Below are 144,179 nucleotides of genomic sequence, written 5' to 3'. Positions count from 1 at the left end.
TGGTCTTGGCTCCCTTGGATCTGTTCTGAATTACATGTTTATACATACAATGTAGATACTGAATCTGGAAACTGGGTGTCACATGAAGACATTCCCGGTGCCTTCTGAAAAAATGCAGATCTCTTTGTAATTCTTATTTTTTTGTAAAGAAGCATTATTCTTTCCTATTCATAACACCTACCCCACTCAGAATACTAATGATACATAAGTCATAATCCGTTTAGCCAAGGCTTATACTCACAGGACTAATTTTCTTTTGGCATTTGCTTTATGCCCTATAAAGTTTTTAAATTGATGTTTTAAAAGCCTCCTTTAATCAGATTTTTCATGCCCTTTATCCTTCCTAAAATGTTGATGGCCTTAAATTGTACCAGTGACCAGCTTTGTCATTGAAACCTTAGGCTGTGAAATATGTTTAATTGCATAGTTTTAGAATCTATTTTCTGTCTGAACCTTGTTAAGAATTTTATTTGCTTAGTTATTACACTAGGAAGGTCAATTTATGATAAGGGGTTAAGCAGTTTATAGATGCTTTTGATCTAATATTTTCAATTTTGATTATTCTATTTGGGTCCTAGAAATAATTTTTATTGTGACTATTTGTTAGACAACATACTTTATGAATATATTTTATATGTAATGCTAGGCTCTGGCATTAGTATCTCCTGATATAAAAGAAGATATGTAAATAATGAAGCTAACAAGATTTCAAAGCATGGCTAAAAATAATTCCTTACAATCAAGTTTTCCCTTTTAAAAGATAAGAGGGTCTTAGGGTATCTTTTCATTTTTCTGTTTTAGAAACAAACTGTTTTTTAAATTAATTGAAAGAAAACAAGATTTAACAAATATATTTGTTTAAAATTCTATGTTTAATTTTACATTTTCTCTGAGTTATTTCAATATATATGTATATATATATGTGTGTGTGTGTATGTGTGTATATATATGCATATAATCCATATAACATGGGTTCATTCCTCAGTTTCAGGTAGCTGGCATATTTCAATGTCAAGTAGATTTCTCTAGAATAGAAGAGCAGTTAGGTGTAATTAAAGGAACTTTGTTTTTTATTTCTGAAAAATAGAATCATAGAGTTACTAGTAAAAACTCATATTAAAACAGCATTCAATACATTTACTGAATATGTCTTTCATTAGTTAGAGAAATGATGTATGCCCTATGTATTCAAGAGTTCCTGGTGCAGAGATTTAATCAACTGTATAAGAAGGGTGTTTGAAAACAAAACACACAGTGGATATACACAGATTATTTTCTTGTCATTATTTCTTAAACAATAGAATACAGATATCTACATAACATTTATATTGCATTATGTATAAGTAACTGGAGATTACTTAAAATATATAAAGTAAATGAAAGTTCTGAATTTTGTGTTCTGAGAACATCTGTATGGATTTTCATCTGCAGTAGTTGAACTAAGTCAGAGTCACACAAGCAGTGAAGAGGTTATTTTTTTCCTACATTCTCACCAACATTTGTTGTTAGTTCTAATTTGCATATAACTGGTAGCTAAAGATTTTGAACAATGTCTCCTGTATTGATTAGACAATTGTACTTATTCATTTGAATATGCAATTCAGATACCAATTTATTGATATTTATTTGCTCTTTTGTTTCAAGTTTTTAACTTTTTATATATTTTGGTTATCAATACCCTGCCTAATAAACAGTTGACAAAGCTTTTTCACATCCTTAAGCCTGTTTCTTTTCTGTGTTGATGGTTTCTCATGCAGAAGCTTTTCAACACAATGTGATCCCATTTGTCTATCCTTGTTAACATACCCTGAGCTATCTTACTCATGGTTAGAAAGTCATTGCTTATTCTCAGATCCAAGAGTGTTTTCTCTGTGCTTTGCTCTATTAATTTCAAAATCCTAGTCTTATGTTAAGAACTTTGATCCATTTGGAGTTGAGTTTTGCACAGGATAAAAGAGAGGAATATAGTCCTAATTTTGTGTGTATGGATCTTCAATTTTCCTAGCATTAGTCATTAAAGAAACTGTCTTTTTATTCCATGTAGGTTTATGGCACCTTTGTAAATAATTATATGCATGGTATTATTTTGGGATCACTTATCTATGATGGAAAATGGTCTTTGAGGGGGACCCTGCAGGTGACCACAGCAGGCAGAAGCAAACTAGAAGAGGTGGGAACAAAACTTGGTTCAGATTGACTTTGTAAACCAGTGTCAAACTTCAGGAAGTCTGATACCAGGAAGTTTATTGCCAGTATATTTAAACACAGTAAAACTTGGAAAAAAAATTGTTTGTATAATACAATTCCTTGTGCACAAGATAGTATAATTACATTGAAACTCAATTTAGGGTACATGTCATTTCTTCCAAGAGGATGTATTCTGGAGATAGGCTACCTGTATTAGCTTAAGGGCCTAGGATAGGATCTTTGTTAGTCTCCGTCAGACAGCTATCATAGAGGTCATTTGGGATATTTGGTCCTGATTGAGGGAGCTTATGAAGCCCCCAGCTATACAGGTAATGTAAAAGTCATTTAGATTACTAGCTACCTCTGGTCCTGGTTGTAGGAGCTTGACATGGCCTGGCCCCACAGATAATGCAGATTATCAGACTCTTAATTACTTCCAATTCCCAGCTTTCTGGATGGAAAGCACATTTTCTGTCCATTACTTTCAGAGGACAACACTGTGTGCTTAAGATTGCTGGTTTTCCTGGAGATCAGTTTGTGCATGGACCTCCATGCTGTGCCCCCAACAGGTCTACATGTCTATTTTTGAGTTGATACTATGCCTGAAGTCAGAAACTGAGGTACTTGTTCTGGGATCTTGTAAATATTTGGTCTTTTATTCTGTCACATTTTCTAGCTACTTAACTTTTTTCCTCTATGCAGCAGAAGGTCAAAGTCAGCTTATTGCTAATGCATCTTTGTATGTATATTTATCACAGCATTGTTCTATATCATATTATATTTCATTCTATATTATATTATACTATCATTATATTATCAGCATAGGCACACATCAAGGATTGCAAGGACAAAGACCAAAGACGTGTGTGTGTGTGTGTGTGTGTGTGTGTGTGTGTGTGTGTATGTGTGTGTGTGACAGAATTTTATCCAATCCTAAGATAAAATTATGTCATTTGCAGGAAAATGTATAAAACTGGAGATCATTGTGAAAAGTGACATGAGCAAAACCCAACAAGCCAATTCTCACATGTGTTTTCTTATAATGTTTGGAATCTAAGGTACAAAAAGTGCATAAGATTGAAAGAAGGATTACTAGGTATGTAAAGGGGGAAAAGGGATATGAGTTAGAAAGGGTAATATAGAAGGTGTTAATATGATCAAATACATGTTTTATAATTAAAAATCTTTGTGGACCTTTTCTTAAAATCAGTCTCTGGATTTCAGGGTTTGATTTGGGTTTTGGTTTCAGTATGATCACCCATAAAACACAGGAAAAGTTCTCAAATAAACTTCTTTCTCTGCAAAATCAGGAAAGTGATGAGTTCCATGTACATTTATGGGTCTATTCCTTGGGTAAGTGAGAAGACGTCTGTGAAATAGCCTGCAGAGTTCCTGAATTGTGGGATGTGTTCATTTAATGTTAGTTAGCTATAATTAGAATTAGCCTGGTAAGTTTAATTTTACCTGTTAGAATGAATGCATGCTAACATTTCTTGACTCTGAGAAACATAAAATAAATGATTATATTACTGTTTGAAGTGTTCTTAACCATTGAGTCATATCTCCAGGCCTGAAGATCAGACTGCAAACTGGCAAGCTTATTTATTTTTTCTCATAAACTCAAAGCATAACAAGCCAATGTTCTGAGGAAGCATCTCACTGATCTCCTATCATGAAAAGTTAATGTGGACAGGAGATGATGGTCAGCAGACAGGCCTGGTCCTATGCCATCCTGACTTGGAAAACCAAAGTAAAGAGTATTCATTTCTATACATCAGTCCGTACTTACGCAAACAATACAATTCTGAAGAGATAATTTTCAGAAACCATGATTGTAGACGTTCTAACAAAGGGTAGAGATATAATTCAGTTAATAGAGTGTTTGTTCAGTGTGCACAGGGCCGTGGATCAAGCATTCATAAGCTAGTTGACTGTAATAGAATTTGGGAGACAGAGGTAGGAGGGTAAGAAGTTCAAGGTCATCCTCGGCTACATAGCCTGGGGTAAATAAGAAACTGTGCCCCATTTCCCCCCCCCCAAAATAATCAAGATAAAAATTGCAACGTGTAGCACTACTTAAAGTTCTATATCTAAAGCTATTACTTAAAATTCCGTATTATCTCATGTAATACTCATAGTAAATCTTTTCTAAGATTGAAAAAGAAAGCAAAAATAAAAAATAAAAATAAAAAAACAAAAACAAAAAAAAGTGATATAGTAACCCTCAGAGGAAGGAAAATTAAGATGATATTAAAAATAACTAATGCAAGAAAGTTTTCATAAAATGATACATAGATATCTTTGTAGATATGATTAGCAGTCTGTATTTTAACATTACATGAGACAAAAATTTAACTGTATCAGCAGAAAGAGAGTTATGGGTATATACTTGTGCTCAGCTTTCCCTCCACTTACATAATACAGGATCCCAGCCAGGGAAGGGTGCTGCACACAGGGTTTGTGTTCCTCCATCTCAATTAATGTATTTAATGTAAATCCCCACTGAAATAACCGGAGTCCCATCTCCTATGTGATTTTAGATCAGATAACTTGACAATGAACAGTAACCATTGTAACTGTGCCTTCAAATACTTCAAAACATTCAGGAAAATATTACTAAATACTCATATTTCAGGGGAAGAAATTAGAATTTGGGGGAGGGTTGTTCATATCTACAGGGGAAAGGAGGTGAACAGCAAGAACAAGAAAGCACGTCTATTTTATCTTTTTGCTTAAATCACGAGAAACAAATTTCATTGTCTATAAGAGCAGGGAAGGGAATATAAATTCATAGAACAGGCCAAGTAGGAGCAAACAAAGTAGTCAGTGTGGATATCTTTTCTAAATGAGACACAATCTAAAAGATCAGGCTGCATATGCCAGATTTTCCTGTTTTTACAAACAGATTGGGTATCTCAACTTTGTGAACCCCGGCCCGTGCAGAGTGACTGGTCAGAACGCCCTTGGCACATGGGGTCAGTGAAATAGGCTTGCAGAAACTTGACTTGCTATATTTTGAGTTAATAGAAAAAAAGATGACTTTAAATATTGGAATCTAATGTAGTTAGTAGAAAAAAAATCCATGTCTATGTGGCCAAAACAAAATCTTTTAATGCCGTTCGTATTTGGCTTGCTATTGTAAGCAGCACAACACCTTAACTCCAACTCCTGTCAGCACTATAGAATTAAGCATGTCTATTCTATCTCCTCAACCCACTGTTCCTGCAATGAATAAATTCACAAGAGCGTACTTTCATCTTCTTCTTCACTCTCTACTTTCTTTACTGAATTATTAATTCTCCAGCATTTGTGAAATAAAGCGAAGAAAAACACAGAAAATACAGAAAAAAAATAAAGAACCCAGAAAGTTTCTATCTAGTTAAAAAGGGGGGTGGGATGGATAATTTGAGAATGTTTCAGAGAAAAAAAACTGATTGGAAGAATTTAAATTCCTTGGGCAAAGATAAAAGAAGAGTTGAAATTCTTTTGATTTTTATATGATTCATGCCACTTACATCTATTTATGTGAGCCTGTCTGAAGATGCTCAGCTAGAGAATTATGTTAGATGAGAGACTATAATGCGAAACTGAGGCAAGAATGGTCAGTTCTTTCTGGAGACTTTAAATTACCAAACTCTGCTTTTCCCAACTTTTAAAATGTAAAAAAAAAAGACGTGACTTGAATATTGAATGTCTACCTATGCCTCTATGCCCTGGTGGTCTTCTACCTCTTCCAAAGTGTCGTTAAGTTACATACCACTGTTTGAACAGATTTTTTTTCCCCTGTCAGTTTATTAAAAGCTTCATACATTTTCACTCAGTGGTCATTTTATTTCAGGTCAAATTAGCTTTCCTGTTTGTTGGTTCCTTAAACAATTAAAGACGGGTTTTTGTTATGCTTCCTATGGCTCGAAATTTTCTAATCTCAAATTTTCACAGGTCTATTTTCTCCTTTCAGACCCTATCTTAAAACTCCACTGTGTTAGAGTCTCCAGCAAATCCTTTACATCAATCACTCTATTATATTTTAACGTAAGTAAGACATTTTCAAGTTACTAGTGCATTGATGTCTGTCTTTCCACTAAGAGACAATCCTCCTCTGAAGATAATTAGGTATGACTGTCCCCACTGCATCCCCACATCCCGAGCTGTGAATGACATATCGGAGGGGCACATCAACATCTCTGAGGGCTGTAGCTTCACATGCTCACATGTTCACCAGCAAAAGAGAAAAGAAAACAAATACACACACAAACAAAAATAAGACAATGCCAGATGAAGTTCAAAATACTTGCCCTCATGAATCACTACAGGACTGTATTAGAACCAAACAGAACAATCCATTTTATCACTCAAGAATTAAACTGATTCCTTCTTTCCTTCTCAGGTGATAACTGAATGGGAGCAGGACTGTTGCATTAAATGTAGTCCCGGGCAGTGAGGTGAGTAAAGAAAAGCTGCTCTCAACTACTCTGATGAGATAAGGGAGTGCTGCCTCCAGATTTGATAAGAGACAGAGATAAGCCAAATAGTAGATTAGTCAATCTCCTTTCAAGTGCAAGGGATGCTTAGAGTAAGGAAAAAAAAAAAGCAATACCTCCTAAATAACTAATCAATTAATTTCTTTGAATTCATTTTTTGTCTCCTTGACTGTAAATGATAAAAATGAGTGAGGTAGGAAGGAATTTTCCAAGGTTTACTTAAAGCCAATACAATATTTTCTAGTCCAGTGCTTTCATTCTCAACCAAGCTAGCATTTGGTGTGTATTGGTCAAGTGTGAAGGCCAAGGACACTAGTGACACTGGGTGCATGTAGAAAGCAGACTAGGGCTTCCACTGCAGGCAGCCACGGTCAGCTCTGCTCTGGGAGCTGCTTTCATTCACTTACTCCTTTGTAGTGAGGTCTCTGGTACTACAAAAAGACAAAGTAGTGGTGGAAGCTAATCTACTCACTCAATTAAGCTGAGAAGCAATTCCCTGCCCCCTACAACCACGGGGATGCAATTAGCTGCCTTTGAAATGTGTCCCTGCTTCAAGAGCAATCAGAAACTCCGAGAGCACATGAAAACAGCAACTGTGTTTGGACAATCCTTTCACCCATTTCTGTCTAAGGAGGTTTGAGTCTTCCCTGGCTAGGTCCACCTTCCTGTGTTTAGTGTTTGGTGTCTCCATAAAATGATTCCTGGTGGGGTCATCTTTTCTAGCAGGAACTTTTCTTTTTTTTTTTTTTTTTTTTTTTTTTTTTTTGGTTTTTCGAGACAGGGTTTCTCTGTGTAGCTTTGCGCCATTCCTGGAACTCACTTGGTAGTCCAGGCTGGCCTCGAACTCACAGAGATCCGCCTGGCTCTGCCTCCCGAGTGCTGGGATTAAAGGCGTGCGCCACCACCGCCCGGCTCTTTTCTTAACATTCAGAAAGTTGTTGAGGCCAAGTTTTGCGTCTGTACAGACACAGAATAATACAGAAAATACCTTGAATTTGGAACTTGACTTTTTTTCTGATTCCTTATTCTTTGCTTTGATTCTGTGCTTATATATTTACTCATTTAGAGGCAGCGTCTCACACTAGACCTGCCCCAGACTCATGTAGTTGAGGATGATCTTGAACATCTGATCCTCCTTCCTCTATCTTTCAGCATTGGCACAACAGTAATAAATTCCCCTGCCTGGTTGATGTGGTACTAGGAAACAGACCCAGGGGTTCATGCAAGCTATGTAAGCACACATGAATGAGCCACTTCCTCTGCCCTGGCATCTTTATTTAACTTGTTTTTTAGGAGCAAACACATGTCATCTGTCTGTCTGTCTATCTGTCTATCTATCTATCTTAAGACAGGACCTGAATCTGTAGCTGAAGCTGTCCCTAATATCATAGCAATCCACCTGCCTCTTCCTTATAAATACTAGGATTACAGACATGAGCCAAAACACCTAACCAGAAAACACTTTTTAAAAACATTTTTTTAAAATATGGTGAGAAAGAGTGAAGGCCAGTAGATTCATTAATTTCCCCAAAGGCCCTATGTTTACATGAAACAAACTACTGATTTCAATAACCTCAGATTTTCTTTCCATATAGAATAGTAGGGTACAGTGCAAAGCTGTGAGCCAGACTTGTGTTTGCGATACCTTTCACCCTTGGATGTCATTAAATGTCATTGTGTAGTTTCTTCTTTTGAAAATTGGAAGAGATAGAAATAAATTCATTTGTTTTTTGTTGTTTGTTTGTTTTGTAATGCCAGTGCTACTATTCTTTTTCTGGAATTTTCTTCTTTCAACAATAATCTTCCTGGAACTGAACACATAAATGTATTTAGTCTTCAACCTGCTCCAAACTACTCCACAGTGAGTTGTTGCACAACTACCATAACCACAATGTACCCTTTTACTGAATGTTTAGTTATTGTTTTTTTTTTTTTTTTCTATTGCAATGAGTGCTGAGGGAAATGTCCTTCAGCTGTATCTTTCTTGTTTGGAGATGAATCCCTAGGATGTGAACCTCAACTGACATCAGGTGTTTAGTACTTTTCATAAGGGCAGCAGGTGACAGATAACTATCCATGAATTAAGTTACCCATTGTGTCATAACACTACCAGTATTTGAACACATTATATCTTGAGGCCTGGTGAGTTTGGTGTTTCTGTTTCATTACTCTATTTCTGAACCAATGTTGCATATAATAAATGCTGAATAAATACTTATTAACTTGGAACTATATGGTTTCTATTAAGAGGTATAAAAGTAAAGTTTCATAAAATCAACATTTCTTCATGAGATCTTAAGCAATTTCTTCATTAGAAGTTATACCTAAATTAGCAGTTATGGTAATCATAGGGAAATTAATGAGCTGAAATTAACATAAATTTCATGCTGAATGAGCACTTACTTTGAGCCCCTACAGTTGTGATAGAACCAGTTAGAACTAGTTACGATGGGATTTTTACTTTACTGTACTATTAGTTCTTTTATAGTTTATAGAGAGAAATTTCTACATCGTATTTCCTGAGACTGTTGTGTACTTGATATAATAACTGTAAAATACCTAGCTTGGATCACAATAGCTACTTATTACTTTGGTTAGCGGTTGCCAAATACAAGCCAATGATCATCTAGGCTAGAAGTTTTAGGTATATATGTTTTTTTTTTTTTCATTTAATTTCCCCTCCCCAAATTTATGAGGGAGATACTAAATTACTTTCCTTTTGCAGAATTAGGATTCAAACTCAGCTTTTTAAAACTCTAATGAAGGCAGTTTAGAGGAAGATGCATCCTGATTATGTCTAAGCAGGATAGAATCATGTTGCTGTCCATGGTCTCCTCCAAATACCGAAGAAGGCCAGACCTGTCAGTGCTTCAGAGCCACTTCAGAAATTTAGTTCAAATTCTGATCTCAGAATGAGTTATGGTCTCGAGTATTAGTCAAGACATGCAGAGTTTCACTTTTCAAAACTGTATCTATTGTTGAGAAGATAATTTCAACACATTCCTGAGTAGGAAAATAATTACCTTATACTTTGCACAATTACTTTCAAAGCTACCAAAAAGCCCTCAGCTACCTGTTATGTGACAAAGAAAATTTTATTCTCATAAATTTTGGGAAATGATGGTATCTCAACAGTATCTTTGTAGCCAATTTTCTTTTTTTAAAATTTTATAATTTGATTTAATTTTACATATCAGCCACGGATTTCCCCGTCCTCCCTCCTTGCCCCCCCCCGCCCTCCACCTAGCCCCCCCCCCCATTCCTATGAAGGTTACAGTTTTTTTTTTTTTTTCCCGGAGCTAAGGACCAAACCCAGGGCCTTGTGCTTGCTAGACAAGCACTCTATGACTGAGTTAAATGTTCTGGTCAAATCAAAGAATGTTTGTACTAATTAACTTCCTTTTCTCACCAGCATATGATACCAAGTATCTCATTGCCCACATTTTCAGTAGCTTGGCAAGAGTGGCCTTCATCATCACACTTGCATCTTTGCCAGACATAATGTATTAAAGCATCATAAAGCAAAACAATAAAAGCAAATGAGCATAGATTTCCATAGTGAAAATGTGGCTCTAGTAACATGCATGACCACTAACTAGGTTCTTCACATTTTCCATGTTACAGTTACTCAAAACTCTTTGAAACCTCATCCTCTGGATGCTTACTGAAAATGTGAGAAATAAATCTTTATTTCTAGTCATTGTTTTTTCCTCACTTTCTGGTACTTTCGATGTCTAGTTGGTATGTCCCATAGTCTCTAATAAGTTAGTTCTTCAGACTTCTGCCTCTAAAATACACACTTCTAGTGGCAATCTTAGTTTAGGTCTTTCACAATTTTGTCATCCTCATATTATCTTAAAAACTTCTTATGGATCACCTTTCACTCTCTTTCAATTATGTTATCTCCTGTAATTTTATAATAGACACAAATATTAATGGTAAGAGTTAAAAATGATGATTTATTTATATTAAATTCTATCCCTTAGTTCTTACTTAAAAAAAAAAAAAAAAACTGGGCCGGGCGGTGGTGGCGCACGCCTTTAATCCCAGCACTCGGGAGGCAGAGCCAGGCGGATCTCTGTGAATTCGAGGCCAGCCTGGGCTACCAAGTGAGTTCCAGGAAAGGCGCAAAGCTACATAGAGAAACCCTGTCTCGAAAAACCAAAAAAAAAAACAAAACAAAAAACCCTGCTTTCTCTTTCCTCTCCCCCTCCCATCTCACTTTTCACTGTTCCCAAAGAGCACAGTAGCTCATGACTGGATTGTCACCACTTTGATAAATAAAGCAAACTTCTTGTTTCAGCCTTTTCTTTTCTTTTCATAGAACATCCCAAACTTCCAATTGAAAGCCCAGAAATAGATGTTCAAAAGTACACAGTGGAAAGTGCCTAGGATGCCCTGCTTCCTGAGTTAAACAATCCTATTTACTTGTAAGGCCCTTTAGGGCCTCATTAAACAGTTTGTTTTCAATACCCAGTGTCAAAACTAGTCCAGCTTTCTTGTCTTCATTCCTAAAACATTCATAAAGGCAGGTCAAACTTAACTTTCTTTGCTTTCTTTTGCAAGTCCATTGAACATCCTCCAATTAAATTTAACATCTTCAAAATCTATACTGGGGAAAGTAAGGGGGATACAACACATGGTGATGTTACATATGTTTCTCTCGGGGAAAATGAGATTGTAGCTGCCACTTTATACCATTTTTCAACTGTTTATTTTTTAGCAGCCCATACTGCCTTTAATAAGACTGTATCGCTTTTATAATTCAGTGAAGCAAAATTACTGTATTCCCAGTTGTCTGTTCAATTTTTCTTTTCCATTTTGGTATTAGGGTTTTGCAAAGTCTGAACATGTTACTGACAGAATAAAGGACTGTATCCCCATCTGTTTTGCACTTGGTGTGACCATCTGATGCAGTTATTGCCAACGTACTGTAAGAGGAAATAGTCCAGAAAGTTGGCTTGTTTTGAACTACATTCAACTTTTAAAAGGTTTCTTTTCCTTCTATCTTCTTCTTTCCTAGGATAAATTTCCTGGATAACTTGAATCCTGGATGATTGGTTCACAGCTGTAAAACAATAAGCTTTAAAATTGCACGACTCAGGTTGGAAGTGGATCCTTCACACGCAGTTAATTCTCAATATGTCTGTTGTTCCGCCTGACAAAGTCTCTGCAATATCACCAAAGACCTAGAGGCCCAGACTGAGCCCTCTCAGCAACTGAAATTGTGAGAAAATAAACCTTTGTTTTCAATCTCTAACTTCGGCAGATAATATCTAACTCAGCAATAAACATTTTATGATAACACATAAAAATAATACTATTTCTTCATAAGTGTTCTAGTTTCATTTTGATAAAACAGTATGATTGTGTGTGTGTGTGTGTATGTGTGTGTGTGTGTGTGTGCCTGTGCATGTACCTATGAAGGCCAGAGGACAGATGTTTTCCTGTATTTTTCTCCACATTTATTTATTTATTTATTTATTTATTTATTTATTTATTTATTTATTTATTTTTTAGGTAGAATCCTTCACTAAACCTGAATTTTACTGTTTCCAACAATTTGCTAACTAATGAGACCCCATATTCACCTGTCTTGGTACTCTAGCTCTGGGCTATTATATGTGTGCCAAAACAACCAATTGTTTGTATGGGTATTGGAGAATTGAACTTTATGGTTGCATGCCATGCACTTTACCTATTGACCCATCTCTGTGCCCCAACAGTTATTTTAATAATAAAGAGTGTGAAGGAAATTACTAGAGAAATATATACTTTTTAACGTATTCTTCTCTTTCATTTAAGCTTAATTTTTGAAACAAAAATGAATAAAATATCTTGTTCATTCTCAGTTGTTTCATAATCACATACAAAGTAAATCTACCAAAAGCTGCTTCACTCTGGGACCATGTTGGATGGAGAATCTTCAGTCTCCACCACATTGGGATTGTATCCTGTATCTGATAAGTCTTTGTTATAGTAAGGTTCTCCTGTGAAATGTAGATTGTATAGAATTATCACTGGTGTGTATCTACTAGCTACCTGTGGCTTCCCTGCCTGCAGTGTGTGACAACCAGAAGAGTCTCCCAAATGAACAAATATTTCCAGAAAGAACAGACTAATATTGCCCTAGCTAAGAACTAGTAATATAAGAAGTGATTTCAAGTAGCCCCTTATCCTTTCATTCTCTCTCTCTCTCTCTCTCTCTCTCTCTCTCTCTCTCTCTCTCTCTCTATCTGGAGGTTTCTGCTGTTGAACACCTCCACCTGTAATGTTGTGTATCCACAGTTCTCTTTGCTTTTAATAAATAGACAGGATGTTGTTGTTTGGATATTTATATGTTTTTTTCTTGTTGTTGTTTGTTGTAGCTAAAGTTTTCCTGCCTGGCCCACAGTCAGGACAAATCTCTCTCACCTGCCAGTCCCACAGCCCCTCAGACCCAACCAAGTAAACAGAGACTTATATTGGTTACAAACTGTATGGCCGTGGCAGGCTTCTTGCTAACTGTTCTTATAGCTTAAATTAATTCATTTCCATTAATCTATACCTTGCCACATGGCTCGTGGCTTACCGGCATCTTCACATGATGTTTGTCATCATGGCGTCTGGCAGTGTCTCTGACTCAGCCTTCCACTTCCCAGCTTTATTCTCCTCCTTTTCCCGCCTATACTTCCTGCCTGGCCACTGGCCAATCAGTGATTTATTTATTGACCAATCAGCAACACACTTGACATACAGACCATCCCACAGCAGTTTGTTTTGGTTTTTTTTTTTTTTTTTTTTTCTGTATTAGTGCTCTGAACCACTACCAAACAGAGGCATCTTGTATATGTTCTTGACAGACAGTAACTCCTTCCTAATGGCCTTTGTAGTGGTTTGAAAGAAAATGGCCCTGTAAGGGAGTGGTACTGTTTGGAAGTGTAGCTTTGTTGGGGTAGGTGTGGCCTTGTTAGAGGAAGTGTGTCACTTTGAAGGTAGACTTTGAGATTTCATTTATGCTCAAACCACTCCCAGTGAGACAATTGTCTTTGGATCAAGATGTAAAGACTCTCAACTCCAGCACTGTATCTGACTACATTTTTGCCATCTTAACAATAATGGACTAAACCTCTGAATTGTAAGCGAGCCAACACAATTAAATGTTTTCCTCTACAAGAGTTGCTCTGGTCATGGTGTCTCTTCACAGCAATAGAAACTCCAATTTAGACAACCTTGTTAATGTTGGCTTACCTTATTTAGATCGATTATAATAACGTCCATATAAGTGACATTCACTGAAGTGTATGAATGGTATGCTCCCATTCATATTGGTTCCTTGACTTGACCAGTTATTGCTTGCTGCAGGCCACAGGAGTATATCATAAGAACTCCAGAAGAAGCCAAATTCCAAGGAGCTTTTGGTGTTATTTGGCTTATTATATATTAGCTGTATTCTATTACGAAAATCATGTGTGCCTTCATAGTTTTCCCAATTGATTTTTCCCTAAGAAGGGCTAACAGTGTGGACTGATCACTCTCTGGACATACACATTCTAGGTATTTGGAGAACAGCCTCAGGAAAGGCTTTCTCTGGAATCAGATATCTCCCTTAGCCACTTTCAAGGACTAACAGTGATAACAGCCCACATGCAAGTCACCTGATTTAAGATAAATTCCACAAGGAGACACTGCCGAGGTCAGGTGGACATTAAATAATAGGTTTGCACAGTTTAGCTTGAGCCCTCCTTTCTTATAGCCTTACTAACTTTATAGACCTCTAACTTCTTACCTAACCACTTCTAGGAATGTAGACTGAGCACATAGATCCCCTTTTTGATATACTAACTGGTCTTTAGCACTCTGTTGACCTTCTCTTTTACCACTCCCATTTTGGATTGTAAAAGAAAGCCAGGTGGTCACTGCCGGAGGAAAATTCTTACCTGTTTTTTATGACCCTGTAGAATTCAAGCCTGGTGATCTGGCTCCACCAGGGGCTTGCTTTGCTTGGGCTTATAACTGGATTCCAGGGAGACTTAGGTGGAATGTGGAAGATGGAGAAGAGAAAAGAGAATGGAAGAACTAGATGGGTAAGAACTTGAGAGGAACTAACTGAGATGGGGAAGAACTAAGTTGAAGGGCTAGAAGAGAGTACTAGAGGAGCGAGATGGAAGATGAGGAAGAGCCAGATGGGGAAGAACAAGATGAGGAAGAACAAGATGAGAGAGAAAGAGATGGGAGAGAAGCTGATATGGGAAAGAACTAGATGGATGAGAACCTAGAAGGGGCAGAACTAGATGAAGGAATTAAGATAGAACCTAGAGGGGGCAGCAGATAAAATGTAAAGAGAAATTGGCAAGAAAGGAGCTAAAAATGAGAGCAGTGTATATAAATTTGTAGAGAGACCTGACAGAATAATAAAGTGTATGGACTAAGGAATTTCATGTACATAGATTCATTTCTTTTCTTCAAAGATTAATTATCAGCTGGTTGTAAATTCTTCCCAGACCTTAGGAGGGGACCATTGAAGGGCTGGACCCCCATAGTCCCCAATAATTGCTGATTAATTTCAAGGCTATGTTTCTTTTTTCAGGGTCTCAGCAAAATTCCTGCCTGGGACTTTTCATTCCAGAGGGTTTATTGTCCATTGTGCCTCACATAGAGTGAAATAAACTGTTTTTGGCTTGTTTTCTTTCAAACATTTTTATGGTATAAACCTTTGCTTTCAAGGATCAATCTACTAAATTCTAAATCAGCAAGCTAATGCAAACTCAGAGGTTTTACGTTATACTTCATGTTCTAAACTGCTTTAAGTTATTTAAGGTCTTACTTTTCCCTTTAATCTCTGTTCCATCAAAGTTAGTCATCATTCCAACCTACTTTAGAGTAAATACTGTATAAGTTCTACAAATAGAGGAATAATTGATTGAAAAAGATATCTCCAAGTGTTCTTACACAGAACTATTACTATGCTCTAAACTGAAATATGGTATTTCAATTTAGCATTGTAAAAGTACCATGTGTAATGTTGCATACCCGTGAAATACGACCCCATTCCTAAGAAGCTATGGGCCTTGTGGTTCAATGTCTTAGAACTGTTGTTCTTTGCAGCATGATTTACAACTAAAGAGTAATGAAAGTGGAATTTTATTCTTTCTTACAATCTGGAGACCATTGCAGAAGCTGTCTGGTGAACTTCCTAATAAATTACTTTAGTTTCTGGACATAGAGACATTCATGCTTCCCTTGACTGTTCAGTTGCTCTTACTCATTTCCCATCTTTATTCTATTTAGATTTTCCAGCATCCAACCACGTACTCTTATAATAACAACTATAATTTCATACATACTGAGGAAGACAGGTGGAAAAAAAAAAGAAAAGGAGGCATCTGCAAAATTGTAGTCCTCTTTGGGTCCAGCTTGGAAGAACAGTAAGCACGTTCAAGTACTGCCCTTGTTACTGAATGCCTTGGAATTAGGGGATGAAAACTTCATTTTTCCGTGGTGCAAGAAGGTCAAAGATGGGCCAAACAAGTGTTTATGAAGGTGATGGCATTACAAAGTGTTCTGGAAGCTGGAAAGTTTGTTTAAGATGAGGGGAAAAGAACAATGATATTTTCTTGAATGTCTCTTAACTTATCTAACTCTCAATTTTCTCCTATGTATCTATTTTATTCCTTCATACAGTTTGTGGTTTTATATAATCGTGTGTGTGTGTGTGTGTGTGTGTGTGTGTGTGTGTGTGTGTTCTATCCAACTATACAACACACATATTGAGTGTAAAAGTATACTATGGTTATTTTGTGAGAACAATTTAGTGGGTGTAGGTATTCAAAAATGGCTAGTGTTTGCCTTTTGGTAAAATGATAATAAGAATTCCTCTGGTCTCTTTTTTTGGAAACTAATGTTTGCATGCAAAATATATACCCCAAAAGAAGTATAGATGTCTTCAAAACATCTTGTTCATGGAAACAGTGGTAGCTATAGTTCAGGAGATGCTCCTAAACTACATGGAGCTTGGAATAGAAATCTGGAGGAGGGAAATTCCACAAAAGATCACAGATGTATTATTTGCAGATTAACCAACATATGGCATGTTTCATTGCAATTCTGAAACAGCAGCAAGGCTAAAATTGATATTTTATTTTTAAATTTTTGGGATATAGAGTCTTTTAAGCATCATCTTGAAATGTCAGTGCTCAATCCAAATTACCTAAGGCACTTTCCATAGTTTAATACTTGAAGTGGAAATTCCAAAATACTTTAAACTTTGGAAAGAAAAAAAAAAGACATTCTGAGTGAGTTGACTTTTCACCCAGTGATTGAGTCACAGTCTCATTCACCACTTTTCCTTTCTTTTAAGTAAGACCACAACACACGAAATAAACAATATTTCCACTAATTGGAATTAGTAAATTATAAAAAGTGGGAGAAGAAAAGAAGCTGGGGAGTAATGTAGGAGATGGAGTCTCAGGAGAATTGGAAGGAAAGAGTGGATGAACATGACCAAAATATACTGAAATAATACATAACATTACAAAATAATTAATAAAAATGTTATTTACATAGTAAACAACAAAAAGTAAAAATGTACCTTAATTCCTAGAAAGTATCACTCTATATCTACTTATCTTTGGATTTTTAAACAATGTGTGTGTGTGTGTGTGTGTGTGTCGGGGGGTGTCTCCCTGCTATAGATTTAGGTTAAATGTTGGTTCATTCTAATGAGAAGGAACAGAAACTTCAGAATTCTTCATAGCAGGAGGCAAACAAAAAGTGTGTCATGCCCTCACTTCATGCCTTATCAATTGCAATGACCACTTTATTTCCACACCTTTATAGTTCCTGTTTTAACTTTTGTAATAATTCACTCTTGTTAGATTTCATACACTCATATAATGTGTTTGGATCAAATTCACCAGACTCCCTCCACTCCAATTCTTACTCTATCTGCCTCAACACTTTTTCCCTATCAGTTTGATATGGTATGTTCTGTTTCTTTTTTTTTTTTTAAATTTTTTATTTATTTATTTTTTTAAATTTTTATTTTGCAATACAATTCAGTTCTACATATCAGCCACAGATTCCCTTGTTCTCCCCCCTCCCGCCCCCCTCACCTTCCCCCCAGCCCGCCCCCCATTCCATTCTCCTCCAGGGCAAAGCCTTCCCCACAGACTGAGATCAACCTGGTGGACTCAGTCCAGGTAGAACCAGTCCCCTCCTCCCAGGCCGAGCCAAGGGACCCTGCATAGGCCCCAGGTTTCTTAAACTCACTGAATCCACTTAGTGCTATCTGTATGTGCATAGACACAGGGCCATCTACTGGAACATAGAAAGTCTTTTAGGGGATGCATCCTTGAATAAATTGATCCCCTCATCAGCCATCAATTACTAATGGTTCTTCAGCTTATGGTGGGACTTCATGAGTCCCTCTTCCCTCCATGCTTGGATTTTGCTGGCTTGATCAGGACTGTACATGCAGTCATAGCCACTGTGAGTTCACCATGCCCAACAATTTCAGCTTGGCCACATTTCTACAATCTCTGGTTCTTACACTCTTTCCTACCCCCTTTCCCCAATGATCTCTGAACCTTATTGGTGGGGGAGCTAGTGTAATATAGACGTTCCATTCAGAGTTGATCTCTCCTTAATCTTTGTTTTCTGTTAATTGACCAGTTTTGGGTTTCTGTATCAATCATCATCTACTAAAAAAGAAGCTAATCTTATGTAGGTTAAGAGATGTGCTAATTACTAACTTAGCAGAATAACAGTACTAAGTTCTTAAACATTGATGTGGATTTTGGGAAAGAGAACACTTAATTACAGTTGGTAGGAATGTAAACTGTTAAAGTCACTATGGAAACCAGTGTGTTTCCTCAAAAATATGGAAATAGATCTATTATATAATCAGCTATACCCATCATGAGCATATTGCCAAAGGTCTTGACATCCTATTGCAGAGATACTTGCTAACCCATGTTTACTGCTATTCTGTTTACAATAGGATGAGGGATGAAAACAGTCTACATATTTCTAAACTTTTGAATGGATAATGAATATGTGGTACATTTACACAATGGAATACTATTCAGCTGTGAAGAAAAAAGAAATTATAAAATTTGCAGGTAAATGGATGGAGCTAGAAATAATAATTGTTAATGAGTTATCCAGACCTTAAAAGACAAATACCATATGCTGTATTTCATGGATGGATGTACGATTTGAATATTTAGAAGTGTTTGTGTTTAAATTGTAATATATACTGGAGTTGGGAAATTAGTAAGAGGACAATAGGAAGGGATTTTAAGCGAAGGAGACAGAATGCAGTGGTCTGAAGGAGTAAAAAAAAATAGAACAGGAAGAGTTAAGTTGAGGCAAGTATGAGAAAGCAGGGTAAAAGAGGGTGTATGGGGAGGGATACCAACAACGGTAAGATTGAAAAAATCATGTAGAAGCCTGTTACTGTAGAAGTTTCCTAAATTATATTCATACACCTGCACACAAAATATTTTTTGTGTAGTTACTCTATAATGGAGATATAATGCCTCTTCTAGGTAACAACAAATGAATAAAAAGCTAAGGTCAAGGTATAGATTATTGCTTATCTCTATAATTCTTAAATCTCTACTTTTAGCTCTTGGGAGATCAAGAATTAAGAGTTAACATTACATTGTCGTGAAGGAAGAGGACAATGAATGGTTAAAAACTCTCACATACAGGATCCAATACACCACACTTCCATCACTGAGTGCTTGGGCCCTGAGATCCAATTACAAATATGCTTTTATAATATTTAAAATAAAAGGATATCCTTTCTAATATATCCAGGCTGATATATTTAGGAAAAGAACAGAGTAGAAATAATTTACAAGTGAATTCCAGCCAATAATGTTTATCACCACTTCCCATAGAAAAAAACATGCAGAGATGTTTATGAAATCTAGAGTAATGTTTGCAATATCTAAGGACTTTATCCACCTTTTATTAATATGAAAAATGAGTTCCGTGGTCAAAGTGAAATAGCAGACAGTGTGAAACAATAAGCAGGCCTGCCTTCAAGTTCCTGTCTTAAGGCTCTGCCTTGACTTCCAATAATGGTGGAATGTGATTTGGAATTGCAAGCCAAATAAACTCCTTCCTCCCCTAAGTTGTTTTGGTCAGTATGTTTGATCACTGTAGCAGATATTAAACTAGGACGCCTTAAGGGAACCAATCAGCTACCTGGAAATCAGAGAGAACTTCAATGTGTACCTTCACTCTTCAGAACTGTGAGGAAATGATTGTATGATGCTTAGAGTTCCTGACAGTAACGTGTTGGTTATGACAGCATAATCACTTAGCATTGATAAGTAGTTTTAGACTATGAATTATTCTGTTGATAAGAATGACTGCCTGAACTTCTAAATGATCACCCTATATGTGTTTGCTCGTTTATAATTCACTTACAAAAGTTCTCTTAATTTGTCTTTTCCAGTAAAAATAACTAAAAAAATGCAAATGAGGATGGTTCAAAATGACAAAATAGAAGTCCTGTCTAACAATTATGCTTGCATTTCTCTATCGGTTCATGTTAGTTTTGTCATCTGATGTTGTCACATAGGTTGTGGCTCTATTTCTCCTTTATAAATATTGTGTAGAAAAAGTTCAGTGTTCGATCCTGGATGCAGGCAAAAGTATAGCCTTAGCTAATCATTTCTAGGAGCTATTCAGAAAACAAGTGGAAGCAAGGGAGAGATCCCAGTGGTATGTACATTATCGTTATACAAGTTGTTTTACTATTTTTTTTATAGAACACATTCAAAATTCAGACTCTTCATCACATTACCCAACCCATCTGGGAAGGTTAACCGCCACCCACCTTCAGAGACTGCACATACTATTTACTGCAATATGTGTCAGTTTCAATCAGTTCCACCATTGGGACTGATTTGAATGATGTGAAATGTCTCTTGTGGCCCTTTCTTCCAGAATGTACTAAGAGGAGTGTTTTTTTATATAAACACAGTACGTGGATTAAATTAAGTGTTCAAAATGTGAACTTTTGATTTTAAGGGCACTTTAAGGATATAATGAATTCTTATGCAATGACATGTGCACACACACCTGCCAGATTCCTCCTTGGGCCTGGGATTTTCTCAAGAGGCATCAAACATCATTTCAGCTGTCATCATGTCATTTCCCAATGAAAGAGTCTAATTTTGGCAGTCATCTGTTAATAGGGGTCTAAATTAAATTTGGGTGACTACATTCTGTCACTGACTCCTCAAGGTTCAGTGGATTTGAGGCTGTTCTCAAGAGGGTCAACAAAATGTTTAAAACACATTCCCGTCTTTTATTTTTGTCCTAATTAAATGCAAATTCTATGTGTTACAAATGAGCTTGGATCTTTACATTTTTTTTCTGTCATTCCCTCTTTTCTGAAATCATTATATGAAAACTTATCATACCAAGTGTTTCCTGAGGAGAGTAACACGCCATTAATTTTATTGGTGTGTGTGTGTGTGTGTGTGTGTGTGTGTGTGTGTGTGTGTCTGTGTGTGTGTGTGTGTGTGTGGTGTGTACTCGGTGTTTCCATTGTGTACTTATAAGAGAAAATCTAAATGCCAAGTCTACCGTACTCTACATTTCCTCTAATTAGTTCAGTAGAAGGACTCAAACATAGTGAAGGAGAAGGTAGAAACAGGAGCAAATGATAAATAAAACCAATAGTGGGATCTTTCATTGCACATTGGTTGGCAATAGGCAGAGGTGGTGGGCTGTCTCTCTACCTCAAACAGTGAACATCTGACCTCGCCGGGGTTCTTGCTTGAGACAGACTGTTCGGTCTGTGCCCTTTCATAGCTGATTTGCCGCAGTTTTCGAAGTACTGTGATTGGAGTGATTCATAAATACCATAGAGCAATGCATAAATAATTAGAAACATGTTTGAATTTAGAGAGTCTCTGAGCCATTCTACATTTCTATTAATATATATAATCAAGAGGGATACAGTTGGTAGATGCTACTATCTATCCTAATTTTTAATGTGTTCTGCAATATTTGGTTGTAAGTTAAGTAACAGTGCCGTTTGAGGGACTGAAGATTAGCTCGGTGTTTAAAGAGGACTCTTTTCTCTTTCAGAAAATCTGAGGTTGTTTCCCAGCACTCAAGATAGTTTGTAACAACCAATAACTCTAGTTCCAGGTTGTCTGACAACCTCACAGGAGCCAGGCACAAATATAGTCCACATCCATATATGTAGGCAAGACATATATACGTATAAAATAAATAAATCTAAAAAACATATAAAAATTGTATTGTTTCAGAAGAAAAATTACTTAACATTTTAAATTAAAAGTTCAAATTTCTTAGACTGTAATTGTATTTTTCATGGATTCAGTTTTAACTCCAAAGAAATGAAAATATGTTATCCAGCTCAAGCACCTAAAGAGAACTAGGAAAAAAGAAAAGCACACGCAAAATGTATGTAGAGGGAAACCTTATAGTTGAATGTCACAGAGCAGTAGAATTCTGAACTTAATCCAACTCCTATCCCTATCTGTACTCTACATTAATTTGTCAAGTGTTATAAATAGTTAAGTCATTTGTGTTTACCAGCAATGCATTCATGAAGCCTGTTGCAAAGAAATGTCCTTGACCTGTCATTCACTTTCAGTGAGCTTATTCTGAGATGCAATAAATTGTACTAACTTGAGATAAAATTATATTCATTGGTGGAATTATCCTGTGTATACTCATGTGGGAGAGGATTTGAAATAGTCCTGAAATTTGATGAATAAATTGTCTCTAAAAAGAAAACAGTTAAGGCCTCCCTAGGCATGTTGGTAACTCTTTGCCTTTTACTAATGTAACAACTTTAAAATCTGAACTTGGACATGTGAAATTAAATTGTAAAGAACAGCCTGAAAACTTTGATTTCACATTTGTAGCAGGAGACCATGAACAGACATATTCACTTTAGGAAGGAGAAGTCACAGGAATTCATGATCAAAATATTAAAATATACCATTTATTGAATGTGGTAGTTAATCTTTTTTTAATACACATGAGCTTTATGTATTTATTATCTTCTCAATCCATTTTTTAAAACATTGAGATGCTGTGGGAAAATATCAAACAGAGGACCAAGTAATGAAAATGGAGTTGTATACCTGGTCAGAAGTTATACTTTCTAAAATGTACTTATTGCCATCTTATTCCAGGGTAAAACTTAAAAAAAAAGTCTATTTATTTAATTTATATCCTGGCCATAGTTTCCTCTCCCTCTCCTCCCAGTCCCTCCTCTCCACAATCCCCTATGTTCCCACCCCCAAATCCACTTCAGCTCTGTTTCTGCTTAGGAAAGGGCAGGTCTCCCATGAGTATCAACAAAACATGGCATGTCAAGTTGTAGTAAGACTAAGTACTTCCAGATGTATTAAGGCTGGGCAAGAGTCCCATCAGAGAAAGCCTCTGTTTTCACTGACAGGAGTCCCTCAAGAGGAACAGACTACATGACTGTAACATATATGCAGACGGCCTAGGTCAGTCCCAGGCAGGCTCCCTGATTGTTGGTTCAGTCTCTGTGAGCCCCTGTGAGCCCAGGTTATTTGACCCTGTGAGTTTTCTTGTGGTGTCCTGGACCCCTCTGACTCCTTCAATCCTCTCCTTGCCTCTTCTACAGCCAAGATTCTTAAAATAATGGATACATAACCTGAACTGTCCATCTCCTGTGGCCAGATTAGTGCCTAGCTCAATTGTGATAATTAATCTTGAGAGTCTTGAGAATCACCATGGAAACAGACTTCTGGGCCTATCTGTGAAGGAGAATCTACACTGTGTTGTGTGAGGTGGGAAGATCTCTGGCTAGTCCTATCTGCAAGGCTGGGGTCTTGGACTGAATGAAACAGGAAAGGGAGCTGAGCGTTAACGCTCATCTTGCTGATTTCTGGCTGCAAGATGCACTGTGATGAGTTGCCTCTCCTTCCTGCAACTGTGTCTCCCTACTGTGACAGACTGTACCTTCCAACGGGGCCAGATAACCCCATCATCCCACAAAATATCTGTTTGTGTCAGATATTTTATCACAGCACTAAGAAGAGTAACCATTCCATGCAGCATTTTTTTAAAAATGTCAAATATTTCACAGAGGTGATTTGTTTTATTTTTTCCAAAGATTCATAAAAATGTTATCTGAATTTGAATGAAATGAAAAGGGGCCAGATATAGTCAGGTGGCTTATTACAATTTTCAAAGTTAGCCACTGTCAAGACAGTACTTTGTGCTAGGTGTCTCTGGATCTGAAATTAATGATCTCATCACTTTTGCCATTTTGTATACAAGTTATTATAATGTTAATGTGAAACTAGTTAATTACAAGCTGAGGAAGTGTGAGAACACTTTTAATCAATTTAATTATTTTGTTTATGCATTTGTTATTCATTAATTCATTAAAAAATTTTTGATTACTGCAGTTCCTTTGGGCATTGGAAACTTCAAGGAAGACCCAAAACACCCTTGTCTTAATAAAAGTAGATTCTAGTTAGGAAAACTGTTAGCATTTTGACAAATAGTGGACATTTAATAAGTTCTCTAAAATTATCATATATATGCACACACACAGACAAACAGACAGACACACAGACACACACACACACACATATATGTGGGTAGTGGGTATGTGTAGTAAAATGTATAGACATAGGATAAAATTTACAGAGTGGTCAAGAAAGACCACACTTTTTTTGTGGAAGTAACACTGGCGTTTGCTAATTGAACAATATACCAGCAAGAAGTTTGGAGTTCGCTGGGCGGTGGTGGCACATGCCTTTAATCTCAGCACTTGGGAGGCAGAGCCAGGCAGATCTCTGTAAGTTCAAGGACAGCCTGGTCTACAGAGGGAGATCCAGGACAGGAACCAAAACTATACAGAGAAACTCTGTCTCATCAGGCCCTCTGGATAAGTGAGACAGTTGATTAGCTTGATCTGTTTGGGAGGCATCGAGGCCGTGGGACTGGGGTCCTGTCCTCAGTGCATGAGCAGGCTGTTTGGAACCTGGGGCCTATGCAGGGACACTTGGCTCAGCCTGGGAGGAGGGGACTGGACCTGCCTGGACTGAATCTACCAGGTTGAACTCAATCCTCAGGGGAGTCTTTGCCCTGGAGGAGATGGGAATGGGGGGTGGGCTGAGGGGAAGGTGAGGGCGGGGGCGGGAACAAGGGAATCCGTGGCTGATATGTAAAATTAAATTAAATTATAAAATAAAAAAATCAAAACAAAACAAAACAAAACAAAAAGTCTGGAGTTCACTCTTGTTGAGCTTTAGTTGGGTTAATTCAAATTCATAATTTCTTTCTATTTCCCACAATGTTCCTCAGCTGCAAATGTGTCAATATGTTGCTAGTATTTTTCTTTTCAATAACAAACATTGCTTTTTGGTAAGAATACTATTTTTGAAGACATAATTAGCTGCTGTAATATGATAACTTCAAATAGAATCATTTTCCCTTGCTTGTTCCTCCTTGAACGTAAGGCCCACCTTTGCCATAGTTAGTCCTGGTAAATGAGTGTCTCAACAGCGCAAGCAAAATGACCTTATTTAGCTGAAATGGCATATTAATTCTAAGATAGTGGTTGGTTTCTTTCTTCCTTAATATGTCCAGCGAAAGAACACCTCAAACAAGACCAACAATAGAAGTGTAGCTAGGATATTTGATAATTATTTAAATACTGTCATGCTTTTCCTCAGTTGAATAACTGTCAGTACTCGTGTAAACCAATTTTTCCTAGTGACGTTTGCATGGAAATTAAGTAATAAGAATTCAGCATATTTTTAAAGTGATTTCCTTTATTTATGGTCTGCTCACTGAATTACATTTTTGTAATGCTTCCTGAGAGCATACAAAAGCATCTACTGCTGGCAATGGTCGAGAGACAGTCCGAATTGACCTACGCTGGTGATGGGATGGCCAAACACCCTAATTGTCGTGCTAGAAACCTCATCCAACTACTGAGGGATCTGGATGCAGAGATCCATGACTAGGCCCCAGGTGGATCTCTGGGAGTCCAATTAGCGAGAATGAGGAGGGTTTATATGAGAGAGAATTGTTGAGACCAAGGTCGGATAAAGCACAGAGACAAATAGCCAAACAAACGGAAACACATGAAATATGAACCAATGGCTGAGGGGTCACCAACTGGATCAGGCCCTCTGAGTGGGTGAGACAGTTGATTGGCCTGATCTGTTTGGGAGGCATCCAGGCAGTGGCACTGGGTCCTGTGCTCATTGCATGAGTCGGCTGTTTGAAACCTGGGGCCTATGCAGGGTCGCTTGGCTCGGCCTGGGAGGAGGGGACTGGACCTACCTGGACTGAGTCCACCAGGTTGATCTCAGTCTGTGGGGAAGGCTTTGCCCTGGAGGAGATTGGAATGGGGGGCAGGCTGGGGGGAAGGTGAGGGGGGCGGGAGGGGGGAGAACAAGGGAATCTGTGCCTGTATGTAGAACTTAATTGTATTGCAAAATAAAAATAAAAAAAACAAAAAAACAAACAAACAAACAAAAAAAAGCATCTAGTAAATACGCTAGGTATAGAGTCGTTTAGAAACGTGTCCAATACTGGAAAAATGATTCACTAAACAGAAAGATTGTATAATAGTCTTCATTTTGAGGACAAGATATCCAAAGCCTATTACAACTCAGAGAAAGCATTGTGAATTGTAATTATACATTGTTTGAATGTGTGCAAACTATGATTACAATAATATTTATATTCTTATTAAACAGAAAGCATAGGACAACTTTTCTTTGGCTTCCTAATTGAAGTGATGTAATCTCTACGGGCTGGAATAGAGCCATATGCTCTCTTTTCTCCCTTTAATTATTTCGTGTTGGGTTTGACAAGGTGTTATTGAAGATTTATTACAGAGTATTTCACCTTATGAGAATTTAAGCCTGAGTGTCTGAACATGGCCAAGCCCTGTGGCTTGTGTTCGTGGTTTTGAAAGTGATAGAATTTCTCAAGCGCAGCTTAACATCTGTAAAAGAGAAAAGACCTGTCAGCGCCTTATGAAGGGTTGGCTTCTTTGCTGAAGGCAAGATTTGGGAACCAGAATTCCTCTTTTGTTATTTTGTCTGAACAGTCATTATGCCACACTGAAGTTTCTGTCTCCAGATATCCAGCACCTTTCCTCTCATCTTTCTCATGAGAACTGTTGTGGAGACTGTCTGGGGAAGGAGATATTTCTTGCTTTCCCCTTTTGTTGTCTCTTTAAAATGGTGTTAAGTAATAATGCCTTTCCCCAGAGAGTGTTCAAAGAATCAAAAATGACTTCAGTGGCCAGACATGTAACTTCAGTTAACTTACCACTTTTTTTTTGTTCTGATCATTTATGAGAGATCTTCCCTGCTATTTTCTAAGTATCTCCCTCTACAACACACTCACAGGTGGGAGTGAGGATAAAGCAATTAGGTATCTTGATAACCATGAATCTAAAACATTAACTTCATATTCAAGTTACACCCCCAATTTTATACCTCCAGGCCTTGTAAGAAAAAAATTTGCAAAACACATGGTCAAAAGCAATACTGAATCAGACCCAATCCATTCCAATTCTGTACATGTGTTGTTGTTGCAGTTAAAGTGAAGTACTTTTGCTTTTTTTAAAAAAAACTATCTTTTTCTTTCAATAATGAAAACTTATGAATATTCTTAATGTTTAAATCTACTGATATCAATATATTCTAGTAAGGTGAAGATTGAAATATGTTTCAAACATGATTAATAGCCACTGAAATTTTTATTTCACTGTCTGTGATAATTATATGTAAATAACCATAGTATTTAAAACATGATCAATACTAGAATCATCCTTCTATAACAAAATATGAAATTATATATGTATACACATATACATATATGAGTATCTAGACATTTACAGCTAAATTTAGATATGAGTTTGTTATTACATGAAAGCTACAAGCTTCCTTTTAATTAATATCTTAATTTATTTGTGCTGCTATAACAAAGTTATGACTAAGTAATTTATAAACAATATAAATATATATACTGCAGGTTTGGAGGTTGAATTCCAAGATCAGTGTTTTGTCCCACTGAGCAGCTAGTAAGGGATGATTTGCTTCCAGGACCACATCTTACTCCATGTTCCAGATGGGACAATTCCATGTACTTACAGGACAGAGGTGGCAAATTCATCCCCTCATGTCCTTTAAGAGACAGTAATTAAAGGCTAGACTGATAGCTCAGTAAGTAAGAGTAAATACACACACACACACACACACACACACACACACACACACACAATTTGGCTAAAAGATATAAGTGAATTTGATTAGTATGCAGGTTGAATAATCATTTTAAATGCATTTAAATGTGGATGTTTCAATAGCAAATATAAAGAAATATCAACAAATTGTAATCTTTCTGCATTAAGTGTAAATGCTGGGTGACCTTCATTCAGTGATAAATAACTGAAATGACCTTGATTTTTATATGAATAAATAAATCAATAAATTAACTGAGGTTGTACATAAATCATAAGTAAATTAGTTACCTTACCCTCACAATAACTGGGTTTTAATATTTTTTGAAACATGGTTTCTCTGTGTAGCTCTGGCTGTCCTGGAACTCACTATGAGAACAAGGCTGGCCTGCAACCCAGAGAACTTCCTCCCTCTGTCTCCCAAGTGCTAGGATTAAAGGCATGCATCACTACTGCCCAGTTTGTTTTAATATTTTCAGATGTGAGTTCACAGATGTAAATATTTTCTAAAAGACAGAAGATGAGGATATGATTTCTAATCACTGATTAGAAATTATAAAGATTATACACTTAATCATCAAGTAGAAATTACATACTTTTGTAAATATCCTAAATGGGAATACAAAACCACCATTAAACTACCAGTGGTAGTGTAAGGTGATAAAATAATATCAGAAAATAATTTTATATAATTATTATTTTTTTACTTACATAGCATTAGCCTTGTCAAGATTTCTAGGCACATTTAATTCTGTATTTCCTCATGGTAGACATTTACCTGGTGTGTTCATGACTAATGAAAAGACACTGAAACTGAATGAACACTTCCATCCATGGAGAAATGACTAATTTTTTTCAGGAATGATGTGCAAAACTAATTATAATGAAATTGCTTGATGGCACACTATGAATTTTCCACCACAAGGGAAGACAAATGTACCAATGTCCATAATAGAGGTGTGAAAATAGCAAGTATGTACAATCAAGGGCATTTCCAACTTCGGGGACTGTATGTCCAATGTCCAAGGTCGACATCATGACTTCTTGCACAGCCTGTGTTGAGCTAAGGATAAAAATTGACAAAGCACAGATCATTAACTGCTATGAAGCCGATTCTACCTGCTTAAAATTCTGCAAAGATTTCCATGATCAAAGAAATCTGTGGACTTGAAAGTGCAACAAAGTCATTGGCTTCCTAACTTCAGAATAATTTAAAGGATGCAAAAGTATTTGCTGAATTTTGTCTCCACTAAATAGCGATCATATACACACTGTTTCACAACCATTTGGTTATGATATTTTGTCTTTACAGAGCTTATATCTTAGGATCAGTGTGTTTTGAATTGACATGGAGAAAAATTTACATTTCATTCTAGTCTATTCTGTACCATTTCCTAAGAAGGCACAGTTATTAGCCAACTTACAAACCTTAGTGATGCCGCATTTGAAAGTATTGTGTGGTGGCAGAAGGAGCAGATAAGCTGTCATGATTTGAATGCACATCCTAGGATTTCATGTGCTGAAAACTTAATCCAAGATGAAGATGTAGCCTATTAGAAGGTTTTCCCTTGTGATGTCTCTGCTTTCATCAAGGGACTGCAGCAGTAATCAGTCAGGTTCAATTCTGCCTTGTACTCTTGCCATTCTGCCTTGTGTCCCACAATGTCACAGCAAGGTTATAGCCACCTCCGAGAGCCATGATCATGGTTTCCTAGGAAACAGAACTGAGAGCAAGTGGATGCTGTTTATTGTGTAGATCCCATTTTCTGGGATGCTATCATAAGCAATACAAAAGGCAATGTTAGAAGCAACGTGAAGTTATAGTTGAAGTGTATTTTCATTGACAAATATTATAAAAATGACTTTCAAAGTATGTTTTTCTTCTTTGAGCTCTTCAGATGATATTAAATGTATCAATGAGCTGTAAAAATTAGTCTTGTATTCTTTGGACTCATTGGCTCGATTACATTTTCTTTGTATTCAAGACAAAGAATGTTTCCTTTAAATATAGAAATGTGTCTCTCTCAAGATTATCTACAAATGTTGTGAGATCCACATCCTATTTTGCTGATTTAGATTCCTAGTCTCCATAAAAGGACACGACTAAGATGTGAGAAAAGTCAGGTGAATGTCCTGAATGGAATTGAATTAAAATTAACTTCACACCCCATATGAAACTAAGTTGAAGTGCGAAAATGGTAGAAAAATAGCTGATAGTGTTATTATTGCCTTATGGGATTTTAGAATTCTCAAAGTTGATTCTCACAGCAAACTTCCTCCATGATTTTAGCAAGGCTCTGAATATAGATACAGATGTAGACCATTGTTATTTCATTTTATATTATGTGGAATGGGGAATGTTCAACATGCAAGGGAACAACTTATAAAGTGAGAGAGCTGAAGTAGATGGATATTGTAAGCAGATTGCTAACATAACATGTAGCTAGAGTTTTCCTGCCTGGCCCACAGTCAGGACAAATCTCTATCACCTGCCAGTCCCACAGCCTCAGACCCGACCAAGTAAACACAGAGACTTATATTGGTTACAAACTATATGGCCGTGGCAGGCTTCTTGCTAACTGTTCTTACAGCTTAAATTAATCCATTTCTATAAATCTATACCTTGCCACATGGCTTGTGGCTTACCAGCATCTTCACATGCTGTTTGTCATCGTGGCAGCTGGCAATGTCTCTCTGACTCAGCCTTCCACTTCCTAGCTTTATTCTCCTCCTTGTCCCGCCTACACTTCCTGCCTAGCCAAAGGCCAATCAGTATTTTATTTATTGACTAATTAGCAACACATTTGCCATACAGAACATCCCACAGCAATAACACTATTGGGTTTTTCTGTGATCATTTTTCTCTAGTCACAGCTTCCTTCCAGTAATATCAAGAAGACTATTCTATGCACACATAGGTTTTTTCTCAAGTGAATTTTTGAATCAGCCATTCACATTTATGTAAAATATGGTAGCAAGTGGTGGTTGACTTGGAGTATGATGTTTCTGTTCCACTTGCTTAGATTTGAGTAGAGAGCTGTGTCAGCTGCATACATATGGACGAGTAAAGTCTGGGAAAGCTCCACATCATCAAATGAAACAATGAGTAGTGTTCATGATCCCTACACCATCCAATATTGCATTACTCTCATTTAGTCATACATCTATTCTAAACAATTTATATTGTTTTCAATGTTATTTTTGTTTTCCTTTTGTTTTTACAAGATATATGTGTATATGTAAACAAGTACATAATTTATATGTATATATGATATGATAGATAATAGAGCTCTACATATATACATATACATATATATATATGTAATTATGCTTTATTTAAACTGAATATATTCCAAAGATTACTAGTGTTGGTATCTGAATTAAAAGAAATGAAAATTTTAAAATAAAGTTATTTACCAATAATTATCCACAAATGTTACAAAGATTGTTATTACTATGGGTAGTATTTGGGAGATGGTGTCAGGCTATTTATTCTTAGGCTACAGAAAGTGTCAGTCATTTTTAGATGATTGGAACAAAAAGAAACTACTGTATGTCATATAATGTAACTGGGAGTTTACAGGGTAGAGAGGGCTGTTTTATCCACTTTTCTTCTCAAGCTTTTCAAGGATATCATTGCTGGCCACTACCACTCTTTCAGATGTCCATTTCAGACCAAACTCCATCCAAGAATAAAAATGAACTCTGGACCTGATGTTCAAGGCAGGCTAAATTTTATTTAAAAATTTAAATGCAGATTCCTCCTTGTTCATTGGCCTGCATTGTGATATCAATCCATGCTTAAGTCACATACAGGAACATGATCATATATCTCACCAGGATTCAGCCCTGGGGTGGGTTTTTCTACCAACATATTCTGTATTAAAGGCATATATTTAGAATAATTCAGAGGATCACAGAATCAGTGATCTTAGGAATAATTAGGAAATTGATCATAGCAAAGCAACCAACCCTTTCTATCAGAGATATTTTGATATCAATCTGAAGAGCATAATGGCATCACATTATTGTTTTAATATGCAATTCCTTGATTACTATTGTGGGTGATTCTTTATTTTGTATATTTATTGGCCATTTGTAATTCATTGTTTGTTAGAAATCTGTTTGTATTCCTTTTCTTATCTTATAAGAGAAACTCTTGGCAGAATAATTTAAGGAGTTGTATCAAATGCATTAAACATTGCACTTTTGAGTTAAGAATATGAATTTTTCTTTGATTACTTTCATATATTAAAATTTCTGTACTTACCAACTCTATGGATTTTTAATTTAATTAATTAATTAATTTGTTTGTTTGTATGTGTGTGTGTGTTTTGTAGGTGTTCAGATACTTGTGAAAGCAAAAAAAAAAAGGGTGCTGGGTTTGATGAAACTGGAGTTACAGGCTGTGGGTTGTCAGTTCTGGGAACCAATGGAGATAAATGCACTAAAACACTGTGCAAGTAGGTATATAATATATAAAGCTTATGTTTGTTATTGAACAATTACATTAAAAACTACAATGAAAAAATGTGTAATATTAAGAAATGAAGTATAATTCAAAACTTGAGTAATTGCATGTCTCCACTAAACTTTTTTTATATGTGCTAGAGAGTATATAACACCCCATTAAATATGGCAGCAAACACATAACTGAAATATTTCACAAGTAGGTGCCCTTCCAAAGTGTATCTGTGTAATTTCAGACAAAGTCTATAGATTCCCAAATGTAATTAGCACATAAAAAGCTTGTTTGTGGTTCTGATAATCTTAAAAGCACCCCTATTTAGTACATGGAAGCTGTGCTTTGATCAAATTAGAAAAAAAGCTATTATTTTTTAACCTCAAGTTCTTCAAGGTATAACTCAAACCACAGCATGAAGGGTAAAGGAGAGTTAGAGGAAGGGAAATATGGCTTAGATGACAAAGATTCTGAAGTAATTCCTTTTAATAGCATGGAGTCATGCTTTAGGGCACAGTCCTTGACATCAAGATGATCTGTTTTCCAGACGAAGTCCTACTACTTATGAGTTATATTATCTTGACAATGCAAATGACTTGATATTACTCCATATTCCAAGACATTTTTCTGAACAATGAGATAATGTGTGTGAAGTAGCTGGCCTAGGGCTTAGCATAAAGCATCCTTTAGTGCTCTGTAGGGTCCATTTCAGTCCCTCTTCCTGTAACTATAAACCTGTTCTCTAACAGAAACCTAACTTTTAGACATGCTGGGCCAATTACCCTCCCTCTCAGAACCAATTTTTTAAGATACAGAGAAATAAAATGAAAGAAAGCTGAAAGAATCACATTAAAGTCAGGATATAGACCTGATTACGTGGTTTTAGGAGGTGGGCATGAATCATTTCTTTTCCATTTAGTTGTTCAAGTATGTATGTCCAGAAGTTGTGTGAAGAAATAACTAGTGTTTTGTTCTAGGAAAGTTAGCTTCAGTAAGGTCCTGCAGCTTACTTACGGAAAAAAAAATCTCCACAGTAGAAAACAAGCAGTATTCCAGTTGTTGTATGAAAGATCAACAATCCCTTCCTTTTTACAAGTTACACATGAAAGAACAGTTTCATAAATATGTCATTAAGGCCACAGTGTCTCTCTCTCTGTCTGTCTCTCTCTCTCTGTCTCTCTCTCTGTCTCTCTGTCTCTCTCTCTCTCCATATACATACATATATATATATACACACACATATACGCACATGCGTGTGTGTGTGTGTGTGTGTGTGTGTGTGTTTGTGTGTGTGAATCTGAGTGCTGAGAAGAGAATGAGTTCTTAGGCTGTAGTGGAATTCTTTTATCAATTCCCTACCAATACCAAGGAAAATCTCAGAAGAAGAGAGGGAAAGAATGGAAGAGCTGAAGAATGGGAAGGAATGTTGTGAAATTCTGTCTTCTGAACATAACATGGCTGTTAAGCTCATAGATTCATGACAACTGTGGTTACCTGAATAACACCTACACAAGATCAAGCCAGCCAAAATTCCTCCATAGTTGGGAGATATGATCTCTGAGCCCTAAACTCCTTAACAAGGAGTTATTGGCAGTTGATAACTTCTGAAGAAGGGAATATCATTCTTTATTGAAAATATGGCCAATGGTAGGTTTTCCATGCTCCAGCAAATGGCCCCACATACACACACAAATAGCACTGGTGCTTCCCTTATTGGTTACCCAGTAACTAGAAGTCAGTCCTAAAATTATATGAAATGTACCAGTAACATTGTATAAAATAAGAACATTATATTTATATATTTAGGTGTGTGTGTGTGTGTGTGTGTGTGTGTGTGTGTGTGTGTGAGAGAGAGAGAGAGAGAGAGAGAGAGAGAGAGAGAGGAAGAGAGAGAGAGAGAATTAATGGAAAAGAGTCTGAATTTGAAAGAGATCAAACTCTTCAAAGGTAAGGGAGAAATGATGTAATCCTATTTTTATATCAAAATATTTTAAAAATTAAAAAGAAGAAAACATGACCTTAGGAGAGGAGTGTTGGGAAGATATTTACAAAATTCATGTTGGGAAAACAGGAATGCTCAGGAATCAATCTCATTGCTTACATGTGTGAAAATTAAAATAATAAAATAATATGTGAATAAATAAAATTGAAAAAATATAGATTAGATTGCTTAATATCTTGCACACTATACATACTGCAATGTTACTATTGAATGAGGGGAGAGAGAGAGAGAAAGAGAGAGAGAGAGAGAGAGAAAGTCCCCAAATCACTAACACTATGAGTTCAGGCTTCAGTAGATTTATTTCAAGGGGACACAAGAATTTGGGCTGTAACATTCCATCCCTTGCCTGCTGAAGAGCCATGTCGATCTCATTTGTAAAATATATGCACTGCATCCCAATAATCTCAGAAGGCTTACCTCATCTAGCATCAATTCTAAAATCTCTTGCTAGGGGATGACTTAAATCAGACACCATCTGACACAGGTATGATTCACACTGATACAAAGGTCCCCTCCAGATAGAAACTTTTGAAAGCAGATAACTTATGAGCTTCCAAAATCCTAGGGGCATACAGTATGATTTATCTCTAAAACCAACACTATGAACAGAGAAAACAGCATCCCTGAATTTGCTATAACCACAAGAAATTAAAGAATGTTGTATTGAGTATAGCCTGGAGCTATTGCAGAACCTTTCCTTATTCTGAGCCCCAGCTCAGGAAGAGTACAGTCTTGGATCTCTCAATAAGCAGAGCAGATTAACAGGCCAAAAGCAAATACATTGCCTCTTAAACCAAAAGACCTCCTGACTGAAGGAGGGGCCAGAAGCAGCAATTTATCCTCCATCTTCCAGAGGATCTTCAATTCAGCATTTCACCAAACATCTTGAAACTTCACTGGTGTTAAGAGAACTGTGGGGGCTCAAATTACTCAAGGTCAGAGAATCTGAGCTTGCTTTACCCAGCAAGGCTGCATAATGGGATGATTTGGCCACAGGCGTCATTACCAGACATTTTGAAGGATCTACACTTGGCTGTACATTGTACTTTGATCTTGCAAGGAGGAGGTCTTTTGCCTCTCCCTTTGGCATTGTATAATAAGCCCTTTGGAATAAACCTCAGAGTGACTGGGTATTGATCCAGGGCACTCCGGAAGCCATTCTGTGTCTCTGTCTTTCTTATTGTCTCTTTCTATCTTTCTATTGTTTCCTCATTTTTCTCTCCTCTCCCCGAAGAACCCTTGGACAGGTCAGAGCTGGACTCCAGTAGACTTCCACAGAGAATCCTAAAATTCTGTCTTATTTACCTTCACTTTCTGGCATGCTGCCAACTTACAAATTTGTAGAATAGTTTTACCTGTCTGGTAACTAGATCCAGTAAATGTAACCTTTTCCATATAATGGACATCATAGTAACCTGGAGAGAGAGGAGATGAACTAAGTTATGACATGAGGCTTGGGGGGAGGGGGTGTTGATGTACCTTTAAGGACTATAATTATCCTTGTCTTAAAATGGGACTGTGCATATAATTTCTAAAAACTCCAACTTGAGGATGTAGGAGATGATTTTTCTCCTTCAGGACACACAGAGAAAAGCTCTTGTTATTTATCTAGCACAGAATCTGGGAGTTCAAACCCCTGAGCTCATGTCTGTCACCACTTTAATGAGGACAGGAGAAACATGGAGCCTATTACCTTACCATTTTTACTTTTTCCCATATTTTCAGTGTCCTAGTGAGTCACTTTACTACTTCCCTATAACAAGTGACGAGTTAAGTATAACTGTCTGTACTTACTAATATTAAATTATGATTTTCAGGTTCTTTTGGTCCAATGTTCCCAGTTACGTGGTAATCATTGCTTCTACAGATTATATAGCTGAGGTCAGGGAGAGTGATACTGAAGTATTTCTCACAATTAACAATGTATTTACCTCCAGTAATATGTAAGTAAGCAAATGAACTGAGAGAATGAAGGAGGAGATCTATTCAGTTCCTGAAAAAGTCAAGCCTTAAAAAAACAAAACATAAGACTTCAAATAAAAGTAGATACAATCTCTATACTTGAGGATTTTACACGTAAGACGAGAAGATGACAACTTTCATTGATATATTAACTATGTCTAAGGAACATTTAAGTGTATTTAAGTTTCTCATGTCTATATTTATATGGACACATATGTACAAGCATACAAATATGCATTTTTTTTATCAGATATAGGTTTTTTTAGTAGTTACAAAGTTTTAAAGCTTTTTGATATTACTTTCTTTTTTAAATAAACACAATATCTTTATTGAATCTTTGGGAATTTCACATCATGCACCCCAATTCTGCTCACCTCCCACCCTCTCCATATCATCCCCTTCTCCCTGCAGTGACATCCAAAAATGGAAATTAAAAAAAAATCAAACTAAACCAAACCAAAACAAGCAAACACAAAGAGAAAAACAAAAAAATAAAAAACCAAAAGAACAAACAACAATAACAACAAAACGCTCCTCACTCCTCCGTCTTTCACACCTCGCCAACATCTCTTCTTCCATCCTGGTGGCATTGGGAGCCACGATGTGTCACAAAGTACACCCTCTTGTCCAACCAGCTTTTCTTGTAAATGTTCATTGCTATGAATCATAGGTCTGTTTCTAGGTCTCTGGTTTCTGGTTCACTATCATCACTGGATCCTCACCAAAACTCCTCTTGGATGTCCTGCAGCTGCCCCAAGTCATGAAAATCCAGCGGACCAGACCCTTCACAAACTCCAGCAGTTCCTAGATGGGATAGCAGTTAGAGTGGGCCAACCCCAGGCCCGACTGCGGGCCTGGCTGGTAGTTGAGCTGGGCAGTCCAGGCCACTAGGGCCACCCGCCCCCACCCTCAGGCGAGGGGTGGAACCAACTCCCCTATGCCCAAGCCAACATGGTCAGCTCTCCCCAACCTGTGGTGAGGGGCAGGGGACAGCTTTCCCATGAGGGTCAGGGACAGCTCTCTTGTTACAGCGTCCAACAAGAGGCAGGACCAGCTATCCCGGGGTCAGTGAAGGGTAGGGCTGGCTCAGCATGGCCTTTCAATTCCATCATGAATGGTTTCCATGGCCACATACATCAACACAGACCCCAGTTGCAGCAAGACCATGGACCTAGACATGCCTCTTGGCAGAGGCTTGATCCCAGACAACATCCTGGCTCTGGGTGGAAGCACAGGCCACTCAGATCAGGATGGCTCAGGTGGTGGTATGGCTTAGGGACATGTACAAGGCCACAAGTTTCGGCCCTGACCCCAGCCTTCTGTGTAACGTTTGTTGGCAACAGAGACCATGGCTGTGGTAGGACTAGGTTGTTACTACTTAAAGGTTGCATAGACTAAATGTTTTTAGTCCAGATGAAAAGTCATTTGCTCCAGGGTTCTCTAAATGTTTACTTTTTTCCTATTTACAGTTGGATATGAGTCAGGTACGGGGTGGGGGGATATATAGATACATACAGGAAATTCTATTTTATCTGCCAAGGATGGAAGGAGTCCCACTAGAGGAAAGTTTTAACTTATAAGGGGAACTTGGCCTCATTCTACACGCGGAGCATAAGATTATGGAAGATTGAGAATAGCTGTTGGCTCTTAACATGTTTAATGTGCGGTCTCCTGCAAGTAGTTCACTATTTCCAGATTTCAAAATTGTTTCTTTTTTTTTTATTTTTCTTTTTTGTTTTTTTGAGACAAGGTTTCTCTGTGTAGCTTTGTGCCTTTCATGGAACTCACTCTTTAGCCCAGGCTGGCCTTGAACTCAAGAGATCTGCCTGGCTCTGCCTCACGAGTGCTGGGATTAAAAGCGTGCACCACCACATTCCGGCTCAAAATTGTTTCTTAATATGTTGAAGTTATGGAAGAGAACTGTCTGTTACTGGAATGGTTACTTAGCAAGTAAACTATGTTATAATTCATTTAAGTATGGTGATATATATTTAATAATTTATATTACTAAATAGTGGTAAAATGGTTCTGAAATTGGCGTGTCAGGTAAATTATAGGAGTACTTGAATTGTCCTTGACAATGTCAAAATTTGTGTCAGCTTTTCATATACTGTGAGAGTAAAATTAAAATAACCCTAATAATGTTAAGGGTATTTAGGCTTAAATGGACAGTACTGGTTATTTGTAAAGACAGTAGATATGGGGGGATGGTTACTACCTATTGGTTGTACTTTACAATTCCGAATTGCCGCCAAAACAGGAGCTAAGAATCCATTATATATTATAACAGTTCTTTGATGTTTATATATATATATATGTACATATATATGTATGTATTTTCTTTTCAGAGATCTACATATAATTTATATATTCTGCAATTACAAAAATCAAATTAAAAGTTTTAAAGGTTATATGTTTACAACAAGATTCAAATGTATAATACAAACATGTATACACAATAAACTAATTACACAAGATGTATGTATATATGTTATTACAACAATACAACAAGGAGCCCTTACTGCTGTCAAAGGGCTAGTTATGTGCTCCACATGATTAAAATATTCTTTCCCTACCCCTTCTTCTCTTCCAAAGTGAAGACTTGATCAGATAGTTCCCAAAGTCAATTTTGGATGTAAAATTATATTCAACATTTTTTCAGTGAATTTTTTCAGTGAATCAACTATATGTTGATTCATTGAAATTTGTAAAGGTATAAAAATTCTTAAAGCACCTAATTCCATGGGCAAACTCTAGAAATTTTAAAAAGTGTTACTTGGCATTATAATCAATATTAAAGTCTCATAATCATTCATAAAAAATTTGTTAAGATCAACAAATATTTCACCTTAAATCTTTTTGCTTAAAATGTATATAAATAAATTTGATAATTAAGTAGCATACTAATAAACATGGTCAGGCTATGAGAGGAAAAATACAGTTTATACATAACTGTGCTTCCCAGCATCTAGTTGGTGGTGTGACACTGTGTTGTTTACTGGATGAATCAATAAATGAATGATTTGGTAAAATGAGTTAATAGTATATCGTTACATATAACTATCTGGAGAATTAAGTTCTAAAATAATTTTTTGAGTTTACTTGAGCACAAAGGGTCAACTTTATCACTTGGTGAAGTTTGATAATACTATAAATCTAAGCACTAACCTCAAATGAATATTTATGATAGTAATTGCCCTTGGTTTCTTTAATGAAACTTTGGACTCAAATATGATACACAAGGTCACTTGGAGTTCATTTGTTCCTGCGATGATTATCTTCATTGTCAGTTTGACTAGGATTGGGATCTGATCTCCTAGGGGGCACACTTTCATATATGAGGGATTTTGCAGGGAGATTTTTACTAAAAATTGAAGCCTCACCCTGAATATGAGTGGCACAGTGTGGAGTGGAGCCTCAGAGTAGGTAAAAAGGGAAAGAGAAAGAAGGAATTGAACAGAACATCAGTTTTCATCTTCATCGTGGATTCATTGTGACTAGCCATCTCACATGGCCATCACCCTGCATTCCCCACCATGATGGATTGCATTCCTTTGAACTTTGACATAAAATAAATGCTTCCTGGGGCCAGAGAGATTATTCAGTAGTTAAGAACACATGCTGTGATTGCAGAGGACCTGAGTTTGTTTCCCAGCACCCACAAGGTGCCTAACAATCATCAGTAACTACAGTCCCAGAGGAATAGACTCCATCTAGTCCTCACCAACATGTGCACACACAAGGTGCATATAAATCCACGTAGGCACACATACATACACATAAAATGAAAACCAAACAAACCAAAACCAAAACCTACCACTTTCCCCTTCAATCTGTTTTTGTCAGTATTTCATTAGAGAGAGAAGTAAAGAGCACAGTCATCTTATGTAACAACACATAAATTACATAATATTTTGCATTAGCTTTTCAACCTAACCCACGGGAAGATTCTTTATGTGCAAGTACTATATGAAACCCAAGGAATGGGGCATAACATAAATAGTAGGATTTGTATGTAAAATAATCAGTGAGGTAACTTTTATTTCACAGTCCAAATAACACTAGTCAAAATTTCTACCATCATGAAATGTGTGGCCAAACCGGGGGAAAATTAAAAACACAAAACAAAACACAAGCAATTTGCAACTATGTAGAGAAAATCATTTTTGTTTCAAATAATAGAAATTTTAAGATGAACTGGACATGTAGCTTCAGTGGTAGAACACTTTATTTTTTATTGTATTTTTTTATTTTATAATTTAATTTAATTTTACATATCAGCCATGGATTCCCCTGTCCTCCCTCCTCCCGCGCCCCCACCCTCTCCCCAGCCCACCCCCCATTCCCACCTCCTCCAGGGCAAGGATTCCCCTGGGATTGAATTCAACCCGGTAGATTCAGTCCAGGCAGGTCCAGTCCCCTCCTCCCAGGCTGAGCAAAGTGTCCCTGCATAGGTCCAGGTTCCAAAACAGCCAGCTCATGCACTGAGGACAGGTCCTGGTCCCACTGCCTAGGTGCCTCCCAAACAGTTCAAGCTAATCAATTGTCTCACTTATCCAGAGGGCCTGATCCAGTTGGGGACTCCTCAGCTGTTGGTTCATATAGTTCATGTGTTTCCACTAGTTTGGCTATTTGTCCCTGTGCTTTTTCCAATCATGGTCCCAACAATTCTCACTCATAAGTAGAACACTTTCTTTTCTTTACTTTTAAAATAGCTGTATTGTATGATTTTTGTTAATTTTGCAATACAGTTCAGTTCTACATATCAGCCACCGATTCCCTTGTTCTCCCCCCTCCCGCCCCCCTCATCTTCCCCCCAGCCCACCCCCTGTTCCCACCTCCTCCAGGGCAAAGCCTCCCCCACGGACTGAGATCAACCTGGTAGACACAGTCCAGGCAGGTCCAGTCCCCTCCTCCCAGGCCGAGCCAAGTGACCCTGCATAGGCCCCAGGTTTCAAACAGCCAACTCATGCAATGAGCACAGGACCTGGTCCCACTGCTTGGATGCCTCCCAAACAGATCAAGCCAATCAACTGTCTCACCCATTCAGAGGGCCTGATCCAGTTGGGGACCCCTCAGCCATTGGTTCATAGTTCATGTGTTTCCATTCGTTTGGCTATTTGTCCCTGTGCTTTATCCAACCTTGGTCTCAACAATTCTTGCTCATATAAACCCTCCTCTTTCTCACTAATTGGACTCACAGAGCTCCATGTAGAACACTTGTTAAACAAAGTCTAGCTCTGAGCTCACTCATGAGCCTAAGAAACCATATTTCTTAATGTGGAGACTTAACTAAATTCATTAGTCAGGGAAGCAAATGTGTTTAAGATGGAATCTGCAAAGTAAGTAGGAAATAAACAGCTAGGAGAAGAAGATTATTATGCAGAGACAACAACATGCGTGAAAGCTCAAGGGTTGGGAAATAAAAATGTACTCTGCATACCGTGAAGCACTGCTGTGCTTTGAGTACAGACAGCACTTCTGAAAGTAGCCAGAGATGAAGCTAAATCAGGTGCATGAGGTTAGACCACACCCTTCTTGCTTAGGTTAGACTACACCCTGTTTGCTTATGTTCCCAGACCTCACAGTATTAGCACATGCACTTGAACAAACCCTTTCTCTGCCTCTAACCTATAAATGGGAATATGCACAGCCTGGAGCTTCTGTGTTTTGAATTAATTTCCTTATTTCCTTGTTTCTGAATTTGTATGCTTCGATCATTACTTTGAAGCTTTTCATCTTCTAAGTACTTATTGCTATAAATTTTCCTCTAAAATCTGTTTTAACTCTGCAACATGAATATTGATATGCTTTGTTTTCATTTCATTTTACGTGAAATGTGTCTGACTTTCAACTCTGAACCATGATATAAGAAGGACTTTGCTCAGTACTCAAATATTTTGGAATTATTTTTTATTGAGGATAGATGACTCAGTGAATTCTGATATAGTAATCTTATGCCTATTTGAAATTTACTGATTCTTATTTTATGAATGGCTTAATGGTTTGCACTCTATTCTTCAGTTACAGAGTGTGATCTAGAAAAGTCACTGCGCGTGCGTGTGTGTGTGTGTGTGTGTGTGTGTGTGTGTGTGTGTGTGTCTGTTTCCATATTTCTATGCCTCCTTCTCCATCAGGCTTTGTGCCACTCACTTTGAAGCCTTGTTTTCAGTTGCATAAGTTTATGATTTTTATGTCTTCCTGGTTAATCAATTATTTTAATGTTATAAAGATGAACTGTCTCTCACTCTCTTAGCTACTGTACTATTGCTGTGCAGAAACACCACAAGCAAGGCAACACTCATAAAAGAAATCATTTTAACTGTAAAAACATAGGTTTTACATTTGCTACAGTTATAGAGGGTTAGTCCATGATCATCGCAGCAAACAAATAGAGATGGCACTGGAGCAGTTGCTGGAAGTTTTACATCCTGACTCACAGACAACAGGGGGAGAGAGAGAGAGAGAGAGAGAGAGAGAGAGAGGAGAGAGAGAACCAGGCATGCTGGCATGGGCTTTTGAAACCTTGGAATCTAATGTCTCTGACACATTTCCTCCCACAAAATCACACTTATTTCAAAAAGGTCACACGTCCTAATTCTTTTAATCCAGTCTCTCTCCTTGGTGACTAAGCATTCAAATACATGAGCCTATGGGAGCCTTTCTCACTCACGCCACCCGCACTTGTGACGCTCCTAATATTCATAGGTACTTTCATGCCGCATTTACCTAGTATGTATGTTTGTTGCATTATAGTCCTCTTATATTCAGTATTTTCTTTTTAAATATCATTTTTTTCATGTATGAATCATCTGCTTGCATGTATGTCTGTGGACCACATGACAGCCTGGTGCCCATAGAGGCCAGAGAAGTGTGTGAATTCTACTGGAATTGGAGTTACAGAGAGGTGTGAGCCACCATGTGGGCACTGGGAATCTCAGGAGGAACAATGGTGCTCTTAGCCACTGAGCCGCCTGTTAAACACTGTATTCAGCATTTTCTGGTTGTTTTGCCTTTATTCAATTATTTTTAGATTAGATTTTTAATTTAATGACATTTAGATATATCTTTCGTTGTGGTGTTTAAGGATGAGAATTTTCATCTCTGTCTTGTCAAAGTCTATTTACAGACACGCTGTTATCTCTTCAAAGGATATGCAGGAAGTGTGTCACACTATAATTTTATTTAACTCAATGTCTGGGCTTCTTTGTGATGCTGTTGCTTGCATATATTTTATGTGCATGTCTGTTATAAACTACAAAATACACAGCAATGTTTTTGTTTGCATTGGAGGGTTGGAGTTTTTATTGTAAAAACATAACAAACCGAGTTTTAGGGAAATTCTGTTAAACTATATTACATTTCCTGTTATGTTAAGTACTTCTAGAGTTACTCTTTATGGATCTGTGTTTTTATCTGGCAGTTCTCTCAGCATGAGGTCCTTAGCATTAGTTTTAGTTCAGCTACATTGGTGACAAGGTCTCCCCCTCACTTATCTAAAAAAAAGTTTTTATTTTTCTTTAATTTATGAACAGTTTACCAAATTTTATGTGTGTATCCCATTTTAGTCATTTAAGCATGTCATAGCTGTCTCTTGGCTACAATTTAAAAAATCCTTCATTTTTTGAGAATATCACACATATATACAATGGAATATAATCATATCTACTTCTGTTTCCACATTCCAAATCCCCTTATGTCCCTCTCAAAGCCTCCCCCAATTTAGGTCTTTTTACTTTAGGGTGATGCATGTAGTCTAGTTAATTCCACGCTTTGTGCTCAAACATCCCTTCCTGAAGTGCTTCAGACATTGCACAGTTGCTGGGGGAAAAGGATCATTGTTTTTTGAGTTTGTAGTTACTGGTAGGTTTCCAAGACTCCAGTGGGGAGCTGTAGTCATTTTTGGTATGTTACCCATCATCATATTGCAAAGCTGTAATGTCATGGTTAACATTCTATATTTTATATGTGTGACTATGAAGATTTTTTCATTATGTTTATACTGTTTGGAATCGCCATGTTTTGTGAATCCATATGTTAATATTTCTGGCTAGTTTGGGGAATTTGCAGCCACTATTGCCTTCGATATGTATCTACCTAATTTCCTCTGCTCCATCCACAGCACTTCATAGGAAGCTTGCTATTCACTCACCATTCCTGGAACACGTATACTCTTACTTGTAGTATTTTTTTCTCATGTTTCTATAAAGTACATTTTTTATTGATCTTGTTTCATTCTCTTTAGTGTTTCTCAATCACTGCCCACCCCCCAATGTCTATCTGCTACTATGTATATTTCTCTTTTCACCCACTGGAAAGTTTAGTTACAAATATTCTCTTTTATCCTCTTCAAACAATTTCCCCTTTCTGCTGGGATTCTATGCCATTCTTTCATTTGTCCATATAAACATTTGTAGCTGGAGTTTTCCTGGTCCTGCCTGGCCCATGGTCAGGACAAATCTCTTTCACCAGCCAGTCCCACAGCCGCTCAGACCCAACCAAGTAAACACACAGAGACTTATATTGCTTACAAACTGTATGGCCATGGCAAGCTTCTTGTTATCTAGTTCTTTTATTTTAAATTAACCCATTTCTATTAATCTATACCTTGCCATATGGCTCATGGCTTACTGGTACTTTACATCCTGCTCCTCATTTTGGTGGCTGGCAGCATCTCCTGACTCAGCCTTCCTGTTTCCAGAATTCTCTGCTTGTCCTGTCTATACTTCTTGCCTGACTACTGGCCAATCAGCATTTTATTTATATAGAGTGATATCCACAGCAAACATATGACCATAGTTTTTATTAAGTCTTTGAATTACTTTTTATGGTTGAGTGGAGGTTATTATCTGCTAATTGCAAAATTTAGGACATCTCACATTTGTCTGCTTCTACAAACTGTAATTGCAATTGCTATGTCTTAATGCTCTGTACTGTGTACAGCTTATGATTTTACCATGTATCAGATGTCATACATAGTGTGTGAAAAAGATTCTGGTATGTAGTATTTCTTTGAAGAATGGTGGTTTTTGATGTAATAAGTGTTAAATTATTTACTAGTTAATAATTCAGTGTCAGTTTTGTTGTTACCCTCATGACAAATCAGTACTACATTAGAACACAGAAAGGCCATGGTCCCAGAATTCGAGTGAACTGTGAGGTGCTGATGGAGAACCTTCCTTTGACGGGGTTCAGTTGCCAGACTGCATGGCAGAGAATGGTAGCTGATATGGATGCTACTTCTTCAGTCTTTCAGTTTGCATTCTCTGGTCTCTTTAATGCCCCTAACTTCTCACACAGAAACAAACATTGAGGGGGAGTTTCCCTTGACATGTGAAATATTGTCTTTCTGTTGTCACATTCTGATTTCCTTGTCAATGTGTGCTTTTGTGTGAGTCCTCTGAGACGTATCAATGAGATTCTACTGTATCTAGCCATCCTGAATTTCTGGGGTTGAGGAATTTTCTTCAATATAGGACTACAAACAAGGAAATCCTAGGAATAATAGAGAACAGGTGGTAACTTTTTAAGTTTGCCAGAGAAAAGCCACAATCTTAGGACTAATTCAATTCTGCTTGCATTCTGCCTTAATTTCTTTATACTTTCACACCACTTTAGACATTTTCTAGTTGTTTATTTAATATTTCCAAAATAGTTACAAATATTTTCCAAAGAAGGATCATCTACTGAGTTATTGCCAGAACTAAAATCTGTATTGTCATTTCTCATGAGATACTATCCAATCCAACTTATAATTTTGAAATTTATGTACTCATTTATTCTCTCTCTCTCTCTCTCTCTCTCTCTCTCTCTCTCTCTCTCTCTCTCTGTATGTGTGTGTGTGTGTGTGTGTGTGTGTGTGCCATAGTACACTTGTGGTAGTCAAAAGACAGCTTTGGGGAAAGGATAACTTTCAGTACTCAGTTCTTCTCATCCACCTCATCGAGTTCATCTTTCTGGATGTTCCTGCCATTGCACAGCTTGCTCCAGGCTATCTGTCCCCACAAGCTTCTGGGAAATTCTTTTATCTCTATCTTATTTCCTGTTACAAATGCATGGAATACAGAAGGACACCATTGCATCTGGCTTTTGACGTGGGATTCCAGGGAGCAGCCTCAGATCATCAGGCTTGTACCAAGAGCACCTTTTCCTACAGATAGATCACACTGGCTCACAATATTGCTTCTGGAGATAGTAGTGACCATAACAGCAAAACTATTACCACTGCTTCAAATTAAGGATAAAATTGAGCTGGGCAATGGTGCTACACACCTTTGATCCCAGCACTTGGGAGGCAGAGGCAGGAGGATCTCTGTGAGTTTGAGGCCAATCTGGTCTACAAAGTGAGTTCCAGGACAGCCAGGGCTACACAGAGAAACCCCATCTCAAAAAAAAAAACAAACAAACAAAATTAATAAAATTTGAAAATTTAATACAAACACTAATGACAGCAGCCATAATCAATAAATACTCTAATTGCAATTCCTTATGGGTGAGAGGATGTGAGTGGTAGTTTTCTTCATTCTGCTGTCTATATTTTTCAAACTTAAATATAATTTTATCTGCATGTATGTATATACGTATACTTATAATTTACAAAAAATAAGCTTTATTTTATTAATATAAATAGGTAAGATGATTACAAAATGAATTATTAAATCATGTATTTTATAAGTACTAGAGAATAAATATGTATTGCGGAATATTACTTTAACTATGTAACGATGTGTTACATTTGTTTCACCTTGTCTGTCTAAGTCACCTGATTGGTATAATAAAGAACTGAATGGCCAATAGCCAGGCAGTAGAGGGATAGGCAGGACTGGCAGGCAGAGAGGGTAAGTAGGAGGAGGAATCTAGTCTTGAGAGAGAAGATAATGAGGGAAAAAGAGAGGGAGACACCTGGGGACAGACAACCAGGCAGCTGCCAGACAGACAGACATGGAAGAAGCAGGAAAAGTTAGAACATACACAGTAAAAGAAAGGTAAAAAGCCCCGAGGCAAAATATAGATGAAGAGAAACAGGTTAAATTAAGTTTTAAGAGCTAGTTGAACAGGTGGTCCAAGAAAGCCTGCTACAAATGTGAAAATATTAGAAAACATATCAAAATAGCTTAATTCAAGGACTACTCATCAGATAAGAAAATCCATTTAGGCCTACTAATCATAAATAACACAATACAAATTGTACTCAGACACTAAATATAGCTAAATTTTCTATATGGAGTCTCTTTACATGGAAAAAAGGATTGTTACTGAAGTAGGTTATAATTTGTGGAGATTATTATGATTGTGCTGAAGGAGTTGGGTATGAAAATTTGTGAATGATAACAATCATTCCCGTGGGTTTCATTATGTGAATGACTAACTGAATTCACCTGAGAGAGTACTTTGGAATTCCTGAAGTGCCGCATAGGAGAGAAGACAGATTCTTCCCACACATATCTTTACATCATCTAGAAAAAAATTGCTGGTTAGTGGGCTACCTAAGTATTTGGTTTGGCCGCTTAGAATATTCCACAAATTTGTCTTACTTCAATTTCCTCTAGCAATTCTGACTTGAATTAAGTGACAGGTGTATTTCTATAGTCACTCCAGTGGGCATGGTTTCTAATATCTTTTTTTTGTTTGTTTGTTTTTTGAGACAGAGTTTCTCTACGTAGCTTTGTGCCTTTCCTGGATCTCGCTCTGTAGACCAGGCTGGACTCGAACTCACAGAGATCCATCTGGCTTTGCCTCCTGAGTGCTGGGGTTAAAGGCGTGTGCCATCACTGCTCGGCAGTTTCTAATATCTTAATGATCCATAACCAGCCTGTCCATTTAATTTATGTCATTTGCTTATTTTTTTGGTAGTCATTTAAAAATATGTTTATAGGCCGTATTCTACAAAACTATGATCAGATTAAATATAGTCACTAACAACATGTAATTATAGACTGCCTAGGCTCTTTTAAATTACAATTGTGGCTATGAGGAAGAACCCTTGTCTTCCTGCTATAGTTAGGAGTGGGGACCATTTTAACAAAAAAGTACTTAAATTTGCCCTATCTTCACTGAAATCACAGTGGAAAGAAATATATTGACTTCATGTGAATGCTGTTATTGTTTTAACTGGATTTTGTCCACATGCCATGAAATAATTTTGCTTAAGGGTAGTATCATGCAGGTTTCATTGATGTATCTGCCAGATGGCATCTCCTGGACCCATGACATTGGCAGAAGCCCACATTATTTTTTTCTGCTTTTCTAAGGTGTAACTTTGAGGGTAATGATGGAACTGGGATCCTGTTATCTTATGTTCAATTCCCATCCACTGAACTTCTTGCTCAAATGTCATTTGTATAGGATGATCTTTATCAGAATAGGTTTTGGTTGAGAGATAGTGCACTGGCACTTTCCATGAAGACTTATGGCAATTATCTTACCTGTACTTTTTAGTGACCATCTTCCATATGAGATGCTAACTCTACAGGAAGTGTGAAGCACTTGACACTTTCTTTCCCAGGATATGAGGGTAAGGACTTCCTGTGCGGCTGATTAACTAAGTTGGAATAAGAGAGTTCCAGTGTCCTCACAGCTCATTTGGTCAAGAAAGAAACGCTAGTTAATACAAGATTATTCCAAAACACCTAAAAATAAAATGAAGGAAACAAAGGCCAGAGAAGAAATGGGAGTGTCTCAGAACTACTCAATCGCCCACTGTTTTTGCTCACTGGTACATACAGGCATAAGCAAATCAGGGCGGTATTTTGTGATCCTTACTCAAGCAGCTGTCTCCATGCAGCTGTGTTGGTCAGCATTCCAACAGATGGAGGGCGGACAAGGGAGGACTAAGGTCCTGAGAAGCTTGGGACTTTCCTCATGCCTTATCCTATCAGTTTCCTGCTTTCATTCAATTTAAATTCACCAAACCTTTCTCCCAGGATAGTTCACTGGGCACAGCTACTCCTTCCTTTCTTATTGCCTGTGGCCCCTCCCCCAATGATGCAATCAGGGTTTAAGATTACATGATTTTAAGATAAGGATTGTTCTCAAATCTGGCAACGCAAACCGTCTCTCTAGTAATCCCATTTCTGGACATACCGATGCATTTCTTTTTTTAACCCCCCATGAATGGAAATCCTAGCATGTTGGTACAGGAAAGGGTTAAAAACTGCTGGAGAGAAATCATGCATGTGCTAATTCTTCTTGCTGCAGCCTCACATCTCTTCCACTTTGACCTCAGAGTTAATCTGCAGGAGTTAATCACGAAGAGCCTCTAGTGATTTTTTTTTTCTATTTCTTTTAAATAACCACACAACAGAACCACACAAACAGAGCACAGCCCCATTTAAAAGGAAAGAAAGAAATGAAAAGAGAGCAAATACATAAAACTAAAAGGACAGACCCCTGGGAGTTCATGTGAGCGCACAGGGCATGACTGTGAGCGCCTTTCTATTTCTTTCATTTGCCTCCGTATGCATCTCTGGGTGTACCATCCCCCCCTGCCTCAATTATATTATCCTCCCAGACTTGGAAGCTGCTGCCTGAGCTAACGCTTTGATGATATCTGCAAGCGTTTGTACTGATCTTTATTTCAGCCCCCTGAATATTAATTTTCGAAGCTGGTAGCAATACATCTCCTGAGTGACGGGACCTACTAGAGGCAGGTGGGGGGAGCCAGCATCAAATCATCAGCATAATAATAATACAAAGGGGAGGGATTCTTCTGCAACCCAGAGGCGAGAGGAAAAAAAAAAGCGATGAGTTCGCCAAATACATGGAGCATTGGAAGCACAGTCTACTCTCCGGTATTTTCACAGAAAATGACGCTGTGGATTCTGCTCCTGCTATCGCTCTACCCGGGGTAAGATGGGCCGTTTTCAGCATCGTTTGTCTCTAGAAAGATGTGGGGGAGAGATAGGGTTGTGGAAGAAGGGAGGCCACCCAGATTTGAGACACTCTTTTGGGATTTAGGCTTTATCATTTAGGGAAGAGTGAATATATGGGGTGGGAGAGAGATGGATGAGAGAGGAAGGACATATTGACTTATTTGTTAATGAACTGGGTTTTATTTGTTTATGTTTTGTTTCAGAGCGCTAAAGCTCACCTCATAGACTCTGTGTTCTGGGAATAGCATTTGAATTTGCTGCAATCTGATATCAAGGGGGCTGTGCTCGCACACGCCGGCATTTGAGGCCATATTGAAGGCATTTGGGTGGGGGTCTGGAAGAGAAAATTACAAATGGGGTCCTGGCAAATACCAGCGTGGTCTGTGTGAAGGAGTATTGGGAGCGGGGGCCGCACTGTTTCTATTATACACTATAGGCTTCTTTGGTCCTGCACCTGAGCATTCAGTCAGCCAGGTTTTCTATCCAGCCCCATTGACCCGGCAGCTGAATCCCAGATGGGCAAACGCGATTCAGCACCAAGGACAGCGGTCCAGCTGAGGGCCCTGTGGAAAGAGGCTTGTCAAACCCATCTCTGAATCTACAAAGGACATCCATGTAGTCAGAAGGCCAGTGGGCCAAGGCACAGCACCGGAGCCTGGGGACCCCACACTCGTTATTAACTACTCCCACCATCAGATGGGAGAGGGGATACTGCACATGAGGCAGTGAATATAGTTCAATGAATGTTTCGGGAGTATATGTGGAACAGAGTTGGCCTGGCTGCAGTCTTGAAAACATGCTCAACCAAGTGAATGCAATGCCAAAATCGTGAAGCATGCACGAGTGCTTTACAGTCTTCCTGCACAAATAAAGGGGAGGAAGGACTTGTAAAATTCCTGAGCATGACAGCTCCCTGAAATGTGTTTCATCTAGATTATTTAGAACTTCTTTGAACTAAGCCTGTGAGAGTAGAATCCCTCCACCAAGCACAGTGTCCCACGCTTCTATCCATGAAAGTAGCTTTCACCACATTATGGTTTCCAACCAGAACAAACAACAGGCAATAAGTCCACTCTTGCCATAACAGCTCTGTCTGTATTTCCATTTTGAAACAAAACATTGTAAGAACTACTTCTGTGGTTGTGCCATCCCCCACCTTCAATAAAGACATATATCTATGGAAGATATCAAGACACTACTCCAAAGTTTTCTTGGAAGTTGATGTAGTAGTTGTAATAGAGATAAACTGAAGTGTTTGACAGTTTAACTACAATAAACATTGAATATAGATAGTTTCATTAAAAACCACAAGCTGAAGAAGTGTCCCAGAAGAGGAGAGGAACACTTGCTGGAAAGAGTATCAGATGTCACATATCACAGAGTAGAACCATTAAAATATTTTTCTATTCAAAAATCATCACATGCTTTCCTATTACACATTTTATGTAAGTTTGTAAAGTTTGTTTTTGGGAATCAGAGTACTCATAAATAGGTCATTTCTTCCTTGTATTTCTACAAACCATGAAACCTGTGGAATAAAATCTAGACCAGACATGGGGGAATGTATCTTTCCTTCTTATTCCCATTCATTTTAGTAAAGAATTTGCAAATAACTGCTTGAGTATATTCTTATGTATCTCACCTCCAAATCATTGCATGTTACTCCAAAATATTTTATTTTCATTTATGATATGGTAGTATTTAAGATTTATGTGTTGTGAAAATGTTCTGATAGAAATATTTGTGTGTGTGTGTGTGTCCTCACAGTAATGATATAGCGAGTAGCCATTGCAGTTTGGTGCAGTGGATGTGATCAGAGTTTCATTTGCTGCAGTTTAGTAGATGATTTATCTAAATGGCTGAGTATGGGTGGAGGAAAAGAGAAGATTTGATTTCTAAAGCTAGTGCGAAGGTGGGGGTACAATAAGTCTCTTGAAAAAAAATGGAATCCTAAGATTCTATGTTGTAAGCAATAATAGTAAGAGAAAGGTACTGAACATTGTAGGATCTTTAATGGACTTTATTTTTATCTGTTAAACTCCAAATAAGCTTTTCTTCCTATTATGACTAAACTCACCCAATTGTCTCCACATAAAAGCAAAATAAATCATAGAACAAGACACTAGAGTAAGCCTATTGGAAGCTTATAGGTCTCCTTTGAATGAGAATTTCACAAACTTGGAATTTGCTCCACTCCCATGTATCTTGTTTACAACTTGTGAGAATCACTTGGGGACTCACTAAAATGGAAATTCCTAAACCACACGCTGGATGACTCTGAGTCATGAGGCCTGAGTGAAGTCTAAGAATGTTGATTTTAACAAGTTCTCAGAGTTCCTTTAAGAAAAATAGGCCTGTTGTCTGTCTATTTAAAAAAGTTTATTTATTGCCCCAGTTAATAGTCATAAATATTTTGTTTCTTACAATTTTATTCACCTTGGAACAAAAAATCAATTTCTTATCCATAAACTTTCTAATTGTATATCAATCAAGTATGCCTATAAATCAAAATTGAAAACTGTAAAGGATGTTACTATATTTATAGCATGTGTAAAAGTTCTTGAAATATTTTAATATATGTACCTGCAAAAATATCTGTTTACACATTCTATCTACCGTAACTATGCCTATTGGCAAGTATGTTTTAAAACATTCTGTTACAGAGTTTGAAATGTAGTAAAATTTTAATATACAGCAGAAATAATTGGGTATAGCAGGAAATTGCTGTATAAAAAGAGACATTTTATTTTGATTAGAACAAATTATCTTATACTATATTTAGAGTGATAGATAATTATTTTCAAAGTATTAGGTTGAGCAGAAATATATTAGATTGAATTTTTGATAATAAATTTTAATTCTTCATTAAATAATAGTTTTAATATTTTTCCTTTATATATTTTATAGATTATAACTTAATTAAATATTTCTCACGTCTCACCACTCCTTCTAAACCATCCCATATACTCTTTCTTGCTCTATGTCAAATTTATGGCCTCTTTTTAAATTAATTATTGTCAAATATATATGTATACACATATTTATTGAGTATCATTTTAATGCCTATATTTATTTTCTCTCCTTGGCTATTGATAGATAAAAAAATGTTTCAGATAAAATATTGAGAGCTTTGAAAAATGTTTAATTCCATAATTACATTTTATGCTGACTTTTACTTTTGCGGACCACAACCATAACCATAAAAGAAGATTTTTCAATATAACCGACTTGTTGACAGAGTTAATCTCCATGGGCGAGCTTATTAGTCTATATCTTTACAAATGCTTTACCTTGTTTTCTCTGGAAGACTACTTTGTTTTTCATAAGCACACACACAATTGCTTTGGTTGTCAACATAGGATTCCAGTTAGTCTGCTTTATACACCTACCTGAAAGGGTAAAATAAGAGGCTGTAAATATGATTCAGAATTTCCAAGAATCCTTTTCCCACCACACTGTAAACCAAATACCTGGATAGCAGGCTAGGATTTCAAAGCCGTTTTCTGTTTTGTTGTTAATGTTTCACTTTGTGTTGATCAGGCTGGGCTACAGGTTAAGCTGTAGGCTGTGCTCCACGACAGTTTAAAAATTAAGTTTTTGTTTAAACAATTAACCACATAAATGCCTTTCTGATATCCCAGATTCATTTTGAAAATTAATCTAAAATAATTAATTCACAAAAAATTTGATTTACTGGTAAAACTTATTTAGATATTTTGTAATTTCCACTCAAATTGGTAGGAAGTCAAGACTGATTGTAGGGACATCCTGTGGTTCATATTGTGCTGCCAGTCCCATGGTTCCTTGTTGATTATAGCATCTTACTTAGTTTGTCAAGCATGGATGTTTAAAGTTTTAAGTACAATGTAAATATCTCACAAGTAATCTTGTCAAAATAAAATACTTAGAAGAACAGAGGGTAGGTGAGTTGAAACCAATATTGCCACAGGTAATTAGTGATAGATTTAAAATAAAATCAGCTATGTTATGTGTGCACACATGCTTATGCACTTACTATGTACATGCTACATGCTTACTTATTGCTAAGCACACTTATCTTGCTATATGAATCCACAAAGATTCTCATATTGTTACTTCTTATCTGTTGTCCTTAGGCAAAGCACTTAGTCTGTCTGTAATTCTATTTCTAGTCTGTCAACCCTGGGTGATAATGACTGTTTCACCAATCCATAGTGAAGATTAGATATAGTTGGCACACGTATATGTAGTTCACTCTATCCACATATATGACAGAAGTAGATTTGAAAGTATGTCTATTTATTTCTGTTTTTGGAGATGCCTTATTTTCCTCTAATTCTGCACAACATGCATCATGCTGGGGGTTGTTTCTAGAATATGGACATGCTAAGCACTCACATCCCAGTCAGATGGTTCCTTTTCTTGACATCAACCTGAAACAAGCAAACAAACAACAATAACAACAGTAACAACAACAACAAAATCATGAAAAAAATCAAAAACTGAAATACTGTTTTGACACCTATACTGGTTGAATTTTCAGACTGTTTAATTAAGAACTTTTTTTTTTTGGTTTTTCGAGACAGGGTTTCTCTGTGTAGCTTTGTGCCTTTCCTGGAACTCACTTGGTAGCCCAGGCTGGCCTTGAACTCACGGAGATCCGCCTGGCTCTGCCTCCCGAGTGCTGGGATTAAAGGCGTGCGCCACCACCGTTAAAGGCTAGGCTCACAACCAAAAATATAAGAACTTTTAATCAGTCTTCTGTGATCAATTTGGTAAAATTGTTTTTGAAAAATCACAAGCACATGTTATTTCAATAAAGCCCAACTGTACTATATCAGGTGTGACATATTCTAGAAAAGCTTAGCTTCAAATGCCTCTTGGATAAATTACAATATTTCATCTAAATTTTTCTGAGGATTCCTTGAGACCTTAGTATTTACCAATTATATCACCATTAAAAGCTATCACATTGTACTCTCTGGACAGTCATGCTTAGACACATCTTGTTATTCACTGGCTTTATGCATTTAAGGACATACTAAATGCAATGGTTGAAACCCCAAATTAGAGTTGTATTTGGGAAAATACATTTTCCTTATGGTCGTGTATGTCGAAGAAAGGGATAGCTTACTTTGCAATTCTTTGGCTATGCAGGAACTACTACTACGGCACATCACCAGTGTTTAAAAAGTCTTTGTCCTCCATCGAGCAAACTCAGGAAAATTTGCTTAATACTGTTCTTCAGTTTTCTAACAAAATTCTTAGAAAAGTGGATGATGAAAAGATGATATTGAATTAATAACACTGAATATTAAAGCAGAAATAACATCATTTTATCAATGTCTGGAAACTTAAATATTCAAATACGTAGATATTAAAGGACGATTTTTTTAAAAATCATTTCCATCATATTAAAGCTTACTTGAGTAGCCATGCTATGGGATCTCCTAATATCAAAGCGCTGGTGTTTTTATTTCTGGAGGAAAAAGTAGTTTGTGTTTCTAGGAATTGATTATAGTTTTTAGTTTTTACTATCATGCATATATTGGTGTTCTTATACCCTTGATAGGTTTGTTAGTTATATGACAAATATATCACTTTTTCTTTCAAAGAACTGTCATAACTGAGAAACAAGGAGATTAAGGGATATATCTAGAATTCTTAAATATCAGCTTCAGGGAAGACCCATATTCCTGCTGTTTCATTCCTAGTATACACAACACACTGTATAAGTATAGCCACCTAAAAACAATTCTTAGTGCTGGAAAACACACTGGTTGTTTTGAAATGCAAGAGGCCTCTTCACATTGCATTCCTGGGGGAGTTGTTCCCTGCTCATTTTTACCATATACCGGAGACTGAATGTCCTTTAAAAGAAAATAAAAAAGCGTCTTTTAAGTTACATATTAGTGGCATAGGGTAAAAATAAAACTTAACTCCAAATCATATTAATCCTTGTAGCATTATATTACGAGAGCATAAATATGGTAATAATTCTATATTATTATAAGATCACTGTACAGCTGTGCACAGATAAAGTACCACGTAAATGGTAAATACGTAGCACTGACATTACACTCTCCACCCATTCATAAAGAAAACCATAAGAACAGAAAATAACATAGCAGTTGGCAAAACAATGGATGTTTTTTAAAAGCAAAGATCCTTTATAGTAATTGAAACCCTGCTATGAATACAAGTTCAGCTACAGAAACAAGTCCATGCAGTAGGGCATATACAAAGTAAATTCTGTAATTTATTCAGGCAATTGTATGGTAAAATGTCTCAAATAAACTAAATATACTATGTCAAATTTCAATGTATATATTTGTTGTAGGAAAAATTAATGATAGATGGTCTTCTGTATGGGTAGCTATCATTCTTTTTCATAAGTTGATTTGGGAAATGTACTTAAATGGATGGTGAACACTCTTCACACAAAATTTGGTATAAATGAGTCAGGCATAGTGGTGCACACCTTTAATCCCAGCACTCAGGGGGCAAAAGCAGGAGGAACTCCTAGAGTTCAAGGCCCCCTGGTCTGCATAGTGAGTTTCAGGATAGCCCAGGCTAAACAGAGAGACACTATCTCAAAAGCAAAAGCAAAAAAAATTATAAATAAATAAAACATTTTCTTAATTTAAAAAGGGACAGTATTTGAGTTAGTTACTGTAGTGTCGGAGTATGCAATTACAAAGCAGCAGAAGCCACAAGTTCTGTTCTCTTAGAGTTTTCAATCTAACGCGTTTGTACACAGGTTATGAACAGAAAGGTATACAAATAATTATTAAACTTTAACCAGATAAATGTTGTACATGAGAGCCATATGATGCTACAAGAGAGCAGGGTGGAGTTCTCGTGATGTCAAAGCACAGGATAGAGAACCTGAGATCCACAAACATCTGAAATTCATCTACAAATATCTAGTTGCACAGTTTTGTATTTGTTGTTATCTTCTTTTCTTGTTCTTCACAGTTTTAAGTATAATTCTGTATTTATCTTTCATATGTATAACAAAACTACAAGTTAATGATATTTATTTTTGAAGAAGTATACATTTTTGGGAATGTCCTAATCTATTTTTCTCTCAGTATTTAGAAAATAACTATTTAAAAGACACACATGCAAAAAATACAAAGGGCAGTGATAAGAGCCACACTGTGCTCTGTGGCACTGACTTTGCCATATATATATTTGGTGAGCACTCTCCATACAAAATTTGGTATAAATGAGTCAGGTATAGTACTATTAATATATTATATTAATTATATATGCATATAATTATATATGTATAACATAATATAATATATTTTAATATAAAACAAGGCCTCGTGGTTCATACTTGGCAGTGAATATATAATTTTTTCTTAATTTTTTAAATTAATTTTACATACCAATGACAGATATCCCCTCATACCTCATCCCAATCCCCACTCTGTCTTCCCCCCTCCCTGATCTGCCCCTCATCCCCTCCTCCAAAAGGTTAAGTTTTCCCATGGGGGAACAACTAAGCCTGGTACATTCAGTTGAGGCATGACCAAGCCCCTCCCTGCTGCATCAAGGGTGAGCAAAGTGTCTGACCATATGTAATGGGATCCAGAAAGCCAGCTCATGCACCAGTTTTAGATCCTGATCACACTGCCAGGGGTCCCTCAAACAGACCCAACTACATATGTCTCTCCTGTATGCAGGGAATCTAGTCTGGTCCATTGCAGGTTCCATAGCTGTCGGTCTAATGTTCCTGAGTTCATATGAGCTTGGTTCAGTTATCTCTGTATTTTTCTCCATCATGATCTTGACCTCCCCAACCCTTGCTCATATAATCCCTCTTTCCTCTTTTCCACTGGACTCTCAGAGCTCTGCCTAGTGCTTGGTTGTGGATCTGCTTCCATCAGATACTGGATGAAGGCTCTATGATGACAGTTAAGGTATTCACCAATCTGCTTACCAGGGTAGGCCAGTTCAGGCACCCTCACCTCTATTGTTAGTAGTCTTGTGGGGTCGCCATTGTGGATTCCTGGGAATTTCCCTAGCACCAAGTTTCTCCCTTATCCCATAATGTCTCCCTCTATCAAGTTATCTCTTTCATTGCACTCCCTTAGCTCGACTATCCTTCTCCCTCATGTTCTCACCCCCATCTCTTCCCCTCTATTGCCCATCCCCCTATCCCCAGTTTAATATAAAACAAGGTCTTATGGTTATATACTTGGTAGTGGATATATTTTTAACTATTATCTCCTATTGGTATATCTTCTTTGAGCCTTTGTTAATTCAATATAAATGGTCAAATACAGTCATAAAAGATGCCATGGACATCTGTATTCTACAAATAACTCTAGAAATATTGAAGCAAGATCATTTGGATGCATCAGAACCAAAACTACATGGATGGAGGCATTCAGATTTTAAATGTAAAAGAAAGTGTGTCATGTAACAGTACACATAAGAAGCTTTTAGTTCTTTTGGAGCTTTTTATTTTATTTTATTTTAGCATTTTAAAAAAATAATATTTTGGTAAAAGTGATGCTAGTACTTATGTTAATAAATTAACTGCCTTATAACTCATTTTCTTCAACTTTCCCTCTCTAACAATTAAGAAAATAATTGCTATACTGCAAGAGTGGACTCATCTGTAGTGGTCAGACATATCCACAGAAATGCAAATTTAAGATTTTGTCTCTTTATTTACAAATGATACGGAAAAGCTTTAAAAATTATTCCTTTTGACTTTCTATCTATCTCAGGAAAGATAATTTTAATAAAGCTTCCCCCCTCCACAAGTATATGCCCAATAACAATTTATTTAATTACATAATGGAAGGAAAAATATTTTGAGCTTTCCCATAGTCTCTTCCCCTAAACTTTGAAATTCATCAACTGTGGCTACAAACCAAGAGAAAACTAACAACAACAAAATAACACTGAAGCAATACATCCTAAGGTATGGTGTTGTCTTTAAGAGGACCAGCTACTCTATATTAGGCCAGAGACTCATTTATACCTAGTCATTTACTTACATAATGAGCCTCAGTCACCTTATGTAATTTCTCTTTGCCACATTCACTTTTATGTAAAAAGGAAGGTTATCATTCCTCATATGTTTACTTTGAGCAGTGAATGGTAAATATACTTGTGCTTATTACTTCTCTTACTAGTGCAGGGTCATTGTGTATTTCCTGGTCTATGTTCTTCCATAACTGCCAGTTCCTATACCAATGTAATATCTTGTCTTCCCCCGTTAAACTCTAAATTTTGTGAGCATGCAAAAGATACATTTCTTAATTTTCTAATTATTTTGTTTTCAAATTTCCCATCCCTCGCCCGCCCCCCCCCTTTTTTTAACCTGGAATGAGGTAAGAAAACTGGGGGAAAGATTGTGATTTCTAGAATGCCTGCACTATTGACTTTAAGTATATTGTTTCTGTGAACCAGAGACTATAAGGATATGGACAAAAATCTAGTAAGAATGTATGTCACTTCATGGGACTCCTTCTTAAATGTAACATCCCCAAATAAAACTAAACAGGTATTTACTTTCCAGTAGTTGGTATCAAACTACTGACTTTCCTTTGCTAAACAATATCACTGGATTCGTTCTTGAGAACAAACTTGGTTTGCTTATCCTGACAGTCAAGTCTCTTTATGTCAGAACAGATGCATTTAATGGTTGGAGGGTATTGGGAAAGATAAAAATGTAAGCTGATATTTTGTTATTTGTGGTCATGACTAACTCTTCCATTTCTTTGCGCCTGATAGATGTGATCACAGGTGGGAAATCATATCACATAGGTTACAGCATTAGCACCAAAAATACCTTTCTGACACCATGTCTGCTATCCACCAACTCATTCATGACACAAAAGAAAGAACCTCCAAGCTAATTCTTCTCAATAACAATCTAGTATAATCAGTAATTTTTTTTTAGGATTTAATGTATAGCTAGATGAATTTTTATTGATAGTATTTCTTCTGATTTATGTGGCCATAGATTCTTTTCCTACTTGTGAAATGGGTATTAGTAAAATTAAATGTCTATGTATATTCTTAGATGCTTTTTTATTGTTCAAAAAGATGCTTTGGGATACAATGATGTTGCTTTTTATTGCTGAGTTTTAATATATCTAGTTATTTTTATGGTGTGTCTGGATTGATGTTGTCATCTGAGTTATTATATAAGTGTTTTTGAGAACATGCTTTAATTTCTCTTCATGAACATTTTTAGATGCAAAATAGCTGTGGTATGATACTATAATAAATTAGCAGAAGAGTCTTCTAGTGTACAACTATGAAAATTTCCTCAAATTTCACAGCTTTAGATTTTATCAATTTGCAATAGCCACATGTCTATATAACCAATTATCCCAAAATTTAGCAGTATAAAATAGATATGTCGTTCTCAGATTTCCTAAGAACCAAAGCTATGGACAGCTTAGCTGAGAAGGTGTAGTTAAGAGTTTCTCATGAGGTTACAGTCAAGTTGTGCCACAGGGTTCTACCAATATCCAAATGAACTAACCTATCTGTTTTCAAACTCTTAAAATTATTCATACCTTATACTGTCAATAACCCAGACCAACTCAGACATTGTGGCAGTGTTCAAAGGAAAAGGGTTGTCTTAGTTTGTTGGGAATGCTATAAAAAAGTGTCATAGACCGTGGCTAAAATAATATCAACAAAAATTTATTTCTCATAGGCCTGTAGAACTAAAATTCTGAGATTAGGAGGTTGAGCTTCTCATGAGAACATTCCTCTGCATGGCATAATTTTTTCTATGCCACACTGAATTTAATTAGATGTCTTTAAACACCAGGTTCATTTTCTATTTTCTCTACATTTGCTGTATCAGAGTTTATTATATATTTCCCATTTTCTTTGAGCCTAGCTATCTTCCACATGAAAGAGTTACTTCTGATTTTTAGAGTTGTTCACACCCTTCTTTCATATTTCATAGTTTAAAATGGAGGTCTGAAGTAGAATAATATTTACAAAACTAATTATAATTTTGAAAACAAGAGTGAATAAAGTGCCAATATTGTAGAAAGGAGTACAGCTTCTCAGTCATACTGCAAGTCACACAGATACACACACACACATACACACATACACACACCATTCACGGACTTAAATAAGTAGTAAATAAAACTATCAATATCCTAAAACCACAGATATGCAAGCATTCAAATATTTTTCAAAATATCCATTTTATAGTTTTTGAAAGCTTTTCCGGTGCTTCTATGGCAAGCAGGTCATTTACAGTTTTGCAGATCCAAGAGAGAAGTCCTTCCTGAAGCCCATTGTCGTTCCCCCCTCACAGCACAATTTCTCTGATAGACAAGACACCCTTGCAGATGCACACGGAGTGAGAACACTTCATTCAATTAATTCTCTCTGACTTCTGATTTTAACTAATTTCCTAAGCAAACTCTTAGCAGATGCTGATGCTTAAGTCTCAGTAAAGTACATCAAAAAACTTCAAGTGCATTTAAGACAGAATGTTGGAAATAAAAGGTCCATACCTATTCCAGTAAACCAAAATATGACCTCCTGGTTTTCTATTTACTTTCAAGATGACTTATCTGCCCCGTTCCTAGTACCATGACAGGTGCTAAAGACAGAGCTGACCAAGTTAAGAACTTGTTCTTATGGTATTTATATTACAGAATAAAAACATACCTTAAATATAGTGATATATTGCATATAATGATATTATAGGCCTACTTTTATAATTTTACTCATAACCAACGGTATACCTATGTACCATCCTGTTTCACTTACTTCTCCTGACCCAAGGAAGTTGTATAACTAAGACATATTTTCTCATCAATAATTTGTTGAACAACTATATCCCCAAGATTCCATTCATGTTCCTCTGGGCTGACATGGCCAGATATGTGTTATGAGTTGATGAACTGAATATAAACTTCATGAGTTCTGAAGTGCTCTGTTGAATATGCATCAGTCCATTCCACCATTCCATGTCCTGACTTCTCTGCCTTTAATAAATATTTACTGCACTTCTAGTACTTGCTTGCCCCTATCTTATCCTTGGCATAACACACACACACACACACACACACACACACACACACACACACACACACACTGGACAAATACTCCTCACAATAGAAGGCAGACAGGAAACAGATAAACAGCAAAACAACAGGGAAAACAACAAAACTTTAACATTATAATAAGTGTTAAAAATAAATTGACTAAAGTTTGTGATATGATTGAAAATAAAATAATGGAAATTTACATTTTATAAGATGGTGAGGAGATACCATTCTGGGCAATAAATAACAAGTTACAGTGATTTTTTAAATTAAGAAAAGTTGAAACTGTTAAGGGATTGAGAAAACACCATACTTATGATAAGAATGATTTAGAATAATAGGAAATACTAAGACCTTATGGAAATAGAATTTTGACATAATTTGAGCACTAAACTAAATCCAGATGTTTGGCACTGTGGCCAAAGGTAAAAAAGCTAGAAGAAAGGATTTAGAAAGCTGGAAGCTGTTTCTTAGTGCACAGCCTTACAAACACAATATGAATTCAAACTGTAGCTCTGGTAAAGGCTCCAGAACATCAGTCATTCTTAAAGAAGACACATGCATATCCTCTAGAGAATGATGAATTTTGTAGTTCACAAACAAATATTCAATAATGGAAATTAACATTAACTGTTGGACTTCCAGCTACAGTTGGCTTCTTTCTTGCTCAGAAATCTCATCTTTTCTTATTTCCAAATAAGGCCAAGAATCACTTGTTAATTCTCATGGTAGTCCAGTTATTTCAAACACAATTGTATATAGCGGTTATAAAATTTTCTCTATATATTTAACTGATCTGTTTATACACATTTAGTTTTTTGATGCTAAAATTATAACATTGAAAAATGGCAAATATTTCCTTTTGCTTACAGAAATTAAATTTTTTTATTAGTTGATTGATTTAAATGTTCTAGAGAACTGTCACGGAGAAGATTAGCAAGTATGTTTTAATATCTTAGCTGCTTTGCTACCAGCAGCTCATGTGATGATCTTAACCAAAGTATTTTCAGATGCCATGATTTATGGGCTTTCTTTTGTTTTGTAACTATACAACACCAGTAATTTACAAGGACTCAATGTCTCTAATCTTATGACATAGTTAAAGTTATTAATATATTAATCTATAAACTGTAGAAACTGTCTTTTCCTATGATATAAACTTGTATTTTCCAGTGAAACCAACACAGTGACTTAAAATATGTTGAAACTTAAACTCCATAAAACCACGTCCACTTTAGAATAGGCTATTTGGGGAAACTGTGCTCAGAATGTCACTCATATTTAGCTCATACTAGTTCTTTCTTGTTGTTGTAGAGTTCTTGGATTCTGTGTTAACATTGCAGAAATTATCCTGCACACAGAAGTGCTAGAGAATGTAATGTCCTATCTAAACTCCAAAAATAAATACTTAAACTGGTCAATAAATTCACAAGGAACCAAGTACTATTTCAGTAATAAAATATTCATCACTGTAACCTCAGAAACTGAGATAAAATTTAAGGGCAAATATGATTCTTGGAAAGTCATCTAAATTTGTGAAATATCCATAACACAAAAAAATTCAACACTCTGAGCTAGTAGTCATTGGATAAATGCACATTTCAACCACAGCAGACTAACACTACAAAGTTTTTAGATGGGGGACATCAAAGTAATCAGATAGTACATGAAATAACATGCTGACCATCATTTTCATACACCTACTTTCAGTGACCATCAGAGTTTCGCTAAACCTAGGACAGTTTTGGCTTTCACTCACAGACTGCCTGGGGGAACACAGAGGTCATCCTGTCTATCTGTGGATCTGTTGTAAAAACATGAAATTTGTACCTGTGTATATGAACAATTTTATTTTCATTTTATTTTTGGTAGAAAAGAAACAAAAGTTTTATCAGATTCTTAAAATGTGTGTGTTCTGGCAGAAACTGCTCATTTTCTCACAAAATACTGAGATTTTGAAAGTGAAGAGAGAAGCACTTCAGTAGATTTAACCTTCACGTCAAGTTGGATGCCCTGGGAGACAGATTAGTCATGTTCTAGCTCAGAGAACACTTTAGGGTTGTCTTTCATATTAAGTGTTGCCTTTCTCTACTTGTTCAAGATTTGTCTCCACAAATAGAAGAGAGGTGTTTGATACCAGCATTGCACTTAACACTTCCTTCTGCCTAACTACAGCTGTGTCTTGTGCATGGGTTTTAAATACAAGCTGATTAACTGCAGAATTAGAAGATCTAAACCTATAAAGCATCATTTTCAAACTTCAGCTACTCTCATGGGTTTCATGACTAAGTGATACCTAATAATTTATATATTTAATATGTATTTTTGATATTTTAGGTTTATTTTATTTCAATTATAGTGTGTGTGTGTGTGTGTGTGTGTGTGTGTGTGTGTGTGTGTGTGTGTACGCTTACATGTATGCACAGGTGGCTTTGATGCCAGAAGTTTTAGAGTTCCCTGGAGTTATAGACAGTTGTGAGCTGGTTGATGTGGGTGTTGTAATCCAACTCAGGTCTTCTGGAAGAGTACTATGTCCCCATAACCACTAAACTATATCACCATCCCATTATTTACTGAATATTTTCAAAAAGAAAGCCAAGCACTAGTAATTCAATATAATCTCAGTAAATTCATTTAAAAATATTAAAACTAGAAAATTAGCATCACTTTTCATAATAGAAGACAGCTACAAAGTAATTGCAATAAAACCAGAACAATGTTGCTAAGCTTTTATTACATGTTTTTTGTCTATCAGACAAGTTGATTTTGTTACTGCTCTTTTCCAAAGTAGATTAGCAAACTAAAAACAATGATAAAATACCAATTAAAGACAGAGTTTTACCAAATACAATTAGATATGCTGAAAGTAAATTAAAAACAGTAAACTTTCTAAATATGTGTTTTAATGACTTTTAGTACTATGTCTATGTGATATTTCAAGTTGTTCTCTCAGAATGACTTCAAGGATTTAGGTCAAATAGGGGCTGTCTTAATAGGACACAAATATTGAAGGCAATTTTTTAAATTGTCAATGTACTTGGAGTTGCATAACAAAATTCTCAAATGATTATTTACTCCGAAAATGAAAGTAAATAAAAGATGTTTAAAATGATTATAAAAGAGTATCCACGTAGTCATGTCTAATTTTTTTCTATAGCTCTTAATTTTCCCACACCTCAAAATCACTTGAATACTCGCGTTTTGACTTCATCTTTTATCAGTTAAGCCAGTATCTAAAAAGATTGTTCTTCAGCATTTGTATTTTATAAAGAACTCCAAATAATTTTAGTATGCAGAATTAAAAATGAATTGTCTAGATCCTGTTTGAACATTTAATGTAGAGCAAGTGGCATTATACAGTCTTAATTACCATAGATAGTATGTATAAAAATACAAATTATTTCTTCCTTGGAGTAATTCTTGGTGGTGTATATAATCATACCCCTTTCCGACATTAATTTTTATGTCTTGTATATCTTCTGCTGTTAAAATTGACCTTTGATTTCCATAGCTAGAAGAGAGAAAGTAATGCAGAATCTGAGGATAGAATATAGCTGAACTGGTAGAGTGCTTGCTTAGCTTGCAGAACACCCTGGGCTTAATCACCAGCACAATTATCAAAAAATAGCATTTTTATCAGTTTTCTAAACAATGACATTGAAGCTTTCTTATAAATAAATGGTTAAGTAAAACCATGCCTCATTAGTAACTATCCACTTATATTTGTTCCTAACTATATTTAATACTAACATTTTTCTTTCCATTTTATGAGATAACTACAATGGTTGAGATGACTTTAGAGTTTGCTTGTTGTAGTTTTAAGCTTGTGTTGTTGGTACCTAAAACCTATTTCTAGTGTATGTCATGTACATCATTTGCACATTCACACAAAGGAGTGGTTGACATTTAATGAAGAAATCAGTGGCTGACAGAGACCATTCATCTACAAATTAGCCTTAATTGTTCAAAAAAACACTAAGAGGAAATTAACTTATGATTTTTTTTGCTAATTTTACAAATAGTACATGCTCTTATTCATCCATTCAATATTTTAAGACAATGTTAATTGGACATCTTAACAAACGCCAGGTACTTGGATGATTTTGGAAAATGCTACTAAGGTCAGCAACAGCTCATGGGAGTCTAATTTTCCTATCTCTAACTTTTGTGGTGAAATTTGGTTATTTTAACCTTTGGTTAGTGAAATAAAATGTAAATAAGAACACATGGCACAAATAGAGATAGATGGAGCATAACACAATGAAATAAAAATATGTCTTTACCAAGCATCTTTGTAAGAAAATATTGTCCGGAACACAGGAAATAGCTTCATCTATTTACCCATCTCTGTCTTCCCTCCCTTGCCTCCAATTAACTGCCATTCTCACTTTAACACCATAGTGACGTTATCCTGACATTACATTTTATATCACATTTGCATGTCTATGTTTGTATGTGCAGCAGGTTTTGTTTAGATTTTTATTTTTCAAATTTATTTTGTTGCATGTAACTGCAGTTTGTTAATTTCATTGATATCTAAGACTTAATTGCATGGAGATGCCATATTTTATCTACCAATTCTATTGTCAGTTTGAGTTATACTCATTTCTATTTATCAACACAGTAATGGGTCTATGAATATCCTTATGTATATTTTTTAGAAGATATGTGCATGCATATTTTTCTGGAATAAAATTACAAATGGAATGGCTGCATTAGAGAATATATAGATACCCATCACAGATGGATAATAGAAAAATATTTTATTTCTAAAGCTATGTGAAAATGTCATTCCATGTCACCCCACAAGTTTTGAGAAGCATGAAAGCAAAATAACAACAAATCATGACAAAAAGTTTGTCCCAGAGTAAATGGACATTGTAGTAATCCTAGAACACGAGCTGATTGTTTTTTGCCTGCAAAAACTATTTTGTTCTCTGCAAGTATTGTGGTTGCCTTCATGCTTTACTTCATAACCTCATGCATTCCAATCTTCCTTTGCTATAGGTGAAACACATACCTTGTGGGAAGCTAATTCTGATTTTGATTTTAGTGAGGGATAAATAACTAAATTAAAATCTTAGGCATAATTCACCCTCTAGCTGGAGATACTGGCTTCCTGTACATCATCCTCCTTTACACACACATCATGAGACTTTCTGTGAGCTTTGGAAAAGAAGTAACCTCTTTTTTTAAAACAACCTTTTTATAAATGTTTATCTCTCTGTTGAATTTAAACAAGGAAGGAAGAAAAGGAAGAGATGTCAGCAACTTGTGACCCTATAATCAAAGCAAGTGTGTGTTTTGACAGTATGCAGGGCAATAGGAAGAGACAAACAGAAAGGGTCTGGTTTTGTGTTGTTATTGTTTTGTTTTTAATTTATGAGAAAAGTTTTCATTATGTAACCCACATAGTCTAGAATTCTTATAAAGTCAGGATTTGCTTCATACACGGCAATCTTTCCTGCACGGATTTTGAGTGCTGGGAATACAGACATGAATATGGTTGTTGTTGTTTGATTTTTAATTCGCAATTTAAAAATTGCATCAGCTCATGTTGAAGTCTACCCTGCCTCTGTCATTATTACTTGTGCTCCTATTTTTCAAACTAATTTGGAAATTCTGACAGTTGTAGTCAAGATTCATTTCAGCTAATGAAACATTATTTGTGATGGATTGTTAATAAATATTTTGCATTTTATGCACTGGAATACATGTCTGATATTTGATTCAGTCAAAGTGAAACACTTATTAACAGATACAAACCTAATGCAAAGAACTGAGCTATGAGTGAGCTAAGAAAGTCATTCCAGCTGGGCTATCTGCTCTCAGAATGATCTGCACGCAAGCATGATACATACCCATTCGTTGAACTCCTCAGCAGTTACTCTGAAAGTCAGTTACACATCCTTCCAGGAGAGAGAATCATGCACAAGCTACTGCAGGCTCTGCAACTAGAACTACCATTGTCTCAAGTCCACTGTTCACAAAAACCAAGACATCCTTCAAGAGCTCTTAAACTAGAAAACAGGATGTTTCCCCTGCACCCTCAAAGGGTCTACATGCATCTACTCAACCTGCTCATGAACCTTCTATAAATCCTCCCTTTTCAGATACATCTTCTGGAAGGAACTGGCTATAGATCTGTCTTGTTTCTCTGAATGTGTTGCTTTCCAAACTCAACTGCAACTCAAAATTTGGCAGCTGAACACATCCATTACCTTAAATTGCAAGCTTTGCTGTTATTTCTCAGTATGGGCAGATCAAAGCATTGTTGTCTACAATGTCAAGTTTATGAAATTTGAACGTTATTAATTTTGTGGTGAAGGTGCCATATTATTCACTGGGCTCAGTTATAAACTCATTTATCCTCCTTAGAGAAAATGAGCTGGAACCATTATTTATTGTATGTATTCTTTTTGTTGTCTCTTTAATGACTACACATAGAACAGTAGTTCTCATCCTGTGGTTCACGACTTCTTTGGGGGCTGAAAGACCCTTACACGGGGGTTACCTAAGACCATCAGAAAGCACAGATATTTACATTACAATTCATAACAGTAGTAAAATTATAAAAATGAAGAAACAATGAAAATAATTTTATGGTTGGGGGTCACCACAACATCAGGAACTGTATTAAAGGGTTGCAGCATTAAGAAGATTGAGGACCACTGACACAGAGGATTGTTTGGTCCCAATTCTTTTGCCTTGCAGCATAAAGCTTGTATGATGTGATTTTGCTATTCCAAAGTGCCTACCGATAATGTAAATGTGTATATTGATTTCTAAAAGATGGCAATTATAGGGTCATCCATGTTGACACAACAAATGAGAGACACATTGAAGTTCTTAAAGTTTTTTTTCCCTATAACACAATGAATATGCAATAGTATCTATATTTGCTATTGTTACTTCTAGAGGAAAACCAAGTGTGTACTCCCCCCACCTCAACACAAACCATTTACTCCTGGGCTAACGAGACAGCTCAGAGGATCAATTAATTACCTCAATTCAGATCTCAAGAGCCTGTGCAAAGCCAGATGTGGTGGCGCATGGCTGAGGTAGTTCTCCATCTCCGAAGATAAAATTCAGAGAGCAAAATTTCCCATGTACAGGAATTTTTTAATAGAAGTGATTCAAGGGTATCACTTCTCTGATAGATATGACCTGAGGGAGATATAATGACATGTAAAATATTGTTCATGTGAAACATTTTGTCTGTAATAATAACCCTGCAACCAGTACCGACATAGCAGTAGTGCAACTGATTTTTAAATCACGCTAGCAGTTTAAACTTATTTCAAACATAAAGATAAATGATATTCTCTTTATTTTTTTTATTCAATTACCTTACCTATTTTAGAGAAAGAAAAATATAAAGTGTATTTCTGAGGAAGTGAGTATCAATGGATTTACAGACAACTCAATGAAGCAACAAATAGTTTTTAATTCTTGTCCAACTCTTTGCTCTTTTATGTTGAGAGTGTATAATAAAGAACTCCCCTATTTAATCTGGAGCTTAGTAGTTTGATTAGAATATGACCTAGATGAAAATATAAAACTCTATAAAATAAATAATTAGTTTTTCACAACAAACACCCAAAACATATATCAATATCAAGTATTTAGAATCTTTTATGTAATTGTACTTTTTTTCTTACAAGCTCTACCTTTTCCTAAATAACTCATTTATTAGTTTTAAGAAGAGTTAATGCTTATAGATATGGCTTAGTTCAAAGCACATATAAATGTGTAAAGACAGAAATAAAATGAATATGGTGATTTACAACACAAAGATATAGATTCAAATGACTAAGGCAAACCATGAACATGAATTTATTAAAGAAATCCCAATGCTTAAGGAGTTTGTTAAAGAGCCTGACTTATGACTATAGATAGATCATAGAGTTCAGCGTTTCTAGAAAATCCCCTGAGAATCTTTTGACTACTAGTCCAAACTCTTGGCCAGATGGCCTGTGGCAATCTCTTTAAGCTTTTAGAAACGAGAAGACTGAAGGTTTGTGGACACTGTTCCTTGGGTATTTTCATTAAAGTGGAGCTTTTTAAATTATAATCAACTTAAAAATAATTTTGATTGCATTCTATTTCCTCTATGAGGAAGTCTTTTTGAACTAAAAAGTACTACAAAAATAATAACTCTAAATACTCACCAGGGGACTCTAACTGGTTCCTGAACTCAGATTTTCAGGTTTGTTTACTTTCAAGCCACACAGCAGTTAAATGGATTTTCTTAAATCATTATCAGTCTGTTTGTACCCAGGCATACTCACAGTTCCACAGGATGCCTTATTTATTGGTCAGACATTATCATCCTTACATAGTCCTCTGTAAATACAGAAGCCCCATCTCTAAAGACCAGAAGAAACAGCCTACCATGAATGAGGAAAGTTTTTTTGCTTTTTTTTTTTTTAGACAAATCTGGAAATGATCCCAGATTATGCATCATCCCCTTTAATTTAGATCTCAGCTGGGAGAGCTGTGGAGGAGCTAAACCTCATTTATTTATAATATAGGGGCTCATTATTTTTCTTCCTGGAAAACATCTGTTTTTGGTTCTTCTTAAGTAATGTTAGGTAAATGCATCTACCAATTCAGGCTTTTAGTTACATTTTTGGAGCCATTATGTTAAACCTAGCAATGGTCAACTCATCATAATAATTATGATGGACTTAGACACTAAATAAGCATCTTATTCTTATACAGTGTAATATGAGCATGCTTAAAGATGAAAACTTGTGGTTTTCTAAGTTTGAGTAAATTTTCCTAGGTGATAAAGCAAGAATGAATATAGAAGGTAAATCAGATTTACCTGTCTCCTGAATATATGCTCTTCATTTTTTTGTTGTATTTTAACTTTTCTTAGTGTCTATTTGAGCATTCTGAAGTGTGGAGAGAAAACTACCACTGGTGTATTTATTTTTAATGATCAGTTAGATTTTTGTTTCATAAATTGGTAAGAAAGTGATGACATTGAGAAAATCTTTAGTTAAATTCAGGAAAGTTTCTTTCTTTCTAAGCTAGTCTATTTTATTTCTACATTAACTGAATTTTTGATTCTAGTTGCCAGATAGTAAAAATAATAGCAGTGTGGTACCACTGTGCTTGGAGTATATATTTATCCACATGAGAAGTTTCCATAAGTAAATTAGATCATATAATCAGTATCTTCTTATATTTAAGAAAATAGAATACATATGTCTGACAGGAAGGGAAGGAGGAGAGGAGAGGAGAGGAGAGGAGAGGAGAGGAGGGAGGGAGGGAGGAAGAGAGAGAGAGAGAGAGAGAGAGAGAGAGAGAGAGAGAGAGAGAGAGAGAGAGAGATATTTAAAAGAAACACTTGCATGAATGATTAAGTTAATAAAATACTATCATGATTACATTTGATGGACTAACCATATTCTTTCTTCATGAACTAAATAACTTGAACATTTTTCCGCTCGAACCCCACCCCCTCACACTAGTAAGATCTGGGTCATAGGATTAGAACTCCATTAGGCAGTACTCAGCAGTGCTTTGGTGAAATGAGGAATTGAGCCCCAGAGGCAGTTTCCTAGCAGAAAGCTAGTCTAGGCTACAGTGAGGCCTTTCTTTGGAGAGGTGGTTGAAATTTTGCCAGCCCACCCTATCGAGTATAGGCGCTCTGGAAGGGATGCATATATGGAGCTTCTATGCTCATTAAAATACAAGATATAAAATGGTATCTTTGGTAGATGCTTTGTTCATGTACTTTATTTTACTTTTTTATAAATTTTTGTTTAAGAATTTTGTGCATGAATATATTCTAGTTATATCATTTCCATACTTTCAAAAATTTATTGCTTGAGACTTTTACATATGTATGCTATAATATGTGATAATATCCACCCAATATTCTCTCCTTTTTCTCACCCTGGAACTCCCCCCCACACATATATTCCCCTACCAACTTCATGTTCTGTTCCTTTTTTTTAAAGAACTGCCTACTAAGTCTAATTAGTTTTACTCTTATGCCCATGGATAAGAGGGCAACTATTGGAGCATAGACAAGCTACCAGTGGCCACATCACCAAACAATAATGATTCTTCCTCAGCAGTTATCAATTGTCAATAACACCGCAGTTAGAAGTGAGGCTTAATGAGACCTTCCCCTGTCTATGCTAGCATTTTGGCTGGCTCGATCTTCTGTAGACAACCACAGCTGCTGTGAGCTCAGGGTAGCCATAGCCAAGTCATTTCCAGAAGATATTTTACAGCTTCCCATCTTCCAGCTTTCACATTTGTTTCACCTCGTCTTTTTAATCTCCTCGTCTGTGACATTATACCTTGGCATCTTATACAATGGTATCTGTTGGGAAGGATGTTGACAAACATGTTGTGCTCAGAGCCACACACTCACAACCACTTCCTCCATTTTTTGACCTGTTGTGAGTCTCGGCACTAACTACTGCTAAACTTCTCTGACCAAAATTGAGAGCAACCCAGTTCTGAGGGTGTAAATACAATCTTTAAGAAACAGTTGGACAATTTATGAAAATAACAATAACAGGTTCCACTCTAGAGCCTGTAACTTCCCCAGCAATGGGCCTTGGACCAGGATTATGGTGCCAAGCATGAACTCCCCCCTGGAGGAAGAGGCCACAAATCCATCAGAAAGCATGTAGTTACCCAGTAAGAGTAACTAATCAACATAGGCGCATTATATATTCCTCCAGTAGTCATACCTTGCATGGCAGATCAGTATTGCAGTATGCAATACTCAGTGACAGGTAAGGCCCTCGATGTGTTTTCTCCTTTAACAGACTACATAGCCCTTTCTTACACTATAAATTTAGCCAGCAGGAAGGAATTTTCCTAGTTGGTTTGACATTGATTTCTCTATGTCTTACAGGCAAAATGTGTAGTATCTTTAGCCATAAGAGTCTTTATCATGTGGCTATGGTGGGTAACCAAGATAGCCTTTGTTGTTTTTGGAGACCTCAGAAGTATCCCTGACCAGTAATATGTAAGGAAATATCCTATGGCTTATATTACGATTTTCATTTAATAACTTGTGTCTTCTGTGAGAATCATTGTCTACTCAATCAAGTACATCATGTGAACTACACGGGCGCGCGCGCGCACACACACACACACACACACACACACACACACATTGGTTTACTAACTAATGCACTCTTATAAAGCTTTTCATACATACTTAATTTTAGATATTATTTTCCAAAGCTATAAAAATAGCAAAATTACTGTTCTTACTTTCTAAGCTAATCTAACTAGTTAGTATTCACTCTTAAAACATTACCTTCTATCTTCTTTGCTTCCAATATTAACAACTCAGTCACCATTCTTCTACAGTTTTGGACATTTACATATTGATCATCTATTTCTCTCTATCTGTTTATGTGCCTATACACTTCTGTAATTATACATACTATGTACAAATTATATATATATATATATATATATATATATATATATATATAAACTACATATGTATTTACTGTTTCCACATTGTATGTATATATATTTCAGTAATTGATATGATTGAGGAAAGGTGAAATTTGGCATGAGGAAAAAATACATGTCTCAGCAGGTACAGACTTCTGCCACCCAGCCTCATGACCCTAGCTTGACCCCTGGGAATCACATGGTAGAAGGACAGAACAGAGTACCATGCATTGCTTTTTGACCTTCTCATAACCACTGGCCTCCACTGGTGTGTCATAGCACTCATTCTGTCTCCGAAGTAAATAACTCCAAATAAATAAATGTAATAAAAAATTCCTAAAAACTATATATACATTCAGGGCAAAGTGGCAATCTGCTATCCAATAGTACCCATTCTGTAACATAATTAGGAAAATAAAACTAAAGCTGAGAATGGGGTGTGAACTTTTACATGTTAATTTTTCACAATCCTCAGATTTCATCCTGACTACAGATTTCTGGAGCCCTGATGAAAGTGAAAGGGGGAGGTTTGGCAAGAACGTACATTTTATAGACCTGGAAAACTGTAGTAATTTTTTATGTGATGGCGAGGGTCTGGAACTTGGAGCAAGGGAAGATAAAAATCATGGAGTTCAATTCATTTTCCCAATCCATTCCTCACTTCTACACCAATTTCTGGGGATTTCCCAACTTGTTTCACCAAATAATACTGATTGTCAGGATATCCTGAGTTTATTTGATGAGTCTAAGCAATCAATTTTATTCCTATGACTACAGTACACCCAGCTTAGTTAATATTGCTGTGGCAAAGGGTGAATTAAAGTCAGTAACTACATTTTTCTTCATAGTACCAGTTTCTTAACAACCAAAGATAAATGAACAACTCTAACCTTCAGTGCAAGAAAGTGGAGAAAATACACATCATGTAGCCTGGGGGAAGAGAAGACAGCAAGCCTGAGCTCTTTAGTGGCTCAGTTGGGGAGGAGGGGCCTGTCTGAGGACTGTGGGAGAGACTCTAATTATTGCTCTCTTACCTTCATTAATAGGTTGGAGTAAGTTAACTTCTCTAAGGAGCAAGGAGACATTATGGCTGAATTATAAGGCTGCCTTATAATAGTTAAAATATCACATTCACATTTTTTTTTAAAATGTCCTTTATGAGTCTGGGCAGGTGGGTGAGAAGAACATCAAATATGGAAAGGCAAAAATAAAAGATAACACATGGCTTATTTATAGACTGGAGGGCAAAGCACTCTGGAAAACTGGAGGAAACTTTTTAATACATTTAAATCTCCATCTGCACAGTTTAATTGGTTCGATTAACCATTAGGTAAACTTTTTCCTACACTCCCACAATTCTGATTTATCTCTCCTTTGCTCTGGTTGGTTTGTGGTAGAAGTCAACTCAGGTGTAATCTATGTGTTTAGTGACCAATATTTTTCTTTTCTTAGCTTCACTAGCCAAAAATCAGATGATGACTATGAAGACTATGCTTCTAATAAAACGTGGGTGTTGACTCCAAAAGTTCCCGAGGGTGATGTTACTGTCATCTTAAACAACCTACTGGAAGGGTATGACAACAAACTTCGTCCTGATATAGGAGGTATGAGGAAGCTTTGGATTCTGTGCTGAAGAGGGGATACACCAGCCCTAATCACTTAATTAGAATAACACATTATATTTCAAGAGCCAGGAAGATTTAAATTATAATCCTATAATTTTAAATATAAAGAAAGGGTATATAAATAGCATTCAAGCCTGAGGGTAGCAATGGTGAAGCTACAAACCTGCTAGATATTTTCCTGGATATTTCAAAGACTATTTTTTTAAAAAGTTGTTGTTATTTTATAAAAACTTCTGATGAAGAATAGCAGAGAGGATATTGGGTACACACAATTATGTAACAACAGGCTAAAATTTCAGTGACATTAGCAATAAGTAGTATATGGCACCATAGTGGGGGATGGGCTAACCTAGGCTAAGCCAACTAGGTCTGATAGTCTCTCATTCTACTATAGGATCAGCATGTGAGCTGTGAGAATCCTTTCCATGGAAATAAAAAAGAACAAGAGAGGTGAAACATCATGAGGCTTAATGTTTGGGCTTAGGATTGTCACATTCACTTTTGTCTAGATAGTATTTGTCCAAGTAAGATTCACCAACCCCAAAGTCAAGAGTTAACAAAGTAACCTCCCTTACAGGAAGGAAAGGGTGTGGATATCAGTGCTGATGAAGAATTCCATCTGCCACAGAACGTTTGGGCATGGTACTTTCAAGGAAAATGAATAAGGATGAGACAAGTATGCTTGAATTAAAGCCCAGAAAGATCTCATGTATCTTCTGCTCATTAAATGCTACATTAAAATTGATCACATTCATTTGATCTTGACTGTTACACCACCTATTTTTAATATTAGTTCTATTTGACAGATTGGTGTGTAATGGGCTTCTTGATGGTTTCCCTTTTTCTATCCACACAGTTACAGCATCCAGTAGGTCATTAGTGAAGATTTTGATTTGATGTTTGTTAGAGATGCTTGAGGGCAAAGTGGTGATAAAAGAATCAGCAAGAGCAATGTTGCATTATTGTTGTTTATGTCTACTGTGAGCTTCTAATACATAGTTCCTCAATTGCTCATTAATCATGTTTCTATACACATTAATCAAATGGGGTCAGCAGGCACAAACAGATTCTAGATCTTGGAGGGGAAAAATGATAAAATTCAGGATATCTGAGAGAACGCTATAGAAACGCAAACTGGAAGAACATTTTTTGATTTCTTCACTTTTGTATACTCTCTCAAGGAAAAGCCAAAAACTATCACACTTGCATTTTGAAACAACATGCTTAAAAAAGAGATATGTCTTTGAAAAAAAATATGAAAATCTAAAGTATCAACTAGTAGTAAATTAGTCCTGAGTAAACCATTTCTAGTGCAGCTAAAGGAGCATGGGCTAAGAAACAGACTGAAAAAATATATAATTTTGTTCCTGGTTAAAACAATCAAACAAACAAAAAAAAACGAACAAACACCTATTCCTATAATTTTCTTTGCAGTGAAACCAACATTAATTCACACAGATATGTATGTGAACAGTATTGGCCCAGTGAATGCTATCAATATGGTAAGTTTCATAATTTAATTTCTATTTTTAGCTTAGAAATATATAAGGAATATATTTTTTAAAAGGAACCAAGAGTTTGCAAAGAAAAGTCAACCCTAAAGACCTATTTTTTTCATGTAACTTGAAGCTGTTAAAAATTTAAGGATTTTTGTTGTAAAAATCACACATGGTTAGAAATGAAATTAATGAGCATAATTGTAATATATTGATCCAACAATTACTGTATACCTGTTAAGTACCACCTATAACAAAATACGGAACTTTTTTGGAGATTAATGCTATAGGAACAATACTTTGATTCAAATTAGAAATATTTCTCAGAGAAATATTCATATTTATAATATTTTCAGTCTAAATCTATTTTGGAAAACTTCATTTAGTTTATAATACAACAATATATGGGAATAAACTTATAGTATATTTTAATGTAAATAATATGGTAAAATAAAATAAACATAAATTCCATTAAAATACAAAGCAGAAAAATACTGTTTCAATACAAGCAAAATATAGTATAACAATATAATAATTTATGGTGATATTATGATTGATAATTGGTATTTGCTGTGCTAGAATAAATTTATTCTATGCAGATATATATATATATATATATATATATACACACACACACACACAGACAGAATTATATAAAACTTCAATGATGTAAAACTTACATAATCATAAAAATAATTCCCAGTTGTTACATTCTTAATATTCTGACACAAACACTTAGTATTTAATGACTGTGTGAGTAACAATTTACGTTGTCTTTGCTGGCAGTGTATTCAGAGTTAGAGCTCAGCTTTGTATCAGAATGATGGTTTCTGGGAACTGTCCCTTCGTTTTGTAACATGCTGTTTCTACACCTTTGCATTTTTATTTTTATTTTGTTCGGTACTAAAGTATGTCCACATTTATTGTGTCATTTTATTTCTAACCTCAGCATTAATTAGTTAAAATATAGTTCATAAAATTATTTGTTCTCTCATTAAAAAAAAAAAAAAAGCTTCAAGCAGAGAGCTAAACTGTGTACTAGGTGGCAGGGCATAAACAGTGGACTGACAAGGAGAGTCCAGAACACTGTGGAAGCAGCCAGAGAAGTGTATTCTGATGGTGTGTGTAGTCCTGAACAAACAATGCTTCCTCTGCTGTCTCCTGCTTTTCAACATAAAATGAAGTATAGGATGCTGGATAAGGGAGGGGCCCTTCTTAGTGAATCTTCCCTAGTCCAAGAACTTTAAGTTGATTCTATTTGTTCTGCTTTTCCTATTTCGAACCAATCTGATTGAAATCAAGATATAAAGTAATATGTGGATCAGGGATGGTTATTCAGAACCATGAGGATACTATATAATTTAAGATACTATTTATTGTTATAAGATTTGCTTCTTTGACATATTGACATAAAGTGGTTTATAAATCATTTGACAAGTGAAAAGCATTTAGTCAGAGGACTGACCCAGAGTAAAAAACTGCTGAAGAGTCACACACACACACACACACACACACACACACGGACTTGGACACGGACACATACACACACACACACACACACACACACACACACACAGAGAGACATACAGGTATACACACACAAACACAGACACACACGGACACACAGAGAGAGACAGAAACACACAAAAGACACACACAGAGACACACAGAGACACACACACACTCATACACACAATGGCAGCAGGATTTTTTTTTTATCATCCACTGTCATACTGATGGCAAAGTCAAAATGCAAAAAAATCCTATTTTAGACATTGTATTTTAGACATTGAAGGTTAACCATGTATTAGGAGTAGTTTTCATTTTTAAAACATGGATAACAAAGCTCAAATAATAAAGAAGTATTTTTTTTCTCAAGACTACCTGTGAATGTGGTAGCTGTACTAGATCAGTATTCTGATTCCAGGCATGCAGGTCTGAATTTCTACAGTAGTTGCTTACCTTTGGCTGAAGTCACCCACCCTCCCTATAGTTTATAGGCTCTTGAGGTGAATCAATGCATTCATTTGTTGTTATTACATTTAATAACATATTTCATGGGAGAGATTAATTCAGCATATGCATTACTAATATTTTAATAAAATTACTTTATTCTAATTAACTCACAAGTAAAAGCATTGTGTAGCTAATTAAGTACGATATTTATTTTTATCTCCTTCAGAGAAAATGAAATAAGTAACCGTAAATTCTAGGAAGTTGTCTTTCATGTTTGCTCTTTGTCAGGGGCAAAGCATTCTGCATATCTTGTATTTTTACAAAAGTAACCATTTAAGATCTTTAGAACCCTTCTTTTATTATGAAGCAGCTGAACCTACAAATCTCCATTTAAGTGCCACTTGAATGCTCAGGACATTGGTTTACTCTGCAATAGCAAACCTGGAATACTTAGTCTCTTAGGAGACATTTAGAGATACCTGGTATCTGGTGGGACAGAAGGTTTGCTACTGGTATCCAGGACAAAGAAGCAGAGATAATGATGGCCAGGGCACCACCTACCTTCACCCCTCACCAACAAATAATGAGCTGCCTCCCTGCTTTACATGGTGTGAAGGAAGGCATTTATCAGGGATTGGCTATCTGGCCAGAAATCAAAACCATATGCAACTGGTGTCTAAGACAGATATGGTAGTGACCTCATCAGCAAAGCTTCTTTTTCCTTTTGGACTATTCAAAACTCAAACAACATTGTCATCTCATCCTGGCAATAAGCACAGGGCTGAGCAGCACAAACACTAAATCCTCTGTTCTTTTTAAAACAGGAATATACAATTGATATTTTTTTTGCCCAAACCTGGTATGACAGACGTTTGAAATTTAACAGTACCATTAAAGTTCTCCGGTTGAATAGCAATATGGTGGGGAAAATCTGGATTCCAGACACTTTCTTCAGGAACTCCAAAAAGGCTGATGCTCACTGGATCACCACTCCCAACAGGATGCTGAGAATTTGGAATGATGGTCGAGTTCTCTACACCTTAAGGTATTATTTTGGGGGAAAGGAGTGCTTGGTGGAAATAAAAGAACGCAATAAACCCTATGCTTTTAGGAAGGAAGGAAGGAAGCATGGGTGGAAAGTGAAGTGTGTGGCTCTTTGCTTTCTAGCTTGCTGTCACATGAACTAGGGCAACTGTAAAATTCCTATGTGCAGAACTTATTGGATGGTGTATGAGAAAGGACTTGGTCCTAGAATTCATATCAATGTTCTTTTCTACATAACAAGCATGATGTTTCCCTCATTATATTTTCTATTTGGATGAATTAAGTGAGCACAGATATAAATTATCAGGAAAGATGGAGCCACTACTTCCTGGGCTGTGTACACTTCTCCCTACCTCCCACTAACTTATCTCCCATTCTTTAATGTTTTTGAACTATAGCTAGTAATTCTTAGCTGTCAGGTAAGAATCTTACCCCACATGTTTGTTAGAAGTGAAAAGAGCGCTTGGTAAAATGCTAACCAGAGGGCATGATATGGAAGTATGCCAGATGTAAAATTTGCTTGTATATTAGCAAAAATTTAAATAATATGCCTCTAGATTTTAGCATGTAATAGGTACCAGTAAAATATATTTATGCTTTATAATTCTTAATACTATATATATAAACCATAATATTTTACAATGGCCTGAACCTTTACCAGAGTCAGGTCAGATGTTGTGAAAAATGGCTCCAACTGCAAAAGTAACCCATTGTGTTGATTTTAAAATCATTGGGAATTTATTAAGTTACTGATAAGGTAATGGCTAGAATGAGAAATGTGAAAATCAAAGTCTGCATTATAAATCAGAGCTCATTCTGGATTTTGAAATATGCAATCATTCAGCCTACCTCAGGTCTTGTTATCATTTTATAATGTAGTCATTTTGAGTTTTATTAATTTGAGGAAGCACTACAGTGTTTAATTATGGAAACATCCTAAAAGTGCCAATTATTATGTGCTTAAGGCTTGAGATAATGTATGAATATAGAGAAAGAAAGATGATTTTAGCTTAGTTGCTTATCTGAGCTATAAGTGTCTATATATGCATGTGCACATGTCTATAGAGCTATATATTTCTGAGTCTATATTTATATCTGCAATCTATCTGTATTGTCTTTTTTAATAATATCACTTCAATTTTGAGAGACAATTCTAATAAAAATAAAATTTAATTAAAATCTCATTTGTGAATAAAGCCAAGCTTTTCTTTGAAGAAAAATCATAAAGAGACAATGATTAAAGCCTCCTGCTGCGAGGAGTGATAAGCCTAAGTACAAGTCCTATGACTTGTCCCTGGTCATGTGACCTTGAGTAAGTTCAAATACAACAGAGCACTTTCTTAGTAAGGAATAGTTCACTTGATCCAAGCTTTATAGGCATTTAAAGATGCACAGAAAAAAAATTAATTGCTTTAGTATACTACAAAAAGTTTAAATGTCCCCAATTAAAAGTTATGCTAATTGAAAAGTCTTTTAAATTAAATTTGTATAAAATAACAACTTTATCACTTAAGCGGTGATATTGTAGGTTGTAAGAAATACAGCTCACAGACGTGAACATTCTAAAAACGACTAATCATCACCATTACAGTGTGACCTTTTTCCATGCATCTCCAAAAGTGGTCAGAGCATTTGGATTCCTTTAGATTTAGACTCCTGGAGTCTCAGTCCAGGGCTTGATACTCTGCATCTTGAGACTTTAATTGTGTACAAACTGAGACTCATTGGTTAAGGCTTTCCCAATCTCTCAGTGTATGTGGATTTTTCATCTCTTTTTTGTGTCTTTAGATAGCCCACTACTCTATAATATCCTGTTTGATGGCTTCATAGTGTTCTGTTGTAAAAGTGCACAGAATTCCATTGCATGACAGAGGTATTTTAAAACCCACCTATGGTAATTTAAAAACAGCAAGTTCTTGCCAACAGAAGGCTTCGTGTTAATTAGCTGATAAGATCAGAGAACTGTCAGCATTCATTTCGATACAAACATTAAATGTGCTTAAGTTCCTAAAACAGTTTGTTCTCTTAAATAAGTTAAATATATTCACTGAGAAATCTCCAGTGTGTGCAATTAATTTGTAAAAATAAATAAGATAAAATACAAAACAAGGAATCACATATTTTGAATAAATAGAATTGAAGTGAATTAAATGGTTCTACTTGCTATGTGAAAATATTTGCTTAGAAATAATTTTTACCTGGAACTTAGAAAAAAAAAATTTTCACTGAGGATCATGCTGCATTACCAATCAGAATGTCAGATTGTTCTAGAAAGGACGCCCGTGTGGATTTTAGAAATGATGTTAGTGCTTTTCTCTGTGTGTTTATTGTCATTCTAATTAGGCTGACAATTGATGCCGAGTGCCAGTTGCAGTTACACAACTTCCCGATGGATGAACACTCCTGCCCCCTGGAGTTCTCCAGTTGTAAGTAATAGTCTGTCTGTACTGTGCCCTGTCACCTGTGGTCATTCTGACTGTCTCATCAATTAATAGAATGAACCATAGACGCTGCATAGTGGCATCAGGCTATGTTATTGATTTTGAAATCTTCTTCATTGTAATTACAAATTGTGGCAATTAAGACAATCTCTGCAGAAGAATTCAATGAGTGGGAAACTTTGAGAAAATAGACAATGGATGTCCAGAGTCACTGGACTTTAAGATCAGGCCTGGACTCAATAGAAATGGCACAATGGTTGATTCTATATCTCCAATTCCCTGATTCAGTGGACTCAGAAGAGTGTGATAACACAATCTTAGGCAAAGTGTACCCCACATTAACCTTGCTCTATTAGTATAATATATGTAAAAATGCATGGAATACCAGCACAATAAAAGCATGACTTATTGGTATTTTTTCATCGGATAATATAACACACCAAGGGGATGTTTGACAATTCTACCACCAACTAAACATGAACACTTCGGCAGATATGTGAAACCAAACAGGCATAAGTTTTCTAAATGTTTTCCTATTTGTTAATCACCCATGTTAGTTTATCCACCTCTGCTTTATTTTTCATATGGCAGTTGGACATATTTGGGTGCATGAAAAATCAATTATGGATTTTAAACATACATTTTCATCAACATAATTTCTCTGCCAAGGAGTCAGGGAAACTTTTAAGATCAATAAAGTCATATCCATAGTTAATTTTGAAAGAGCAATGGTAAGAGAAGCAATCATCAGTTTATCACATCATCAGTTCCAGGGATATAAATGTACATAATACATATTTAGAAAACATTCCATTATATTCTAATTTCATGCTTATCTATTTGAGTAAAATATGTTCAGTTATAAAGTTGATACTTCCTTCACTTGTAGGGAGAATAACCTTACTGTCTGTTACTAACCAGAGTTGTTATTCTTTTGAGTGAGTTGAAATTCAAAAACAGGAAACAATTGTGTCACAAGCTTGCAATTGACAATTTTCCCCTGAACACACATACTATGTAATGCCACTTACTGCTACCAGAAAATCAGTCACTGCTACACTCCACATAGTGTACCCCTATGACACCATTCTTTGGCTCTTACAAAAGTAAATAAAGATTCAACCTAAAATAAAACAAAAGTATAAAGCAAAGACTATTGTATTCAAATGGAAAAATCATACTTCATAGTCAAGGGTTATCTTCACTTGACGTTATTAATATACAAATAGTTGAAGTAATGTTTATCTCTTATTTCTTCATTCATATGTCCATTCATTTGGGGCCATATGAGAGAGTGAAACCAGGACCTTGTTCCATGCTAGACGAACATCCTACCACTGAACTTTATTGCCAGCCTTGGTTTTAATTATATTTATATTTTGCTGAGAAAAGGACAGTCCACAGTAAATTCATTCAGTTCTATGATATAGGAATTTTAGTAACCACTATTAAGAATTATTTTTACAAAATAGTTAAGAAAATTCCTATGATCACTATGGAAATCATACCCAAAGTCACTACTTTGCCCTAATTGGCAATATAATACTGTTTTTGGTGAAGATCTTCTATTTCTCTGTGCTCTTTTGTGTGTTCTCATTGGCATTTCTACATACTGATTTTCATTTTAAATTTCTATGTGTCTTAAAACTGAGCTGAAACTGCATCCTAATACCATCCTATATTACCTCTTCTCCTTGTTCTCTGCCACACAATAGCCCTGCAATCCTAGTAACCAGATAGGTACAGATGACAGATTCAAGGCCAACATGAAATACTTATTTAGCAATCCTTATTTCCAAAAGCCAGATCAAAAGAGGCGGGGAGGAAGGATACTGAACAGTTTGATATCTGTTAGTGTAAGTGGTCATGATATTAGGAACTGGAGAAATATCTTTATTGCATCTTTCTCATAGTTTCCTATGTCTACATGACTCTCATAATCTTGAACTATTGGCAACCCTTCACTATGAAACAAAACCTTACATTTGTAATCTTCATTTTGTACTGGACACTTTTGTATTATCTCAGGTGATATAAAGTACAGACACAACACTTAGAACATCATTTATTGTTTACATTTCACATAATTAAAAGTGATTTTTTTAAAGGCAGTTTTGACTTTGTTACTTTCAGTCTTTTCCAGGAAGGTGTGGTAAGGATTCTGTTAATTTTCCACAAAGCAGTACCTTCCAGTCCTTATATGACTTACAGTGCAGACTCTCTTAGCATCTACAACTTGTTCAAAGAAAGTAGTTGCTCTCTGTGGCCATCCACGGTTGCATTTAATGAGTTTGTTTTCATCTCATGATAGATGGTTATCCACGTGAAGAAATTGTTTATCAATGGAAGCGCAGTTCTGTTGAAGTGGGTGACACAAGATCATGGAGACTGTATCAGTTTTCATTTGTTGGATTGAGGAATACCACTGAAGTAGTGAAGACAACCTCTGGTGAGATACTCTTGAAAAGAATTTTAAGTGATTCATGCAGTTTGCAAAGCTTTTTGATGCACATCTATACATGATATTCAGAAAGACCATGAAGCATATTAATTTTTTAGACAAAATGATGCTTGGTATTCTAGTAGCATGGATGAATATACATGTATCCTATCAATTTAAAGCAAATTGGATTTAAAACAGTTTAGTAGTTTATTTACTAATTTCTTAAAATGAATTGCAATTTTTCATAAAAAGAAAATGTTTATTAGATATAAATTAATTTATTCCTTTTAGGTCTTACGTTTCTTAGTATATTGAAATTGAAACATTTTCAATAACCACACAAATAAATAAAGTAGATGAGGACTCATTTACTTTCTAGTAATTCAATATTTTAAAAATCCTTTTATTAAGTCTTTGAGATCTTCATGCAATGTATTTTTAACACACTTACCCTCTTCAAATCCTACCCTTACAACACTTTCATCTCTTCCCACCCAACTTGGTGATTACTACTTTTTTCTTCCTTTTGCATCCAGTTTCTGTCCCACAACTAGTGTTGGAATTGTGCCTGTTCTGATGTATAAAGATGATGTCTATCAGAGGTCCCATCTTAAAGCAAACAAACAAAAAACGAAACCTGAATCTTCCTCTACCAGAGGCTATCAAACACTAATAGCTCTTCAGCTAAAGGATTATGTATTTACCTTCTTCTGGCTGGAGTTTGCATAGTCCTTATGCATGTTGTCACTGTCAGAATTGCTGTGAGTTTATATATGATTCTGGATTGCTGTGTCTGGAAATCACTGTTCAATTTAATAATTCTATATTGACTCTAAAATGGGATAAGATAATGTGCATTGCATTGCATAATGTGACCTGTCTCAAGTCACGACTGCATCTGCATCGGCTATAGATAGTGTAACATTATCTGAAATTGATAGGTCCAACTTTCCAAATTGCTTCATATATATTAAAAGAACTACTCACTGAGAGTCTGTGTATATTCTATACACATATATTTATACATATTATACATAAAATGATACTGGCATTTAGAGAACTGCCAATCGTTAAATGCTGCTGAAACTACATTTGTTAAGTACACATAGCCAGGACATTAATTAGTAAGAGAAGCTGAAGGTCATTATTTTTATATGAAGTATCATGACTTTTAATGGTAAGTAGTGTGGTCTAAATGAGAATGGCTACCATAGATTCTTGTTTGAATATTTGGTCCCCAGTTGGTTGATGTGTTTAAGAAGGATTGAGATTTAAGAAGGTGGACTTGTTGGAGGAAGTATGTGCTGGTTTTATGTCAATGTGACACAAGCTAAAGCTATCTGTGGGGAGGGAATCTTAATGGAGAAAATGCTTTAATACGATTGGGCTGTAAGACCGTAGGAAATTTTCTTAAGTGATAGATTTGGGAGGGCCCAGCCCAATATGGCTGGTACCATTCTTAGGCTGGTTGTCCTATGTGCTATACAAAAGCACGCTAAACAAAGTCATGGGGAATAGGCCAGTAAGCAGCACTTCTCCTGCCCACTTCTGCCTCCAGGTTCCAGCCTGGTTTGATTTCTTCTCTCTGCTTTCCTCAAGGGACTACGATTCAGGATATGTGAGCTAAATAAACCCTTTCCTCCTCAATTTGGTTTTGGTCATGGTGTTTTGTCACATCAGTAGTAACCCTAACTAATGCGAGCTGTGTCATTGTGGGTAGGCTTTCAGCTTTCAAAAGCCTACAGCATTCCCAGTGAGCTCTACCTCATGGTTGTGTTTCAATATTCAAACTCTCAGTTACTATTCCAGTATCCTGCCTGTGTGCTTGCTCCCACGCTCCCCATGATAGTCACAGACTCACCCTCTAAATCTATAAGTCCTCAATAAACTCTTCGATAAGATGTGTTGGTCACAGTTTCTTAGCACACTAATATAAAAATAACTAATATAAAAGGTATGATTTATTGTTTCAAAAATCTCTGTGGGAGAAAATTAGACATATTTTGAGATGAGGAATATTTCATATGTGTAGCCAGTTTGAACTCTGAAAAGCTGAATGTGTGTTCTGTGCAGAGTATTCTAACAACTCAATGTTATTAGACATAAACACTAGGCTCTTATTTTATCTATTAATATTAAGGCAAATCATTGAAATATATACCTATGTGTCAATCAGATTTCCAATGGTTCTTTTTTATAAAATTTATAGCACATAATTTTTTAATTTTCTTTTTTTTATTTAAATTTTTTTTTATTCATTTTACATACCAAACATAGATCTCCCTTTCATCCTTACTCTTGCTCCTCCCCAGGTTCCCTTTCCCCTGGTCCATGCCCCCATCCTCTCCTCCAAAAGAGTAAGGCCTCCCCTGGGGACTCAGCAAAGCATGGTACATGCAGTTGAGGCAGGACTGAGTCCCTCCCTGCTGCAACAAGGGTGAGCAAAGTGTCCAACCATAGGTAATGAACTCTAGAAAACCAGCTCATGCGCCAGGATAGGTTCTGATCCCACTGCCAGGGGCCACTCAAACAGACCAAGCTACATACACAACTGTCTCCCATATGCAGAGGGATGTTGGGGTGGGATGTGGAGCAAGGGGAACACTTCTCCACTGTTGGCAGGAATGCAAACTTGTACAGCTACTTTGGAAATCAATATGGCAGTTTCTCAGAAAACTGGGAATCAGTCTACCTCAAGTCCCAGTGACACCACTCTTGGGCATATATCCAAAGGATGTTCAATCATATCACAAGGATACTTGCTCAACTATGTCCATAGCAGCATTATTCATAATAGCCAGAACCTGCAAACAACCTAGATGCCCCTCAACCAAAGAATGGATAAAGAAAATGTGGTGCATACATATAATGAAGTATTACTCAGCTGTTAAAAAACAATGACATCATGAGATTTGCAGGCAAATGGATGTAGCTAGAAAATATCATCCTGAGTGAGGTAACCCAGGCTCAGAAAGACAAACATGGTAGGTACTCACTCATAAGTGGGTACTAGATGTAAAGCAAAGGATAATTTTTGTATTGAGTTATTTTGGAAAGCACCATATCGGATACTCAGAGATGAGAAGAACCAGGAACTAAGTGAAACTGAAATCTTGAAATCAGCCTTCAGCACACCATTCTCCAAACTACAGAAGCATCCTATCCTTGCACCTCTTTTATCACTCACAGTTTCTTTAAAGGTTCCTTTGTTTTGGGAAAACAAAGGATGAAGTTGAAGCAGTGCTTGAATGCATAGAGAAAGGTGTCTTTTTGTTCCTTCATTCACATGATCGTCATGTACTAGAACATTTTTTCCATTTGGTTCAAGTGGGGTAAAAAAATCTCAAGATTACCTTGGCACTAAAGCCTCCCATATATAAAAGTAATATAAAAATAATCTCCAGTGGCTATCTCTTCCAGAAAGAGAAACTGGAATCAAGTTCTGCTGTACATTCATTTTTCTATATTTGTACCAGCACCCTAAAACAGCATCCACAAACTCATGACTAGCACACTTTTTGTTTATTCATTTTGCTCCAGCAAGATGTTCAGCACAAATGGTAGCAGAGGAAGGATGATGCTACATTGTAAGTCCCTAGTATAATCGCCCCTCCCTCCCCATGTCACTTGGAGACTGCCTATGGGCATTTGTTAAGACAAATGTACAGAAGAGAATGATCCAATCACTATAAACATGATAGGAATTACTAAAGTCCCATGATAATATTAATCTCTCTCTAAGCAAATTACAGTGAAGCTATAAGGGAAGGAGAATGCTAGATTCAATACAATAACTTCTCTTAATGAAACTCAACTTCATTATAATTTTAGTGTGTTGGCAGATTTAACATTTACCATTTCTTTCTATTTCTTATTCTCTCTCTCTTTTTTTTGTTTTGTTTTTTTTAAAAAATGTGTTTCCTGAGCATTTCTATTTCAATGGCCTCATTGAAAACAAGCCTGAATTGAAAACTAACATCAATTCCAATAGGGCAGCTTGATACTTGTAACAATTTGATTCCTTAAAATTCTAGAAAATCCATGGAAGAACTGATAGAAGGTGCTGTGAGACTGAGGAGAGTTATAGGCAGATGTAGAACAATGTAGAATGGAATGCATTATTCACTTGATAATTTCATAGCATGGTCAAAAGCAGCTGTAAGACCAGTGGGTTCTCTGTCATTTTGATTAGAGGAGGAGGTTTATTGAGTAATTAGGAGAAAATTGGCATATCAAAGCTAGAATGTTCCTGGTTGATATCAAGCTAACATCAAAAATGTCCAGAGCATTCCTAGAGCTGATGACACCAACCTTTTGGAGATGAGCTTTGTGTGTGACTCTAATGATGCTGTTCATTTATAGAATGTAGGGAAACTGTGGAATGATGGAGCAGAGTGGTTCCTGACTCAACATGGGTGAAGCTGGAGCTCTGTTCTCAGTGTTATTTTTCCTTAAATTAGCTTACTGTATTTTTCGCTAAATGAACAATATTTTAATTAGCAAAAGTAGCAAATCAGAATCAGTTAATATGCACGGAAGTTACTATAAAGTGTAATAAACTAAAATAATATTATATGCATGTAGGTATGTATATTTGTGCCCTCAAAACTGCGTATATTGAAAGAGAGGAAGAAAAGGCAGATTGTACAACAACCAGCACCAACGCTTGTACCCCTCCTTTTTATAAACAAGATGAAGAACTTTGTACAGGAAGGAATTTCTCACTAGTGAAGTCACTGCTTCTCCATAGTTCTCACATTTCCTTTCCCTAGTCATCTTATTTACTCTCAGGACCTCCGCGCCATCCCTTGAAGAAAATATTTTCCAGGTGGTAAATTAGTGTAGCACTTAGTGAGTATCTTCAGCCCTGTAACTTTATCATCACGAATCCTGATGGAACAATCCTCCTTCCAAACCCCATCTCTTCTTGATGGTTCATTATCTGACAGCAGCACCACCATGGCCCCCGTGAGCCAGGCATGAACACTCAGAGTCATGTCTCTGCCTCCCACACCTAATGAATCATGAAGGCTCCTGTGCCTCTGAAATGTCTTGTGTAACTGCCCTCTTTTCTGTTGCTGCTGCCACCGTCCTAGTTCACAAATTTGTCTGTTCTTATCTGGACTATGTCGGCAGCTTATTAAGGCATGTCCCTGCTGTCAGCCTCTCTCCTCTAAGGTGTGTGCCTTGTAAATTAAACAAAAGCAGCAGAACATCTTGAACACGACCAACACGCACCAGAATTCCCTCTCTGTGCAAACAGCTTATAGCAATCTACCAAATCACAGTACTCTAACTACAATTACCAATAGTGCTGATATCACGGTCAGTGATTTGAGGGTTTTAATTATTTGTGAGGATCCAGTGCACGTATAGGGCATAAATTTAATGGGCCTTCTCCCCGAAACATGCTTTTTATTACTTATTACACTATTTTGTGCCCCTGATGGTACTGTGAGCCCCACTTTACAAAGCCCAGCATACATCAAGAATGAAGAAAATTCATTCAAACTCACACTATTGTCTCTAATATTTAAGACACCAGAGCCATGCCACTTTCAGCATTGTTTTCTGTGGTTTCTCAGTTTTTCACAAAACTCACCTGTTTATACATGCCTGAAATGATCTTGCCTATTCTATATTCATATTCAATCTCAGTTCTCTTTCTCTCTAACAGAACTTTTTAATTCATAAACAATATTTCAGAAAACAAATTTCATTTATCCACTTAGTGTGGGTGCATGTGCTATAGTGTGCATGTTGCAATCAATTCAAGCCTATGGGAGTTGGTTCTCTCTTTTTCACCCTGTAGGTCTTTAGGGTTAAATTCTCACAGTACTGAGCATCATCTCACAGGCCTCACCCACAACATCTTATTTCCATGACTCTAAAATTTAAACAAATGCCTGATTCTCCTTAATGCTTTTACTGGTGTCTACACCAGAACAACCTGGAACCTTCATTGACAGTGTGCACTCTTAGGTTCTGGCCATTCATAACTTAAAGCAGCTTCACCGCTTAGTATTCATGTGGTTTTCTTAGAAATCATTCAACATAACTGAACACTATCATGGGATTACTGTAGGCATGAAGTTGGATGTCTACTTAACATTAAAAAACCAGAAACAAAAATAAAACAAAATGAAAAAACTGGGGCACTGGGGAGATGATTCAGTGGGTAAGTATGCTTTTTGTGTGAGCACAGGGACATGAATTTGAATTGCCAGAACTCACATGTAAAAGAAAGCCAAGTGAAAAATTCTTGAAGTGTTCTGGTTTATGGGAAACCCTTGTAAAATGAAAAGAAATTCTATCACTGTTAGTATGATCACCATAACTAATTATTAAAATCCCATCAGGAACTCTATTATCCTCTGAGAACCTAACTTCTGCCTCTTTTACATAGGGCCTTTTATACTCAACCCCTGACCCCTCAGGTCACCAAATGTGACAACTACATTGATAAAGCTATACCTGTTTCATCACAGTTAAAATAAATAATGCAGAATTCAATGATGTATATCCCCCTTGTTCAGTGTTTAAACCAGCAATTGTTTCTTTGTGATCATGTTTTACTCATAGAATTTGGTTGTCAAATTCTCTGCATTTTTTTTTGTGTGTAGCGAGCAGAACTTTTTTCTCCCATATTCACACTCTGAGATGGAAACATGAGCAAAGAGTTTTATAGAGGACATTATTCTTGGGACCTAAATGTCTTCATAGTGAACCAAAAAGAAAATCATCATATCCCTCCTATCCACTGACCCTTCCACACTGCTGTTCTCAGTGCATTTAAAACACCTGTATTCATGAAGCACCTTCATGATTTTTTTTGTCAAAAATTACAAATTAGTGATTATTTCCTTCCTTTGCTGTCCTTCACCTACATTTTGAGCTCAGACTTAGAGTTATCTACAGTGAGAAGGCCAAGATGTGAGTGGCATCATCCTGTGGCCTAGGGTCTTGAACTGAATAATAATAAAAACAACAACAGTAATCATAATGATGATGATGATGATGATGATGCAACTCAGCTAAGCACCAGCATTCATCACACTCTGCTTCCTGACAGTGGATGAATGTGATCAGATGCCTAAAGCTCCTGCAACCAACACTTCCCCATCATTTTCTGGGCCCAAATAAATCCTTTCCTAGTTAATTTCATTTTCTCTGACATTTTATCACAGTAATTAGAAAAACGACTAGCATATAGATATAATTATTTCTTAATTTCTATTGCAATAAATACATACAAACAAAAATTTAAAAATTGGTACCATTAAACATGTCTTCATTTTTGCCAGTTATAATAATACATAGACCCCAATTTAGAAGTCAGGGTTTTGGATAAAGTTCATGTTCATTGCTTGTTATCTAGAATTATCTGTTATTTATTCTCAGTCCTCAGACTTTGCACATCACCCTCCACTATACATTACTGTTCTCTGTGAGCTGGCATGTGTGTTGACCTACTCTGCTATCTCTGCTTATTTCATCTTCATTACTTGATAAGAAGTTCAAATGCAACCTTTTATACATATATTTATTTAAATAAACAGGTGAAACAATCTCTGAATACAAACCAAAGTTCCCAACTTAAGGCTAATTTAAATTGCTAAAGAAACTAAAGAGATCAAAGGATCACTAAAGTGAACTAAATATTGAGTGGAGATGCAAGAAATAAAATGCAAAGATGAAAGTCAGCAAGATTTTCTTTCATTAATTAAGTTAAAAGAGGAGAGAAAACTGAATGGAAAATCAGCTTCAGTAACATTGGTCCTGGAGTCTTTGTACTTTTGAGATTTTTGTGAGTCATGGATCTATTTTAATCAATACTAAAATTTCCAAAGTACTTGAAGTAGTAACATGCTATCTTAAAATAAATTGCTGTAACCAAGGATACTCCCCAGATGTGTAAATGTAGCAGTTATTTTCTTCATGGGTGGAATTTTTAAAAGAATGTTTCTCCTTTTCAGAGTTTTCTGTATGACTTGGAAAACAAATTGAATGCAAACAAACTTATAGATATGCAGGTGTTGAGTTTAATGTAAATGGCAGTCCCCCCCCCCTTTTAAAAGTTGGTATCGAAATGATAATTAATTTTGTATTAGATATAATTCTGGACTATTCATGTTACATTTAAATATTATGTGTTTGAGTTTTAAATTCCAATGTTGTTCTGATATTATTTGGAACCTTTCTGGAAATGGATTTCCAGGGGTGAAGGGAAAGTGCTTCTAGAAGTCTTATGAAATCCAAAGACAATTGTTTGGTTTCAAGTTGGCATGTGTGATTTCTGCCTATACTCCCTTGGCACAAAGGAGTTGCATGTTCCCAGGAAGACAAAACATGACCAGAAACTATCATTTGCATGTTGGCTAGGAAGAGACATCACATCTTATAATGGTCTAACAACTGGAAATTATGCACAATATAGTTTTATTTCCACGAGTCTCTAAGGATGATAATTACTTTTTTTCTATTTGATCAATGTAGACAGAAACTTACAAGCTTATGTATTCTGCTCAAGGATATTCAATGCAGTTATTTACCAGACCAATAGCTTTTCATTATGCCACTTACTAGTATATTCCATAAAAAGATAGATTGATTTTTAAAAAAAGTTCATTGCTCAGTTTACAATGGCTAGCATTACAGATACATGCATGAGTGACAGAAATACTTCCTATGACCACTTATGGTCATTAGTAACATGTTAAACTGTCACCTTCTACTTCAGGGTAGTAACTGTGTTTAGAAAAAGGAAGTATTGTCATACATTTAATTTAATGATTTTCTATCAGTTCTGGAAACGTATTTACAGCTAATGTTATATATTATTTACTAGCTAAAGAAATCTATGCATTATTTACTAGCTAAGGAAATCTTATCCACCATAAAAAATCCTGGAATCTAGTATATTTATACAAATTTGTTCCTTGAAGAAAAATATAGTTTCAGTAAATACAATAAAACATTTTTCATGATTACTATTTAAAGTAAATATAAGAATTAATCTCTTGTTTTGACAGTAGGTGGAAACCAAACAGGTTGGGGTATTAAAATTTATTCACATTTTTTTCTAAGTCTGTTGAAATCTTAAGGACACGTTATTATAAGTATATAAAACTAATAGATGTTTTCTGGACATCTGCTGCTGTGAAATAAATATAAACCTCAAATGATTTTTAAAATTCAAAATATAAATGAAAAAAATGGAGTCTGGGTGTACATAGTCAGTACTTTATCCACAAACGACTCTATTTCTTTTTATTCTATTTTCTGGGAAGGGATGATTCCTTTGTCTTATGTCTGTATTTATAGAATTTGCTATTCAATACTGTGAATATAAAATTTTAAGTATATAACACACGCAAAAGAACAAATATTTGATGAAAACAGTATTTCTCCTTTTTCATTAAAAGGAGATTACTATGAAGGTCAGAACATTTTGCCTTTCATAAGAGCTTGGAAAAAATTTTCTTTGTCGTGTGTGTGTGTGTGTGTGTGTGTGTGTGTGTGTGTGTGTGTGTGTATGAGATGTGGTTCTGCATTTGCTTTTCATTGCTATGACTTCAGAAGATCAACTTAAAAGAAGAAAACTTTCAATTTCACTCACTTTCAGACTCTTCAATCCATGACCACTTACTTCGGTTGTCTTGAGTGTGTATTTAGGGAGAATGTCATAGTGGGAGCACAGGCTGGAATATAGTACTCTCTTCTCTTCATGGCATCTGGGAAAAAGAGAAGTGGCCAGGTTCAAATGTCCCTTCAAGGACACACCCACTTGACCCGGTTTCCTTACAGTAGGTATCATCTCTTTAAGGTCTCTTCACTCACCAATATTACCACAAGACTGGGCTTTGGGGAGAAACTATGATGCAAATACACTAAATTGACAGCAATTCCAATAAGCATAGACTTTCAACATAGGTGTGCATTATTTTTCATCTTCCAATTCACCCTCTATCTACTCCAAATTTACCTGCTGATTGAAGTACATTCTCGGAATGATACAAGGATACACTAGGATGTACCATCTCCTTAAATTTCACTTTTTAACACATGCTCAACATACAAACTTTTGCTCATTAGTATTTTACCACAAGATTTAAGAAGTGACACTTGCATTTATGAATGATAGAATATAAGAAAAAGTGACATTTCCAATACGATATGACAATTTCAAATTATATATCTGAGTTTGTAGCTTCCAAACACAATTTCTAATCTGCCCACGCTCATGTGACTAGCAGAGTCAAATGCTTTCATTTTCTTCAATTACATCTCTTGCTCACTGCTAAATGGTGAGGAGCTCTGAAATATGAGAGATGATATGTAACTCATGAGCTGTGTAATAGAGCCTTGTTAAAGAGATAGCAGACAAAGTGAAACAATTGTAATGCCAAACAATCACAGTTCCATGGATGGTTTTTCTGGCTAGCATATTCGTGACTAAGAGTTAAATTAGATTACTGTAAAACATAACATTTTAAGGATCATTAGCAATTGTAGCTTCACTCACAAAGAAATTAATACAAAGAGGTAAAGTCAGAGAGGTTGAGAAGTGGCAACCAATTAGCTCCTATCTAGAACTGTGTAGGTCTGAAAGGAGTACCATGTTGTTTATTTCAGTGAACATTGTAAAAGGAGAAAGTGTGTAGGAAAGTTAAACATTCCTATGTCTTAAATATCTGAGCCCCATGGGCACACTGTTGGGTAGAGAGGAGTCATCAACTGCCTCAACATGAAGAGCATTAAAAAATTCCATTTTACCCAGTTCCACGGCATGCCTTACACTTGTCTCTCAAGGGTATTGGCTTCCTTTCTGATCTAATGTCCCTGATTTTGGAAAACAATATCAACCCATACTATTATTTAAAGCAGGGGAAATTAAACATAATAAATCCCCAAGTGACAGCACATACATTTTTAAAGAGGTATGACTGTTTGTTAAAAGACAAAGAGAATTATTTTACAGAACAACGTTTTGGAAATAAACGTGAAAACCACACAAACATGATTTGCCTGAGAATAGGCATTGAAAGGGATTGCAAGGAAATGCTGGAGTATATTCATTTTATGTATCATGTCATTTTCACCTTCATGCTTGGAATTACTTATCATAAGCATCTAACATCAACAACTAAATTGATTTTAATTTCAGTAGACTTACTTTTGCTATCCACATTCATGGGAGATGGAGGTTAGATAAAAATAGGGCCAGGCAGTTCTATGCACAGCCATCTGTGCCCACAGGCATTGTGTTGTCTTCCCAGCTCCCATGTAAGCAGCTCAAAGCTTTGTTGCTGTTTTTTCTGCATATTACTGATCAGCAGTCTTGCGTACCCAATTAACAAGGTCTTCTTGTAGTGTTCGGAAGATCTACAGCATCTGCAACAAAATCCTATTATTTATTTTCTACAATGCAGTGCGACAGCTGGTATAGGGCAAAACAATATAATTTCTATTTAAGGGCTGTCGTTCTAATCATACCACCATATGGTTGAACGACCTTGAACAAGTCACTTTTTGTTTAAGGCGAAGAAATTGTTGAACTTCTGTTTGCAGAAAGATGTGTCTATTTCTTTACCTGTCTTGTAATTTGTTTTCTTGTTATTATTCTGGCATATTTCTGTATCTATTTATAAATCTGTCTCTGTAAGTCTCCAGGTCTTATTCTCTCTCTCTCTCTCTCTCTCTCTCTCTCTGAATGTAATATGATAATATCAGTCTACACTGCTAAGCCTAAACCAGACTAGATCATAAATAGCAAATAGTACTCAAAAATTTTGTAGCTTAAAGATGAAACATAATGTTAATTTTTCTTTATCTTTCTATGACATGGCATTTTTATTGCCAGAGAGGAATATTATGAAATAAAGTAAGTGTGAAAGGTTCTACTTTGAAAGGTATAAGACAGTTTGGCTGATAGTCTGTTGGCTAAAGAGGAGCCCCATGGCAAGACTGATGTGCATGAGATGAGATGTGTATGCTGTGTACATAAAGGACCACTAGGCAGACTATTCTGGGATGGACTTTGGGGAAATGGGCATAAGATATTTTGAGTTACAGAAAATAAGCAAACATTATAGTGATAAATCTTAGAGCTATAAATGGCCCCTGCACAGGCCATGTATGTAGGTCCAGGGCATCAGAAACTTCATTCATCCCTTCTCCTGGAGTCCTCATTAGAAGAATTTGTCCGTTCAGGAGACACTGCAGCTTTTCTGAAGATTCCTTCTACTTGGAATGGACTAGAGGAATCCTCAAAATATGTTGGAGGAATCAAGTCATTTGTGGGTAACTTCTTATTTTCAGTTTCTGTTTGACTTCAAACCTTAAGGTCACATGTTAGTATCGATTATCCTTGAGAAAAGGAAATTATAAGTTACTATGTGAGAAAATAGCATACATGACTAAAAATATCTCTTAGACTCAGAGTCATCCCCTTGCAAAGAGATAACTTGGAGTCAAGAAATCTCACTTGGTTGAGGACTTCTTATTTATATAAAATCGGCTTCAGACAGAGCAAGTAGAAATATATGATGCTAACATGAACATCATTACACAGTGGTGAGAATGGTCACATGTTATGAACATGGGTAGGCAATCCATGCTGAACTGTAAAGACAGGTTTATTAATTACAACAAAAATCAAGTTTGTAAGTATCATACTGTGATGAGTTCAATTTTAGAGTTATTAATCAGTGGTAAAGTGAAAAAATAAACTAGAATTATCTTCTTGTCAGTAGGAGGGAATAATTGAATATAATCTTTTATTTAATAGTCAAAAACAATGAAAAGACCAGGTTATCTTGGTGGTTTGTTTTTACTTAATTTTTGTAAAAAAATGCTTAAGTTCTAGTAAGACTTGTGTAAAATAAAACACTTCATTGTAGTACAACTTACTAGTGAGATGTATGTTAAGATTTTTTTCTCCAAGGAATATTATTTTATTTTTATTATAAAAATTTTAGATTATTTTATTTTTATTTTATGTATATGTGTGTTTTGTCTGCCTGTATGTAACCATGTGTACCAGGTGTGTGTCTAGTGCCCAAAAACTCAGAAGAAAGCATTGGATTCCTTGATGTGGAGTTACAGATGATTACAAGCTATTGTGGATGCTGGGAACTGAACCCTTGTCCTCTGCAAGGACAACAAGTGCTTGAACCTTCACCTCACTCTGTGTTTGTATTTGTGTGTATGTGTGCATGTGATGCATAAAACAATGAATACTTTTCCCATGTACACCATGCCAGTTGCATAATGTAACAAACTATTAATGTGATAATCAAGTTGATGGCAGTATTTGGAGTACTAAAACTGAATCTAAACTAGCATATCCTTGTTGTGGCATATCACAAATAAAAATAGTTAAAACACTTCCCATGATTATATACATATATAATATACATTTGAGACAAGGTTTCTCTATGTATCCCTGGCTGTCCTGGAAACTGCTCTGTAGACCAGGCTGACCTCAAACTTATCTGACACTGGCTCCCTAATGCTGGGATTAAAGGTATGTGCCCCAACCACCCAGCATGATTAGAAATATTTTAACTATGACTCAAGGGAGCACTCTGGATATAATCACAGGGGTATAAAATTAGCAATACATCACTTTCAGTAAGAAGTTTGAAGTAAGAATACTGGGCTGACATGAAAACCCGGGCCTTATGTTCCAACTAAACTTTTTTTAAGATTAGTGTTTATTTGGGCAAGTCACAAAAATCTCACTTTGCTTACTCAATAGATAAGAATTATAATTAGAGTTGCTAAGTGATGTAACTGTAGTAACTGAAATGCATAAAATATTTCAAATATCCTAAAGACAGATAACCATATGATCAGAGTTATATTTTTTTTCACCATTTATCCCTTAAAATTGTTTTTGTGTGAAAATTCCTGAAAATTGTCTGGCATATTTAATGACTCCAAGAAAAGAAACGTGATTCATAATTTATTGAGAATGTATGGGGGTAATTGATCAATGCAGTGGTCTAACGCTGCTTGCTTGGTGAGTCTCCATTGAGACGGCAAACAGAAAGGTTGTGTTGGGGATGCTCTTTAATAGCTGTCCCATAAAGAAGCTTTGAGAGTGGTCGTTGAGAAAATGTCAGAATGAGTGGAAGTGTTGGGTTTTGTGTTTGTTTGCTTAATTTTATTTTATTTATTTTTCTTTTTTAGAAAGTGTCTGTCTCACTGTGTATCCCTGCCTATCCTGTAGACCAGGCTGGACTTGAACTTGTAGAGATCCTCCTGTCTCTGTTTCCTGAGTACTGGGATTAAAGATGTGTACTACCATGTCCAGCTTAAATTGATTTTTTATTAGCTCTGACTAGCTTTGGGTGTCTAATATACCCAATTTAATATCTGATTTTATTTTCTGTTTCACATGATTAATGTAAACTATGAACTGGTCATATAATACAAACAAAAATGTGCAAATAACAAGGAGTCTTGACTTTCCTACCTGAATTCCTTTATTTACTATAATTTTAAAAATTTATTTTTAATTTATTTTTATGATGATGGTTACTGTGTGGACAACATGTGTATATAGGAAGGCAGGCACTGCCAGGGGACACTCCCGGAAGTTAGAGGATACCTTTGTGACACCAGTTCTCCCTTTCCATCTTTGTTTTTCTGTTACTATCATGACCAAAACCAACTAGGGAGGTAAGGTATTTGGCTTACATTTCTACCTAAAATCCATCACTGAGGGAAGCCAGGAAAGAAACTAAAGATGGAATCTGGGGGCAGAAACTGAGACAGAGACCACAGAGGAATAATGTTTACTGGCTTCCTTCCTCTGACTTGCTCAGCTGTATTTCCTACATAGCCTATGCTCACGTGCCCATGGGTAGCATATCACAGTGGGCTGGACCTCCTCTACCTCAACTAGAGATCAAGAAAATACTCTGAGACCTGCCCATAGGCCAATCGGATAGAGGCAATTTCTCAAATTCCCCTTTCCAGGTGACTATACTTTGGTCTTCAACAAACACTATGGCACATGGGCTCCTAGATCAAATTCTGGGCACCAGACCTGTAGGAGATGCACATTTACCTGATGAGTCATCTTTGCTACAATTTTAGAGATGAAGTGTGGATAAATGCATTGATTTGCATACGGCCTTCCTAATAGCTTGTTGAAAAGGTAGCATATAAAAATTAATTCCCAGATTCTAGTCCAATAAATCTCCTTCTGCCCTCCCTGCCCAGTTCTTGAACTGAAAGATTCTCTTTGTTAGGTCTCTGTTTTGTGAGAAAGTGAAGACAAATCATAACAATGAAAAACAAAATTTAAGAGTGCAAACAATGACAAGTACAGCCTAGTAATTGCATTGATTGGAAGGTCTGGGTATTGATTGCTTTCTGGAGGATATTACAAGTAGTTTAGACTTCTGGGCAGTGTTTGTAATTATTAATTATTCATGTAGTATTGACAGAAAAAAAAACCTAGTGTAAAAACTCCGGTCAACTGTAGCAAATCTCTTTATCTCTTTTTGTGTTGGATTTTCACATGCCAGATATGGTTTCATTGATAGCATTCCTTCCTCAGAAAGCCATAGAGAAATTCCAGTGAACTAATGATGTAAGAACTTTATATAGCATAGTTAGAGTGCTCTGCAGATGAAAAGCAACATCATCGTTTTTATTCTCATCATTATCTGTAAGATCTGACAGTTTGATGTTCTGAACTCATACTTTGTGGTTAAGATTTCAAAAGTACATATACTTCAGACTGGTGAGAACTTGTGGTATAAAAATAACAAGGACAACAACAAAACAAACAAGCAAACATAAAAATAATCAATCATTGTTGAAACTCCAGGGGAAGGAAGCTGAGAGCGACTGATGTGGCAAATGGTGTTTCTTACTCCTGGAGTCCTGCAACCAGATTTTGTCATCAGGACTTCAGGGCAATGATAAGCAAAAACTGCCCATTTGTTATCAAAGTCACTCAAAAGGCACAGTTCAGGCCTTGCCTCACACATTGGGAATTGTTGCTGTTAAGTGATACAGACTAAATGTGGATAGCAAAAGGAGAGGAGTTACATTAAAAGAAACCTATGGGAAGATAGGGTTTGGATAGCCCTGGGGTTACTGCCTTTTTACCTAAAACCAATAAACGATCTGCCACCTTACCCAATTTTGAAGTCTCCAGTTTTCTCCATAGAAAGAGTTATCTATGCCTCTTTAAAAGCAATCTTATACCTCTTTTGGGAATCAAAATTAAAATTTCAATGAAGAATGTAGGATGGAAGGGAATGAGAAATTAGCCTCTTCAGAGAGATGTAGAAACAGATTTAAAGCATTATCCTTTTATCTCAAAACAACCATGACAGGATCTAGTCTCTAAGTGTTGTGCAAGGGAAATCACAAAACTTAGCATGGGCACTAGTCCATATTCTGTCTGCAACTGAGAGAGACGATGCCTATTTCTTCTTGAAAAATGAAAACCTAGTTATGTACTTCTCCATGGATAATTGCTATTTATTTTCAAACTTCATAGTTAGCCATTGTGGTAATAATTAATATTATAGCTCATTTCTGGAATGAATAAAAAATACAGTGAACTGTCAAGACAATTTCCTGGAGGAGGCTCCCTTGATTCACACAATAACCTTAAAGTAGATATTGGTACTGTCCACCTTTCATAGATAAGGATACTGTGACTCAAGAAAATTCAGGAACTGGTCCAACTCCTTCACAACAATTAGGGAAAATAAAAAATTTGAAATCATAGAGAGCCCTTCACAAAGGCCAAATTCATAGAAGTTTTGCTCTACAGGACTTCTTTGTGTGGATTATGGACTCCTGTGACATTGTGTCTAGAGGGGTAAAGAATGAAGAGAAAAAGGAAGGCATAGAGAATTCTCCCAGAAACTGTTTGCTGTAGAAACAGTGTATGTTCACACAGTCATTTCTGGGAGGTGCTTGCTTGTCAAGCTTCTGATGACTTAATACAGACTGCCCAGCAGGCGAATTCACACCCATAATTCTCCTCAGGTGTTAGCGGAGGAAAAGGAAAAAAAAATAAATAAAGGTCAGCTAACAGATATTTCCATGCACTCGCTTTCTTATTCCCTAAAGTCTTGTTGACTAGAGAATTTCACGAACGTGAGGAATAGTCGGCAATTTTATATATGTGAAGAATTTCTGGGAATTAGTGGGTGAGCACATGCAAATCATCTCACATAGAAAGACTGATTCTCTACTCTTTTAGCTTCCTGGCATCTGAAGCAAATTAGCACAATTTTGAATTAGTACAAGTTCTTTGGGGGAAAAAAATTTAAAAAAAATACAAAAGAAATATCCCCTGTTGCTATTTAAATAGTAGAATCACAGTGTCAATTATAACTGTCTGCAATTATGCCATGCATGGAGCTGTCATACAGCGCCCTTCTGTAGATGGAAAGCATAGGGCAAAGAAACAAAACGTGACTGGCCCAAGTAACATAGCTGACGGAGAAAAGATTAGAATTCTAGATCCTTCAAAGCCTGCCTGTATACACGTGGAGGATGCTGCAAGGTGTCCTTGACAGTGGACCAAGGCTCAAGTCAGCTCATCTCAGCACCTTGGTTACCTAGCTAGGGCTTTCTATGTTCATAATATCACTAATAAGCTCATGAGGATAAATTTCCCTCGAGTAGACCATTGTTCAATGGAATAAATATGAGGCAGATCTAATTGAATTTTACATAGTTTTTATATGGGTCTATGATGTGATGTATCTACAAAGCACTGACAGGAGAGCATCTCAGTTCAAATCTGCTTCCAGAGTATGCCATCTTCACTTTTACTTTTCTGAATGAAAGAATCATTATCCTAAAAATACCATAAATTCTTATAATACCTCAGTATATATTTGAAATATAATTTGAAGGTATCAGAATAGTCATTATCTTGTTTAAGAGCTATTGTAGTTAATTATGACTACAAGGCTCATTTTAGGAAGTTGCCTACCTCCGCCTACCTTTCTTCCCAGCAGTTGGGAGTCTCACGTCCTTGCTTACAATGACTAATATCTCCCAGGTTCAGCTGGAACATTATCTGAGGGTACAGTTGCCACCCCAGAACTCCAGTAATAGGTGTTCCCTTGAAGGGGCTTCGCTTACACAGAGTAATGACTAAAGCAGGTTTTCCATCTAATTTAATGCTAAGTTAGATGCTCTGGGGCTTCTGTTTGCCTTTTCCCTGCCTTTGCCTTACAATTTCTGACCTATTGGAGTACCAAAGAAAGACTGAAATGGCCTACCCAAAAAGAGGGAGAAGAGAGAGAAAGAACACACAGAGAGAGAGAGAGAGGGAGAGAGAGAAAGAGAGAGAGAGAGAGAGAGAGAGAGAGAGAGAGAGAGAGAGAGAGATGCAACTTAATGGGATCTATGTTATGGATTTATTTTTATTATTCTTTATTTTTATATTAATATAGTTACATCATTTCTCCCTTCCCTTTCCTCCCTCTAGATTCTCCAATATATACTTCCTTGCTCTCTTTCTAATCCATAGCCTTTTTTTTCACTGATGGTTATTACATGGATGTGTATTTACATATCTATTACTGCATAAAACTTGCTCACTCTGTACAGTGTTACTTTTAAGTATATTTTCACATAAGGGACGTATGGGAGGGTGGGGATGGAGGAAAGAAAATGTGATAATGATATAATTTTATTATAGCCTCAAAAATAAAAGATATAAAAAAGAAAAATTATTAAAATTAACGATCCCCTCAATTAGTATTAAAGTTATCCTATAAACATCATTATGTATATAAAGGTCTGCCTCTGCTGCTTCTGCTCAGATTCCTCCTTCTTAGCCAACATTATCTCTGGATACATGTCAACTTCCTTATACAGACACTTGGTAGTGTGTTCCAGACTCCCTAGCACGAGCAGCTCCCTGAATTGAGGAGAGGAAATTGAGAAAGTCAGAAGAGCAATGTAGGAAGAGTTCACAGAGCAGAAGCTTAGAAAGGAGGAAATGCATAGAAAAAGAACTGGACAGCTGTCCAGAGGTTCTAAGTGACCATTTAGTAGAATAGCATTGTATTCTGCAAAAATTTAAGTCACGAGGAATCAATTCCTAGTCGACACATTACAATTTTCAGAGACGGTCATTAAAACAGTTGTACCTACGTGGCTTGTATCTTCAACTTTAAAGAACAAATCAAACTTCTCCACATTAAAAATATATGAAGCCAGGCACTGGTAGCTCACGTTTTTAATCTCAGCACTTGGGAGGCAGAGGCAGGTGGATTTCTGTGAGTCTAAGGCCAGTCTGGGCTACAGAGTGAGTTCCAGGACAGGAACAAAAACTACACTGAGAAACTTCATCTCAAAATAAATAAATAAATAAAAATAAAACAACAACAAAAACAACAACAACAAAAAACCCAAAGAACAAATAAAGTTATATGAAAACATTGTGGTATAATTAATCGAGGATTAGACACTGTAGAAGAGAAGATTAGTGAATCTAAGCAATAACAACGGAAATGTTTCAAAATAAAACACAGAAAAAAGAACTTGAGAGAAATGGAGGAAGTGCACAGAGCTATTGAACAAATGTTGACTGCCAGTTACAACCAATGGGGCCCAGCCTGTTTTGAAGCCTCTGCAAAGATAGAAGAAACAAACAGGGATAGGAAAAATAGGAGAAAATAATCTAACAACATAAATTAAGAGAAAAACATTAACCCAAAAACTCAATCTCATCAATTCCGATCAGAGGAAAGAGAACAAAAACTGTATAAATTAAATCATTTTAAAATTAGTGATGAAATTACCTTTTAAAAACCAGTTAAGGCCTGAAAAGATAGCACAGGTAAAAGCAATTGCTACCCTCATAGAGGATCCAGTTATGTTTCCCAGTACTGACATAATGGTTCAGAATTACCTGCCCTAATTCTCGGGGTTCCAAAACCCTCCCTGGTTTCTGTGGTTACATGCACATATGTGTTCCATGGACATACATTAGACAATCAAGCATACATAAAAATGAAATAAAATAAATGCAATGAATCTTTAAACAAGTCTTATTTGTGGATATCAGAACCAGTATTTAGAGTATAGTTAGGGATTGTAATGGTTTAGTTAGAGATGTGATGGTTTAGTAGGTTCTCCCCCAAGATCTCCGCCTTCAGTAGCTCTGGGGAGTGGGCCAGTTTTCCAGTACCAAACAAGACTTTCCACTTGTTGAGAGGTCTTATATCCAGTTACAGAGCTGTTCATTACCACCAAGGAATGGATGCACCTCTTGCACATTTGGGGTTATTGTATCATGCTGGTCCTTGTTGTGATTTACAAGTGTTTTAGCTGAGTAGTGTGTGCATATGCATATATGTATATACATATGTATATAAAAACAATTAATGAAAAAGAAGTCATGAATCTGAAAGAGAATAGGTGTGGGTATATGGAAGGGTTTGGAAACAGGAAACGGAAGAGGGGAGAATGACATAATTCTATTATAATCTCAAAAAATAAAATAAATATTTTAAAAGTGAAAGAAAAGACATATCAATATGACTTTCTAATAATGTTTAAACATATTCAATCTAGACAGTAGATATAAATAAAAAACTCTATGACACAAAATATATAACAGAAAAATAAACTCCTTTTCTCTTATTTACTGCATCCATAAAAAAATAACAAATTATATTTTATTTGAATTAAAATTCCTTCATCTTAAAATACAACGAGATGGAAAAGGTAATCTACACCCACTTGGCAAAATATTTGCAAAATTTGTTAGGCAAAGTGTAGCTGGAGAATTTTTCTCCAGCTCCCACCGTCAAGTCCCACCAGTCCCGGAGCCCACTTATAAAATAAACACACAGACTCTTACATTATTTAAACTGCTTGGCCATTAGCTCAGGCCTATCATTGTCTAGCTCTTACTCTTATATTTAGCCCATTTCTATTAATCTATACTTTGCCACGTGGCTCGTGGCTTACCGGTACTTTACATCTTCCTTGTCTTGGCGGTGGCTCCAGCCGGTCTCCCTTTCCTTCCTCCTTCCTCAATTCTCCTCTCTCCTTGTTCCGCCTATACTTCCTGCCCGGTCACTGGCCAATCAGTGCTTTATTTATATAGAGTGATATCCACAGCAGCAAAGGGCTCTTTTGTGGGTATTAGAAGGCTTTCAAAATCCATTCATCATAAAACGCAATTTAATGAACCTGGTAGAAGATTCTAGCTTGCTTCCCTCAAAATATAAATAGCTGGGGACTAGGGATGTAGCCAGGGCATGCTCATGCCCTGAGTTTGATTCCCTTATACCACAGAGAAAAATGGGATGACTAGCAAACTAGTATATGAAAAAAATACTCAACATAATTAGCAATTAGAGAAATGAAATCTAAAGCTAGCTTATGATTCTTCATTGCATTCATCAGAATGACTAAAATTAAAATAGCTAGATACCAAAATTAAAAAATGTAGATATCAAACTAAATGAATTGCATCTTCTAAATCTATATAGCCTATTATACATTAATCATGACTCAATATAGATGTGTGAAAGACAAACATGGTCACTTAACCTTCTCTCTTCAAAAAGGTGTTACACAAGCACGCCTGTACGTAGGTGCCCATCGAATGATAACTTAATTCAATTGCTGAAGACTTTTGATGGAGTGAGTACATGCTGAGCTCTTCTGCTTCATTTAGTACATTGTGCTATAAATTTCTGCTCAGAAATTAGAAGGCTCACCTGCAAAGGAAGCATGTTGGTTTTCTCTCTTTATCTAGAGTTCTTTACAAATTCTCCCTGCACTCCATTTCCCAGCTTTGCAGAGAGAGCAAAGTCAGGAGCACACAGTCGCTTTCAACTCCTGTAAGAAAGAAAAACAAAACAACAACAACAAAAACAAATTGATTTTGCCTAGGATGCCTTACAGTGCCCATTGTTGTCTTGTTCTTTGCTACATTTTAATACTAAAAAGATAGCTGTAAAGTGTGTGTGAGCTGATGGGAAGAATCTTTCCTTTACTGCTATAGCAATCAGCAAATTGCATGCTAAGAGATGAGTAAAATTAGGAGCATTTATTTTTCAAATCAAATTATATGACTTTTCATTTATATTCAAGGAAAATTTGGAAGAATAAAAGGTCATAGACTGTGGAGAAACAAACAAACAAACAAACAAACAAGCAAACAACAACCTGGATTGCAATAAAATCCAAAAGGGGGCAGGGATGCAAAGAACTGAAAAGCTAAGACAATTTAAAGACATTATTATTAAAATTTCTATTTTTCATTTACTATTAACACCAGGGGTTGGCAATAATGAAGACCCTGATCTCAAGACGAGTTCCATGCATTTTTTTTTAAACCAGAGAAATGGTCCAATGTGAGAAACAGTATTATTCTTTCAAAGCATGATTAATTAATGCTTACTTTATTAAATTTAATGATTTAAATAAAATCTAATAATATAAATGCAAATTAATAAGTGTGGAAAACCACAGATGTTGGCAGCTGTTGGTGGTGTCTGGTGCTGTGGTATGAGGATGTTTTCCAACCAGAGTCCAGAAAGTAAGGAAACTGGGAATATTTATCTATTCTACTAAGGATTAGACAAGTCAGTAAGGGTCAGTAGACTATATTCAGGATCAATGAGATGGGATTTTAAAGTTTTGTTAATGTTGCTGTGGAAGTATTTTTCTTTAGTTGTAAATAATAAGGTTCCTGAGCAAGGTGATATATTATTGTGTAAAGAATACAATGACTAAAGTTAGATCCACTTTGAACATATACTGGTTCTGTAACCTGCTGGGGTGTCTTTTAACAAATACTTCAATTTCATGAGCTTCAGCTCCTTTACCTTTCTAGAATTGATATTTTCTAAGGAAAATAATTGGACAGAAAAAAATTAAAATTGGATTATTAACCTTGTCACAGAGAGTAAAAGGGGAATTACTATAAAGCAGGACTAATCCTTTTTCTTTTTCTTTCTTATTTATTTATCTTTATTTTTATCCTGGTGTGACTGGACACCGGACAACCTGGGAATTGAATCTGGGTCCTCTGGACCATCAGTCAGCTCCCTTAAGGGATGAGCCATCTCTCTCCTCTTCTAGAGCAGGACTAATCCTTAGGCTTTGTAGGACTATAGAATTTGGGGCATTGTTAGTATTGTAGAGTTCAACCATCACTGACATGATCTACCAACATAAACAATTGTGATAGCTAAGTGTGCATCAGAATGAATCTTGTTAGGTTATGGTTGTAGAGGCTCTGAATATGCTTCTATCTGTAACACAAATTGCTAAATGGTCTTAATAATAAAAAACTCAGAGCCAGATATTGGAGTAAAAGCTGAACGATCAGAGAGGCAGATCATCCAGCCACTAGTTCTTACCCTTATGAAATCCTCCTGCAAAAAAGAGAGCTCCTCTCTCCACCCCAACTTATCTCTTCCTATTTCTGCCCAGCTCTACCACTTCCTGTCTGTCTGTACAGACCTCCAGACCTCTATGGTTAACTCATGGCTAGCTCCTCCTTCTGGTTATCAGGCAAGCTTTATTTGTTAAAGCACGAATAAAATATCACCACATCTATCCTTCTTTATTCCATGATACCAGAACACATACAGGGAAGAAATTGTCCAGGTAGTTCAAAACATTGTCACTCTAGGAATCCTCCATAAAATAGAAATACCCAGGAAAAGCAATTATTACATATATTCCCTATAAGATCAGCCTGGGAGGTAGGTAATGCCATACAATAGTAGTTGAACTTAGCTACAGAGCTGACTTTCCAAACAGTTAAGTGAACATTGTCTACTTTGCAGGAACTAAAATGCAAATTCAATTTCCACATATTTTTTTTTATGAACTGTCGTGGTAAGAGCTCAGGCATTGTTCAGGTAAACAGGCTATCTGTGAAGCTGGATAGGAGATATGAGGGAAATCTGTGTTTCAAGGGACAGAGGTCATCGAGAAAGAGAAAAAAAATAATTGGGGAAATGGGAAAATGACATATAAATTTGGCTCTTGTCATGGTTTACTACATTGTGAATTAACCAGAAATGGAAAAGCCCACTTTTCCTTAAGTATTAGTCCAATTGCCTGAATGTCCTTGGTGGACCAGAGAGCACAGAACCTGGCCATAAGCCAAGCCAAGCAACTCCTCTGATTAGTGTCCCACGCCTGTTCTTCGGTGTAGATACAGTGAGAGAGTGTATTGATTTCATCTCAGATTCTCATCTGGGCCATTCAACCCACATTCAGCAAGTGCGGTTCTTTCACTTGAAGTGGCAGTGACTGAGAGACACTGTCAGTCTCTCCCATGAGGAGGGCTGACTAAGTGTGGTGACACTGTTTGCTGGCATCTCTTTGCTTGTCTGGGTTTGTTTTACATAATCACATACCGCAACTCTTCAGGGAACAATGATAGAAGCTGCCCTGGCTTCCCTTCTCCTCACATCAGGGAGAGAAACACGAGCAATTGCAAAACGATCCTTGCCCCAAGCTCCATTCTCAGCAGGTACATAATCACCACCTCCCAATGCCAAACCGCAGTGGCTCCTCTGTCTTCTCTCTCTTCCAGTTATATATACACTGTGTGCTCAGAAACAGGAGCACTTGCATTTCTAATTCTCCAGGATGCAGGCTAGACAGAGGGAAGTCAAGTTTTCTTCATTTACACTTTGAAAGAATTAAATGACTTTGTAGGAAAATCCCAACTTCTAGAATCATAGGTGCTGTGTGTTACCTGAACTGTATGGTCTAGTACATTGCCCCTATAAAAATATGTACAGTGCCTTTAATGAAATCTCACAACTGGAAAATATTAAGTTCAGAAGCAGCAAGTGAAATTCAGTGGTACAGATCTAAGACTAATTACTTTAGTGACTCTGCATATACCCTTTAAACTCTGCTTTTTTGTTGTTTATTTCTTGTTTGGAGACAGTGTCTTACTATGCAAGGGTGGCCTTTTGGCTTGGAGCTCAAAATACTGCTGCTTTAGTTTAGCTCCATTTTAGTATTTAGCTCAAAATACTCCTGAATTCTGTGATTACCCAATGTACCCCCAAGTTTGGCTTATCTCAACTCTCCACTTTTTCAATTATAGCTACGTTATATTTTCCTTGATATTCTTTTTAATGAAAATAGTCTAAATTGAATGCTTTCTCTTTTTTAATTTGCATATATTTTTAATTTACTTTACAGTGATGGTAGTTTAAATAAATTATTTCAGAATGGGGGGGTGTTTTGTTGATCAGTGTTTTACCTAACATAGCTATGGAGGCATAGGAAATTTTATGTGAACAGAGTCTCCTTCTTCACTCACATGCATGTGTGTGTGTGTGTGTGTGTGTGTGTGTGTGTGTGTGTACAGAACTCAGACCTTGAACTTGCTGCTAATTAGATACTCTTCCACAGCCCCAGCCTCTCTAATGAGAATTCCTTTTCCTTTAATAAAAGATGAATCCTGCAAAGCTGGTGAGTCTGAGTGTGACAGTGAGGCAGGTTAAAAATACAAATTGTCCACAGGAGCTGATACATGGCAAACATAAGCAGAAAGGGCTTTTACTTTGGTCAGGATCTAAGTATTGGACAGAATTGTCTGTATCTTGCCTATTAGAGGAAATTATTCTACAGTAAAATATAATTGAAGGCAGCTATTTTCCTTTCTGTGGTGTCTCATAGCAAGCTTACAGATTTTCACAAATATCCTGTGATTAACCTCTTACAACTGAATTCTTTCTTTCTTTTTTTTTTTTTTTTTTTTTTTTGGTTTTTCGAGACAGGGTTTCTCTGCGTAGCTTTGTGCCTTTCCTGGAACTCACTTGGTAGCCCAGGCCGGCCTCGAACTCACAGAGATCCGCCTGGCTCTGCCTCTCGAGTGCTGGGATTAAAGGCGTGCGCCACCACCGCCCGGCCACAACTGAATTCTATATGCTGTCAAGAAATAGGTTGGTAAAAGGAGCTCCATTAGCATATAAACCTTACAATATGCACACATGCTGGAAAAGAGGGAGATTTTTCCTTTTCTGAAAGACTGCAGAAAGGAAGACAGAAACCTCAATTCCTCCATTACTGAAAAATCAAATTTCATGTAGGCTGCAAATTCATTAACATGGGCCTCAAATCTTTCTAGAGGGATCTCTCCCGATCAGCAAACTGTTGTCATTGTACCAAGACATCAATACCTCAAAGCTAATGCAGTTCTTTCAAATTTAGAAGCTATCCTTTGCCTTATTACTTGCAAATCATATAAGCAGTTATTCCACATCGAGGATTCATTGAATCTGAAATTAATTCAGCAACTTGGGCAGAGGAAAGACAAGATAAGATCTATTAATATTTTAATGCATGAATATTGGTTCAACTTTATAGTCCAAATATTATTTACTTAAATGATAATATTAGGAAAAGTAAGCTCTTTGGATGAAATGAAACACCTGGTTTTAGATATAAAGTTTGTAGTGTGATCAATGAATGCTAGCAGGTCTCTGTTTCCTTTAGGACTCCTCCGCCTAACCTGTCAAATGAAGGAAATATTCTCATCTCTACATTTCCTTTGCACTTGATATTACTATAGGATGAAGTCTAAACTCTAATATCATCAAAGAAAGCATGGATGATTTTCAACATAATGAGACCAGATAAGGTTTCATGTAGATGAGCAGAACACTATCCCTTTGTTCTTGATGATAAGGTGAAACAGAATGGCATCTGTATCAAAACAGACAAACAAGTACCAACTCCAAAGACATGGGTGAATAGATGGCCTCTGATGATCCTCTACGTGAATCCTGTGTTGGTAGAAACAAGATGTGGCCATGAGTCACAGGACCCTTCTCTTGAGAAGTTGCACTTGGAGTGAATTCTGCTTAAAACAAAGCAAAACAAAAAAAACTGTTACCCAAATCTCCTCTGGAGGAAAGAGCTTGATAATAACACTTTTCCAGATCTGCTCTTTTGATAATGACAGACACATAACACCCATGAGACAAACAGATTTACACTATAATTTAATCTTTGACATGTGAATTAAAAACACAAACAACATGATGTTCTGAAAATCAAATGTGATTTGAAAATGTATGAGGCCACATATTTTTCTCAGTCTCTGCATTATTTCATTTAATTTCAAGAAAAATTAAAATTCCTTAAAATCAAGTGCAGCAAAGATATTCAGTGGGCAGAAGGAGATGATTGTGTCTAACGGAGTGAAGGAATGACAGATGCAATCTCATGCATCAAGTCAGCCTGCAAAGTTGCACCTGCAAATCCTCCCTCCCCTCACAAGAAGCTTCCTCAAGCCAGGGCTAGGATCTGACCTTGTAATTTTACATCTGGAATGGAATCTTGTCTGTGACTCCAAGTGTGCATTGCAGTATAACAAAGAAGGTCCTAACTAGGGCTTTAACAGGTTTTAGCTTGGATCACAAATAAACTTGACTATGATTTATTTTTGTTATATGTCCTGTCAGAATACGTAAAAATGCAAAAATGTTTGTCCTATGTGTACATCTAAAGAAGAAGACATAATCCACAACTTTATTTTAAGATAAAAAATACTTTTAAGGTTGTAGGTAAACATAAATAAAGGAAAACTTTAGATGGTAACATTCAGTTTCATTCATTAACACTGCTCTACCTCAGCAACATTCTGCCATTCCATGGAAAATGCTTTCTGTAATATTTGTCACAACTCTATGTGGTAAGGATGGCTACTATTACTATTTTCCATATGAGAACTCTCCAATATTAAACTTGAAAAGGTAAACAAAAATAAGTAAATAAATTAAAAGCTAGTTTATATTTTTTTCTGCCAAGTGGTTTATTTATTTCTACATTTAAAAAATAAACATTTTTAGAGGTTTCATTGGTGAAATTTGACTTGTTTTCCAAAGACACAGACTTAAATATCAAAATGACACAGAAGTACTAAGTTTATAATCCATATTTATGCAGTATTTTCACCAAATCTATCATCTGACTGAATTTGTGATATTTAATAGAGAACAAGAGTGGAGAAGATATTTACCCAGGAACACATAGTAAGTTGTAATTAGATTCTACTTCTTCTGATATTGAATTCTGTATTTTCTTCAAAAAATGGTTTCCTTAAAGAAAGAAGTCAAGCTTTATGGAATCAACTGCCTAAAATATGTCATAATTTATACAGCACAGTGTATGTATGAAATTATTTTTTTCTTGTTTATTTTAATGTAATTACAAAATTTCACCCTCCCCTTTCCTCCCTCCAACCTATCCCATATACCCCTTCTTGCTCTCTTTTAAATCCACGGCCTCTTTTTTCAATAACTGCTATTATGCTCATGTGTGTGCACACACACATGTGCACACACACACACACACACACACACACACACACACACAAAACCTGCTTGGCCTATATAACGTTAATTGTATGCATGTTTTCAGGGCAAACCATTTGGTATTAGATAACAAATTGGTGTATTCCTCCCCGGAGAAAACTATGTCTTTAACAGCTATCTTAAATATATCCCAAATAACAAGCCAAAAAATTTCTGGAGTGAAAGAATTCCACTGAGCTGGGGAGAATTTAAAAATTAAATGCTGAGGACTAAAGGCCAAGTGAGGCCAAGTTTTTAAGCCTATAATGTTGCTGAACATCCTGAAAAATAATTTGACATCTTGGGGTCCGAGTTGTTATTTGACCTTTTGCAGGATTTGAACACTCATGCCTTTTTTTTTCTAGCTGCTTTGAAAGTCATTTTAGAAAGGTTGGTATTTTGCTAACGTTGGGTTCTTCAAGTTCAGCAGAGACTTTTTTTTTAGGAAAAAAGCAGTGCCTGGGTTACACCAATCATTCCAGCTTCAAATGAAAAGTTCTAAGAGACTTAGTGAAAGAGAGACAGAAAAAAAAAAAGAACAATAAAGCATTTTTACTAACATGCTTATTTCTCCAGGAAACAGTTTTTGGTTGCAGGGGTATAATCATTAAGAATATTTTGCTTTTGTGACTGACTTTAGGTGTCATCTCACTGCTCATTCCATTGCTTTATAAAATTAACCAAATCAAAGATGGGCTGGTTAATATGTCTCCGTAAAGCCTCATCTTTGTTCTTAACTGACTCAAGAAAGAAGCAGACACGATTAATATGCTCGCTAAGAGTGGTTATCTGATATCTGGGACAGAATAGATTCTAACCATGAGAGAAATCTCTTCACATTATTCTGTGGTTCCCACACACAGTCTCTCTAATGGTGGCAAACACCAGAACAACTGGATCCATGTAGTAGGGAAGACCTAAATAGATCTTGACCAATAAGATAGAAGATGGGGAAAATGGAAGAGATTGAGACTCATTCCAGTTACTGAAAATAATCCCCTATCATCATAAAATGGTCCCTAATTTAGGACAAGAACTCAGTTCTTAATGTAGATTTTCTTGGTTTTACAAAGTAATGGACAATAAACAGCTTCCTTGAAGAAGCAGCCTGTATCCTAAGAGGATGGGTTAAGTGGATGCCTATGGCTGCAGATGTTCTCCAGCATGGGCCTGTGGGCTGTGTTCTTTCCCATTCATTTTCTCCATCTTGTGCCATGTGTTACTCCTATGTCAGCATGACTCCATGTGATGTGCTCAGTCCTTCATCGCTTTTCTTAGTTAACAACTGACAAATGAATCATGATGTCTAACTTAACAGTGCATAGAGCCTTCCCTCGGTTAGTAATTGTTTAACACGAAGTTAATGACTGCATGCTTTCTCAGATCTTCACCAATACCTCCTTAGATCCTCCTTTCTTTAATAGCATCTAGTTTTCTTTAAGAAGTCAACTATAGTATTTTTTTAACTATTTAAAACAATTCCCTTATACTGTTAGAGTTAATAGCAGACTAAGACTTTACAATTCAAAATTACTCTTGAATAGGGCTTCTTTTAGAGTAAATTAGGAGGCTCATTTGTGTCACACCTTATGCAAAACAATGAATAAGTATACATTAAAGATTATTTCACAATCTGTCATTAATCTGCCATTTAAAATTCGAGCTGAACGAACAAACATTTTACTAGTTCAAATCCTCCATTTATATTAAGGTGGGAATATATTTAATGGTGTTCACGGATGCTTTTTATAGTGCTATAAACAAGAACAACAGGAGAGATTACTATTTTATTATTCCTGAGAACTACATTCTGTGTTTTAACAATGGCTGAAAATCATGCTATCATCAAAAAGAGTACCTACTAATGTCATAAAAGTTATTTCTCCAAATATTTATCCTCAGGGAGCTACACCTTATTTGGACAATGATTTGAAAGATTCCAAAATCCTTCCCTTTCAACAGCAAATACAATCTACACAATACTCTCAATAGCAGCCTATGTCTCCTTATTATTTTGCTGTGGGTATTTCCATGATTTAGTCATGTCTAGGTCCCTTTTTATCCTTATTTCTTGCTACTTTTGTTCCTTGTACTTGGATCCTGGGACTAGATTTGCTTCTGAGAACTCCTCTATACTTATGTAAAACATGTTTTAATATCTAGTCAGATGTTTGTAGGAGTTAGGTTTAATTAGCTGGTAAATTGTCTCCCCTTCTGATAGATAACAGTGACAAACATATTCATTTGAAGCGACAACTTCAGACATAAGAGCCAGAGTTATTTTATTTAAATAGATCCCAGGATGAGTTTTCTTTGGCTACATTTCTGTAATTTGATGGCAGACTCAAAATAATGAATTTTGCTACAAAGGTCTACATTGGACTAGGCAACTGTGGAGTGCTTTTACAACATGAGAAATAAGCTATTGTGTTAATGAGAAAATTTTTGAGTAAAAGAATACAGAGAACCGATATTAGCAAATCTCTCATGGTGTGACCCTCTGGAAAACTATTGTGCTGAGGATTTTTTCAGCATTGAGTTCTTTGCATCTATTTTTTTTTTCTAAATGGAAAACTACACAGTTATTGACTCAGACTACCTTCTTCACATAGAATGTTCATTACAGAAGCCTCAACAGTAAATGAAGACGACTATTCTTGGCAGTCAGGAGCTCCAGTGACCCAAGTTAGCTTCATAAATGAACTGCACATTTAACTAATATGCAGCTTTTTCTCCTCTGTGTCTCTACATTACTAACCACTGGTGGAAAATGAAGAGACCATTTTATTTTTTCAGTAAGCATTAGGATTTAGGAAACAAGAGTCTTGGGTTTGCCAATGGTAATTTCTGTCTTTCTTCATGCACAGGCTTTAACAAGTTGAGTCTTTCATGGTGGTAGAGACACCTCCTGAGGTGCCTATTATGGCTTGGAATGGTGTTTAATAATGTTAAAAAGTTACCCTACCTCAAAATAACTAGCATTAATGAATCTTCCATTATGTGTTTGAAATTTGTCAAGAACTATATATGTATGAGCTCTTTTTGTGTTCTCACTAACCCAATTATTATTCTCGTTTTATAGATAAGAATGTTGAGTTTCATGGAATTAAAGAAGCTGTCTGAAGTTGCATACCAGTTAATGACATGACTGAATTTTTCACCCTAGCTGACCTGATGGGTCTCTTGAAGTAGCCATCACTGATGTCACTGCCAGTTTTTTCAATTTCCTTGGTTTCAGGGATCCAGCTTCCAGATGCTTAATAGTTTACTATTAATAGATCAGAATTGTCCCTTTCTCTGGCCAAAACAATTGTCACATCTGGAGACTAAGACTACCCTGCATTATTGTACCAGAAACAGCCTTGTCTCCAGTTGAGGACAAGGCTGTAGCAAATTTTGTTCCTGAACCTCCAGGGTCTTTCTGTGAGCTGAAGCAAATCCATACTTGCCTTTTCTCTCCATTCTTTCTGGTTTTCCTCATTCCCATGCTCTGAGAGTCAAATTCAACAAATCACTTATAAGAGTCATGGACTTGGCTCTTTTGGAAAGCCTGGATTTAAGCAGGCCTACTTCCACTATCCCTCCACACTCCTGTCTTCATGAGAGACTCTGATAGAGTCTTGACAGGATAGGCTTAACCCTGAAAACTTACATTAATTATATTTTTAATTTTCAATTTTTCTTCTGTAGTTTCTTTTTGTTCTTTTGCTTCAACATTAGAAGCTAAATAGAAGACAAATAAGATCAGTCTACCAGATACACACACACACACACACACACACACACACACACACACCCCAAAACAAATAAACAAACAAACTAGAAAACCTAAAACACACCTATCAGATTTACCATGGAACATTGGTAGTTTCATCAACCAAATTTGGTTGCTATCTTCTCCACTAAATAGATCCAACCAACAAGCTGAATAGTGCAGTCTTTGCATAGAGTCTATGTCTCTGCCCTTCTTTTATTCTTGGCAAGCAGATAACATTACTTAAGCTCACTGTGACTTTGTATCTATATCATAGGCGATTAAATCTAGCAACCTATACAGAAAATGCATTTACTATACTTTTTTTGCAAATTAAAATTTAGTATTTTAAAAGCTCTATGTGGCTGTAAAGATTTTCTAAACTAAAGCATTTATTTATTTACAAATAATATTGTCTTGCTTCTATAAAACACTTGTTGATTTTGCAAAAGAATAAATTGCAGGACAAAATAGATACAACTACATCTCCCACTGACTTCATAGACAAATTTTAACCATGAAATATTTTATGGAATATTGGTTTAAGATGTGTTACATTTGTTTAATGCTGTGGAATGTTTGTTTAATAATACAAAGATGTGTTGTAGTCTTTTATGTTGCATTTGTTTAACTCTGTAAAGTTGTGTTACTTTGCCCTTCTAAAATACTTGATTGGTCTAATAAAGATCTGAGTGGCCAATAGCTAGGCAGGAAAGAGAAAAAGACAGGGATGCCAGGCAAAGAGAATAAATAGGAGGAGAAAGCTAGGCTCCAGAGAAGAAGAGGATGCCAGGTGCCAGCCACCCAGCCACCCAGCTAGCCACAGAGAAAGAAGGAAAGAAAGATATTTAAAATAAAGAAAGGTAAAAGCCCAGAGTCAAACTATAGTTAAAGGGAAGTGAGATAATTTAATTTAAGTTAGAAAAGCTGTTTCTAATTTAAGTTAGAAACAAGCCAAGCTAAGGTTGGGCATTCATAAGTAAGAATAAATCTCCATGTGTTTATTTGGCCAGCCCCCAAATAAAAGTGTAAAAAAGTAAAACAACAACAACAAACAACAACAACAGCAACAAAAACACCAAAAAAAAACCCTAACTACAGATACGTAGAGTAACATAGAATTTATACTAATAAGATTCTCCTCATTTCAATCTTACTCATGTATTATTTTGAGAACTTTCTGAGGACATTCAAATCTATAAGGACTCTTGCAGCTGACAAGATAAATTAATCATCTATTGATAAGTGAGAGGATTTATTTCCATAAGGATGGAGACATTAGAGATGTATCAAAACATTCTTAAGACCAGTCCTTAATATGAGAAGCCCCAGAATGGATGATGTATTTAACAAATTGCAAATCTCTAATTAGAGATGAAACGCTACTCAAATGAGGCTAGAGTAAGAGATAATACAATATGAAGTCTTAAAATCTAAAGTAAAGACTTTCAGTGTGTTCTGATATCAGTGGGTGACTATTGATCATGTCCAAGATATGTATATGTATGTGACATGATCAGAGGGCAAACAACCCTTCTAGAAGTACAATGTAACATGAATTGTTAAATGGTCTTATTAATAAAAAATATCTCAAAGTCAGATATTGGGGTGAAAACTGAAAGATCAGAGAAACAGAACAAGCCAGCCACGTTCTTACCTCTATGAAATCCTTAGCCTCAAGAACAAGTGTTCCTGTTTCCTCATGCCTTACATACCTTTCTCTGCCTGGACATCACTTCCTGGGATTAAATGCATGTGTGCTTCTGAGTACTGGGATTAAAGGTGTGTGTCACCACAGCCTGGCTCTCTTCCCAGTGTTACCTTGAACTCACAGAGATCCAGATCAAATCTCTGTCTCTTGAGTGATAGGATTAAGGGTGTGTGCCACCATTATCTGTCCTCTATGTCTAATCTAGTGGCTGGCTCTGTCCTCCGATCCCAAGGTAAGTTTATTAGGGCACACAATATATCACCATATTTCCCCCTTTTTGTCTAAAATAATAAAAGAAGGTTATAACTAATATAAGAAAAATGATATACATTAAATACAATAAGTATATATAATATATACAATCAAGAATTACATTAATAATGTCTAGTCCATTAACATTTGACAGATTCAGACAAAAACCTCCATTATTTATTCTATCTTGGTGAGTCCAAAGTGTGTACATATTCACTTTCTACCCTAACTTGTATTACCAACCAAAAATATCTTTTGATGTCTTTCAATCTTATAGACTTTACACCTCTTAGTGAGTTTTTTTCCGAATTTGTTAACAAGGAAAACTATAACTTTCTAATCTTCAACTCCCTCAGAGACCAGAGAAGGAAATAATATTATTGAGTAAGCAGGAAGTATAAACAAACAACTTCCAAAAATTGTGAGAAATGACAGAAGCAGCTGGTTGCCTGAACAGTCACCCAAGATTTCTCTGCAACTTTGGGGCATCCATCTTTGGCCTACAGGCCTAGCATATCTGACGGACTTATCTCTGAGGCAGGATTTTCTAAAGGGCCTTCCTAACTTATCTTGGCAAGGATCATCACTCCTTTCTTTTGTGTCCTACTTGTGTATTTTGGACAGCATATTGTTAGCAGTCAAGGCAAGAGAATTTTCTTGCACAGTGGCTAACTTTTGCTATAAAGAAAGTAAACTCCATAAGGAGTTTCTTCAGTGCCCATCATCTTCTCTGAAGTAGATTGGTGCTGCTAGGAGCAGACATGTCTCATAGTCATAAAAAAAGAATCTATGTCATTAAAATATCTTAAATGACATATTCTGTAGATCTCTGAAGTGTTTGAAGATGACCTGCCTATCTAAAATATATTTCTACTTGTCCTTGAAAATCTGTAGATCTCAGCCAGGCGGTGGTGGTGCATGCCTTTAATTCCAGCACTCGGGAGGCAGAGCCAGGAGGATCTCTGTGAGTTTGAGGCCAGTCTGGGCTGCCAAATGAGTTCCAGGAAAGGTACAAAGCTACACAGAGAAACCCTGCCTCGAAAAAAAACAAAAACAAAAACAAAACAACAAAAAAAGAAAATCTGTAAATCTCTAAAGTATTTGAAGATGACCTGTACATCTAAGACATATCTCTGTTTGACCTTGAAAACATACCTAATATGACTACAAGTTTGATTGCAATGACTACTAACTTGCATTTCTTATATCCTAATTAGTTGGTGGTAATAACTTTCAAAGATTAGCAATTTGCATCACATTGTTAAATGAGCTGTATAGATACAATACCTTGAACAATATTAGAAATATATGCACAGTATTTTCTAACAAAATCAATCTCAAATTTGTATTAATATACAAAATTTGCATATAATATACAAAAATCCAATCCAATATAAAATACATTTAAAACAAGTAGATTGAATAATTTACTTTTTTGTCTTATCATATCTATATCCTCTCTTTTTTCTTTTCAGAGTAGATTCAATAATCTGCCACTTACCTATATCCTCTTTTTTAAAAATAAGAACCCTGAATCTAATCTACTGTATTTAGCTTTTTTTCCTGACAATTATCAATTAACAACTTGTAACCAATCATCCTAAACAATGACAATTATCTATAACCCATTGAATAACCAAAAACCACCCACCCCACCTCTTGGGAATATCGGTGTTGTGTTCTTAAAATTACTTCCTGCTGTCTGGGGGTGACAGCATCTTTAAGGAATCCTGAAAAGAAAAAAATTGGGGTTAATTGTCAAATCCTGGGAGAGGTAGTTGTATCATTTGTTGTCCAGTCTCTGCATAATGGGAAAATGCTAGGCTCGTCTCAGTCCTTGCTCGAGTAGTCTGTGATTCTGGATCATCTCAGCTAGTCATCTCAAAATTGTCCTGAGCAGTATGTAGTCCAAAACCGATCTTTAGGTGGTGTTTGTCATCTTAGTGAAATTATCATCATCCTGATAGAATCATCATTGTGGGGTCCTATCATCTTTTTGGAGACTTCAAAGTTGCTGTTTGGTGTGGTCATGGTTCCCTGAAGAAAACTTTTAGTGCCTACTCTGTGGTTTGGAGCAATATCACTTATGTCTGTGGCAGAATCTTGTCTCACAGGCAGTCCCAAACTTGCAATACAATAGGTTCCGTTATGTTATTCTTCATCAAGATATTCTTGGAATTCAAATCTCTATGAGCAATAACTGGATATCCTTGGATACCAACAATCTTCATGAGAAGATGGGCAAGACCACTTGCCATGGACCAAGCCTGTTTGATCATCCCTTCAACTGTAACAGTGTATCTATTCAAGTAATCAAAAAAGGATCCATGCTCATGGTAATTGGACAGAAGCCACAGCTGAATCCATCTGCAATTGTCTTTGTTGTTTGCTGCTATAAATCCTAGGATGTCTTCATGGTGTAACATCCCAGTCTGATAAATCTCTGTCTCTCAGAACCATGAACATTCTTCCCTGATGGATGATATCGCTCTGTATGAATATGTGTTGCTCTTACCGGTTGATCAATAAAGCTGTGTTGGCCAATGGCAAGGTAGCTTAGAGGTAGGCAGCAAATACAAGCAGACAGAGAAGAAGAAAGGGAGAAGACTAAGGAGACACTGCTAGTCACTGCCATGAGAAGCAAGGTGTAAAGTATGAGTAAGCTACAAACCATGTGGCAAAGAATAGATTTATAGAAATGAGTTAATTTAAAATATAAGAGGTAGCTAGCAAGAAGCCTGAGTCATTAGGCCATACAGTTTATAATTAATATAAGCCTCTGTGTGTTTATTTGGGTTTGAGTGGCTGCTGACTGGGCGGGACACAGGAAAACTTCTGGCTACACTTCCATAGAAGAGAATATCTTCACAGCAATTTCTTCTCTCCACCACTTGCCTTGCCAAACTTCTCCAAACCAACCTTTGCCAATGCTTTCTTATAACATGATGGCCCTGGCAATTGTTCTCTGAACAATCAGCAGTAAACCTTTTGTCCCTGGTAGCAGCGTAGCTGTCACCATCAACAGTATAAGAAGCAGCTGGCAACCCAGAGCAGCAGCCACTGCCTCCCTGGTCCCTCTGCCACCATTTGTGGCCCAACCCCCACTGCAACTTCTCCTCAGCAAGCCTCCCAGGCTGGCCTTCAACTTGGGGATTCTCCTGCCTCCAACTCCTTCAGCAAATCCTTCTGGTGTGTGCCACCACAACTGCTGTGTGCAGCTCAGGCCTCAACTGGGGACTGCAAGGCCACAGGCAAGTGGCTTTTTCATGAATTTGTGGCACCAACATTGGGTGCCAGATGTAACATGAATTGCTAAACAGTCTTATTAATAAAAAAACAAAAACCTAGAGGCAGATTAAGGGGTGAAAGCTGAAAGATCAGAGAAGCAGAACAAGCCACAGCCAACTTCACTTCCACAACTCCTCAGCCAATCCTGTTTCTATGAATCCTCAGACTGGAAGCCTCTGAGTCCTCACCCATGAGAGTCTAAGTTGAACTGCTACTTAGTTCCAGTCTCCTCATGCCTTATATACCATTCTCCACCCAGCCACATCACTTCCTGAGATTAAAGGTGTGTGTGCTTTCCAAGCAAAGACATGAGATTTCAAGTGCTGGGATTAAAAGTGTGTACCCCCACTGCCTTACCTCTATGTCTAATTTAGTGGCTTGCTTTGTCCTCTGATCCTTAGACAAATTTATTAGGGTACACAATATATCACCACAGTACAATATATAGCAAACAGTAACAATGGGTAGAAAAGTATCCCCTTGGGAAAGTATAAAGTACATTTAGCTAGCTGATCATAAAATGAGAGAGTATAAATAGTATGTGACAAGTTATACTGGGTCAAGATGAACTAGAACTTGCTTCAGTAAAGAAACTATTCTACAAGCTTCACAGTGCAGAGCATTCCCTGATTGCTAGCTATTTGTAGAATAGAGCTTTTGAACTGTATGGTGATATTTTATTTGTATTAAAATGTTATTTTTATGTTAATAAATAAAGTTGTCCAGGGTCAGAGCTATTAGCAAGCCATAGGAAAGCAGGGTAGTGGTGGCGTACGCTTGTAATCCCAGCACTTGGTAGGCAGAGCTAGGTAAGTCTCTGTGTGTTCAGGGATACAGCCAGTATTGGATACACATGCCTTTAATCTCAATACCAATCATAGAAAACCTGGAGGCCTATACAGACAGGCCATGACGAGGCAGTCATGTGGTTGGGTTTACAACCAATGAGAAGGCAGAACAGAAACTCTATATAAAGACTTTAACACAGAAAGTAGCTCTGGTTCGGACAGGTAGGACCACCGCAGGAGGGAGGGTAAGGTTTAGCTCTTAGCTCTGACCTCTTGGCTTTCTTCTTTGCATTGGTTCTGTGTTTCTTATTTAAAAAGATGGTTGGTTACATCTACAGAACTGTGCTTTAGATAACTGATAGAATAGATAGATAATATTTCCATTTAACTCAAATTTAAGGTATAATTATTATGGCCACCATTCTAGAAAGCCCAGGTCTAAACCTGCTATGGAGTGTGTGTGTGTGTGTGTGTGTGTGTGTGTGTGTGTGTGTGTGAGAGAGAGAGAGAGAGAGAGAGAGAGAGAGAGAGAGAGAGAGAGAGAGGTGGTTGTTTGTGCATGATCAGAAGGTTGAAATGAGTAAAGATATAAGAGGGGATTACTTAGGTATCTAGAAGGGAGATGATGGAAAGATAGAGAAATTACAAAAGCATGAAATAAAAATATTTAACTTTATTTAGCCGGGGTTTGGAGAGCATAAAAGGGATTATTAAAGATAAATACATGGCTTAAAATCAAGTTATATATTTGAGAAAAATAGAGATATATGAGAAGTTTCTTTCCTCAATGACTATTGGGGATTCTGTATATATTAAAGATATTACTCTTGATATCTTATTTATTTAGAAAATAGTCTTTTCAAGGGTGGCATTTTGCATTTCACAAAAATTATAGAATTCATTGTAATCCGAAGTTCTAAGTTTTAAAGAGTACAGTTGTTTCTATTTCTTCATGTCCTCTATATTTCATGCTGCATCCTCAGGCTTATCTAGATTAGGTTACAAAGGTAGTCTATCTATTTTGTCTGTGTGTTATAAAGGTAGCCTATTTATTCTATTTCATCTAGGTTCACTCATGGATTTATACATGTAGTGTGTATGGGGTTTGTGGTTAAGGTCAACAACAGATTTAATTTCAAAAACCAATTTATCTAACACAAATTCATCAGTCAGCTCTCTTACCATGGAGTTATGCCTTGAATCTCAGTGTTGAAGGAGGTGATCAACGCAGGTTGAATGAGTCTCATCACACCTTTCACTGGCTTCTAGAAAGGTAATGATTTTACTTCAATCTAATCCATTTAACGTAGGACCAGGTGTGAGATCACACATGTCTTTAATTTCTGGATAGCTAACTGAGGACTCTTTGAGGAACAGCAATGGAAAATAGTTGTTGGCAAGGATAGCAGAGTAAAATATCACTTGCCAGTACTGTGAACCTAGAAGAATATGATCAGTTCCATTATATGTAAACATAATAAATACTATGAGAGAAGGAGAAAGAGAAGGTCTATTTGAAGTTCCTTGTTTTGTTTTTATTTTTTTCACCATCATGCAAAGTGTTTAGAATATTTTCGTTAAACATGTCCTAACAACTCAAAGCAGTGCTTGCGTGAAGCAAAACCTCACTACCAGCAACTTGAAAGTAACTTCTCTTATTACATCAGAGCTTCCAAAGAGGTAAAGTCTCTTCCTGAAATCACTAAGATTTTCAGAATAGACATATCATAGTTCCATCTGTAAAAGGTCAGGCGAGCTGGGCAGAGGTGGCACAAGCCTTTAATCCCAGCACTCGGGAGGTAGAGCCAGGTAGATCTCTGTGAGTTTGAGGCCAGCCTGGGCTACCAAGTGAGTTCCAGGAAAGGCACAAAGCTACACAGAGAAACTCTGTCTCAAAAAAAAAAAAACCAATAAATAAATAAATAAATAAATAAATAAATAAATAAATAAATAAATAAATGGACAGGCAAAACATCTACTAAATATGGAATTCTAATGCTTTTATCTAACTGTTTATTACCACAGGTAAACAGTAAAAAGAGCATCATTTTTCACTGACCTTGAGGATTTGCCTCCTTAAATCAGTCCTTATTTCTAAGAAATAAGAAAAAGGATTAATGCCTGTGTTTATTAATTCAAATGTTATGTTTTATTCCTTTAATTATAGTCTGTGTTTTTCCATGATGAGTATAAGCAGGGTTGGGACTAATTTACCAAATGTTATGACTTCAGACATCATGTGTTGGGACTTATTAAGGGAACAGTTTGATTTGAAGTGTCTGAAGTCCCCATCTTTGACTTGTTTAGCATTTGGGGGCTTGGGGAGTCACTGGTGCAGCACTTTAAGAGGATTAGATTTTTCTGGCTCCTCAGCATAAGCGTTTTTAAGCATATAAATAGTGATGTGGTCTTGGTGATAAGACAGGCAGGGAGCTGTCTGTGTGATGCTGCTTTGCTTTCAAATGGCTTGGTCTGGAGGTTGAATCCATAATTCACTGGTGGAAAAGCTTTAGCATCTGCAGGCAAGGAATGAAGGCATTCAGAAGCCATCACCTTATAATAGAGGCTAGTAGATAAGCAGACTATGAGAGGTTAGACCCTGGCCTAAAGGGAAATGTTGAATCAAATCAAGATATCAATCTTGCTAATGCTGAACAAAATTCAAGTTCACTTATGAGGAGTCAGACCATTAATGGAAAAGCATAAGCTCTCCTTTGCTTATACATTATGAAAAAAAGCTACCAAACTTTTGTGCAGATTTATCTAAAATCTTACAATTTATAAATTTTGATTAAAATATGTTTAAATTTAGTGAAAACTCCTGGGAGAAAAGCTATCTTCAAATATTATTTTTATATAATTTCTCTTTCAGCTTTTCATACGAAATAAAGGAGCTTACATTTGTTTTGTTATGATTATAAAAATGAGAAAGAAAAATAAATACCTGTGTCTATTATGCTAAAAGTCAGGACAAAAACAGAGAATGAATTAATTTATGGGATGTTATTTCAAATAGCTTTATATTCAGAAAAATCAACACAGAGAACTATAATGTCAGAAAATTATGTAAAAGCTAGTTATTAGTATTGAAAGGTTTTCTACCTCTGGAGCTTTGCACATAATTCTTAGATAATTATTACTGACTACTAACTGAGAGGGTACTGGTGTTCCCACTGAAAGCCAGCTGAGCTGTTCTTCAGCCAGGATTAAAGGAGACAAGGGAGAATTTATGAAGGTACCAACATGCAGTGCTGAGAGTTATCTAAAATTTTGATGATGAGAATTGCCAGAGGATGGGGGTTAGGTGTGTCTTTAGTCTCTTCAAGAATAACCAAAGAAAGATTGTGTATTCCAGCAGTTTGTAAGAATAGGAGCTAAGGCCTGAGACTGCTGAAGAGTCAGACTGAGTTCTTACACCCTGTTGAATTGGTCTTTGTATGAGGCTTTTTACATTAGTTTCTTATTTTCACGTCAGCTTGAATAAGCCTTGAGCAAAGAAAATCAGACACAAAGCCAAACTACCCAGCTGCCACATATGATCACAATTTAACTGTGTACACGTGTTAGAACAAAATATAATACAGTAAAGCAAAAACAGATATTTTAAAATAGGCTCCATATATTAATCTCACATTTGACTAAAGATGTAGTCTTTAAAAGTCTCTACTGTGGGAGGTATAAATGTGTCATAGGTGAGAGATGAACCATGGTACAATCTGTAATTTCGAAAAGTATAATGGTTTGTTTTATAGGCATTGAACAAGCTGGTGACAAGGGGTTTTACAAACAATTTATGCATAATCACTTCTCAAATTCAGTGACTTTAGATAACCATATGTATATTATTCCCATGAATAGCTATATGGCTATTCTTTGATTCCTTAGAGACTTTTAATATATTCCTTGCATTTTTTATATAAATTCTTGGGAGGGGGTTAGTTTTTCTGTTTTATTTTTGTTTTTGGTTTTGTTTCCATCTTTGTTTGAGATACGGTATCACTATATAGCACAAGCTGGCTGGGAACTCATTCTGTAGCCCAGGCTGCTAGGCAGGCTTTAAACTAGGCAATTGTTCTGTCTCATGCTGGGATTATAGACAAGTTCTAGAATACATTAAAAATAATAAATTCATTTAAAAAGATAAAATCAGTTTATTGCAAGGAACCCACAAATATGTATACCATACACTTAGAGTAAGGTAACCAACCACTCAAATACATACTTGCGCAGTCTCAAAATGTACGTGTCTCAGTGAACTGTTCCATTAGAATGGCCATTCAGAATCAATGGGGCTTTACTTCAGGTTTTACATTTTCACTATCAATTGCATTTGTATGCACTTACTTACCACAAAAAGTGAAAAAAAAAAGATACTGTAATAGTAGAAACCAGGAAAAAAAAAAAAAAAAAACGACAGTGGTGTATGCTCTTTCATGCTTCATGTGACATTCTGCCTACTTTCCATTCTTCTTCATCTCCTAATATTACCCTTTCTTGATCTGAATGTCATGTTACACCCACACTAATTTTTAAAACCCAGTTGTCTCATAATATACTTCTAAAGTATTGATTTTAATTTATGAATGTATCCATTAGCTATTAGTGACTGCCCATTTCCACTCACGCGGTATGCTAACAACTGACTTTGAGAGAGTGGAGGGAAGAGGCGAGGGTCTGGAATTCCCACAGGTAAAACTTAACAACATCACCTCTATCATCAGCACCCAAATGGAAGAACAATCGTGGATGAAAGCAATTGCTGTGAAACTACCATACGATTCAGTGAAAGCATGAGGAAATATCTCATCGTGGAAAAGGAACTACCATTTTGAGCAAAATAAAACTCTTTGAGTGTCAATCACCTAGATATTTCCCAGTGGTCTGTATATACAGAAGTAATAAGGGAAAATTGATACAGAGTGTACAATACATGGCAATCAAGCAAGGCTTTGTGCATAAAGGATATCCCTCCCATTCACACCAAAGAATATCTTATACATTGTTGCTACATATGGAAGGCAAGATCCTAAGTCATCTGAAAGAAGACTTTTAAGACTCAAAAACACTACTTTCTCACTGATAGTATCATTTCTGCTAGGAGGCCTAGACTCCAGTTCTGGCTGCATGGTGTTTTATAATTTTGTTATTGTGTTTTGTCCAAGTGGCTAAAAAAGAGCTTTCAAAGTAGCCCCAAGTCAATTCTGAAACGAAGTATGTAAGTAAGAGAGTTGACTATGTGTTTGATGAGCTTTCCCATAACTCTGTCTTTCTGTTCCAGGTGACTATGTGGTCATGTCTGTGTATTTTGATCTAAGCAGAAGAATGGGGTATTTTACCATCCAGACCTACATCCCCTGCACACTCATCGTGGTCCTATCCTGGGTGTCCTTCTGGATCAATAAGGATGCTGTTCCTGCAAGAACATCTTTAGGTGAGATGTACTTCTAGGTGCTCTGTTCTCTCAAGATAAATGCCTGAGAAAATCATTCCTTATTTCTCCTTTACAGTGGGGTTCACTCGGAATTCAAAAGCTAAATGAAAAATCTATTTTTTTTATTATTATTTTAAAGAAACTCAATATGGTTAGTTATCTATTTGTTATATTTAAGGTTTACTAATTCTATACCTCTGTCTTCTTTAATTGTCACAGGATTTCTTTAGTACAATTAAATAATAAATTTAGCTAAATATAAAAACCCAACAAAAAACTTAATTTCAAGAGAATTTTGTCCCCTCCCCCACTCTTTAGCCTCTCCACACATATTCATGAGAGCTGACCACATCTATCCTTTCTCAATCATTTGCTTAGTGATGTCACAGCAGAATTTGAAATCTGCTAAGGTGGAAGTTCAAGTTTCAGTATCTTGGGAAGTGGAAACACAGTAAACAGGGCACTGTTGTTTCCAGAATCAACTGTTACCCTTTTCCCATCACACCACTCCTGGTTAATTCCAAGATGGATAATTATGAATAACTAAATTGATTCTTTCCAGACGATCCATCTAAATGATTAAAAAGTGGGAAACACTTATTGACAAATCTAAAGAACATTATTATTGTATGATCATTTGCAATTTAGTCAAAATTTTAGATATGGTGACGCCTGTCTTTGATTTTCATCTTTTGCTTATAGATGAAAGAAAACTTCCACAAACCAAACCAAAGCTTACTGACTCACAGGAACATTACAGCCTGTCTCCACAGAATGAATGATCATTCTATGAAAAACTCATTCATTAGCTATGTGCAACCTGGTACTACATACCTTTGCTAACCCCTGATGGGGAAGCAGTAGCAGAACATGGATTTTGATGTTCAGTGATCTTTATTTCCAGCCATACATACAATAGGCTGTGCAATAAACTTCATTCTCTCTGAGCCTTGCTTTCATCACATGCAAAACAGATATCATTTCTGCTTTCTAACTTGGAGGGTTTTATTGGGCTAAAGCAACATATTCTATGCAAAGCACATTGAGCAGAGAAAAGTCTTAAAAATGATGGTAACTCTCCTCATTTCTGATAAAATGATCTGTACCAGGTTATTAAACTGAGGGCAGAAGTGATTACTGAGAAAAAGACAACATTTGCATATCTGTCCTCTTCCAAACCCAATTTAGTTTTCCATCTGTTTCAAAATGAAGTTCTTTTGATTTTTTTTCTGATATATGCAGTACTTTGTGTTACAAATCCTATTCAACAATTCAAACATCCTGTCTGATGCCACATACTGAAGCAAACTCCAAATCTGTTAAGCCTAACACTGCAGGGTGTTTAGTGCGTCACTATCTCTCAGGAGAAACCCTAGATATGTTGCTCATCTCTGGCAGAGAGCTTCCAACATGCTACTGCCTCAGTAACTCTTCAGTTAATTGATATGTTTATGATTAGATGTAACAAATGCTCTGATATAGTCTAATATACCATCTTACCAAAATTATTTTAAAGAAAACATTTCAATCAGTCTTTCCCTTTGAAGGCTGCATTCTTTTGACCAATATGTCTTTTATGACCACATGATCAATTTATTTCAATCACTCAGTAACAAGAGTTCTCTAGCAGCAAACCATTTGAAAAGAAAGAGATGAAGGGGGGGTTGAGTAAAGGCCCTTGATAAGACCAGAAGCAGCTTCTCCATTGATCATTTATAGGTCACTGACGCTCTATGTTTCTGGTGCTGTTACTATGTTTTGCAACCATCACAGAAAGAAGTTGTGATAATACAAATTATCATATTTTAGAGCTGAGATAAGCATGCAAATGTGCTGAAATTTAGGTAATATCCACAAAGTCATACAGTCAGTTGTTAACAAACTTGCACCTTGGAAAATTGGACATGGGTTTGTCCTAGCTGGGAAGACTTGTTGAGTTCTACTTGTTATCCAAGGAGAGAAGCCAAGCTGAGCATATATTTATTTGAAATTTGTTCTCAGTTCTCTAGATCAGTGCTTCTTAAGTGTAACAGCACCTTTCCATCACTAAAAATATTTTGGAAGTACGGGAACCTTATTTCCACCCTGTAGATGGATTTTTCTTTGGGCTGTCAGCTCACAAAAAATTACAAGGAGACTTATAATTCATTATGAAAACTTGGCATGTAGCTTAGGCTTGTTCCACAAGCTCTTATAACTTGAATTAATCCATTTCTATTCATCTACATGTTGCCCCATGACTCCTCCTGAATATCTTGCTTTCTCTCTCTCTCTCTGTGTCTGTCTGGTGACCTTCCTTTCTTCTTCCCAGAGCTCTCTCTGTCCAGAAGTCCCTGCTATTCCTCCTGCTTTACTATTGGCCATTTTTTTTTATTAAACCAATCACAGTGACACTTTTTCAAGCAGTGTAAAGGAATATTCCACAACACCACCCCATGATGTGCATATTTTTTTGCATTTTTTAAAATTTATTTTATAATTTAATTTAATTTTACATATCAGCCATGGATTCTCCTGTCCTCCCTCCTCCAGCCCCCCCTCCCCAGCCCACCCTCTCATTCCCATCTCCTCCAGGGCAAGGACTTCCCTGGAGATTCAGCATATTTTATTTACCTTAAGCCTAGTCCACATTTGGGCTTTTGTTTTTTAATTCCAAGTGAATCAAGTGTTCAGTCACTTTTCAGAACATGCCTGTACATTTGTGGAGTTCCATGATCTTTTCAGGTATTTATAGTCAAAATGTAAATGAGATTACCTTGAGCACCTACAGATTTTGAATTTCTTGTCATGGAAAAGATACAGCTGACTTTTATGATGGCAGAGTCACCGACAACACTTGGAGATATTGGGAGATATTGGCTGCTTTCTGAGGACATATTTCTGGATCTTGTAACACATGAATTTGGTGTGGTACACAGCTGGTAGCTGGTGAAAGTTAATCATGCTATAGTGAGAGGGGTGATGAAAACACATGTTGGTATTTTTCACTCAAGTATTCTGAGGTGAAAAGGCATCCCTGAGAAGTTCACTTCATGCCAGGACCAGAGTAATTAGCAAAAACTGTGTATCTCATTTCTTCTGCCAAGGCAAGAGAATTTTAATCTCTTCCGTTAGTAAAACTGGGTGTCAAGACGACATCAAGTTACCTTGTTAACGAATCAGGGCAAACCAAGACTTCCCTATTTTTTAACGTCATAGTTTTTCTCTTTTCTGTGACCCCAGGAAGCACCCTGGAAAAATGATAGGCAGTTCCTCAAGATACACATTGCATAGCTATGATGAACTTCCTCGTGTCCTGAATAATGTCTTTCACTTTTGCAAGAGCAGTATTTAAGTAATGTGTCAGAATTGGTTTCCATTTAAGTGTCACATGCCAGGTCTTCTAAAATGAACTCATCTGTGGTATCTACCAAAAGTAGTCACGTTTTCACATTTTCAAAGTTCAAGTATAGCTTCAGGCCTGATTGTGAAAATGAGGGCCCAGTTTCCAATTCAGTATTTTACATTCTCTACAAAAATATAAGATGCAATTAGGTACAATCAAGAAGTTCAATTTGAATTAATGTGTACCCAACCTAATTAGTTTCTTTTAGCTTAGGAAGTAGATCATCTCCAAAATAAACAACACGAACATCTAACCATGCTTGAGACTTCATTTGATGTCAGTTCTCTGTGTTAGTCAGTTTTCCACTGGTGTCACAAGCATATAAAATAAAACAATATGAGTGGAAGAGGGATTTATTTTGGTTCAAAGTTTCAAAGGTTTCAGAATGTGGTCACTTGACCTTCTTCTTCTGAGCCATGGAATATCACGATTGAAGTTCATAAAGGAAGAAGCTTCTTATGTCATATAGATAGGAATTGGGGAGAAGGAATAGGGCTGGCATCTTAATATCTCTTCATATGTGCACCTCCAATGTTCTAACTTCCTCCCTTGTCAAATGTTGCACCATGCCCCCAAAATGTCAAGCTGAAGACTGCTAACACATGAACTCTTGAATGACAGTCCAAATCCTCCAATGAGTGCTATCTACATACATTAGTACACTATTTAATGTTCACAAAGACTTAAGATTCACCACTATTTTCCATGCTGAACTCTAACCCTAACACAATCAAAACCAATGGGATCCTAAGAAGGGCCCCCCTCTAAAAACCAGTGGTGGAGACTCCCAGAACTGCATCACTTCCCAAATCAGGATGATTCAATAGCTCCCAGCTTCCTGAGCTTTCATTCTATATATTTCCCTGTATTTCCAATATGTATATGGAAATTAAAAATGTAGTACAGAGTAAATCAGTTGATATCAGGCTATCTACATTTTTATTTCATCTGTACTATATACTAGCCTGGACAGAATAGCATTCCTTTGTGCTCTGCGTGTTTTGGTAAATTCTGAGGTAGTTATTTTCTTTGTGCAAACCTTAATTAGATGATGTCACTTTCAAATTCACCCATTTCTCCTGTTCAGTAATTTTGCATGATTTCTCCTTGTTTAAGAAAAACTATATCCTACACTACATGTTTACTGTGTGATTAATACAGCTTCTATTTCACCAATGTCCCCTTGATCTCCTTGCTTCTTCACAGATGGCAGGCACTCTAAATTTTTATAAATAGACACGAATGCTTTTGCTCCAACCTTGCCCATTACTTTATCAATAGCCAAAAAGCTGATTTCACTTTACCTTTGAAGCCTCAGTTTAAGTGTGGATGCCTCTAAATTTCTCCTATGTGAACTCTGTCTAAGGAGTTTTTCTCCATCCCTGCCATTTCCATGGTATATACCAGAAATTGATATCAGGATTTTCTTTCCTAACTCCATTCATACTGTTTCCTCTCATTAAAACACACAGCACCAAGAACTACATCTATTATATTTACCATTATGTACTCAGTGCCAATCAACATAATTGATACATGAAAGTCAGAGTATTTTGGACAGAGTGAATTAACTCCAGTTTTCCAGTTATTCCTCCCTTCCAGAGGCTATTGAATAGAAAGGATATTACCAGTATTGCACTTCAGACACTCACCTTGCTGATGACATCATGTCATTTCTTTTATTGTACTTCTCTGTAGGTATCACTACTGTCCTGACCATGACTACTCTCAGCACCATAGCCCGGAAATCTCTGCCCAAGGTCTCCTATGTTACAGCAATGGATCTCTTCGTATCTGTTTGCTTCATCTTTGTGTTTTCTGCTTTGGTGGAGTATGGCACCCTGCACTATTTTGTCAGCAATCGGAAACCAAGCAAGGACAAAGACAAAAAGAAGAAAAACCCTGTATGTATCATTTCCCGTCAGGACAAATGAACTCTTTATGAGGAAGGATCATTGGGTTTGGTGTGGGTTTGGATTGGTTGACTTACCTGCACAGTGAGGCTCAGCACTTTGTATTCCATGATAAAAAGAAAGTAAGTGAGCTTTTGTCCAGAACATACAGGTTTATTTATGATCATTAGTTAGGTCACAGTTCCAAGATACTCTAAGTCAGACTCTTTATGCAAATACAGTTGTACATTGTCTTCAATATGGGAGGTTAAAGCAATGTTCAGGGATGCATTCATGTTTGAGTTATTATCCTACGCGTCATTGACTTTCATCTTTCTGCCCAGCTTACTATAACATTTTAAAATTACTATGTTTTTAATTAAAATGCACACCAAAGGTATTCCAAACATTAGGTTCTTGTATTAGTTTACCAGTCATACCAATTTGTAAATAACTTAGTGTGTATATGCACATGAGTAGGGGTGTGCATGTGTGTGTGTGTGTGTGTGTGTGTGTGTATGTCTCTACACACATATGCATTTTTCAACTAGAAGACTTCTACTCATTGTATACATATGTGTATCTTTTTTTTTTTTAAACTAAATGGCTTAATAGTCCATGGGCAAGTTACTTAGCCTTCCTGTCTTTGATTTCTGATATAAAATAAGATAGATATATTAAAAAATGTCAAATAAGGTTGGTGTGAAAAATAAATGTTATAGTGAAGATCAACAAACCAACAAAATATAAAAAAAAAATTACAAAAACGTCACATGAGGGTTCTAACTCGTGATGAATGGTAATGAAAGTTGACACTGATTGTTTGTACAGTTGACAACATGAATTTTTATTTTCAGTGACTGCTTGATTTGGAAACAGGTAATACGACTTCTGCTTGTGCTAAACCATGAAAGGAGAGAATGAGGCATAAGTATAAATAAGTAAAGGCATTACCTTTTTTCATGAGGATTGAGGACAGCATGTAGATTCCCACTTACCCACTTGAGCATAGTGTCTGGGTCACAGAAGCCCCACCTGAAATGGAAAGTTCATTTCCTTTTGGGAGGAAGACCAAGTTAATGGCCCTACCCTCCTGGATTGACACCCTGCCCTGGTTTTCTGCTCTGAGAGGTATGAGCAACATCACAGTGGCTACCTATCTGGCCGGGAACTGTGGGGTGACTAGAGAACTCTAGCTGGATCTGACTCATATCCTGATGCACCTCCAGAAATACTGAAGGTATTTTATGAATGACACATGTTTGTTTGAAAGTAAGATTTTGTGGAAGGTAAATAAGATAGCATCATTGTTACTGGTTAATGAAAACAGGAAATTTGCTTTCTTTTATTGTCCCAAATATTTATTGTACTGTGTGTGGTCCTTCCTTTCCCAGTCTGTTCTTATGTCTCTCCCTCTCCACTTTTTCCTATTCTTGTTTGAATTTTCTTGCTTTAAATTTTGTTTCTCTACTTAAGCCCTCTCCTTCATTTCCTAATCCATTTTCCCTCAAAGAAGATGGCTGTACAGATACTCATCTGTGATGAGAATGGGAGGCAGGCTTTTAGGCAAAGTCAGATGTCCTTTACAAAACTCCTCTGACTTTCCTTATCACTTCAGTGTGGAAATTGCTACAGAGACAGAAATAGTTGGATTCCTCAACCCAGGTTCATGGAATAGAAGAAGAAAAACTGAAGGCAGACAGGAAAAGAGACCAGAGAAAGCAAGAAAACGTAATTCCTGGACAATCTTATGCATTTTCTCCTTTGGAGCCAATTTGTCTATTTATCAAAACTACTAGCAGTCTAGATGGTGAAGGTCTAAGAAGCTGAAAATTTATTTCTTTATTTAATATGCCCTTCACTCCTCCTTGTCAGAACTCACGTACGAGCTCCTCTTTAATGACAATTACATAATTCATGTTATTTTTCTACAGGCAAAGTATTCACTAGGATGTATCCTTGCAACTGATCAGCACTGGCCTTTGTGGTCATGCACTTGTGGGTTAATTTGTTAAGGATTTGATCACCAATCAGAAAATGTCATTTTCTAACTTTAGATATGCAAATTATGCCAATCTCAGAGCCCACCTTCTATGTTTATGCTTTCAGTTCATTTTACTTACTGCGTTTTCAAAATGTATTTTTAATTTGTCTTATTTTGTTTCTCTTTCTCTTTTTTTCCTTTTTCTTCTTTTTATTAAAAAAAAATGCAATTCTCTTTTCTGTCTACAAATCCAAAGCTTCTTCGGATGTTTTCCTTCAAGGTATAATGTTTTGGAATGGAAATTTCACTGCATGCAACTGCTGAATTAACTATTAATGCTTTCCATGGTGCTTTATTTTTTTATGAGTAAACATTTAAGTAGTCTACTAAATGGTGACACACTCAAGGTGGAGAAAATTCTATAGATCTCTAGAACTGATTCATCAACTAGACACTATTTACACAAGTTTCAGCTCAAAACAAGGCCAATAGTAATCACAGTTAACAAGGCTTCTATAATGCCAAAGCACAAATGGGCTGTGTTTCCTCAGATGTAAATGATATACATTTCACTGTATATAATTTACACATATACTTCATATATATATATATATATTAAAAGTATACGTATATACTTTTAAAGCTAAAATTTAACTCTGTAAACACTAATTAAAATAAGGTGTTAAAAGATATTTTATGAACTTAATCTGTATGTACTTGAGAATTTTATAATAAGAAAATTGTTTTTACCAGACTTGAAGTTAAAAATCTCCTTCCTTGCCTGCCAGCGCGATCACTAGGCCTATTGGCTCTGTGAAATACAAAATGAGATTTTTATTCTCTCCAATAACTAATTTAGAAACTGTAGTTTATATTTATACACCCCAAAAGCTAAAACTAAGCCTTGAGTTTTGCTTTAATTGTATTATTGGTCAAACATTAAACATTAGATTACTATGTTGTTAATTGCAGTTCATCTTGCTAAAAAACTTGACAAGCAATGACAATCCTTTTGAATTCTCTATCTCATTTGATGTATGTAAACACTGATGACAGTTTTACGCTTGAAGTTGGTGAGTGTTAGACAAACTACATTGTCTTAATACATAAATTAAATCTTTGTGGTATAAAATCAATGAACTTCTGTATTTCTCCATGCGTATTAGCATTTGCTATTAAAATCATTTAGTATATTTATTCAATATGATGGGTTCCTATCTGCCTCTAAGTTAGCATGACATGCAATTTGATTTGAAAATCAATGCATTTTTATTTCTCTATTTTACTCACTTGCAGTACCATTAACCAGCTTCATGTAACCAGCTTCACATCTAATAATTAATAGAATGAGATTCCATGTAGTTTGATTTAAATACTTATACTTTGAGTTCTTTTGGTATTCAATATTCTTGCTGTAGCTATTAGCTTGATGATATTATTTCCAGCTGCACCGCTTAAGCTCAAAATCTGAAACCTGCAACTGTGCTATCTTTCTGAGTTCAATTTTATCATTGTAGATCACGATGTCATAAGCAATTCCCTGAGTACTCATTTTCAGATTCATCATCTCATTGGTGACATTGTGGAGAAACTGTACAATATACCTCCAGTGTTAACTAACTTGAATCTCTCTCCTTACCTACCTTGTCTCAGGCCCCAACCATTGATATCCGTCCCAGATCAGCAACCATCCAAATGAACAATGCCACACATCTTCAAGAAAGGGATGAAGAATATGGCTATGAGTGTCTGGATGGCAAGGACTGTGCCAGTTTCTTCTGTTGTTTTGAAGATTGCCGAACAGGAGCCTGGAGACACGGGCGGATACATATTCGCATTGCCAAAATGGACTCCTATGCTCGGATCTTCTTTCCCACCGCCTTCTGTTTGTTCAATCTGGTTTACTGGGTCTCCTATCTTTATCTGTGAGGAGGTATGGGTTTCGTTGATAGGGGTCTTATTCACTGAATCTCATGGAAAGAAAATGTCCTTCCTAAGTCTAATGAAATAATCCCCTATGTGGTCATTGAATTTGTTTCTCTGTCTCAACCTAGTAATATGTATAATGTCAACTTATCTGTGCCCAACTCTCCTTTGGTTATTGTAATTCCAACTTTGGTGTGCACTGTTTTTCAAACCTGCAAGGCAAAGTAAAGTTAGAACAAGGACTGTTGCACCAAGTATGATATCTTGGAGCAACAGCAATGAAAACAATGAAAGTGGTGAGTGTTCAAATTGGTGGAGTCGGTCTTTGATTCCCATATGGTTTAGTACAAAGGAGGCCGTGTGCTCTGCTCACTTGGGGTCAAGTTATGGTAAACTGGAACAAATTAGAATACCTCCCTCATTTGTGAAGAATCACAATAGAAAAGCCTAGAGTAGAATTCTATTAATAAGTTATTCCAAGGTAAGAAGAAAATTTCCTGCATATCCTATGTACAATGATGTAAATATTTCAGTAATGTAGAATGCTTCAAGTTTAATGCATGCATCTCTTTAGAGCCAAAATAAATGAGCTAAATGATCATCATACAGTATTGTCTTTTATTTTGTGTCTTTGGGCTGTAAAAGAATATATTAATATAATTACAAGGATTTGGGCTTGAAATTGGAGGGGGTTCACTGTCTTCTCCCTCATGCATGAAAATTCAGGTTGTAAAATTATATTAGTCTTGTACGACATTAAAATTTTGAGTAAAATTTAGGCTGATTGACAATTGACAGCTCTAAATATGCCCAGTTTCATCACTAGCATATAAAGTAAATGTATGTGCTTGCTGTTGTTTTGCCTTTCTTTGAGGATGTGAGTCCTTAATAGAACTCTTTCTCCATCTCAATATCTGCTTCTAGTGATGGCTAATGCCTTGTGGGCAGAGTCCTTATCATTTCTTCTTTGGGTTCTCAACATCTTACATTGTGCCTAGCACATAGTCAGTGCTCATTAAATATGGCTGAAAGCAACACATCCTCCTGTAGTCTGGTGAATATTGTTTTCTGACCCAGAACAAGTGACTCATCTTTTCACATTGCTTTCAGCAAGTGTTGCTTTATCTGTAGAAATAACCAGAGAATCTCAAGAACTGCAGCTCTTAAGCCCATCTTCAAGAATTTGTTTTAGGCAAAGTCTGTATTTGTTTTAAAATAATATCTACTTTCTACACCTATGTATGCAATTGATGACTTGAGCATAAGAATTTCTTGATTATTTATCCAGGTTTTTAAAAGAATCAATTTAATCTTTAAAAAATTTCTGCTTGTGCACCTATGAAAGTATGAGCAAAATTCATACCTGACTGGTAAACAGTATGTAGTGTTCTGTGCTTGGAAACAATGTACTGAAGGTTAAATTAAAAACTGAAACAACACCGAGTGACTTACATGGAGGATATTGAGCCTCTGAATGTAGGCTCATTTTGCTCCATAACAATTAAATAGAGTGATTGCCTGACTTCATACATGAGTTAGATTTTAATGTGATCATCCTGAATCCTCATTTTTTTTAAAAAATAAAACCATACAGTCAGTTCTTTTTTTAAGGAAAAACAATGATTTAAATCAAAGTTAAATCATAGTAAGTTTAACTTTATGATTTATGATGAAAAGACATTTAAAGAGAGTGTCTTTGTTAATATAAAACCACATGAAGTCATTATAATTAATCTGGATGAATCTTGAAAATATTCAGCTGCTGGTTTTGCAAACCTTTAATATACCAGTGCTTTAGTATTTAACCTCAAACAGATGTAAATAGATGGTTATTTTCTTGTTTTAAATTGTTAAAATAGTCAATGTTGACTCTTTGGGAGAGTTGTTGGCAAATTCCAATTGTGAGGAATCATGATATTATTGTCAGCTTGAAATGTATTCTGCAGTAGAGATACTGAGAAAAAAAATAAAGCTAACTTTCCAATGTGTGTATAACATTGGCAATATGGATATATATTATACATCATCCAATTCTTAATCATCAGCTGCTCCCTGTCTATGTATTTGCAAACCTTTTCACAAGAGAATTGCCTAACATATGGACTTTTCCAATAAAAATGCTGCATTCTAATCCATGGTGGCATCTTAGTTGTCTGTTTGGACTGTTTTCTTGTTTCTCTTTTGAGTTATCTCCTCTTTCCAATTTCATTTCCATAAATACAATTTCAATGAGCTTTACTTGTGAACTCTGTCTTCAGGATTCAGCAAGTGATTCTCTTCACTGAAAACAAAATTGAGATAAGCATTTCTGGGTAGAGTGGAGCAGGTAGACAGAGATATTAATGAAGTTGGTAAAGCTCGTCTCCTCCATGACAGGACTTCTCATGTAAAAAACTGTCCTCCACGTTGGGATTAAAGAGTCACTAGTATACTGCTTGATAAGGCAGCCTTTAGAAGCCTCTGTTTGATACAGTATAAATTAGACATAATAATGTCACCCCAATTAATGATATCTAATGGGGATGTCAAATGTTTATTCTCACTTCCAGTGTACCCATGTAGTTCAGTTATTCCTGCTCCAATCAAATCAGCCCTCTTCCAAGACAGAGATACCCTATTTGCCTTAAGGTGATGCTGTGTGGTGTGGTTCTTTTTAAGGGGGACTTGATATACAATTTTTTTTTTACTAAACTGTACATTGGGGGTGAGGAAGAAAACTGAGTGGGGAAAGCATCTGCCTTGAGCACCTGAATTCATAACCCTAGAATCCATGTAAAGACAGATGCAGTAACTTGCATGTCTCTTATCCCAGTGCTCCGATTGTGAGACAGAAGTTAGAGACAGAATACCTGGAAAGGTATGGACCAGTTAGTCTGGCAATTGCAATGGTAGTGAAAAGAGATTCTGTCTCAAAGAAAGTTGAACATGGGGACTGAAATGAAAGTGTGATCTCTGGCTTCGGCATGTGCACCTTCGTACATGTGTCGCTCCCCCACCCCTACACACAGGAATACACACATAGGAGCACACACACACACACACACACACACACACACACACACACACACACACACGAGAGAGAGAGAGAGAGAGAGAGAGAGAGAGAGAGATGAAATATGCGATGAAAATTCAAGTTTGTCAGAAAACAAAACAAAAATCAATCATAAACCAAAAAGTCTCAGGTAACCCCCAAAGAAAAAAAGTTCCAAATTTTAAAAGATAGCTTCCTGATGATCTGTGATTCAGTGACTGATAGTGTCCTATTTTCTCAGAGGTCTTTGAAATTCTCCTGAGAATGAAGTAATGGAAGCAGTCACTGACAGATCCCTGCCAGCTTCCTCTGCACATCATTGCCCTGCCCTGCTGTGTCTTCCTGGATCTGATTTAAACATCTGTTTCTCATGTTTGAGTCAGATCAGTTTTCATGGAGGTCTTCGCTGCTGTTTCCTCAATGCCTTATCTTCAGTGAAGGGCATATTCCTTTGTAAAGCTGGCATTTCTCTTTTGTCTCAGTGTGATCCTGACTACCAGCAGTAAACTTTGTGATAAAGGTCAAATTAAATTAACCATGTCATGTGGTCTGTGGGAATTATGTAAAAAAAAAAAAAAATAAAAGAAAGAATGAAAGAAAGGAGAGAGAGAGAGAGAGAGAGAGAGAGAGAGAGAGAGAGAGAGAGAGAGAGAGGAGTGCTGCCTCTATGCCCTGTCACTATGGATTTTTGTCAAAGGTGTAGAGGGTAGGGTAATGACCTATACCATGGCCACCTCAGGATTTTCAGTGAGCTACTGAAGATCACATGGCTTGCTCTTAACACTGTCTCTTAGTGTTTCTGAATTTGGAAGTAAAATTCTGGTGTATCTTTCTGTAAATCCATTCGGATCTGTCATGCTTGAATCTTCCTTTTATAAACCTTTCCTTGACTCTATTTATTACACAAATAGCAAATTTTTAGATTATTTAGTAATTGAGATTTTACATTTTGTTTATTCTCCACCATATATGATACTGTTCACCACTGAATATTTCTTATACTGCTTTCAGAATTCTCTTTCGAAGAGGAAGGAACTTGAAATCATCTAAAAAAAAATCCAAATCTAGAGCTGGCTTTGTCCCTAAGGCATGGGGCAAGGAATGCCTGTCTAAGAGTTCTCACAGCTATTCTCTGTAGAGTCTTCTACCATTACTGTAATGCAACTGTGCAGTGACTGGTCATTATGATTCTTTCAACAGCTACAGAGCATAAGGCAATTACATAATCAATTAAAGTTTCTTTTGTAATACTTTGGTTTATAAAAATGGAGAGTCAGAGGCTCCTGTTTCGTATTTCATGTGTACAAAGCTTGGCCCTGGTATTATATGTTATAACAGTTAGTTTATTTTTAATATGATTTCTTTATGTAGCCCAGGGTAGCCTTGAACTCTTGGCCCTTCAGTCTCAGTGTCTCAAGTGCTAGGATTACAGATATGTGACTCCCCATCTGTTCAGTGTTGTGAAATTCTCATGCCTCAGTTTCCTCATCTCAAAACATAGAGACAACATTGGCATATATCATATACTTTCATTATAAATAATAACTGAGCAAATGCTATACAATAAACCAATGTTAGCTTTCCTTGGCATAGAAATGAAATTTCAAAAGGAATATGTGTTAGAACCGTGTCTATATTGTTTATAATTAACAGTTATCATCTATAAGAATATTGTTTGATCATTAAAATGAGAAAGAAACAAATCATTGGTCCACTAATAGCAGAAGAATTTGCCTAAAGTACTCCTTTATTGATAAGACTAGTTTTGCATAGTTAAACGAGGGGGTTTGAGTCCTCCTCTTTCCAATAGGCTTTTATTCTACATTCCCTGCCATTTACTGGGAGCTGGTGTTATTGATTTCAACTGAACATTCTGAGTCTATCAAACTATATAATTTCCATGTAGCTACACTGGCCTATTTGTTATTTTACATCATGTGTCCTCTCAAAAGACTTCTCAAGAGACTTTTCCACTTCTGAATATTCTACTGGATCTAGAATACTCTTATGGGTTTACTAACATACAGTGAGATATTTCCTTTTATTTCTTCCACTATTTGATATGATTTAGAACGACCTAATCCTAATGTTTACTTCATCAAAGTACTGAACTTTCATCCAGCCCTTCTAGTAAACAAAATTTAAATGAACAATGCTGTAACAAGAATATGGCATGCATAATTCAGTCTTCATTTGCATCCTAAATCAGGGTGTTTATCTTTATGTCTACCTCCCTGTTATATAAATTTGCCTCATATTTTTTTCTGAACCTTGTGTGTATTGTGGCTCTGAGATGAACTCTTTTATCAAAGAAATCTTGGTTAAGCATCTATAAAGTGAATTCACCAGAAAGCTTTTAGTAAATTCATTACCACAAGCTTCATGGCAGGCATTGTGAGGTCAGGAAGAGAACAATTACAGGCATGCCTTGCCTTGAAACATCAAGAATGTGACAGAGGGAATAAATAGAAACACAAATAACCTTAATGGGACTATACACAGGAGTTGTAGTAGAAGAAGCCACTATTCTATCTGTGAGTAAATCCAGGAAAGCATTTGTTGTACAAAGGTCTGCTATATGTGAGACATTATCACCGATTTTAGAACTTCCTTTCTGATTACTAGTGAGAAGTTATAGAAAATTTACAAAATGTGAAGAAATGTAACTAATTCACCAGCTACAGGTAACCACTCCAAAGAACACATGTCTTTTTTCTCCTCTCCACATGCATTTAAACATATAGACTAAATAAACAGATGGGAAAATCTATGAAATCACAGATACAGATATGACTATCTATAAGTACTGGGGAAGATATTATGCATATCTGTATTTTTATACTATTTTACGTATATTGGAGAATTTATTAAGGCAATTCCACATAGTTAAAAGGGACATTTATTTTGGGGTAACTTACAATAGTAAAGGGATAGGTTACAGGATCTGGGAGAGGTGAAGTGCAGTCCAGCGGTGTTCTCTAGAGAACTCTGCTCGGTCTAGAACCAGCATCCAGGATCATCAGAAACCAAGAGAGCCGGCACATCTGGATCTTGGGTCTTAAGGGCTCCAGTCTCAGCCCTGCCTCAGGGGCAGGCCATAGGTAGCTGTGACAGTTACTGGGAGCCTCAATGGGGGTAGTACTTCCAGGTCAAAGCTGAACAGCTACCCATTACATGTATGAGTTTATATAAGAGATAGTTTCTGGATTTCTGTTGTTATTTTTCAGTTCTACCATGGGAAATTTGGCATATTTATTTGTTGCTGTAAGTGAATAATGCCACATGAAACACATTTGTCACACATTATATGTGCCTCCCATAGATTCTATTTAACAGAATGCACTTATGAACATGACTTTTGTTGAATAAAATGTATGATCATTTCTTAATTACAGACTGACAGAAAATAGATAATATGCTCCAATGGATATTAAGAAAATTAACGAAGGAATAACTTACTAAGCTGAAGCCTACCAATAAAGAGACAGTATGTTATTATGAGTCCAATTGTGGAAAGCCATTTTTATCTACAGTGATTGCCTAAAACTATTGTTTCAAATTACCTAAACTTAGTGACTTGGACAATTCAAGTGGTCATGTTTGATGGTTAGCAGTCTCATTGGCTAATGTGGAGATGTGTGCACAGGGCTGTGTTTCTTCTGGAAGCTCTCTTTCCTTTCTCTAGGACCTA

General features: G+C 36.3%; 1 protein-coding gene across 4 annotated transcripts; it reads left to right on the top strand.

Annotated features, from left to right (window-relative positions):
* Positions 1-50,071: 50,071 nt before the first annotated feature.
* Positions 50,072-137,460, top strand: Gabrg2 (gamma-aminobutyric acid type A receptor subunit gamma2). 4 transcript variants are annotated; one of them, XM_059269252.1, is made up of 12 exons: positions 50,072-50,175; positions 75,133-75,284; positions 76,740-76,807; positions 79,582-79,802; positions 82,145-82,227; positions 84,554-84,691; positions 119,450-119,479; positions 122,507-122,515; positions 128,118-128,270; positions 133,354-133,559; positions 135,788-135,811; positions 137,185-137,460. In XM_059269252.1, the coding sequence occupies exons 1-12, from the start codon at positions 50,072-50,074 to the stop codon at positions 137,458-137,460; spliced, it is 1,464 nt and encodes a 487-aa protein (XP_059125235.1). The 4 variants fall into 4 exon arrangements, with proteins under 4 accessions (XP_059125235.1, XP_059125237.1, XP_059125236.1 ...); XM_059269254.1 differs by lacking the exons at positions 119,450-119,479; positions 122,507-122,515 and having other exon boundaries at positions 75,142-75,284; XM_059269253.1 differs by lacking the exons at positions 119,450-119,479; positions 122,507-122,515.
* The last annotated feature ends 6,719 nt before the right edge of the window (positions 137,461-144,179 follow it).

The sequence above is a fragment of the Peromyscus eremicus genome, chromosome 8a, assembly GCF_949786415.1.
Source record: "Peromyscus eremicus chromosome 8a, PerEre_H2_v1, whole genome shotgun sequence".
NCBI lineage: Eukaryota > Metazoa > Chordata > Mammalia > Rodentia > Cricetidae > Peromyscus > Peromyscus eremicus.
This window is presented reverse-complemented; position numbering and strand designations above follow the sequence as displayed.

Excerpts from the sequence above, each read along its gene's own strand:
- Gabrg2 (XM_059269252.1), top strand. The coding sequence starts at position 50,072 with ATGAGTTCGCCAAATACATGGAGCATTGGAAGCACAGTCTACTCTCCG. Across the intron at positions 133,560-135,787 it reads ACAAAAAGAAGAAAAACCCT|CTTCTTCGGATGTTTTCCTT; the intron begins GTATGTATCATT and ends ACAAATCCAAAG. Across the intron at positions 135,812-137,184 it reads TTCGGATGTTTTCCTTCAAG|GCCCCAACCATTGATATCCG; the intron begins GTATAATGTTTT and ends ACCTTGTCTCAG.